This window comes from Mobula hypostoma, chromosome 6 (assembly GCF_963921235.1).
Source record: "Mobula hypostoma chromosome 6, sMobHyp1.1, whole genome shotgun sequence".
Lineage (NCBI taxonomy): Eukaryota > Metazoa > Chordata > Chondrichthyes > Myliobatiformes > Myliobatidae > Mobula > Mobula hypostoma.
In genome coordinates, this window is record NC_086102.1 from 40,122,543 (window position 1) to 40,266,721 (window position 144,179).

Here is a 144,179-nt window from a genome sequence, read left to right on the forward strand (position 1 = left end):
ATTCACTTTCATCACTTATAACAAGTGGCATGACAGCACCTCTACCAAAAGGCGAGACAATGCAGGCAAGTTTCACTGGGCAATGTGAATCATAATGTGCAAGTACAGTGTCTGATGTCACCATTTACTTTACCTTCTTTGAAAGCCACCTCACACTGCTTTGCTTCCTGATCTGTAGTAATGAGTTCAAGAGGTATATCACGGTAGCCAGGTTTGGCAGAAACCTGTTGTAGTAATTGACAATTCCTAAAAGGGATCACAACTGTGACATGCCCTTTGGTCTTGGGGCATCGACCTTTGCTTGAATTGTCTCAGCACACTTATGTTATCTGTGTGTGTCAGTGGTGTGACCACAGTAAGTGATACTTGGATTAAAAAACTCAAATTTGTTGTGTTGTGCTCTGCGCCCATTGACTTCTAATCTTTTTAACATTGCACTGAGATTTTGGAGATGTTCCTTGTCATCCTCCCCGGTAACAATGATGTCATCCAGGTAACACTGAGTGCCTGAACAGCCTTTCAGCACCTGGTCCATAGCTTCCTGCCAGAGTGCAGGCACAGATGCTACTCCAAAAATAAACTTATAATATTGATTAAGCCCTTTGTGAGTTTTTATGGTGAGAAACATTTTGGACTCTTCTATCTCCATCTGTAGGTAAGGCTCAGCTAAGTCCTCTTTGCTGAAGTGTTTTCCTCCAGAAAAGTTTGTGAAAATATCCTCTAACTTGGCTGAGGATATTCATTTACTTTCAGTACTAGGTTGATGGTGCTGGCTAGTGGCATAGTGGCATCAGCACCAGACTTTGGAGCAAAGGCTCCCGAGTTTGAAACCAGCCGGCTCCCCAGGCACGCTTTCCATCCGTGCTGGGTTGAGCATTGAGCTAGCAACTTGACCTTGTAAAACAGGAATTGCCTGCTACAGAAACATCAACAGCAAAAAGTTGATGGCCTATGCTCTCTCGTGAGTTTAAAGGCAATTTCTCTGCTCACTAGGTTGATGGTGCCCTTCAAAACTCCACAGATGCTAACAGGCCCATCCTTCTTGGCTACTTGATGTTGTCACGGGCTACACTCAACATTGGAAGAATTCCTTCAGTCTCCGTGTGATGTAAGCTCACTGGCTACTTTATCAGTATAGGGAACTGGACAAATTTTGTAAAACTTGTGTGACATTTTCATTTAACTTTTTACCCCTGAGATGTTTGAGTTTTCCAGTGCTATCCTTGAACACTGCAGTGGCATCATCCAGTACCTTTCTTAATTTTAGTTGACTCCGTTGCAGGGGATTTGGAATGCAAATAGTGGATGGATCTCCAATCAAGTTGTATTTGACTCAGCCAATCACATCCCCACAATGCTGGCCGTCCTGTTTTTAACATATACAAGCTCAATGTGGGTTGTTGGTTGTTGTATTTCACTGTCACGAATGTCATTCCTACAGGACTTAGCTTTCCTCCAATATAAGCTCTTAGTTGGATATCGGCTGGCATCAGTTTAGAATCTGAAATATTATTCAAACTCATTTTGTGGAATGACTGAAACAGCTGAGTCAGTATCCATTTCCATTTTAAATAATTTGCCATTCACTTCTGTGTAAGTATTATTGCTTGTTTCTTGTTAGTTTTCACATTGTAAATCGCAAGGCAACCCAATCCTGTATCACTCTCATTGTTATCGGATTTTTCGTCAATAGTATGCAGATTAGTGCATTTTTTGAAACTTCAATTTGACTTTTTAATCTCTTTCTCTTTACTGTGCAGTCCGTTTATTTTTGTCTGCCCAAAATTCTCTTTGTATGTGTTCTACTTTCTTGCATTTTCTGCAAGTTTTGCCTTTAAGCCTGCGTTGGTCTGGTGTACATGAACCCCTGCTACAACAGTAACACAATGTGCCTGGCTAGGCAGATTTCTGTTTAGATGTTGCAATTTTGTTCTCGCTCACTTTCATTCCTGACTGCAAATCAGTTGCATCTCTGTCTCTTTTTTCCATTGGATATGCCAACAACTCTTTTAAACGTAAGTTGTGCTAAAATCAGGAGCCATTTTGAATGACACCATAGAAACCATAAAACATTACAGCACAGAAACAGGCCTTTTGGCCCTCCTTGGCTATGCCAAACCATTTTTCTGCCTAGTCCCACTGACCTGCACCTGGACCATATCCCTCTATACACCTCTCATCCATGTACCTGTCCAAGTTTTTCTTAAATGTTAAAAGTGAGCCTGCATTTACCACTTTTTCTGGCAGCTCATTCCACACTCCCATCGCTCTCTGTGTGAAGAAGCTCCCCCTAATGCTCTCTTTAAACTTTTCCCCCTTCACCCTTAACCCATGTCCTCTGGTTTTTTTCTCCGCTAGCCTCAGTGGAAAAAACCTGCCTGCATTCACACCATCTGTACCCATCATAATTTTATATACCTCTATCAAATCTCCCCTCATTCTTCTACGCTCCAGGGAATAAAGTCCTAATCTATTCAACCTTTCTCTGTAACTGAGTTTCTCAAGTCCCGACAACATCCTTGTAAACCTTCTCTGCACTCTTTCAACCTTATTAATATCCTTCCTGTAATTAGGTGACCAAAACTGCACACAATACTCCAAATTTGGCCTCACCAACATCTTATACTACTTCACCATAACATGCCCTACCATTTACCTTGTATGTTCTACCTTGGTTTGTCCTTCCAAAGTGCAATACCTCACACTTGTCTGTATTAAACTCCATCTGCCATTTTTCAGCCCATTTTTCCAGCTGATCCAAATCCCTCTGCAAGCTTTGAAAACCTTCCTCACTGTCCACTCCTCCTCCAATCTTTGTATCATCAGCAAATTTGCTGATCCAATTTACCACATTATCATCCAGATCATTGATATAGATGACAAATAACAATGGACCCAGCACTGATCCCTGTGACACACCACTAGTCACAGGCCTCCACTCAGAGAAGCAACCCTCCACTACCACTCTCTGGCTTCTCCCATTGAGCCAATGTCTAGTCCAATTTACTACCTCACCATGTATACCTAGCAACTGAATCTTCCTAACTAACTTCCCATGCGGGACCTTGTCAAAGGCCTTACTGAGGTCCGTGTAGACAACACTCACTGCCTTCCCTACATCCACTTTCCTGGTAACCTCCTCGAAAAACTCTAATAGATTTGTTAAACATGACCTACCACTCACAAAGCCATGTTGACTCTCCCTAGTGAGTCCCTGTCTATGCAAATACTTGTAGATCCTATCTCTTAGTAATCCTTCCAATAATTTACCTACTACCGAAGTCAAATTTACCAGCCTGTAATTTCCCGGATTACTTTTTGAGCCTTTTTTAAACAATGGAAAAACACGAGCTATCCTCCAATCCTCCGGCACCCTGCCCCCTACACCAGTTCCTCAGCCACGTGTTCATCCACTAGAGCATCCTATTCTTAACCTCGCTGGCACATGGCACAGGTAGCAATCCTGAGATTACCACCCTCAAGGTCCTGCTTTTTAACTTCCTACCAAGCTCTCTATACTCACTCTGCAGGACCTCCTCACTCTTTCTTCCTAAGTCATTGGTACCGATGTGTACCATGACATCCGGCTGATCACCCTCCCACTTCAGAATGCTGTGCACGTTATCAGAGACATCCCTGACCCTGGCACCTGGGAGGCAACAAACCATCTGGGAGTCTCTGTCACGACCACAGAACCTCCTTTCTGTACCTCTATCTATCGAGTCCCCTATCACTATCACTCTCCTCTTCTTCCACCTTCCCTTCTGCACTGCAGAACCAGACTCAATGCCAGAGATCCGGCTGCTGCAGCTTGTCCCAGGTAGGTTATCCCCCACCCCCCAACAGTATTCAAATCGGTATACTTATTGTTGAGGGGAATAGCCACAGGGGAACCCTGCTGTGCCTGCCCTTTCCTCTTCCCTCGCCTGACAGTAACCCAATTACCTGTGTGCTGCTCCTTTGGCGTAACTACCTCCCTGTAGCTACTATCTATAATCTCATCATTCTCCCAAATGATCCAGAGGTCATCCAGCTCCTGCTCCAGTTCCCTAACGCAGTTTGTTAGGAGCTGCAGCTGGATGCACTTCTTGCAGGTGTCGCTGTCAGGGACACCGGGGGTCTCCATGACTTCCCACATCCTGCAAGAGGAGCATTCCAACATCCTGCCTGGCATTCTCTCTACTCTGAACAAACAGAACTAAACAACAACTTACCGGAACCTACCCTCGCCTCTGCCTGTGTACGCCGAAGCCTGTTGAGCCAAAGCCGTTCCACTCTGACTCAGTCCACTCCGATGATGGCCGCTTCGCTAGACGAGATTTCTTTTATAGTGCGCTAGCTGATTGGCTGTCTTCAGCTCCTCTGCTCCCAATTGGTTTGCCATTTAAAAATTTGAAAAAGCCTGCGAATTCTCTGTTTCTCAGCTCTGATGCTTTCTTGTAAGATTCCACAAACTAAACGTTATCTCAGTGCATCACTTAAGTCCTTCACTGAACTGACAATGCTCGGACACTCTCTTCAATTCAGCCATGTAAGTTTTTGACCCTTTGCCTTTGACTCTGCTTATGAACCTTAAAGCATTCTGCAATCAACAATGGTTTGAGTTCTAAATGTTCCTGCATTACTGTCACAATATCAGCAAAGCGCATTTAGACTGGTTTGGTTGGAGCAGTCAAACTTTTAAGCAAATTGTATGCTCTTCTACCCAATGTACACAGCAAAACTGGCAGTTGTTTCTTATCAGCTTTTCCATTTGCTTCAAAATATTGCTCAATTCGCTCAGTGTACAAAATCTAGTTATCTCTTGTGCAATCAAATGTGTCTATCTTTCCAATGCTTTTTTAAAAATAATCATCACCCGGTGCTCACTGTAAATGAACCATGAGTTCATCCTTTTTATTTTGCCTTTTAACACTTGACTGCTTCTGTCACTTCCCGAAGAAGCACAAGTTGGCATTTTTAAAAAACTCAAATGCCTTGCTGAACTTCAACAGGTAAGTAGTTGTGTTTGAAATTTATTCATCACCACTGTTATTTTTTGTAACTTTAAAACATAAAAACTGATTATAAGGAAACACAGAGCTGGGAAGGTATGTCTTAGTTTTATTTTAGCGAGACACTTGAATATGACACGGTGTCATGATGATGTATGCCATTCATGTACTTTTACATAAAACCCATAGTGAATTAGTTAAACAAGCAAAGAATGCTTAATCAAATAATACTACTCAAACATTACTGATATATTAAATAAACAACAGTATAGAGTACATGGACGTTATTTATACCTCCAGAGTTTTTCCCAAACATATAACCATATAACAATTACAGCACGGAAACAGGCCATCTCGGCCCCTCTAGTCCGTGCTGAACTCCTACTCTCACCTTGTCCCACTGACCTGCACTCGGTCCATAACCCTCCATTCCTTTCCTGTCCATATATCTATCCAATTTAACTTTAAATGTCAACATCAAACCTGCCTCAACCACTTCTGCTGGAAGCTCGTTCCACACAGCTACCACTCTCTGAGTAAAGAAGTTCCCCCTCATGTTACCCCTAAACTTTTGCCCTTTAACTCTCAACTCACATCCTCATTTGAATCTCCCCCACTCTCAATGGAAAAAGCCTATCTGCATCAACTCTATCAATCCCCCTCATAATTTTAAACACCTCTATCAAGTCCCCTCTCAACCTTCTACGCTCCAAAGAATAAAGACCTAACTTGTTCAACCTTTCTCTGTAACTTAGGAGATGAAACCCAGGCAACATTTTAGTAAACCTCCTCTGTACTCTCTCAATTTTATTGACATCTTGCCTATAATTCGGTGACCAGAACTGCACACAATACTCCAAATTTGGCCATACCAATGCCTTGTACAATTTCAACATTACATCCCAACTCCTGTACTCAATGCTCTGATTTATAAAGGCCAGCATACCAAAAGCTTTCTTCACCACCCTGTCCACATGAGATTCCACCTTCAGGGAGCTATGCACCATTATTCCTAGATCCCTCTGTTCTACAGCATTCTTCAATGCCCTATCATTTACCATGTATGTCCTATTTTGATTAGTCCTACCAAAATGTAGCACCTCACATTTATCTGCATTAAATTCCATTTGCCATCTTTCAGCCCACTCTTCTAACTGGCCTAAATCTCTCTGCAAGCTTTGAGAACCTACTTCATTATCCACAACTCCACCTATCTTAGTATCATCTGCATACTTACTAATCCAATTTACCACCCCATCATCCAGATCATTAATATATATGACAAACAACACTGGGCCCAGTACAGATCCCTGAGGCACACCACTACACACCATCCTCCAATCTGACACACAGCTATCCACCACTACTCTCTGCCGTCTCCCATCCAGCCACTGCTAACCTTCCGTGTGGAACCTTTTCAAAGGTCTTACTGAAGTCCATATAGGCAACATCCACTGCTTTACCCTCGTCAACTTTCTTAGTAACCTCATCAAAAAATTCAGTAAGAATTGTCAAACATGACCTTCCGCGCACAAATCCATGTTGACTGTTCCTAATCATACCCTGTCTATCCAGGTAATTATATATACCATCTCTAAGAATACTGTCCATCAATTTACCCACCACTGACATCAAACTCACAGGCTGATAATTGCTAGGTTTCTTCTTGGAACCCTTTTTAAACAATGGAACCACATGAGCAATACAACAATCCTCCGGCACCATCCCCGTTTTTAATGATATTTGAAATATTTCTGTCAGAGCCCCTGCTGTTTCCACACTTACTTCCCTCAAGGTCCTAGGGAATATTTTGTCCGGACCCAGAGACTTATCCACTTTTATATTCCTTAAAAGTGCCAGTACTTCCTTTTCTTTAATCATCATACTTTCCATAACTACCCTTCTTGTTTCCTTTACCTTACACAATTCAATATTCTTCTCCTTAGTGAATACCGAAGAAAAGAAATTGTTCAAAATCTCCCCCATTTCTTTTGGCTCCGCACATAGCCATCCACTCTGATTCTCTAAGGGACCAATTTTATCCCTCACTATCCTTTTGCTATTAATATAACTGTAGAAACCCTTTGGATTTATTTTCACCTTACTTGCTAAAGCTGCCTCACTCTTCTTTTAGCTTTTCTAATTTCTTTCTTAAGATTCTTTTTACAGCCAACTATTCTAGAGGACAGAGAAAATGATGTGTCAAGAACACGGTTGAATGTTATTAATCAGTAATAAAATTCAAAATAGGCTATTAGATTTGTAGGCACAACTTTGTGGGCTGAAGGGACTGTATGGTGTTGTACTGTTGTAAATTGTTTAAGCATAGAATTGGAGATCCAGTAGACAATGAAAGAAATGATGTCATGCCACCTCTTTTACTCATAGATTTTTTTCTGTTTACAATCTGTTAGGTAAGAGTCTCATGTAAAATTTAACTACACCATTCTATTTGTTAGAAATAACTGTGCTTTTAATAAATATCTCCACAATATAGAAATTACATCAAGAACAGATAAAGCTATGTTTGAGGATGGAAGGTATCTTTAAAAATTACAATGAAAGAAAATGTTTAATCTCTTCTCACAACATGCAAGATTTAGCAAAATATTGCTGTGTGCTGTTCTAGATTTCCAGCATCTGCAGAATCTGTTTATAACAAAATATTGTATTTATTTTAACCATAATACATATTTAGCAAAGTATGCCAAAATGCAATGAATCTAATGTTCATTCTTGCCCAATATTACATTTTTTTTAACAACATAAGTTTTTGACTATGAATCACTGTAGTTTGGTGAAAAAAATGTTCTACTACAGTTACATTAAATAACATTAGCCATGGTGTTATTTCATCCTCATTCCTAATTAATGTGTGCCACCAATCAGTGAGTCCAAAACTAGTTTTGACTCCATGGAAGAAGGGAAGAGGAAAAGAAAGGTACTTCACACAAAAACAGAAGAAAATAAAAGGAGGAAGCTATTTGGCTCTTCAAACCTTGCCTGCCATTCAATATGATCATGTCTGATCTATGTTGACCTCAACTCTTCTCTATGTCGGTTCCCCATACTCCTTAAGTTTTCAGTCTCTCAGCAAAACATATTTATCTATCTCCATCTCCAGGATATAGCATTCCAGAGGTTCACCTTCCTTGGAGCAGAAATTTCTATGTAACTTAGTTTTAAATGATGAGCCCTTTATTTTGAAATTATATTTCCTAGTTTGTTTTCACAAATGGAAGAATCAGCTCTTAACATTTTTCCTGTTAATCTCCTTTAGATATTGTAAGTTTAAATGATGTCACCCATCATCCTAAATTCCAAGGAATAGAGACCCATACTTCCCTGCTTCTCTTGGGGGTCAGAACTCTGAAACTAGAACAACACAGGAACAGGCACTTCAGCCCCCTCCCAATCCCATCCCATTACCCCATTCCCTGCCTGCTCTTGAGCCTATCGCATTACCCCATTCCCTGCCTGCTCTTGAGCCTATCGCAAAGCCTCTGTAACTTTATTATTGTTTCTGCTTCCATAATTTTCCCAGGTAATGTGTTCCAGGCATCTACCACTTGGTGTAAAACAAAAAAACTTGAAACTCATAAATCCATTAAACCTTTTTTGCTCTAACAAAGCTATGCCCCCTAGTTTTTGAATTAGCTTGGTAAATCTCCTTTGGACTGCCTCCAATGCTGCAAACATTTTTTTAGACAAGGACACCAAAACTGTGCACAGTATTCTAGGTGTGGCCTCATCAACAACCTGTAAAACTGCAATTAAATCTTCTTTATTATTAAACTCTTCCTCCTTCATAATAAAGACCAACATGGTGTGTGCCTTATTAACAACTTATTGAACTTGCCTTACTTTTTGTAATTCATGCAGAAGAACACCTAGATCCCACTCGACTTCACCATGTGTACTCTCTCTTCATTTTTCAGCAAGGTTGGAACTAGTCTCTCTTGCCAATGGGGTTTGGAGTTCCATTTGAGTGGTATCTCCTACACTGCAGATGGGGAAAAGGCTTTCAAAAGTTGGGTGAGTGGCTCGCTGAGTGATACTAGATTTTGACCTGCTCTGTCATAGTAAGTTTCTGATTAATGAAGATTCGACGCTGTTTATTTTTTAGATGAGAACAGGGTGTTTAGTCAAGGTATTGTCTTTGAAATGTTTAGACCCTCTCAAACACTGAAAATTTTCACTGCCAAGCATTTGTGTAACATGAAGGTAACTTGCCACTTACCAGCCCAAACAGGGACCATACCCAGATATAGCAAAAGGTGGGAGCACAAGGTGGTGGTGACAGCATATCTAAAAGAGACTCTTACCCCCACCTCTTGGCCTTTGACTCATATTCTTCTTTCTAGTCCTCTTCTGGTGTGGTGCTGTGTGCAATGATGTCCTCAAATGTGGACAGGATGATATAGGTTACAGCAGATGGCAAAGTGAGAAATCTGAAATATATTGCAGTACAGTCCCACAACAATCCAGGTATTGGTAGTTTTGAACAGAAATTCCAATGATTGCCTCCCAGTGTTGTAGGATACTCAATAGCTTTCATTACAGAGCATTTGACTACACTTATTGAAGTCCAAGCTGGTGCCTGGCATCCAGAATTATTATGATAGTCTTGTCTGTAAAGAGCCATGCATTGCTCCGGTATGCCTGCTGAAATGCAGTGAGTGCAGTCAGGGAATGAAGGAGTTATGTGACAGCTCCCTCTGCATTGCACTTGCCATACTTTTGGCTGTGATTCTGACTAATTGATCTTTCAGGAAGTGAAATCACTTGTCGGAGTTCCTGAACAGATCAAGGTTTATGGGTGAAGACCAGAAGAGCATTTGCAACACCACCCAGTGAACCATCCAGCTAACAAAGCAAATCCACGTTTCTGTAAAGGAGATACTTGCCTTTCCATGACGAGAATAGACTCTGTCGATGCTGCTCTTTAGAATAAGCTGTAGCAAAGAAGTTGTGAGGCATCGTGATTTCCACCGCTATAGACTGAATGTGAGTGGGCAGGAGAAATCCTGTGTCATTTAATTTGTAGAGCTAACTAAGATTATCAAACTAGGCACGAAAGTTGCCATTATCTGCTTTGACCTCAGTATGATAGTTCACCAGATCCCACATTATACGCAAGTTCCAAAGGTTAAGACATATATATATAAGGCAATCTGGCTAACTGGATCCAAAACTGGCTTGGTGATTAGACGAGGGTAATGGTGGAAGGGTACTTCTCTGATTGAACATCTGTGACCAGTAGTACTGCAACCATTGTAGTCTGTGATGCACGTGAACAACTTGGATGTGAATGTAGGAGGTATAATTAGTAAGTTTGTGGATAGCATGAAAGTTGGTGATATTACAGATAGGGGAGAAAATTGCCTAAGGCTGCAGCAGGACGTGGATCCGGTTTAAGAGTAAATGGTAGGGTTCTAGGGGATGTTTATAAACTGAGGAACCTCGGGGTACAAGTCCATACTTCCTTAAAAGTAGCAACACAGGTAGTCAGAAGAAGGCATGATGACATGGGTGTAACATTTCAAAGTAGGGGCACTGAGCAGCAACGTTACAAAATACAAACCAGACCGCAAATGGGATGAACGTAGTATGTTGATGGACAAAGTTTTGCATGGACAGGGTGGGATGCAGAGCCTCTGTACAACTCTGACTCTGTGATAGGTCGCCTTGGACACAGCACGTCTTTCACTTTGCCTTGAGCCTTATCTGCCAAAATGGCCTTGATTCTGGACTCTTCCCATTTGCCCTGTAAAGTAAACAGACTAACTGACCAAAAACTGTCCTTGAACCTCAAAGTTTCCTTCCTTGATTGCTGTTAAACAACATGAATGCAGATGGCCTCACTATTAAGTATCTCGCAAGTAATTGAAAGCAAGCAAGACAGCAGATGCTGAAATCTGAAACAGAAAATGTTGAAATAACTCAGCCAGTCAAGCAGCATCTGTAGAAAGAGAAACCAGATCCTATGAAGGGTCTTTGATCTGAAACATTGGCTCATTCCACAGATTCTCTTAACTGGATGTAATTGAGATCTCTTCAAATACTATAGGAAGTTGATATGATGCTTTTCTGCATAGTGACAAGACCAAGTGCAATATGTGACTTACACAGTGTGTTAAGTGGATAGCTGTCGACCAATTTGTTATCTCTAGTATAAAATCACTATTAGATAAAATCATGATCAACTGAGCAAAGGGGAGAAAGGTTATGGGGATAGTTAGGAAAAGTAGATTTTCGCTTTCCATCTGAATGTGATATTTAATGGCAGAGTAAGGTCTGGGCTGTCTTTGTGATTGTGCCAGGTCAGAATCAATGCTAACATAATGCTGCTTGGTTATTCTATATGTCCTATGAGAGAGAGAGAGAGAGAGATCCACATACTATACTTTCCATGGTCTAAGGAGGGATTTCATTATAGCTGAAATATTAGGATTAAAAACAGGTTGAGTTCTATCCTCATGGGCAATTTTCTCTGCTGCAATTGAAAATTAACCATCTCTTTTCGAATCTCAGATGCAGCTTTAAAATCTGCTAGTTTCTCACTTCATGATTTATCCATCCATTTCATCGTTTCTTCAACCTCAGTGACTGTATTGTTCAGAACATCCGCTGCAACCTTGCTTGATGGTGTTTCTGTTGGTGACTCAGGAATACTTGTCTTTGTTATAATTTGTTCACTCTCATTATGAATAATGCGGTGGGCAGCAAGTCGATGCCTACTTTGGAAGAGCCTTACTGTTGGAGGAAATCAGAAAAATTTTGTGACTGAGCTTCTGTGTATAGTTGATGAAACTAATGCAAAATTAAAGACAGTTTTAAACTAAAAGCCTTTATGTAACTGGATAAATTTGAAATTTTTTTTTGTGAAATAGAATGCAACTGCTGCACTCGCAATTATTTTTCATCTTCGTGAACGTGAATCTCTCTTTAAAACAATGAAGTGGCATTGCTTTTGATAAAGAACAGGAACAGAACAGAAACTTAATTCTCATTGATACTATACTACTTTCTTTTCCCATTAATATTGAAGCAAACGTTTCATATTCTAATTATTTGCTTTCTAATGTTTCATACCTCTGTCCCTCATTATCATTTTGTGTGCTTCTGGAATAAGGAAGCCATGCACCAATTCTGAAACAATCTCTTCTGACTGTAGATTTGTCCGGCTAATGAGAAAACAAAAAGCGTCAAAGTAGTGGAATAAATCCCGACTTTGTACATATCAACCCAATAAATACAAGGCAGGAATGGGCCATTTAGCATCTTGCATCCAATCTGCCATTCAAGAGATTATCATTGATATTCTACATCATTTTTCATGGTGGAACCATTCAATTTCTTTGAAACATTAAAAACCTATTGAATAAATTATTTAGTATACTTTTTGACAGAGCATCCGTACCTCCAAGATTCAAAACTCAGCTAATTCCTGTAGATTTAAAGTAAGACTTACTATATTTTATATTCTAACATCTTTAGTATAAATACTGATATTTCCCTTCTAAGCATCTCCCAGTTAACCTTTATGACAAATACATGGACCTACTTACTGACCTCTTAACATCTAACATACATTCTCCTTTTCCACATCTATACTTGTACAGGTTAGAGTCCTTTGACCATTTCCTTGCCTGGTTACTTATTATTTCTTGGCAGTCACTTTTTGTTCTTGCAGATTACTTACTCGCCAGTATATCATTAGCAAACTTGATGCATGCACGAAGTGTGCATAGCGGTGAGTACTCATTCATTAAAGAGGGGCACCATCCGGCGGAGTGGTCATCATCGGAGTGGTCTGAGTCAGAGTGCTAACAGTTTGGCTCAACTGGGCTTTGGCAAGAACAGGCGGAGGCAAGGTAAGTAGGTAAGTTCATTCCTTATTTCTTATCTAACTCTTCAGAGAATAGGGGGTAAGTCTACAGGGCCAGTGTTCTGTTCTGGGTGCCAGATGTGGGATTTCCGGGAGACTGCCAGCCTCCCCGATGGCCACATCTGCACCAGGTGCATCGAGATGCAGCTCCCTAGAGACCACGTAAAAGAACAGGAGCTACAGCTCGATGATCTTTGGCGTGTGGAGGTGATAGACAGGAGCTACAGGGAGGTAGTCACTCTAAGGTTACAGGACAGAGATAAATGGGTGACTGCCAGGAGAGGGAAGGGAGAACATCCGATGGTGGAAAGCACCTCTGTGGCCATCCCCCTCAACAATAAGTACTCTAGCACTGAGTCTGGCCCTGTGGCTCAGAAGGGTAGGGAACTGAAGAAGATGGCAGCAGTAATAGGGGACTTTATAGTTAGGGGGTCAGATAGGTGAAAAAGAAACACGGATGGTAGTGTCTCTCAGGTGCCAGGGTCCGCGATGTTTCTAAACCCATCCACGATATCCTGAAAAGGGAGGGTGAACAGACAGAAGTAGTGGTACACATTGGTACCAACAACATAGGGAGGAGGGAGGAGGTCCTGAAAACAGAATACAGGGAGTTAGCAAGGAAGCTAAGAAGCAAGACCTCAAGAGTAGTAATTGGGATCGCTGTCTGAGTCACCTGACAGTGAGGATAGGAATAGAATGAGGTGGCAGATAAATGCGAGGCTGAAGAATTGGAGCATGGGGGTAGGGATTCAGACTTCTGGATAATTGGGACCTCTTCTGGGGCAGTTGTGACCTGTACAAAAAGGGTCAAGTTGCACTTGAATCCGAGGGGAACCAATATTCTTGCAGGCAGGTTTACTAGAGCTGTTGAAAGTGGTTTAAACTAATATGGCAGGGGGATGGGAACCAGGATGATAGAGGTGAGGATGAGCCAGCAGGATTACAAGTAAATGATGGTGCATTATGAATGCAAGGAAGGTCAAGCCAATGATTGGGTACAAATGCAGACAGAGCAGAGTTAAAATGTACCACAGCAGCAATATTCAAAGGGGCGAAGAACGCTGGACTGAAGATGCTGAAGTTAAATGCATGTAGCATTCGGAATAAGGTGTATGAACAGGTGGCGCAATTCGAGATTGGTCAGTATGATGTTGTGGGCATCACTGTGTCATGGCTGAAAGAAGGCCATAGCTGGGAGCTTAACATCAAAGGATACGCTTTGTGTCGAAAGGACAGGCAGGAAGGCACAGACGATGGTGTGGCTCTGTTGGTAAAAAGATGTGACATAGGGTCAGAGAATGTTGAGTCATTGTGGGTGGAGTGAAGAAACCGTAAGGGTTAAAACACCATTATGGGAATCATATATAGGCCTCCAAATAGTAGCCAAGATGCGGGGTTGAGATTGCAAAGGGAGTGGAAAAGGCATGTAATAAGGGTAATGTCACAATTGTAATGGGGGACTTCAATATGCAAAGGGATTGGGAAAATCAGGTTGGTGTCGGATCGCAAGAGAGGGAATTTGTTGAATGCCTACAAGATGACTTTTTAGACCAGCTTGTGCTTGATCCTACTCAGGGAAAGGCTAACTTAAAATGGGTGTTGTGTAATAACCCAGATCTTATTAGGAATCTTAATGTAAAGAAACCCTTAGGAGACAGTGATCAGAATATGATTGAATTCATACTGCAATTCGGCAGGGAGAAGCATAAGTCACATGTATCAGTATCACAATAGAATGAAGATATTGCAGAGGCATGAAAGAGGAGCTTGCCCAGGTGGATTGCAGGAGGAAACTGGCGGGGATGACGGCAGAACAGAGATGACTGAAGTTTCTGTGCATAGTTCACAAGGCACAGAATGGACATGTCTGACAGAAGTTATTCTCAAATGGCAGGGGTAGACAACTGTGGCTGATAAGGGAAGTTAAAGACTGCATAAAAGCCAAGGAAAGGGCACATAAGGTAGCAAAAGTGAGTGGGAAGTTGGATGATTGGGAAGCTTTGTAAATCCAAAAAAAAGGCAACTGGAAAAGCTATAAGAAGGGAAAAGATGAAATATGTGGGCAAACTAGCCGATAATATAAAGCTGCTGTGCAGGTTGACTGTGTGGTTGAGAAGGCATACAGTGCATTGGCCTTCATTAACTGTGGACTTCATTATAACCGTGGGTCTGAGTTTAAGAGCTGAGAGGTAATGTTACAGCTATAAAGGACTCTGATAAGATGCAAACATGTATTGCGGAACATCAGTCGGCTATATCTGGTCTTCAAAAATCCGCGCAACAAAGTGAGCTTAAGATGGGGAAAGTCGAAGAAACAATTAATGTAATGAAGAAGAAACTTGACTTTTTGACTTTTAAAAACTCTGACTTGGAATCTAGAATGCGACGGCAGAATTTACGAATGATTGGCGTCAGGGAAGCCGTGGAAGCTAACAACCCTATGAAATATTTCTCCCAACTTTTAAAAGATGCATTCCCTACTGTATTTCCTGACCAACCACCGCTACTGGATCGTGTTCACAGAATCCCATCATACTCGTCTAGGTCAGATAGACCTAGGCATGTTATCTTACGTTTTCATTACTTTCAAGATAAGGAGAGACTGTTTCGATTCGCTCGATCTAAAGGTTTCATTGATTTTTCGGATCTTAAGTTCCGATTCGTGGAAGATTTCAGTAAACCAATCTGGGACCAACGGGTCCGTTACAGATCCGTGATGTCGGAATTCTATAAGATGGATTTAAGACCAGCGCTGCTGTACCCTGCACGTCTAAGGATTCGCATGTTAGATGGAGCTCTTCGTTTTTTTGATTCTCCATCGGATGCCCAGAGCTATCTGGATCAACTTTCATCTTCAACATCTTAATTGCCTTTTTTTAATTTTCTCCGTTGATCGGAGGCTGTGAATTGGTTGGTTTTAACTTTTCTGTGCCCTATTTGGGCAGAAAAGTTTACTTTCGATTTCTTAATATGGCTGCTAAACTTTCTTTTTAACTGCGTCATTTCTTTCTTTTCCCAGGGGATTCTGGGTGGTTACTTCCCTTTTGTCATCTTACGTATTTCCTGTGCGGCCTTAAATTTTGTAGTTTTTTTTAAATTTTATTCTGTTTTGCTTTTTATAATCATTTTATGTTAATAATCCTATTTTTTTTGTTGCTGTGTCTATTCATGAGTTTGAGGTTTATTGTGGTTTTTTTTAATATATACTTTCCGGCTTTTGTTCTGTTCTGTGTGTATTTTAATTGAGTTAACTTTTTTTTACTTATTTTTTTTTACTGTTTTACAATTAGCTGATCCTTTTCATATTTATACCTTTTTTTTAGGGAGCGTATACCGGAAGTCATGGGGGTAGTTTTAGCGCTTGCTTCTTTCTGGCGGGTCTGCTTTAGATTTCGCCTTGGGGTCCTGGGGGGGGGGGCGGTGGGCGGGGCTTCACGTTTTAGTTTGTTTCTCTTTGGGCTATATACATTATTGAAGTATTGGTTACGTCCTTTTCCCCGGTATCTTTTGTATGTTCTGTTTCCTCTCCGGGTCTGTGGGTCGCGCCTATTGTCAATCCTCTTTGTTATGGGTTGACTTTAGGATTTATGGAGTCTATTATTAATTTTGTCTCCTGGAATACTAATGGTCTTAATCATCCTATTAAAAGGAAAAAAGTTTTTAAAGTGTTCCGGAGACTTAAAGCACAAATTTTATTTTTACAAGAGACCCATGTACGGAGGGGGGACAGACTACGTTTTTTCAAATTTTGGAAGGGACAACAATTTCATTCGAACTCCAATGCTAAGATTCGAGGCGTCTCTATCTTTATAGACTCCTCAGTTACTTTTATACAACAGGATATTATCTCTGATCCGAATGGTAGATTTTTATTGGTTAGTGGTTTATTATTTAATAAAAAAGTAGTTTTGGTTAATGTTTATGCTCCTAATATGGATTGTCCGGAATTTTATAAATCATTGTTTGATCAGTTTCCGAATTTGAACGAGTTTTCATTGATTTGGGGCGGAGATCTTAATACCTGTTTATCTCCAGCTTTGGACCGTTCGGCTCCTTTACGGACTTTACCTAATAAATCTGCAAATTTGATTAATTTTTTCCTTTCTGATTCTGGGTCGACGGACATTTGGCGTTTTCTGCATCCTCAGGAAAAAGATTTTTCCTTCTTTTCACATGTTCATCATTCCTATTCAAGAATTGATTATTTTTTCATTGATTCTCGTCTCATTTCTTCAGTGATTAAATGTGATTATGATTCTATAACCATTTCGGATCATGCTCCACTTAAGCTTTCTATTAAAATTATGGCCAATATACCAAACAATAGACAATGGCGTTTTAATTCGCTGTTGCTTCAGGACTCGGACTTTGTTAATTTTATGAATGAACAGATTGAGCTTTTTTTTACAATTAACCATACAGAAGATATTTCGGTTAACACTCTTTGGGACACTTTTAAAGCCTATATTCGGGGTCAGATTATTTCGTATTCCGTTGCTTTGAGGAAGAAACAGAAGCAGGAGGAGATGGTAATTGTGGACAAGATTAAAGAAATTGATAAGAAATATGTTATGGCTCCTTCTGAGGAGCTATACAAACAAAGAACTGAACTTCAAATGGAACACAGTTTACTACTCTCGTCCTCGATTGTAAACCAATTAAAGAAAACAAGAAGTGATTTTTATGTTCACAGTGATAAAATTGGCAAGCTGCTGGCTAATCAATTGAAATCTAATTATGTTAAATCTCAAATCAATCAGATTTATAACCAAAATGATCGATTGATATTGGATCATGTGGGGATTAATCAAACCTTTTGTGATTTTTATTCTTCTTTATACCAATCAGAGTCTCCTCGAGATTCTAAATATATGAATGATTTTTTAGATAAGTTAGACTTCCCTCTGATTTCACAGGATATGTCTTCTTTATTAGATACTTCCATTACAATGGATGAGATTAAGAATGTTATTTTTTCTATGAATCTGGGGAAAGCTCCTGGCCCTGATGGGTTTACCGTTGAATTTTATAAATGTTTTGCTTCTTTATTGATTCCTTGGCTCTATAAGGTTTTTGAGGCTTCTTTGAAACTTGGTAAACTTCCGGAATCTTTTAATAGAGCATCAATTTCTTTAATACTAAAGAAGGATAAAGACCCTGCTCAATGTGCATCTTATAGACCAATATCTTTATTAAATGTTGATTCTAAAGTTTTTTCTAAGTTATTAGCAAATAGACTAGAAAAAGTACTTCCTTCTATTATTTCGGAAGACCAAACGGGTTTTATTAAAGGTCGTTACTCTTTTTATAATATTCGTACATTGTTAAATATCGTTTATACTCCCTCACAAAATGTTCCTGAGTGTGTTATTTCTTTAGATGCCGAGAAAGCTTTTGATAGAGTAGAATGGCCTTATTTATTTAAGGTGCTTGAAATGTTTAATTTTAGCTTGAAATTTATATCCTGGATTAAACTGTTATATTACTCCCCTGTAGCCTCGGTTCGTACTAACTCCTTAAACTCACCTTTTTTTCCTCTCTTTCGTGGTACTCGACAAGGCTGTCCTCTTAGTCCCCTATTATTTGATATTGCATTAGAACCTCTTGCAATTGCTATTCGAGAATCTTTAAATATTACTGGGATAACTCGGGGATTAAAGTCCCATAAATTATCACTCTATGCTGATGATTTACTTTTATATATTTCTAATCCTGAGAGATCCATTCCTGCTGTTTTAGAGTTATTAGCACAATTTGGTCTTTTCTCAGGTTATAAATTAAATCTTAGTAAGAGTGAACTTTTTCCGATTAATAAACATCTTCCCTTATATTATAAATTTCCATTTAAATTGATTAATAATTACTTTTCATATCTTGGGATTAAAATTACTTGTAAACATAAAGATTTATTTAAGACTAACTTTTTACCATTAATAGACCATATTACTCAACTTTCATCTAAATGGTTTCCCTTATATTTAACTTTGATTGGTCGTATTAATGCAGTTAAGATGTTTTTTTTGCCAAAATTTTTATATGTGTTTCAGGCATTACCAATTTTCGTTCCTAAATCTTTTTTTGATAAAGTTGACTCTAAAATTTCTTCATTTATTTGGCAGAACAAGAATCCGAGACTGGGTAAAATACATTTACAGAAAGCTAAGAGAGATGGAGGTTTAGCATTACCTAACTTTAGATTTTATTATTGGGCTATTAATATTCGACATATGAAATTTTGGTTACTTGATCGGGACATACTATTTATTCCTAAATGGGTAGCATTGGAATTACAATCTGTTCAGGGTTATACACTTGGTTCTATTTTAGGTTCCTCTCTTCCTTTTGATTCGAAACGTCTTAAGCAGGTCTCTAACCCGATAGTTAAATATGCTTTGCGCATTTGGTTTCAATTCAGAAAATTTTTTGATCTTAATCAATTCGGGTTAGCGATTCCTATTTTAGGTAACATATTTTTTCCTCCCTCTTTTACGGATCGCGCTTTTCAAACTTGGAAGACTAAGGGTATTTTACGGTTTTTGGATTTATTTTTAGATGGTTCCCTTATGTCTTTTGAACAATTATCTAACAAATATAACTTATCAAGAATACATTTTTTTAGATATTTACAAGTTAGAAATTTCCTAAGTACTATACTTACTTCCTTTCCAATGCTTCCTCCTATATATATTTTAGATTCGATAATTAACCTTAATCCATGTCAGAAAGGTGCATCGGCTATGATTTATAATATTATTATGAAACTTAGGAAAGCTCCATTTGATAAGATTAGGGTAGATTGGGAACAGGAATTGGGGCTTACCATTTCTGTGGATGATTGGGGGCAGATTTTACAATTAGTTAATACTTCCTCTATTTGTGCTAAACATTCCCTAATTCAATTTAAAGTGGTTCATAGAGCACATATGTCCAAAGATAAGTTAGCGCGTTTTTACTCGCATATTAATCCTTTCTGTGATAGATGTTCGGGGCAGATAGCCTCTTTAACTCATATGTTTTGGTCTTGCCCTACTTTGGAAACTTTTTGGAGAGATATTTTCAATATTATTTCTAAGGTATTAAATATAGATATCTCTCCTCACCCTATTACTGCTATCTTTGGACTACCTAAAATTTCTAGTAATCTTTCCCCTTCAGCCCGTAGAATGATTGCATTTCTTACTTTAATGGCGAAAAGATGTATTTTACAACATTGGAAAGAGCTTAATGCTCCAACTACCTTTTTTTGGTTTTCTCAGACGATTTTATGTTTGAATCTGGAGAAAATTAGAAGTAACCTTTATGATTCTTCATTTAAATTTGAACAGATTTGGGGACCTTTTATTCGATATTTTCATTTAATGTAATATTTACCCTTCTTGTTTTCTCTTCACTGTTTTAATGGAGGTCGGGATTGAGGACGTGATTTTAAGTTTAACTCTGTTTGGTTTCAAGTTAGCCCATTGCTTTGCTTTGCTTTTAGTTAGTTGCACGGTGGGTTTTTTTTTGGGGTTTTTTTTTTTCTTTTTTTCCATTGATATATATAAAATCTAGTATACTATTATGTTATCTTGGTTTCTTATGCTTAAATTACATTGTTTGTAGTATTTTCTTTTTGGTATTGTTATTTTTTGGAATTTTATTATACTTTAACATTGTATTAATGTTTATATGGCTTACCTTTTTTGTATACTTACTCAATAAAAAGATTTAAAGAGAGAGATAAAGGACTCTGGTCAGACCCCACTTGGAGCACTGTGCTCAGTTCTGGTCACCTCACTACAGGAAGGATATGGAATCTATAGAAAGGGTGCAGAGGAGATTTACAAGGATGTTGCCTGGATTGGGGGGCATGCCTTAAGAGAATGGGTTGAATGAACTTGGCCTTTGGAGTGGCGGAGGATGAGAGGTGACCTGATAGAGGTGTATAAGATGATGAGAGGCATTGATGGTGTGGATAGTCAGAGGCTTTTTCCCAGGGCTGAAATGGCTAACTCGAGAGGGCACAGTTTTAAGGTGCCTGGAAGTAGGTACAGAGGAGATGTCAAGGGTAAGTATTTTTTATGCAGAGAGTGGTGAGTGCGTGGAATGGGCTGCTGGCGACGGTGGTGGAGGTGGATACAATAGAATCTTTTGGACCACTGGAAAATGATGCTGGTGAGGTAGCAATGGGGGACAAAAACTGGCAGCTGAATTTAATGGGTACTCTGCATCAGTCTTCACTGTGGAGGACACTAGCAATGTGCCCGAGGTCCATGAGTGTCTGGTAGCAGGAGTGAGTGCCATTGCTATTACAAAGGAAAAAGAGCTAGGTGATCTCAAAGGTCTTAAGGGAGGAAAGCAAAAGAAAGGAAATTATAGAGCAGTTGGCCTAACCTCAGTGGCTGGGAATGTGTTGGAGTCTACTATTAAGGATGAGGTTTCAGGATACTTGTGATAAAATAAGACAAAGTCAGCATGGTTTCTGCAAAGAAAATCTTGCCTGACAAATCTGTTGGAGTTCTTCCAGGAAGTAACAAGCAGGGTGGACAAAGGAGAGGCAGTGGCTGTCATTTACTTGGTTTTTCAGAAGTAGTTTTTCCAGTGTAGTCTTTATTTTACCATGAGAAATCAAGATCTTCTCCTATACAAATACTGTAATATCTTTTAATCAATTTTCTCAAAACAGACTTTGTGATATCTACAATCAGTTCCCTGTTCTTGCTAATATCGATTGAGAGGCTGTTGCAACACCATTCAACCAGTTGATCTGTCTCACTCCTGTACACTGCCTCACCTTCATCTGAGATTTTACCAACAATAGTCGTGTCATCTGTGAATTTATAAATGTTGTTTGAACTGTGCTTAGGTACACATACACGAGGGCAAAGAAAGTCCAGCAGAGAGGTTCACCTGCATTGACTGTCAGCAATGATAAGATGTTATCACTGATCATTACTGACCGTGTCTCCCGCTGTGAAAGTTGAGGATCTATTTGCAGAGGGAGGTACAGAAGCCCAGGTTTAGAAGCTTAGTGATTAACATTGAGGGGATGATGGTATTAAACACTGAGCTATAATTGATAAACAGCAACCTGACATATGTTATGCTGTTGCCTTGATGCTCCAAAGCAGAGTGCAGAGCCAGTGAGATTGTGTAGACCTGTTGCGACAGTAGGTAAACTGCAGCAGCCCTGGGTCCTTGCTCAGGCAGGAGTTAATTTCTGCTATAACCATCCTCTTGAAACAATTCATCACAGTAGAGATGGGTGCTATCGGGTGCTAGTCACTAAGGCGGCTCACCCTGCTCTTCTTCAGCACTAGTCCAGTTGCTGCCCTTTTGAAGCAGGTGGGAATTACAGATCACAGCAGTGAGGGGTTGAGGGTATCGTTGAACACCCCAGACAGTTGGTCAGCACAAGCTTTCAGTATTCTGCTAGATTCTTTCTCATCCAGATCATTAATACACATGAAAAAAATGTAACCAGGACCCATCACTGTGACACATTCTCTCCAGTCTGAGAAACAATCCATCACCTACCTCTTACCACAACGCCAATTCTGCATCTAATTGGTTAGCTATACCTGGATCTTACACATCCTAACCTTCCGGACCAGGCTACTGGGCAAGTTCTGATCAAAGGCTTCGTTATAGTCCATGTGACATTGTCTACCACCTTGCCCTCATCATTCCTCTTGGTCATTTCTTCAATCAAATTCATTGTGCGTGAGAATTCATATCTCAAAGCCATGCTGACCATCCCTAATCAGTCTTTGATTTCTAAATACAAACAAATCCGGTATCTCAGAATCCTTTCTAGTCTCTTTCCCACTATTGATGTTAGGCTCACTGTCTTATTGTTGTCTAGTTAGTCCTTGCAGCCCTTGTTGAATAAAAGCCCAGCGTTAGCCATCCTCTGGTCTCTTGGTTCCTCACCCAAGAAAAATACAAAACAAAATCTCTGCTTCCCTCCATGTCTTAGGATACACCTGGTCAGGCCCTGTGGATTTATCCATATTTAAGTTCTTAAAGACTGCCCATACCTCCTCTTTTGTAATATCTATATATTTCAGGATATCCTTACTCTCTTCCCTGAATTCACTGTGGCCTTTGCCACAGTTAAAAAAAGAACATGATGCAATTGAGAAATGGGGAAAAGACAAGTGTTAGTGGTAACTTTCTGAGATGAGCAGATTGTGAATAATATACGTTAGTAATGTGTGATGACATTCTATATTGATATCATTTACTTGGATACATGATGCACAAGCACGATGATACTGAGGAAGATTAAAGGAATATGAACAGGTTGGTGGAATAGCACAATACTGAAAAAAATATATAGGATTAGACTAAACTTAAAATATATCCTAAATTATAACATTTATAAAGAATATCAGGACAAAGTAATTTTTGTTTAGATTCAATGATCTTTAAATTGGGAACTCCTAAAAGGCAGAAAAGCCTAACAATTTTCTAGCTCAGCATCTGGCTTTGTATTTCAATCAGATTAATGAAATTCTTATAAAATCAATATAGTAAGTAATAGCTACATACTGTTGTTCAATTTCATAGGCAATGTCATTGATTTCATCAGCCTTTTTACGGATCTCTTGGCGTGCTTGATCTTCTGCTGTATTTTGTATGGATTTCAAAAGGATATCCTCCAAGTAAGAGTCCACTGTAGTCTGATGCACTTTAACAACCTGTATCAGAAAAGGATGATAGAAAAAAGAATCCAATTTGTTAATAAGAGACCAAATTAATGTTAACAATTTTCTTGTTTACCCATTGAAATTGTCTGTACCAGGTAACTTTATTGAAATGAAGATAAAAGGGGAAAATAAACTGCAGATACAGGAAACCTGAAGAACAAAAAATGCTGGAAATGCTTAGAAACATCTGCAGAAAGAGAAATAGATGTCAGGGGTAAGTTTTTGACACAGAGAATGGTGAGTGTGTGGAATGGGCTGCTGATGACGGTAGTGGAGGTAGATACAATAAGGTCTTTTAAGAGACTCCTGGACAGGTACATGGAGCTCAGAAAAATAGAGGGCTATGGGTAATCCTAGGTAAATTTTAAAATAAGTACATGTTTGGCACAGCCTTAGGGTTTCTATATTTAACATTTCAGGTTGAAGGCCCATTGTCAGAACTTGAACTGCAAGGGTGTTAATAACTTCCTAGAATAAATCTAATGTCACCTCAATACGCACTTCGATTAGATACCATATCCAGTATTCCACTAAGTCAATCCCTTCTTTACTTCCATATCACCATAAATTGAATCACAAGCCTGATGTGTACAATGACACAATGATTCTTAAATTAAGGGATACTACTTTCAGGAGAAAGTCAACATTCTATAATACTTGTTGTAAGCAAACTAGCTGGAAACAAGCTAAGCCCAAATTCCATAAATCCAATCTCAATTGTGTTTTATCAGTAATAAGTATATTCCTCCAGTCCTGTATCAATATTTTATCAGGTACTAGCATATTTCACATGGCATTGTTCACAGTGAATTTAAAAATAATAGGCCAGACTTTAGTTGCTCAGGGAATCCTGCAGTGTGCTACATCAATTAAACTTGTAGAGGTTTTAAGAACATTTTCTCTAAAATGTTGGAAATCAAAGCTGACAATGCAGTGAGAGCAAGAGAGCATTTTCAACCTTAGTAACAATTTTCTTAAAAAAAAAACAATTTCCTTACTTTATAGAGTATGAAATAAAAAGGAATGCCTGAGTGTAAGTTAAATTGGATGAATTCAATATCAAGTTAGATACAACAAAATATGAAAGTGGAAAGATTGAATACAGTGAAAAACGTCAGAAATTCTGAATTATTTCAATTAGAAGTGAAAAAAGTATGAAACAAGTAAAACTTCAAATTTCTTAAAACTAGAAACTCCACATTTAACACACTACTTTCAGGACAAGAGCAATAGGCCTGAGGAAAACCAAACAAGAGCGGTAAAATGATACAGGCCAGATCACAGACATTCATTTAGCTACAAATCATCAGGAACATGAAAGTCATATCAACGTCAAAGAGAAAAAAAAGTAAAACCAACAACACAACAGAGGACTATGCAGGTTGACTGGTGTGTACAATATTCATCCAGCATACTTTGGTGCTGGACCCTCACATCTTCCAGACCATTGGATGTTATTTCAATTAATATTCAAAAACTTTTTTAAAGAAGATGTTTTCAACCTTCAGGAAGTCAAGTTAGCTGGAGGAGCTTACAAACATAGAACAGTACAATTCAGAAACAGGTCTTTTGATCCACATCTGTGCAAACCATTATACCAAATGAAACTAGTCCCATCTGCCTGCACAGTATCCACATTCCTGCATTGCCTTCCTTTTCGTTGGTCTGTCTAAATGCCACTATCATTCTGCTTCCACCACCACCTCTGGCAGTGTGTTCCAGGCAACTACCACTCTCTGTACAAAGAAATTGCCCCATCCATCTTCCTTAAATTTTCCTCTTTCTCACCTTAAAGCTACATTCTCTAGTATTTGACATCTCTACCCTGGGAAAGAGAACAACTACCTACCCTATCATGTCCTTCCTAATTGTATAAGCTTCTATCAGGTGCCCTCTCTGTCACCAATGCTCCAGAGAAAACAATCCAAGTCTTTCCAATTTCTCCTTCTTTCAAATATTCCTCAAGCCAGGCAACATCCTGGTGAACCTCCTTTTCACCATCTCCAAAGCATCTATATCCTTTCTGGAATGGGGCAACCATAACTGCACACGATATTCCAAGTGTGGATTAACTAAAGGTTTATATAGCTGCAATGTGATGTCTTGATTCCTATACTCATTGCCTTGAATGATGAAGGCAAGTGTGCCATATATAGTGCCTATAAAAAGTATTCACCCCACCCTTGGAAGTTTTCATGTTTTATAACTTTGAATTCCAGTAGATTTAATGTTGCTCTTTTGACACTGATCAACAGAAAAGACTCTTTCATGTTAAAAGTGAAAACAAGTTTCTACATGTTTATGATCCTCTCATATCCCTTTTGCCAATCACCTGTCCAGCTCTTGGCTCTGTCCCTCGCCCTCCTGTCTTCTCCTATCATTTTGGATCTCCCCCTTCCCCTCTCAAATCTCTTACTAGCTCTTCCTTCAGTTAGTCCTGACGAAGGGTCTCGGCCCGAAACGTCGACTGTACCTCTTCCTATAGATGCTGCCTGGCCTGCTGTGTTCACCAGCAAATTTGATGTGTGTTGCACAAGTTTCTACAAATTGGTCTAAATGTATTACAATTATTATTTTTTTAATTTTATTTTTATTTGGATAAGGAATTCACAATTATCATGTACTTTTTTCACACATATGACCTTTTCCATTTTTTTATATGTATAAAATTATAATTATTTATACATTCTTAAGTACACATTGAGATGATATAAAAGGAAAGTAAACATTTAAATAGATAATTATGTACTGTGGTAAATCTAACCTATTAGGCTAAGTAATGAAATTAGTTGTTAAGAAAAATGGTAATAATAGTTTCCATACAACCCTTCCGGACCATTTCCATTGGTCCAAAATGTTGCATACAAGCCTATATACCAACCATTGTAGGTGTTTATATCCCAATTTGTTCGTGCTTGTTCCTGTCCACAGACATAATTATCCAATCCCTATGTACTTATTTACTTAATTTTTTCATTTTTTTTATCCCTTTCCCAAATCTTTCCCTTTACTTGTGTTAATTCTCTATTTTCCAAAAAAAAAACAAACATTTAGATTAGGGGTGCTTACGTTAGCAATATTACTGTGTTGATGAGAAGAGCAATATAAATCATTAGGAGAGTCATCTAAAGTCTGCTCGCATTGGGGTTATATATTCAATCCATTTATTCCAGATTTGATAAAATGTTTCTTTTTTTAGTTCTCAGGGAGTAAGTCAACTTTTCCATTTTAAATATTTCCAAGATAATTTCGTATCAATCTTCTAATGTAGGTGGTATTGGATTTAGCCATTTTCTAGTGATTGATTTCTTACTTGCCGCTAAGAGGGCCTGCAGCAACTTTATATCTTCCTTCTGTTCAAGGAACAATACACGCCCCAAATAGAGCGTCTCAAAGTTCAGAGGTATCTGGGACCTAAGTACCTTAACTAATGTTCTATGAATACCTTCCCAAAATAGACTTAATTTAGGGCAATCCCAGAAAATATGAAAATGATTTGCCTCCTTGGAGCCGCACCTTCTCCAACACATCACATTTGTATCTTTATATTTTTCCTGATATGGGGTCTTGAAGTATCTTATAATGTTTTTCCAACAATGTTCTCTCCAAGTCAAAGAATTAGTCGAGGACCATTGAAAGCTGCAGATTTTCCCCCAAGCCTCCTCTCAAAGTACCAACCCCGCTTCTTTCTCCCACTTCTCTTTAATATACAGTGTATTTACATTTTTAGCATGGGAGAGTGCATTATATAGGCGAGAAACTGATTTACTAGGTATTGAACTGCAAGCCGAATTCAGAATCTTGAAAAATTCTAATTCTACTGTTGATAGGTCTGTATATCTACAACTCTGGTTAACATAGTTTCGTATTTGAAGGTACCTAAAAAAGTCATTATGTTCTAGGCCATGTTTGTCCTGCAGGATTTGGAAACTTTGTAATACTCTTTTATCTATAAATGAGAGGTAGGGTTGTAAGACCTTTCTTTATCCATAGCTCAAATCTTTTATCTCCTCTGTTGGGAAGGAATTCGGTATCATATGCACACCATCTAAAGAGTTTTAACATGTTATTAATTCCACATGAATTAACCACCTTCTGCCATACTTTTAATGTAAGATTTATCCAAGCATTATTAAATTTTTCCAACTGGGCCATCAATCCTTTGTCAGCTATTGAGGCCTGAAGAGGAAAACTGTCAACTAATCCAAATTCTATTTCCTTCCATCTAGCCTTATATTCCCTATTACACCAATATAACAGAGGGGTTATCTGTGAGGCATAAAAATAATTTCTCAGGCAAGGAAGAACCATACCTCCTCCTTCCTTCCCTAACTGTAAGGTGTTATATCGAATTCTAGGTTTCCTTCCTTGCCAAATGAAGCGGGAAATCCATTTGTCCCATTCCCTGAATTGATTATCATCCACCTCCACTGGTAAAGTACGGAAAAGATATAATAACCGAGGAAGAATATTCATTTTTATAGTATTTATCCTTGAATTTAAACTTAAAAAGGGGATAAGATTCCATCTATGCATATCTGCTTTTATCTTTGAGATTAATGGCCCATAATTTAACTGTGTTGAAAGATCCTTCGGCAGGGTTATTCCTAAATATTTTAATGATTTAGCTTCCCACTTAAGATCGTATGTATCCTGCAATTTTTTGGATGGTGTATAATTTAGGGACATAACCTGCGTTTTCTTTACATTTATTTTATAACCTGATATTTTCCCAAAGTCATCCAACAGTGTAAACAATCCTATAAATGATTTTTCTGGTTCACTCAGATAGACCAAAACATCATCTGCGAATAACGCCACTTTCTGTTCAATCCCTGCTACCTTGATACCTTTTACAATTTCGCTCTGTCTTATTAGTTGGGCAAGTGGTTCAATATATAGCGCAAAAAGGAGAGGAGAAATTGGGCATCCCTGTCTAGTGCCTCTCTCTAAAATGAAGGAGTCAGAGAGGTCCCCATTTATCTTAATTTGGGCTGTAGGGCTGTCATATAGAGTCTGAATTACTTTAATAAACCTTTCTTGAAAGCCGAATCTTCCTAACACTCTGTATAGGAATGCCCAACTAACCGAATCAAAAGCTTTCTCAGCGTCCAATCCTACTACCATTGTCTCTGTCTCGTTCTTATTAACCTGTTCTAATATGTGCAGAGTTCTCCTTATGTTGTCCTGTGTTTGTCTTTGTTGAATAAATCCAGTCTGGTCTAAATGGATTAGGCCAGGTAAAAGCTTTTCCAATCTGTGCGCTAATATAGATGTAAATAGTTTGTAATCTAAATTAAGAACACTAATTGGCCGATAATTGCCACATTCTAGTTTATCTTTACCCTCTTTAGGAATAACTGAAATAATCGCTTCTCTCCAGGAAGGTGGAGTTTCTCCTCTCTGCAAGATCCAATTAAAGGTGTTAAGTAGTAATGGGGCTAACTGTGTCTTCAGGGACTTGTACCACTCTGAGGTAAACCCATCAGAACCCCGGGGACTTTCTAGCCTTTAACCTAGAGATGGCCACGTTCAGTTCTTTGACAGTTACTGGTTCTAATAAACTTTCATTTTGTAAATCTGTAAGTTTAGGTAGATCTAAAAAATTCAATACACTGTCTATATAGGGCTCACTGGGGGCCCGGGGTTGGGAGTACAGCTCTCGATAATATGTTTCAAAACTCTCTTGAATTTTCCCTATTGTACTCTCCACAAGCTTTGTCTTTGGATTCTTTATTTTATGAATTGTATTGTCTGCTTGTTGTTTTCGTAATTTATATGCTAATAATCTAGCTGATTTACCTCCTACTTCATAATTCTTTTGTCTCAGGTAAAGAAAATTTCTTTGAGTTTCCAACGTATAAATATCATCAATTTCACTTTGCAATTTCCTAATTTCCTGTTTTCGATTTGAATTACTTTTGTTGCTATATACAACTTGAAGTTGTTTTAATTTTCCTTGAAGGTCTGCTAATTTTTGTGCATTGATTTTTTTCATGTGAGTAGTAATGGAAATAATTTTCCCTCTCAGTACAGCTTTCAATGTATCCCATAAAATCACTGGTGATGTTTCTCCCGTATCATTAAGGTCTAGATATTCTTTGATTTCTCCCCTTAATCTCTCCATTACTTTCGGGTTATTGAGTATATGTGAGTTTAGCCTCCATAGTGTTTTCCTCATTTTCCTTTCCAGGATTAGAGACATAGAGACTGGGCTAAGATCCGACAGATCAATTGTTGCAATATTACAGTTTTTTATCCTGAGTCTATCTGTATTAAAGATAAAGAAATAGTCTATCCTTGAATAGGCTGAATGAGGGAAAGAGTAATATGTATAATCTTTACTAGTAGGGTGTAATTCCCTCCAGACATCTATAATTCCCAACTCCTCCATCAATGAATCCACTTTCCGAGTCAGAGGTTTATTCTGAGTAACTATTCTTGAAGAATCTAATATAGGATTTAATCTAATATTAAAATCCCCTCCACAAATTACTACCCCTCGAGAACTGACCATTAGGTCAAAAATGTGTCTATAAAATGACCATTCACTACCTGGAGGAGCATAAACATTCAGCAATGTTATTTCTGTACCTTCTATTCTTCCTGTGATTTTTACAAACCGTCCTTCTTTGTCTCTAGTCTCTGAAATATGTTCATAATTAAGAGTACTTGATATTAAAGTAGCTACCCCTCTTTTGTGACTCAATTTATATGATGAATAAAATACATGCTTAAAGCCCATTCTTTTTAATTTTCCATGTTCAGATTGGCTCATATGTGTTTCCTGGAGGAAAGCTATTTGTGCCCTCTCTTTTTTCAATTTAGACATAATCTTATTTCTTTTAATTGGATTCAAAACCCCATTAACATTATAGGAAATTATTTATACCAATTCAGTTTGCATTTTTCTCTAGTAGAAAAAAAGCACTCTCCTTTTCTAACCAAACAGTAAGCAATCCCTTCTCAACAGTAAACCAAGACATATAACCACACCCTAGACATTTCTGAACGTATAACATTTGAAAATTTTTCCCGACTTCCCACAGTAAGGCCTGAGCACCGACCCACCTCGGTTCAGAGGGATAACCTCTATCTTCACCCTGTGTTAGAGGGCCCTCAGCAGTTTGAATAATCATAGAGAATTTTCTCCTATTTATGTCTCGACCATATTGCTATCATTCAAGTTATTCCGCCTAGTTTATTTTCAGTTACCAGTTTTCATTTTACTTTTAAGTCCGATTTACTCTTTTCAGTCATTTCTCTTAATTAATCTGTATTCTCTGTATATTCGCGTCTGAATATTTGCAGCTTTTCCTTGTAGTTTGACACTCTGGTTCGAGTGGAGCGTCCTCGCCCCACTAACTGCCACGACTTCTGCCGAATCCTCTCCAGTAGCAACTCCGGTTGGGTGATAACTTTAATAGGTAGTCCCCGGTCCACCAGGTCCAACGTTGCCTCCTCCACCATAGCGTAAGTTTTTGTCCCTTCGTCGTAAAAGACTCTCAGCCGAGCTGGATACAGGGTCTGGAAGATGATGTTGTTTTCCTTCAGGACTCTCCGTGTTTCCGTATATTCCTTCCATCTGGCAAGAATCCCCGGTGCGTAGTCGTGGTCTAAACTGATTTTGCAGTTGTTCCACATGAAACCTTTCTTTTGCCATGGTCTTTTAAGCACCTCTTCCTTCTTTCTGTAACTGAGAAATCTGATCAGAATCGATCTGGGCTGGGCGCCTGCCGGAGGCTGTGGTGCCAACGCGCGGTGAGCCCTTTCTATCTGTAGGTCTTTTGCGGCCGGTATATCAAGGTTCTCTCTAAGCAGCTTCTCCACGAAGGGAATCATCAATCCGGGTTTACCTTCGGTTCCTTCGGGAGCTCCATAGATCCTCACATTTTCCCTTCTCGAGCGGTCTTCTTGATCTATTAGTTTCCACTGGAGCTGGTCTTGTAGCTTCAGCATTTCTGCTATCACTTCCTCGGCGTTTTGTAGCTTCTCTTCAATTCCAACAATCCTCGCTTCGGCTTCATCTATCCGCGAGTTAGTTTTTACTATTTCTCCTTTAATATCTTCCAGCTGTTTGCTGTTATCTTGTCGGAACTCGCGAATCTCTCCGAGAATCAAAGACAGAGTCACCGATTCCCCCTCATTATCTCCGTCCTGGCTTGCCGTGGGGGAGCTAGGCCCGTCGCCTTGCTGCATCTCTTTATGTTTATCAGCCTTCGAAGCGGACTTTTTATTCTTGTTCTTAGACATCATCCTTGCCCCTTTTATTAATATAGTTATGCAATATTAAGTATTTGTCTAAATTCGATTTTGGGGCAGTTTACCTTCTTTTTTGTCGAGAGACCTTTTCCTTACGCCGCCATTCCCTTGATGACCCGGAAGTCCTCCCCTGTATTACAATTATTAAACACAAAATAACTGCTTGCATAATTACTCACCCCCTTCAAGTCAGTATTTAGTAGATACACTTTTGGCAGCATTTACAGCTTTGAGTCTATGTGGATAGATCTCTATCAGCTTTGCACAAATGGCAATGCAATTTTTCTCCCATTCTTCTTTACAAAACTGCTCAAGCCTTGTCAGATTGCATGGTGATCGTGAGTGAAAGGCCCTTTTCAAATCCAGCCACAAATTCTCAATTGGATTGAGGTCTAGACTCTGACTTGGCTACTCCAGGACATTAACTTTTAAGTCATTCCTGTGTAGCTTTGGCTTTATGCTTGAGGTCATTGTTTTGCTGGAAAACAAACCTTCTCCCAAGTCACAGTTCTCGTGCAGACTGCATCAGGTTTTCATCCAGGATTTGCCTGTATTTTGCTGCATTCATTTCACCCTCTACCTTCACAAGCCTTCCAGGGACTGCTGTGATGAAGCATCCCCATGCTTCACAGTAGGGATGGAGTGTTCTTAATGATGTGTGGTGTTTGGCATAACCAAAAAGCTCCATTTTGGTTTCACCAGACCATAGATTCTTCTTCCAACTGAATTCAGAGTCTCAAACATGCTTTCTGACAGTGGCTTTCTCTTTGTCACTCTCCCATAAAGCTGAGATTGGTGAAACATCCAGGCAACAGTTGTATGTGCAGTCACTCCCATCTCAGCCACTGAAGCTTGTAACTCCTCCAGAATTGTCATAGGTCTCTTAGTGGCCTCCCTCACTAGTCCCCTTCTTGCATGGTCATTCAGTTTTTGAGGACAGCCTGTACTAGGCAGGTTTACATCTGTACCATATTCTTTCCACTTCTTGATGATTGACTTAACTGAACTCCAAGGGATATTCAGTGGCTTGGAAATTTTCTTGTTTCCATCTCCTGTCTTGTGCTTTCAATAATCTTTTTGCGGAGTTGCTTGGAGTGTTCTTTTGTCTTCATGGTGTAGTTTTGCCGGGATACTGACTCACCAACAGTTGGACCTTCCAGACACAGGTGTATTTTACTACAATCAATTGAAACACCTTGACTGCGCACAGGTTTATATATAGTTAGGACTCCTTAACTAATTATGTGACTTCTCAAACCAATTGGCTGCACTAGTGATGATTTCGCATGTCATATTAAAGGGGGTTAATACTTATGCAATCAGTTATTTTGTATTTTATATTTGTAATTAATTTAGAATACTTTGTAGAGATCTGTTTTCACATCACCATGAAAGAGTCTTTTTCTGTTGATCAATGTAAAAGAAAGCCAAATTAAATCCATAGTGATTCAATGTTGTAAAACAATAAAACATGAAAACTTCTGGGGGCGGGGGATGAATGCTTTTTATGAGCACTGTAGCTTCACTACCAGCCTACCAGTTTATGTTGCTACTTTCAAGAAGCTATGGATCTCTCTCTCTGCACATCCTCTTAAGTCATTTACTGTCTCTGTTCCCCTTACATTTGACCTCCCAAAGTGCAATTCATCACACCTGCCTGAATTAAACCCCATCTGCTGTTATTCTACCCATATCTACAACTGATCTACATACTTAGCGAAACTTCATTATCCAGAAATACACCATTTTTTGTGCCATCTGCAAACTCAATCAAACCATATACATTTTCATTCAATCATTTATATATTCCACAAACATTATATATTTCAGGCACTGAACCCTTGTTAAGGCATCAGGCCCTGATGGTGTATGTGAAAAGGCACTGAAAATCTGTGCCAACCAAGTGGCGGGATTGTTCAAGGACATGTTCAATCTCTCATTGCTGCAGTTGGAGGTTCCCACCTGCTTCAAAAGGGTGATAATCATACCAGTGCCCAAGAAGAACAGGATGTGCTGCCTCACTGACTATCATCCAGTGGCACTACAGTGATGAAGTGCTTTGAGAGTTTGGTCATGCCAGAATCAACTGCTGCCTAAGCAAGGGCCTGGACTCACTGCATTTGCCTATCGGCACAATAGGTCTATAGCAGATGCAATCTCATTTGCTCTTCACTTGGCCTTGAATCACCTGGACAATAGCAACACTTGTATCCAACTGCTGTTTATCGATAGCAGTTCAGCATTCAACACAATCATACTCTCAGTTCTAAGCAAGAAGCTCCAAAACCTGGGCCTCTGTACTTCTCTCTGCAATTGGATCCTTGACTTCGTCATTGGGCAACCCACAGTGTGTGCAGATTAGAAATAACATTTCCTCCTCACCGATAATCAACACTGGTGCAGTTCAAGGGTGTGTGCTTAGCCCACTGCTCTACTCTTTCTACACTCATGACTGTGTGGCTAGGCACAGCTCAAATACCATCTATAAATTTGCCAATGACACAACTATTGTGGGCAGGGTTTCAGATGGTGATGATGAGGAGTGCAGGAGCGAGACAGATCAGCTGGTTGAGTGGTGTCACAACAACAACCTTGCACTCAACGTCATTTGGACCAAGGAGTTGATTGTGGACTTCAGGAAGGGGAAGTCGAGGGGACACGTACCAGTCCTCCTCAGAGAAAGGGTGAGCAGTTTCAAGTTCCTGGGTGTCAACATCTCTAAAGATCTCTCCTAGGTTCAACATAATGATACAATTACAAAGGCGGCACAAAAACAACTATTAGGAGTTTGAGCAGACTTGGTCTGTTACCAAAAACTTGTAAATTTCTACACATGTATCGTGTAGAGCATTCTAACTGGTTGCATCACTATCTGGTATGGAGGAGCCACTTACCTTTCTGTTTAGATCCAACTCATGATATTGCCAATTTCAAACTACAGGTGTCCCCCGCTTTTCGAACGTTCGCTTTACGAAACCTCACTGTTACGAAAGACCTACATTAATTCCCTGTTTTCGCTAACAGAAGGTGTTTTCACTGTTATGAAAAAAAGGCAGCGCACGAAAAAAAAAATTAGCGCGCGATAGAAAGCAGCACGTGCCCCGAGCAGCCGCTCTCCCCTGGATTCGGAACGGGATTCTCGCCAGCATTGCTTAAACACATGCCTGTGAGCAGCCGTTAGCAAGATGAGTTCTAAGGTATCGGAAAAGCCTAAAAGAGCTCGTAAGGGTGTTACACTTAGTGTAAAACTAGACATAATTAAGCGTTTCGATCGTGGTGAACGAAGTAAGGACAAAATGAGTTTGGGTTGTGGAAGCTGATGAAGATGATGTTGAAGAAGTTTTGGCATCCCATGACCAAGAACTGATAGATGAAGAGCTAATGCAATTTGAAAAGGAAAGGATAACAATCGAAACCGAATACAGTAGCAAACGGACCAAAGGTGAAGTCGTCCAGGAACTGAACGTGAAACAGCTGCGTGAGAATTTCGCTGCAATGATAAAGTACAACTTTAATTTTGAAAGGGTATGTCGGTTTAGGGCATATTTGCAGGATGGTTTGAGTCCTTACAAAGAACTGTATGATAGAAAAATGCGCGAGGCTCAGCAGTCAAGCAAGCCTTCCACATCAGCCACAGCAGATGACGAACCTCGACCTTCGACATCGAGGCAGGCAGACATAGAAGATGACCTGCCTGCCCTGATAGACGATGAGATGACACCCCCGTGTCCCACCACCCCAACCCCCAGGCCGCGGACAGATACCGATTCGCGGAGAATGCAGTGATAGCCGGGAGGCACACAGCACATCTTTAAGAAAAAAAGCTGAAATAAACATGTTAATTAATTAGGTGCCACCCGGCAAGTAAATGTTGGCCCAGATCAGAGGCGATGCAATCGGCAATCGCCTCTGATCTGGGCTGACAATTACGTGCCGGGTGGCACCTAATTAATTAGCTTGTTTGTTTTGGCTTTTTTCTTAAAGATGTGCTGGGTGCTTCCTGGCCACCGCTGTACTCCTGCATGCTTCGCGGATCGGTATCGGGTCGCTGCCCGGAGGGTGGGGGCCACTGCACCACCCAAACTCCGACGAGTCAGCCTAACACACCATCATCAGTGTGCTCGTCGCTATCTCAATTCCGGTAAGTGATACTACACTGTACATACATTATTTCTACGTTATATCGGCTGTGTATTTTTATGTGTTATTTGGTATGATTTGGCAGCTTCATAGCCTAAAGGTTATTGGAGAGAGTGTTTTGCCAACAGCGCTTGCGTCAGATTTTCTGCCGAGAACGCTTGCACTGTGTTTCTGCCAACAGCGTTTGCGTGAGATTTTCGCTAAGGAGATCTGTGCAGGCAATCGTTGTAGAGAAGTACTTCTACTTTATATAGGCTGTGTATTTATCATATCATTCCTGCTTTTACTATTTGTTACTGTTATTTTAGGTTTTATGTGTTATTTGGCATGATTTGGTAGGTTATTTTTTGGTCTGCGAACGCTCACAATATTTTCCCATATAAATAAATGGTAATTGCTTCTTCGCTTTACAACATTCCGGCTTGCGAACCGTTTCATAGGAACGCTCTACCTTCGGATGGCGGGGGAAACCTGTATCCCTTTCTCGAGGATCTTCATAAACAAAACTATGAGGGGTATAGATAGGGTAAATGTAAACAGGGTTTTCCCACTGAGGTTGGGTAAGACTAGAACTATAGGTTAAGAGTGAAAGGTGAAATGTTTAAGGGAAACCTGCGGGGGAACATCTTGTGAGCTGCCAATGAAAGTGGGGAGGGGGTGGGGGGGGTGTGAGTTTGAATGCAACACTTAAGAGAAATTTAGATCAGTACATGGATGGCAGGGGTATAACACCAATTGATACAGGAGCAGAATTAGGCCATCTGGCCCATCGAGTCCGCTCTGCCATTCAATCATGGCAGATCCTTTTCTTCTATATCCTCTTCAACCCCAGTTCCTGGTCTTCTCCCCGTAATCTCTGATGCCATGTCCAATCAGGATCCTATCAATCTCTGCCTTAAATACACCCAATGACCTGGCCTCCACAGCTACATGTGGTAAGAAATTCCGCAAGTTCACCACCCTTTGGCTAAAGAAATTTCTCCACAAATCTGTTTTGAAAGGGCGCCCCTCTATCCTGAGGCTGTGCCCTCTTGTCCTGGACTCTCCCACCATGGGAAACATGCTTTCCACATCTACTCTGTCTAGGCCTTTCAACATTCAAAAGGTTTCAATGAGATCCCACCTCATCCTTCTTAATTCCAGCCAGTACAGACCCAGACCTTTCAAACGTTTCTTGTATGATAACCCTTTCATTCCTGGAATCATCCTTGTGAACCTCCTCTGGACCCTCTCCAATGCCAGCACATCCTTTCTAAGATGAGGGACCCGAAACTGTTCACAATACTCAAGGCGAGGCCTCACCAGTGCCTTATAAAGTATGGAGGCCAATGGCTCAGGTGCAGGTCAATGGAATTAGGTAGAATAACATTTTAGCACCGAGTAAATAGGTCTAAGGGCTATTTCTCTGCTGTAGAGCTCAATGGCTCAATCTTCTAATCTCTTGGTTCTATGACTGGCAGCCAGGGAATCCAACAGATAAGCCAAGCGTTATAATTTCTATCATGAAACTCCATACTTCCTTTCACTGGCTAAAAGCAAAATCCTGAATACCCATCTATTTGAACCAGCATTTTGTTATTCTTTTTATTTTCATGTCTCTTGATTTGAAATTTTGGCTTTAATTTTATTCCAATATCATGAAGTACCATACAACAATTTCCTGCTTTGAAGGCACAATATAAATAATGCAGTACACACTCTAATTACAATCAATGAAACAAAGATGATAATTAGTACTTTGAAATTCAACTAATTTGTTTATTTAAAAAAAGAAGGGAAGAATGCTGTCTCTTATTGTAACTGTTGGGGGGAATTAGAATTTTTACATTCAAAACTCCAGTAATAATGAAGTAATTATCTTCTTTTAAAAATTAAACAATTTCATCTTCAAATAAGGCTGACAAGACATCCTCCCCTTGACTTTCTTTTTCAGTATTTTCAAATGTTACTAATTAGTAGGTATGTACTGCCTAAATACAGACATTCAGGTGAAAATTGAAATTCTAATTGCTCCAAAATTCAAACAATATGCCTGAGGGTCACCGTTACTGATTTCCTTCCCCTCCTCTTCAAAACACACATCATTCCCTCTTGGATTTAGCTGATAGATCAGAATATCTAAATGCTATTTTAGATGGATGTATTGACATTCTAACTTCTAACTTTGGATGGAGTTTGGCTCATGGATAGCAACAACTTATCAAAGATCACCCTCCCCCCAACAAACTGACCATTGTTTCTATCATTTGGCCCATATAAACTGTATTCTGCATTCTCCCCATACTCAATTGTGTTTACCATTCCTGTTGTTCACTTTAAAATGAAAACAGCCAAAAGAAAAACAAATCAGATCCAGGCCCTGATATCCTTCTCTTGCCATTTCTTATATCTTCTGATCTTCATTTTTCTTCTCTTCTTTCATGCACTGAGCAACCATATACTTCAAGAATTTTACTCAACTTGCCATTTTCAATTTTCAATTTACTATCCTGCCTGCCATAAAGTTTATCTTATTCATGTTCATGGTCACTCTCTTGATCATACCAGGTCCCATTAACTCTCCCTTCCTATAGTACCGATCATTTCATACATCCATAACTTCAAAGCACCTTTCAGAGTCACATCTTTCTGTATCTTCTCCAGAAAAACTCTGCCACCACTGGCAACAACAGCACTGTTGAGTCTTCTCTCCTTTATTTTTATTAGTTCGATGTTGACTTGGTTATCCATTTGCTGGTTTTTATCCACGACAATACCTATTCCAACTTTCAGACTGATTGTTCCCCATTACAGTTATCGAGTACATACTCAACTGGTCTAAAGCATTATCATGTTGACTGCTTGCATCAAGTAGAATTACTGTACATATCACTCTTCTCTGTCAAAACCATCCATTGCTTCTAGAAAGTACTGGAGAGCAAACTGGAGATGTCTCATACTATTAACTTCTATTAAAATTCTGATGTGATGGATACCCCTCTGTCTATGTAACAGCAACTGTAAGGACCTTATGGAAATTTTAGAGAGGTCATTTATTCAGCTTGATACCATGCCGAACTTTCATCTGAAACAGCTCACACGCTCGACCTCTTTCCAGCTAATCCCAAATACTTAACTGCTTCCTGGCCATCCTATTAACCAGTTCCTTCTTCATTACTAGTCCTGTCTTTTAAACTAGTGATGTTAAAACTTCCTTCAAAAATTAATCTCCAATTTCTTTGTCCTTGCACTTCCCCACCCCAGCTACAATGGTTTTCCTTACTAAAGTTTCCGTATACATTTACCTGCCAGTTCCATGCTTGTTCTTGATTGAATTTCCTCTCTTCAGTATCACAGACACAGACTAAGCATACTCACTAACATTAACTGTCATTTAAGGTGGCAAAATATTGTGTGAAAGATTTACTGAAAGTCTGAAGCAAAATGAAATAATGTTTTACATCAAGATGTGTTTACAGACAGAACAAATTGAACATATAACAGATATACTGAATATTTTGAACACTTTCTGTTTTTACCTCCATACTAAACTCATCCTTACTGGATACAGTTGACTGAGTTCAGGTTCCACTAAGGAACTTCAGCACAAAATTTAAACCAGCACCCTTGCTGTACCAAGGGAACAGGGTAATGCCACAGGTGACATCTTTGAAAATGAAATGCTAAACTTAGATCTTGTTTACCTTTTAAAATGGACGTATAAGATCCCATGGCAATCTTTCAAAGGTGTCCCAGATGATATTTATTTCTTAACCAACATCGTTAAGCTGATTATCTAGTCAATATCACATGATGTTTCCATAACTTGGCCCTAAGAAGTTTAGCTGCTGTATTTCCTGAATTACAAGTGAACATGTTTCATAAATACTTCAGCTACAAAGCAAAAACGTTCTTTCATTTCTGTTTCTCCTTGATTTCGTGTGAATTGTTTGTATGTATGACACAAAAATTGCAAATAATAACCTATCTGTAACTTTGTTTGCATATGCCTGACCTGTTTGAAAATTTCATCCTCCTCCCTTCTGCGCCTCTCCTCCACTTGACGTAAACCACTCTCTTCTGCTTCTCTGATCCGCCGACGGCGCTCAGCTAACATAACCATTGCATGAATGCGTCGCTCCTCCTGTAATCGCTGAAGCTCCTTATTCAGGAAGTCAAACATATCTGCAAGTACACGACCCTCCACATGTGCGAGATAGTCTTCCATTGTAGAATGCTATGAGAAAGAAGAAAGAAATATACTATCTATAATCTGTCATATCTAGCTTTAAAAACTGCCATTTACAAATGTTTAAAAGTTTGATCTAGGCAAGCGTTAGTGTTTTGTATCTATTCCTTTGAGTTAAATGTCAACATAGACCAGTAAAACACAGGAATGAGCCCTTCAGCCCATGATGCTGTGCCAAACTAATTAAGCTAATGATACCTAATACTTCTGCCTGTACTGTACTTGGTCCATATCTCTCCACATTCTCTACATATTCATATGCCTATCTAAAGAGTCTCTTAAATGTCTCTGCTGTACAGTATCTGCCTCCATCAGCACCTCTGGCACTGCATTTCGGTGCATTTTGAAACTTCATCCTCATCTTAAATACATGCCTTACGTTTTGAACCTCAGCAATAGGTACAACTGTTTACTTTGTCTATTCCTCTAAGAAGTTTATAAACTTCTATTAGGTATCCCCTCAGCCTCTGCTGCCCAGAGAAAATAACTCTAACCAACAAAGAGGTTGTTTTAACCTCTTCTTATAGCAGATGACCTCTAATCTATGTAGCATTTTGGGAAACCTTCAGAAACACAAAAATGCTGGAGGAACTCTCCTCTACTTTATGTAAACCACTCTCTTCAGATGAAAAGTCTTGGCCCAAAACATCGACTGTTTATATTCCTCCATAGATGCTGCCTGACCTGTTGAGTTCCACCAGCACTTTGTGTGTTGTTTCTCAAGATTTCCAGTATCTGCATCGCTCGTATCCTGAAACTTCTTCTGCACCCTCTCCGTAGCTTCCACATTCTCCAATACTGGGGCAATCAGAATTGAATACAATACTCCAGAAGTAGTTGAACTAGAGCTTTATAAAGCTGTATCATAAATTCCTGACTCTTGAGCTCGACTAAAGGCAAGCACGTCAGACACCATCTTTACCACCATATCGATTTGTGCGGCCACTTCGGACTTGGGCCCTGAGGTTCCTTTGTACATTAATTTAAAATTGCCAAATGCCCTTAACTTTATTTGATGTGCAGCATTCATTTACAGGTACTAAATTACCATCAAAGCATCCAGAAATAAAGGCACACATACATTCTGTGATATAAACATACCACCAGTTACAAAAGGAAACCAAGAACCATATATGAAATCTGCTGCAATGTCCCAAGGCAGCTTGATGACTTCTTTATCAAGCTAGTTTGTCTATAAACAAATTAACTCCAGGTCAATGATATTCAGGAAAACCATGTCTTCTAATTAAGTGCCCTTAAAGCAATATTTAGACAGCAGCAAACAATACATTTTAAAAATATGATTACCTGAATATGAAGCACATTTTATTCTCAATTTGCAGGATTTATCATTTTTAAGTGGCCAATGTCTTCAATATATAATATTCTGTTTGATGTACAAAGCTATCCTTCTATATAACAAAGTAAGCATAACAATGATTCAACAATAGTTCACATTAAATGTTACCAATTTTTTGCTTTACCTTGTGTTGCTTTACGTCTCGTTCTTGCTGCAAGGCTAAAATTGCCTGCTTTTCTGCTTCCTTCGCTAGCTGCCTGTCCTCCTGGAGTGCATGAGTAGTGCGAAGTTCCTGGAGTAGCTCAATACGTTTCTCTTTGCCTTCGAACATCTACAGAAATATTGGTATGTTAGTGTTATCCCCCAATTCCAAGATTACCATTATTATCTTTAACTTCAACCTGTTTTAGTCCATCATTTTAGTTCCACAGTGTGCCGATCAAATGATTGGACTGCACACAGAGTGTAATTTAATTGAAGCCATCTAGATATCCCTTGATCGTTATGCATTATGTGTTGAACAATGACAATTCAGTGTTGCTCTCTTCTCACAGTTTGTAAGATATAGCTCCTCAGGTTCCTTCAAAATACAGAACAGTGTATGGTGATAAATTTCAATACTTAACAATAATATCTATATTTACATTATCATCTGTAAAACCCGATATAAAAACTTACCATATTCTGAATAGCTCTTCCTCTTATTAATTTCTGCAGGTAAATGATAGCTAGTTCTTTTTCTTCCTCTCCCTGAAATAATGAGAAATTGCCTTGAATATAGGAATAAAAACATGATATTGCTTTTACATAGGGCCCAGATATTAAGAGTTTAGATCCTACCATGGCAGCTGTAGAATCTATTGAATAATCTGAAATGTAAATAAATAATTTAGCACTGATGGTGATTACAACAACAAGAGTTACTGGATGACTGTAAAAACCTAGCTGGGTTACAAATTTCCTTCAGGCAAGGAAATCTGCCATCCTTACCTAATCTGGCCTATCTGTGATTCCAACGGTAGCCCAAATTCCCTCTGAAGTAGCCCAGTATAGCTATGTTTAAACAGAAGAATAAGAACAGATTCTACAAACACCATCGGCACCAAACTTGGACACTGCAAAGACATGCCCAGTCCAGATAAACTTTCACAGTTCTCTTCACAAATATCTAGGGCGTCATGGTCATTTGAAATACCTGGCCCACAAACTGTTTTTGTAATTGCCTAATATAGTTGTAATCCTAGAATGATAACTGGAAGACAATGTTCCAGACTCTGACATCACTATCCATGGTTACATTCTGTCACACCAACAAGATGGACCTACTGGAGATGGGAAAGCCCTTAAAATCCACAACATTAACTCCAGACCTCTTGGAGTCTCATAACATCATTTTTCTGGATTACCGGGATCTCTTCTGGAGAAAGTATGTCCTATACAAAAGTGATGGGCTACACCTGAACCTGAAGGGAACCAATATCCTTGTGGGCAGCTGTAGGGAAAGGTTTAAACTAGTTTGGTAGGGGCACCGTAGGAATAGGGCTGTTGGTTTACAAGCAGAGATAATGTATAATGAGACTGTCAGGAAGGACAGGCAGATGATAGGGCAAAATTTTAGTCAGTGGGATTGGTTGCAGTGTAAAAGGGGGATAAAATTGAAAAGGACTGATGGTGTTATATTACAAAGCATGCAGTATATGGAATAAGATAGATGATTTTGTAGGGCAGTTAGAGATTGGCAGGTATGATGTTCTGTGGGTGTTATGGAGTCATGACTGAAAGACAATTAATATCCAAGGATACACAATCCATTGAAAGGACAAGCAGGTAGGCAGAGGAGCAGGAGTGGTTCTGCTGGTAAAATATTAAATCAAATCTTTAGAAAGAGGTGACATAGGATCAGAAGATGTAGAATCCTTGTGGGTAGAGTTAAGAAACTGCAAGGGTAAGAAGACCCTGAATGGAGTTATTTACAGGCCCTGAAACAGTAGCCAGCATGTGGTCTATAGCAAGAGATGGAAAAAGCATGTCAAAAAGGCAATGTTACATCAGTCATGGAGATTTTAATATACAGATAGGTTAGGAAAATCAAATTGATGCTATATTTCAAGAGAGAGAATTTGTGGAATGACTTTGATGGCTTTTTGCTGTGTAATGAACTGGATATGATTAGGGAGCATAAGGTAAATGAACACTAGGAAACGGTGATCTTAAAATCATAATATGATAGAATTCTCCCTGCAATTTGAGAGGGAGAAGCTAAAGTCAGATATATCAGTATTACAGTGGAGTAAAGGCAATTAGAGAGGCATGGGAGCAGAGCCAAACTTGATTGAAAGGGTATACTAGCAGTGATGATGGCACAGCAGGAATGTTTGGCATTTCTCAGTGTCTGGCTAATTCAGAAGGTGCAGGATAGATGTATCCCAAAGACAAGGAAGTATTCTAAAGGCAGGATGACACAACCATAGATGATAAATCAAAGCCAACATAAAAGCAAGAGAGGGCAAATAATAGGGCAAAAATTAATGGGAAGTTAGAGGATTGGGAAATTTTAAAAAACCAACACAAGGCAGCTAATAAAATATGGGGGAGGGGGTAAAGAGTAAAAGAGAGGCGAGAGTAGATATTGGACTGCTGGAAAATGACACTGGAGAGATATTAACGGGGGATAAGGAAATAGCAGATAAACTGAAGTAATTTGCACCATTCTTCACTGTAGAAGAGACTAGTAGTATGCTGAAAGTTCGAGAGTGCCAAGGGGCAAAAGTAAGTGCAGATGCTAATAACACAGAGATGGTGCTTAGTAAGCTGAAAGGTCTGAAGTGGATAAGTCATCTGAACCTGATGGACTACAACCCAGGGTTCTAAAAAATAGTAGCTGAAGAGATTGCAGAGGCATTAGTGATTATCTTTCAAAAATCACTACATTCTGGCATGGTTCTGGGGGACTGGTAAATTGCAAATATCACTCCACTCTTCAAGAAGGGAGGAAGAAAGGAAATTGTAGGCCAGTTAGCCTGACCTCAGTGATTGGGAAGATGTTGGAGTCGATTGTTCAGGATGTGGTTTCCAGGTGCTTGAAGGCACATGATAAAATAGGCCTTAACCAGCATGGCTTCCTCAAGGGAAAATTTTGCCTAACAAGTCAGTTGGAATTCTTTGAAGAAATAACAAGCAGGATAGACAAAGGAGAATCAGTGGATGTTGTGCCCTTGATTTACAGAAGGCCTTTGACAAGGTGCTACATGTGAGGCTGCTCAACAAGGTAAGAGCCCATTCTATTACAGGAAAGACAGAGCACTGGCTGATTGGCAGGGGGCAAAGAATTGGTATAAAGGGATCGTTTTTGGATTGGCTGCCGGTGACCAGTGGTGTTCCACAGGGGTCCGTGTTGGGACAGATTCTTTTTATGGCAAAGATTTGGATGATGACATTGGCTTTGTGGACAATACAAAGATAGGTGGAGGGACAGATAGTGTTGAGTAAGCAGACAGGCTTCAGAAAGACATATCAGGAGAATGTGCAAAGAGGAGATAGATGGAATAGAGTCAGGAAATGTATGTTCATGTACTTTGGTAGAAGGAATAAAAGCATAGACTATTTTCTAAACGGGGAGAAAATTAAAAAATCTGAGATGCAAAGGGATTTGGGAGTCCTTGTGTAGGATTCCCTAAAGGTTAATTTGCAGGTTGAATCAGTGGTGAGGAAAGTGAGTGCAATGTTAGCATTAATTTCAAGAGGTCTGAAATATAGAACCAAGGATGTAATGCTGAGGCTGTATAAGGCACTGGTGAGGCCTCACATGGGGTATTGTGAACAGTTTTGGGCTGCTTAATTAAGAAAAGATGTGCTGACATTGGAGAGGGTTCAATAGAAGTTCACAAGAATGATTCCAGGAATGAAAGGATTATCATATGAACAGTGATTGATGGCTCTAGGCCTGTACTTGCTGGAATTTAGAAGAATGAGTGGGGATTTCGTTGAAACCTATCAAATATTGAAAAACGTAGAGTGGATGCAAAAAGAATGTTTCCTTTGGTGGGGGTGTCTAGGACCACAGCATAGCCTCAAAATTGAGGACTGTCCATTTAGAAAAGAGATGAGAGGAATTTCTTCAGCCAGAGGGTGGTGAATCTGGAATTCATTGGCACAGGCAGCTATGGAGGCCAGGTCATTGGGTGCATTTAAGATGGAGGTTGATAGGTTTGTGATTAGTCAGGATGTGAAAGGTTATGGGGAGAAGACAGAAGAATAGGAGTTGAAGAGGAAATGGATCAGCCTTGAAGAAATGGCGGAAAAGACCCAATGTGCCAAAAGGCTTAATTCTGCTCCTATGTCTTAAGGTCTTTTTCCCTGGATGGCAATAGGTGATACCAGAGGATCAGCTTTTAAGGTGAATGAAGGAGACATTGGAAAGTTTAGGAGAGATATCACAGGTAGTTTTTTTTACACACAGAAATATAAGCACCTTGAATGTACTGCTGAGAGTGGTGGTTGAAACTGATACATTAGAAACATTGAAGAGACCCTTGGATGGACACATGGATGAAAGAAAAATGGAAAGAAAAATATGTTGGAGGGAAGGGTTAGATTGATTATGGAGTAGATTAAAATATTGTGGGCTGAAGGGCACATACTGTTCTAAGTGTAGGGCAAGGAAACCTCCTCTTGATTACTAGCTTCTGATAAGTCAGTACTCCCATTGTTGAACACCACATGTGAAATGCGCAGAAAGTAAGAGGAACACAGAATGTGTTTGGGCAGGGTACTTCAAGCTTAGCTTGATAGTGCCAGCATTTTGCCTGCTGTCCTTGTTTTAAAGTTTTATTCTTTCAGTTGTACAGCCTGGTCTGCTGAGCATGTTGAAGTAACATTACTCAAGACTTCAACGTTCAAAATAAACATTATCAAAGTATACTTATGTCACCATATATGTACTAACTTGAGACTCATTTTCTTGCTGGTATTTACAGAAAAATAAAGAAATACAACAGAATTTATGAAAAAAATATAAGCAAATACAGTACTGACAAAAACCAACGTGCAAAAGACAGATCATGTAAATAATAAAAAAGCTCAATAAATAATACTGAGAACATAAGTTGTAAAGTCCTTGAAAGTGAGATTATAGATTGTGGCAACATACATCAAAGTTGCTGGTGAACGCAGCAGGCCAAGCAGCATCCATAGGAAGAGGCGCAGTCGACGTTTCAGGCCGAGACCCTTCGTCAGTCCGGGTCTCGGCCTGAAACGTCGACTGCGCCTCTTCCTATGGATGCTGCTTGGCCTGCTGCGTTCACCAGCAACTTTGATGTATGTTGCTTGAATTTCCAGCATCTGCAGAATTCCTGTTGTTTGTGTTATAGATTGTGGGGTCATTTCAGCATTGAGGTGAGTAAAGTTCTTCACGCTGGTTCAGGAGCTTAATGGTTAAAGGGTAATAACTGTTCCTGAAGCTGGTGGTGTGGACCTAAGGCTCCTGTAGCTCCTGTCCGAAGGTCGTAGCGAGAAGAGAACATGGCCTAGATGATGGATGCTGCTTCTTGAGGCAGAGCTCCTTGTAAATGACTTTATCACATTAGCAACACATTACACAGACAGTGGCTAAATGGCCTCATTATTTACCTTATCACAGAAACTCTCTTGTCCCAGCCATTGTCATCACCCACTTCCCCGCTTCCTAGGTTCTCTTTTTCAAACTTGATGAAGGGACTTAGACTTGAAATCTTAACTGTTTCTCATTCTGTAGTTACTGACCGACCTGTGGGGATTGTTATGCCTTTTCTGTTTTTATTCCAGCTTTCCAGCATCTGCAGTCTTTTTGATTTTCATCATGTAGCTACTTGACCATGGCAATTAGACCTATCCATGGAAGCACTGGTAGAAATAATTCCTGCCAGCTCATGTCTTCATATTGAAAATACTCTTCATTGAGTGTGTGTCATTATAGTTGTGATAAATGGGATAGCCTTAGAAAAGATCCAGCAGCTCAATGTTGGATATTTATGAGGTATCATAAGCAGAAGATCAGCAGCAATATAACTGCTGCAATCTTTGTATTCATGGATCAGCATAATCCTCACTCAACCACTACTAGGGGGTCAGTCCTCATTTATTGAGGAATGCAGAAAGGCAGCAGGGAACATATCTAAAAATGATCAAAATGCCAGCTTAGTGCAGCTGCAGCACAACCTAGCTGTACATGTGCTGAACAGCATGAGAAAGACAGAGCCAAGCTATTGCGTAACCAACACATTGGTCATGAATGCTGGTGGATAAGTAAACACGTAACAGGAGGGGGCGACTCCAAGAATATCCGCAGTTTCAATCGTGCCTGAACTATTTTGTGTGTGCTACAGACAAGACTGAAGCATTCACAATCATGTTCAGCTAGGTGTGCCAGATACAGTACATCATCATTCTTGGATTCTTCTTGATATCCCACCATCACAGAAGCCAGTCTTTAACCAGTGCAATTCACTTAATGTGTAAAGATAACTGGAGCACTGGAAACAGCAAAGACTTAGACCAAATAACATGCTTACTGTATTTTCAAAGATCTATACTCCAGAATTAGCAGTACCTCTAGCCAAGATATTCCAATATTGTCATAATATTGCCATCTAACCAACAACGTGAACATTTGCCCAAAAAGATTCTGTTCACAAAACGGGATGTATCTAGTTCAGCTAATTATTACCCAATCAGTCTCCTCTCAACCAGCAGGAATGTGATAGAAGATATCACCAGCAGCAGTAGTTAGGTACTTACTAACACAGACACAAGAAACTGCAAGTGTTAGGATCAGGAGTAAATAAAAAACTGCTGGAGGAACTCAGCCATTCAAGCAGCATCTGTACAGGGGAATGGACAATTAATGTTTTGGGTGAAGTTCCTTCAGCAGCTTGCCTTTTTATTTGCCAGCCCAGGATTTCATCTGCTTCATCAATGATCTCCACTCCATCATGAGATACATAAATGAGGCAGTGCATGCTTGCATGCAGCTGAACTGTTTTCCTTAAGATGGCGCCATCATGCAATATTTTGTCAAGGAACACTGGTTCAGGTTTGTACTGAACCGTCAGTAGTGACTTGTTCAACTGCCAACATTTCCTCACTAATAATCATCACCGTCAGGATTTTCATATGAATGTAGATGTCCTAAAGTTGCTGCTAACTGTATATATTAGTTTTTTCTAACCTAAGATCCAGGCAATGGGAACACAAAATTATTGTATGACCTGGCCAGGGTTCTTTGGTTTGGGGAACTATATAAGTATTTTTATATTTTTTTTAACATTAATAATTGAACAATGTTCAATAGGTTTGTAAATTTTCTGATGAAGTAGAATGTATTCTGACACTGCCCCCCATTGCTCAATGCAATGTCTTAGAAGCTGACCTGAATTGAGACAGCTCCTTTTAGCAAAATCCTGCTGATGGTTCCACATGACACAAATACAAAATATCATAAACTTGTGCCAAACCCAGCTGCCTTGTTTGTTATCTGCAGATTCTGGACTTGTAGATCACAGCAGATCTATAACTATCTCTGGAGTACTGTCATCATTCAACATTTTATGTATTTGATATATACTCCTCAACAAAAAGTGACTGGTAAATATTTCTTCGTTATTACATATATTGTAATTTCGATTATAAAATATAGATAAAGTTCAAGCGCCAATCACAAAATGCCAGCAAAGAATAGACAAGCAGTTCAGACTTCCACATTTGCACAGGAATCCTGAATTTGCTGGTGCATGGTGAGAAATGGCTGCAATATGGCAGGATTTCCAGCATGCCCTGGCCTGTATTTACTACATTATCACATAGCTTCTGAAAATCAAAAAACGTTTCCCTCTCATCTACCCTGTTAGACAGATCTACAAAAAAATCTTTTTGTTAAACATAACTTTCACTTCACAAAACAACATTAATTTGTTTATTAATGTTATTATTTTCTTTAAATATCCTGTTATCACAACCTTGCAATGGATTCCAGCATTTTGCTACCAGCAGACAGCAGGCAAACTGATTTGTAGTTCCCTATTTTCTTCTGTGTGTCTTATTATAACATAGGAGAAAGTGCAGGAGTGGGCTACACAACCTTCTGAGCCTGTTCCATCATTTAGTATTACTAGAACTTATCCTCCATAGCAATGCCACTTAAGGGAACATTAGATCAACCTGAGCAGGAAACATGACTTGTCAATCAAGTTAGATGAAAATTGGTGAAGAAGGCTTGTGTGAGGCATAGACATCCAGTCAGTTTGATTTGTGATCCCTCTTGGACGAATGGCCTTTTTTGGTAAGTGCAATGTCGTGCCATTCAAGAATTCTTGTTATGCCAAACCAAGATCTCCAGTCTTATTATTTATACATGTTCATGTTTGTCAAACTCTGTGATGTTCATATTTTTATTTTAAGGATGAACTGTCTTGGAAAATAAATTGTTGAAAAAATAGTTTTGCCTTTGAAGAGTAGCTTCGTCCTTACCTCAGGTGGTGGTTCAACTGTTGGCGTTGGAGGACGAGGAGCTGGCTTAATAATCTTGTACAAAAAGCGGAGAGGCTTTTCCTGCTTTTCACCTTTAAATTTTGCATCCTGTAAGGCCTGAGTTTTACAGATAAAGATGTTGCTAGTTTACTTCCCACTACTTTTAAGTATTCAAGATATGATTAAGTTCACCATCAGTAAATCATATAATACTCTATTAGTGCAAAATATACTTCCTACATCTAGCTCATTAAAAATAATAATATTTTCACAACAATGTTCTCCAAGTTAGTAGAAAGGCATGTGCTGGAAGGAGGGGTAAGGAAGAGAGAAAAGAGAAGATAACAGGAATAGTAAACATAGATGGAACAATCTTCATCAAAATGGTTTACTGAAGTGCTGCTGCTTAGGGAAGTGAAGGAGAGGTAATCATGCCCAGACGATGGTTGTGGCAGGGGTGAGGAATGCCAATATTGTTCACTGGGATCAAACTTCTCCTGGATGGGTGAGGAAAAATAAATGATCAAAGCTTTCTCAGTTAGAGCGAGAGAAGAAAATATCAATGACCATACCCATGTAAGCAGTGAGCTAAAGGGAGAATGTTGCTCAGTGAAGTAAACGAAGATGGATGGACGGGAAATGCATGAGTTTGGTGTGTGGAAGGGGGCAGCAGGGGGGGTAGTGAGGAACCAAACTGAGAACAAACTCAATATTGGGAGCAATGACAGGGGAAGAAGCAAAATACTTCCTAAATGTGATAGTTCAGCCCTTGCTATAATTTTACTGATTGGTGCCATGAGTTTAATTAACTTATAGGAAAAAATATATTCTACCAAAGAATGGAGTAAGCTATTCACAGCTTTCCACACACTGAAATATTATAATTGTTTTAAAGTAGGTTGAATGTCTTATTATGAAAAACACAAAATTTTGCTTTTTTTCATTTATTGTTGTTTTTCAATTATGTGGCCTCACTATTTTTTATCATTTAGTTTTCCTCTCTTTCTTGACATTCCAAGTGCCATTTGATCTCTCTGGTGGACTTTCAGTTTCCAACCACAAATTCTCTGTGACTGAACTTCTCTCCTAAAATGGCAAGCCTATCAGGCGACAACAGATTAAGCAATTATACTATAGTGGCTGCAATAACTGGCCTAGTAATTCTTTTGCCATAAAATAAATTTAACAAGCAGTGTGGGAGATTTGTGCCTTTTTCTCCCGTTCTTACTCAAATCTCATTTTCTACCATGCTCTTCAAGAAAGAGTTTGTGCTTCTTTAGGAATGCCTAGTACCTTGAATTCTCCATTACAGGACATTCAGTTGGCTATCTAATGAACTGATCCTATATTATATGCCATCAAGGGTAATTTATTTTAAAGGAGAGGTCAGCATTGTCTTAATCTCACTTTGTGGTTCCATGGTTATCTTCAGCTGGGAGCAAGTTTCCAGATTTCACAATGACTCAAATTCCTCAGTTGACGAAGTTACAATTACCAGGCAGATACCAAAAACTTTCATCCTAACAAAGTAGAATCAGCAGGAACTAGGCAGAGTGAGAGGTAACAAGAATGTACCATCGTAGATCTGGTGCTAGTTTGGCTAAGCAACACTTGACAATATCAGCACTGCAATATGTCCATACTCACGAGAGGCTCAGTCTGACAACAGATACATAAGTGCATGTATGTTTTGCACATAAGAGAGCACACACACATACTAGTTATGTGTCCCTCTCTCTATCTCGCATACTCATGATTGCAAGAACACAAACACAATTCCACCAAGTCAAAAATCTCTTGTCAATACATTAGTTATTTCTCCTCTTTCTGCACAATAATATTTTAAAGAATGGTTACCTGACTCAAACTGTTGGGTGCCCTTTCTAGACACAATTCCTTAATGCCAGAAACCAAACCATTTCTGGTGACCAAGAGCCAATAACTCATGAAAAAAGCTTTTTAGTACTCATCCAAAGTTCAGAGTTGTTACTGTTCTAATTCAGTGCTGCCAGCAAGCTTCCCAGCTGATCTGCAAATGACTCCCAAGTGAAGGCAAAAGAATTTGATTTTTGCTTCAAGTGTAAATGGAGCACATTGGGGCACAGTGCTTTCTAATCCAGTTCTGTGAGTTAGCCACAGTGCTTTCTATTCCAAAAGGTGTGTGGCACTTTCAGTGGGTAAGAGCTACAAACATCTATTGATGTCTATGTGAACTGGTTTATCACATGCATGAAAGTCATAGTAAGAATGTTGAATGCAGTGTGAAATAATTATTTTGCTGGGCTACACTAAAGATCATTGTAGAAGAAAGAAGTAAATGCTATATAACAAAAATCCATAATTGAATGCTTGTATAGATGAATTCCTCAAAACTCATAAAACTAACTTTACAAAATCAGAGTTGATAACCCCCCACACTTGCATCTTTTCACCAAATGTACCTTATGAAGCTTAGCCAATTCCATTTCCTTGCGAGCAGAATACTTCAAGAAGCCGTCCTTTGTTGTAAGTTTTGGTCTCTGAATTCGTATACGTGGTTGAATAACAAAATCAGGCAGCGAATCCTCCAAATCTAGCAGACCTAAAGCATTTTTTAAAATGTGCAGTACAGGCCTGCAGTAACTTGAAACCATTAAAAAACAATAAATCTCCCTTTCAATTATTTTGAAGCAGAGCTTAAGTAAACACATTTTTTTCTTTGTGCATTTTGTAATTTGGCTTGTAGAACATGTGGATATCCTTTAACTTTGCAGTGAAGTTATCAGGTCACTGGGATCTTTCACATCCATTTTGCAGGCACACACAGGATTTGTTACTCAACAGAATGTGAATACCTGGGATGTGATTTGCTGCTTTTTGTTGCTTTCCCCTTCCTTAATTAATTTTAATACTGGGAGATGAGGGATGTACAGCTTTCCAATATGCACCTATGTACATGCCAGTATCTGCAACATAATTGCGTAGAATATCTGCAAACCAGATAATGATAATCAGTATGTAGATGAAAATACCATCAGGACACCACATATAAAGGCTAGTAAAACTGTTCTGTGGCTTGGGCAGCAGAAGTATGTGGTTGAATGGAAATACTATAAAGTAAAATCAACTAATTTTAAAAAATGACATGGCACCTCTGTTTATATTAAGCATCTGTCAAAGTTGGGTACGGCTATCCCTGTGTTGAGATATAATGGCTGGTGTGGTTGGCTGGACAGAGAATATTTCAAAAAGCTGGATGAACTGACCATCCCTGTAGTTGCACTCCTATGAATATAAACACTTCACACAGAGCTAGCATTCCCACAGTTTCAAAGATATCCCTTAAATGATAGTACAGAATCAGACTGTACACAGTTGCATTCACTACTTCAGAAATTTCACAGTGACAGAAGATTTTTGCATGATTGTAACATATAAAAACAGTAAAAGCATTCTTTTATCTGTCAGCTCGGGCAATTTTCATCTGGAATAATAGGTGGCTGGAACGGCTTAAATACCCTACTAACACCAAGCACTGACCTGATTAAACTGTTAAGAGACTGCTTAAATATACAAACTTGTCCTTAAAGCCCAGCTACAAACCTGTTCAAACAGGCAGAGTGTGATTCCCAGATTTGTACCAGGCAATTAGCAGTCTACACTAGGTTCTTAAAGGGAAAAATCAGAAAACAGTATTTTTATATTGTTTTATTTCTGAACTACGTCCAGTTTAAAAAGCTCAGCCTGTCGTTAGCGTATATGAAGCTGCTCCTGAGTAACTTCTGACCCAGTCCCAAACTTGATCTATCAATTAGCCTTAGCATGAAAGCCGAACAATTTCTATCCCCTCACTAAAACAATCTGCTGTGAAATGTCTATTTAGTACCTTTGTACCAGAAGCAATCAAATCAAATATAAACTAAAAAATGACTCAAGTTTCACAGTATAATTGCTAAAAATTATAGTCTGCCCAAATGCAAGTAGCTGAGGCAGTGCACCAAATCATTTGGTTGTGTGTCACTACGGCCAGCTTTATTGTTGCCTGGGGCCTGCTGCTGAATAGGTATTACACACTTTTTCATGAATGAAAATGTGTCACTCAGGAGTGGAAACATCAGGGAAGGGAAAGATGAGAATTATATGCTGAATTTGCAGCTACTGTTGTGTCAGGTAGTCCAATGGATAAGATGTTGAAATATGGTGTGCGCACGGATTTGTATTGAAAGGTGATCATGAAACAGAACCAGCTCAAGGTCTTGGATCAGGGAAAGGGAGCTGTGTTGGTAATGAATAGTGAAGCTGAGAGAGAGATGAAGATCAAGGCCACCATTAGGAAGAAGGTTAAGGGTCAGTATATACATTGATGGTAAGGGGTTGGTTTGGGGTCAACATTGAAGTGGTGGTGGGGAGATCATCTAATTTCATGAACCATTAAATGTTATCATTGTTTATGAAAATGTTGGTCTTAATTGCAAAGGGGTTAAAATTTAATAACAAAGTGATGGACAGCCATCTCAAAAGCTTTAACTAGCAAACTCACAAAAGAAGAAAAGCAAAAATTTAGCAGAAAATATAGTTTAAATTTCTCCAGCAAATATTACACTAAGATATTTATTATGAAATTTATTTTTTCATGAGTCAAGAGGCATTTTCAATATAAAAAATGAGTTACTTTTCTTTTGGATCAGGATTTGACAGGAGATGGAGAAAGGGACTTAAATGAAGTACAGATCAATCAGGATTTGATTCAAATAGCTAAATGGGATACTGCTGTTTCAATTTAAATTGTTTCATTAACTGGTGCTGCCTAACCCACTGGTTATCTCAGTTTGTTTCTTATATTTTAAATAAAAAATATCTTTACTTTCTTCAGGTTTTCTTTTTGTATTTTTGGAATCCATTTGTTATTTTTGTAAAATGAATGTATAAAGTTTCTCTTTCGGATATTTTGATGAACTAGATTCCAAAAGTTATACACATGTACACTACTATAGCACTAACTTACCATCGTATGTGGATAGAAAATGGCTTTTCACAACAAATCGCTCTGAGTTCTGGTCTGGAAACTGACCAGTTCGAGAAATCGGTGCATAAACCTCTGAACCATAATTTGTATAGTCCTTTATGAGGCTACGCCGTTCAAGTGTCCCTTCCACATTTCTTCTCCTAGCTGTTAATTTTCTTATTTCTAGAAAAAAGTCAAAATATTAAACTGAACACATAACACATTTTCCTATCATTTAAAATTTGATTGTTGGTAATGAGCTATTAAGAGATAAACTCAACACTTCTCATGTTAAAGCCAAAATCACTTTGAATTTATGAGCCCATTTGTGTTTAACAAATAATTTACTGTATAGGCCAGGCAGCATCTGTGGAAGAAAAGGGTTAATTTTGCAAGAATAAAGCCCTCTATCAGAAATTCTGACCTGAAAACTACTTTAGATTTTTATCTTTCATAATTCTCAAGAAGGGTCTTGCACAACAGCTCAATTTCTCTCCCACAGGTACTGCCTGACCTACTGAACTTTTCCAGCATTTTCTTTTTTCATTTCAGATTTCTAGCATCTCAATTTTCATTGGCAATGTGGCCTTGTTCAACATCAGTCCCCACTGAGACTGAGTGTAGAGCTGTTAAGATCTGAGATTTGGCTCACATTTTCTACTCTTCAAGAAAACAACCTATCGAAAAACAGAAGTAAACCTGGAAGGCAGAAAATTCTCGAATTATGTAGCTAATCCATGGATATACCAATCTGAAATATTAATTCTGACATAACATGACTAACTAATGATGACATTATATATAATGCTAGATGGGGATATTACCCAAAGATATTACAATCTATACAAGTCACTTTCTTTTCTTAAAATGGGAAAAAGGATAGCAATGTAATCCAGCAACATGGGAATCAACACAGCTAAGAACTCTGTCACGATATGTTTTTCTCATCATTCCTCACATAATGTTAAACTGTGAACCAAATAAAAGTGTGACCTTTGATGTGCTCCAGTCTTATCTTCTTTATCGTTACTGATTTCTTCTTTTGTTGTTTGGACCATTGTATATCAATCCGTTTCACATTCATTTCCTGTTGCTTTGCTTCGCGTTGGTTTAACAAGCTCTTCAGAACATCTAATCGAATTTCTTGAAGCCTCAAGAAGTAGTAAAACATATATTTTGTAAAAATCATATTGCAAGCCTACCTTTTTAATCTCAGAAAATTACTGAAATATATTATATAGACGGTACAGGAACAGGGAATCCAAAGTCAAACATGCTACTTTTTCCTTTCGAATACATTTCCAACTCCCCTTTGAAAGGTACTTCCACTGCCTTTTTAGGTAACAAATTCCATATTGAATAAGCCTCTGCATATAAACATACCTTCCCTTGCGTATCTTTTACATAATTACCATAATTCTGTATCTATTCATTACAAATCCCTTGCCAATGAATGAGATGTTTTGGTGTATTCCATAGACAGCACATTATGCTCCTTCAATAAATTCTGTTACAATATTTTATCCTTCTCTCATTCCAGTGAAGCACTTTACTGTATCACTGTGCTTTGCTTCTGGAACATTCTTCCAATATCTTACTGAGCTGATGTGCTAGCTAATACAGCAATGAATCATTTAAATCAACACATTTGCAGTTCTTCAAAACAAAATGTTCCTGGTTTTAAAAAAAAATCAAAGCCTTTAACAAACATAAAGCTAATTTCACAAGAGCTTAAGAACATAAGAAATAGGAGCAGGAGTAGGCCATCCAGCCCATCGAGCCTGTTCCGCCATTCAGTAAGATCATGGCTGGTCTGACATTGAACTTATTTCCATCTATCTGTTTTTTCCCCATAACCCTTAATTCCTCTACTATGCAAAAATCTATCCAACCTTGTCTTAAATATATTTACTGAGGTAGTCTCCAAAAAAAAAGTATCAAAACACAGCCAAAGGACAGCCCTTGGATAAGACAGGCAATAGGAAAGGGTGCAAGAAGAGCTGTATTGGAAACATGCCTCCTGATGGGATGGGATCGAGGGCAAAGGGAGGAACCTCTAATATATACAGGTACTGGACTATTTTTCAGGTATTGGGTAAGTGTTAGTATCATTAACTGCAGTGAAATAGTTTATCTAAGGGGATCAAAACAAACTAATACAGTTGCATTGAGAATATACAAACAACTGAAAGAAAATTTTAATGTAAAGTAAAAGACATCAAGGTCCCTAGGTCCTTGAGGGAAGTTAGTGTGGAAATAGCAGGAGCTCTGACAGAAATATTTCAAATGTCATTGGAAATAGGGGTGGTGCCAGAGGATTGGTGTATTGCTCATGTTGTTCCATTGTTTTAAAAGGGTTCTAAAAGTAAACCTAGCAATTACTGGCCTGTGAGTTTGACGTCAGTGGTGAGTAAATTGATGGAAAGTATTCTTAGAGATGGTATATATAATTATCTGGATAGACAGGGTCTGATTAGGAACAGTCAACATGGATTTGTGCGTGGAACGTCCTGTTTGACAAAACTTATTGAATTTTTTGAAGAGGTTACTAGGAAAGTTGATGAGGGTAAAGCAGTGGATGTTGTCTATATGGACTTCAGTAAGGCCTTTGACAAGGTTCCACACAGAAGGTTAGTTAGGAAGGTTCAATTGTTAGGCATTAATATCGAAGTAGTAAAATGGATTCAGCAGTGGCTAGATGGGAGACACCAGAGAGTAGTGGTGGATAACTGTGTGTCAGATTGGAGGACGGTGTATAGTGGTGTGCCTCAGGGATCTGTACTGGGTCCAATGTTGTTTGTCATATATATTAATGATCTGGATGATGGGGTGGTAAATTGGATTAGTAAGCATGCAGATGATACTAAGATAGGTGGAGTTGTGGATAATGAAGTCGGTTTTCAAAGCTTGCAGAGAGATTTAGACCACTTAGAAGATGGTCTGAAAGATGGCAGATGGAATTTAATGCTGATAAATGTGAAGTGCTACATTTTGGTAGGACTAATCAAAATAGGACATACATGGTAAATGGTAGGGCATTGAAGAATGCAGTAGAACAGAGGGATCTAGGAATAATGGTGCATAGTTCCCTGAAGGTGGAATCTCATGTGGATAGGGTGGTGAAGAAAGCTTTTGGTATGCTGGCCTTTATAATTCAGAGCATTGAGTATAGGAGTTGAGATGTAATGTTGAAATTGTATAAGGCATTGGTGAGGCCAAATTTGGAGTATTATGTACAGTTCTGGTCACCGAATTATAGGAAAGATGTCAATAAGATTGAGACAGTACAGAGGAGATTTACTAAAATGTTGCCTGGGTTTCATCTCCGAAGTTACAGAGAAAGGTTGAACAAGTTAGGTCTTTATTCTTTGGAGTGTAGAAGGTTGAGGGGGAACTTGATAGAGATATTTAAAATTATGAGGGGGATAGATAGAGTTGACGTGGATAGGCTTTTTCCATTGAGAGTGGGGGAGATTCAAACAAGAGGACATGAGTTGAGAGTTAAAGGGCAAAAGGTTAGGGGTAACCTGAGGGGGAACTTCTTTACTCAGAGTGGTAGCTGTGTGGAACGAGCTTCCAGCAGAAGTGGTTGAGGCAGGTTTGATGTTGACATTTAAAGTTAAATTGGATAGATATATGGACAGGAAAGGAATGGAGGATTATGGGCTGAGTGCAGGTCAGTGGGACTAGGTGAGAGTAAGAGCTTGGCACAGACTAGAAGGACTGAGATGGTCTGTTTCCGTGCTGTAATTGTTATATGGTTATATCACTGATATTTAAATATTGAAGAAAAGGATGAAGGTGAATGTAAGAAACTTAAAGGTTAAGGAAATACAAAAGGCAAAGCAAAGTTACAAAATCAAATTATTAAAAGTATAAGCTTTTCAAGTATACACAAATGACAAAATTAAGGAAGGGATAAGTTCTTTAAAAGAACTGTTTATTATAAATATATGGCACTTCAAAGCAGCATGTGCCAAAGTCATTATGAAAGAAATGTTGACACTGAGCCACACTATGAGGTGTTAGGGCAGATGATTAATCAAAAAAGAAAAGGTGGTAAGTAGACTCTTAAAACTACAAAAGGAATTTTGGGAGGTAGGGAATTTCACAACAAGGATAAGCAAGTAAACACACTTGCAGAGAAATTGCAGAATCCTTTGTGGAACCAGAGGGAAGAGATGCAGGCAAGAAGAAGGGGCAAAAGGCGAGCCAGAATGGGAAAAGAAGAAAGAGAGAGAGGAAAAATTACAAGACAGAGAAACCAATGTTCATGCCACCAGGCTGGAAGTTATCCAGATGGAATATGAGGTGTTGCTTCTAAACCCGAGAGTGGCATCATTGTGACAGTAGAGGAGGCCGTGGACTGAAATATTGGAATAAGAATGGAAAGCTGAACTGAAAGGGGAGATCCCACCGTTTGTGGTGGAATGAGCAAAGGTGCTCAGCAAAGCGGTTGGCCACTCTACATCAGGTCTCACTAAAGTGGAGGTAGTCACACCCAAAATAAATGTTGCAAAGTAGGAAACCTGGTAGTTAATGTGCTTTCCGTAAAGTCCTATAATCAGTAATGAAATACTGTAAGTGGACAACTATTTTAAAATATTATCTGTAGGATAAGCACTGGGCAAAACAGCAAGAGAATTCCCTGGTTCTATTCAGATTTATATTGTGAAACTGTTTGTGCCCTCCTGAGAGGCCAGACAAAACGCAAGACAAATGACTGTCCACATCTCCTTCAATAACAGACTGACGTACTAATCTACAGAAAATTCAGTTAGAATCTTCTAATTCCCAAGTTGCTACAGCCTTTTATCTACTGTTTGATCCCAATTAAAATACATTGTTACATGTCTATTGTATTGTGCTCAGCTGAACAATTGTTTTACAAACAAGTCCAAGGCAAAACTGCATTTTTTTAACATACACAATTTGATCATTCGAATGAAATTCTTCCAGAGCATTTAATTTTAACATTGAGTTTTACTGCCTACTTTTCAATTTCTTGCTCCCGGAATGCCCACTCATTTCTCTCAATCTCTTCCATCATCTTCTTCCTTTTCTCAAGTTGCCTGCGATCATTCAGTGAAGGTATAGAAGCTTCCCAAGCCCGCTTTTCTCGTGCACGTTCTATCATTTCCACCTCCGCTAAGCCTGCTGGTAAACCTCGGCCTCCAGTCACATGGAAGAAATGGAATAGTTAAGGAATTGAGATAGTGTCCGGAATATGCTTTAAGAAAAACTCAGTTTTACTTTTGCATTCTAATGGTGTCGCAATGGTGATGTGCCTGCAAACCAGATGAAGGCTCAACATAGTGCTGACATGCCCACAACAATGAAACTGTTAAATTATCCCATTGGCACATGGCTTGATGCAATAGCTGCTTTTAAGAGCTGAAATTTTAGTTTTACAGGGTTACTTTATCCGTATATACATTTTTGCTTAGTTAGATTTTTTCTCAGGGAAAGAAATAATTTAGGGGAATTATTTTTATTAATTTTATTTTAATTGCAAGTCAAAGCAGAGCATGGAGTACTCCATAATTGAGCACTTTTGAGCATTACTTTAAGTGTGATTAGCTTAATAATTTACTAAATATTCTTCCATGTTTACATACAACTCACCAAATTTCAATGCAGCAAGTGTGAGGAGCTCAGGAGCTGATCCAGGACGTACAACGTATTCTGGAGAGTATGGGTCAGTTTGTGTTTCGCTGTCCCTGTAATCTGTCTGCACCCCTACTGTCTGCCTGGATGGAGTCCGAAAATCAAAATCCTCATCATCTGTCAGACAGTCATCCCTGAAATAAATTGGCACAGGATAAATTTTGGAATAGAAATACAAAAGGAAGCAAAATTACCTCTAGAATTTCAACTTTATTAGGGCATGTAAATAAATCCAAGATGAAACCATGCTTTACAGTGGCTGTTTAGATGTAAATTGCTCAGGTAAGTTTTTCCACAATCCAACAAAAAAAAGTAAGTACTGTTCACAGCCTCAAGCTATTCAAAATAAGTTTGGGAAGATATTTATGCTGAATTATAGCAGCCATTTACTTGCAAACTGTAATTAAATAAATGATCAGATAAGAACTTATTTAAACCATGAATAATACTGGCTGATATAAACTTCAAGCAGGATATGGAAATAACTCCCTTCTCAGCTTTGAACAGCGTTTCAGATTGACTTCGACTAAAAGGGCTTTAAACCTTCTGGTTTAAGATGCTGCTACAGAAGTTGGGTGACAGGTGATTCCTAAAGCAAGAAATATGACTAAATACTTCATTAATAACACTTTCTCTGTGGTAAATTGTGGTAAACTATCACTGCAAACAATGAAGAGGTGAGTGAAGGAAAGGTTGACTCAAAGGTCGAGGCTTGTGGGTGCAATACAAAGTCAGAGCATGGCATATTCAAGCAGAAGTGGTCGGAGCAAGATCAAGGCATGTTTGAGATGGAATTGGAGTCGGAGATGGAGTTGGAGCGAACGAATTGGAGGGGAGTCGGAGCTGAGGAATTTCGGATCCCAGCCACCTAAACCAGATCAATTGGATCAGTTGGATCAATCTAAGCACCGGAGGAGAGAGTAGGACCGATTCTGCATGCTCTTCCGTGATGTTTACTCCTCTCTCGGTGAGATTGAGAGAGATTTGCCCCACTGTGTGATGAACTGAGGCTGAGGCTCAGATGCTCCGGGCTGGAGATCTATGGATTCAATTTCATTCCAAATGCTGTTGCCTGCTTTTATTGTTTGTGTGATTTGTTGTAGTCTCTCTCTCTCTCTCTTTCTCTCTCTCCCTCTCCCTCCCTCCTTCCTTCCCACCCCGTCTCACACAATCATGACCCCAGAAAACTGGTCCTCCTATTTTTACCACATGCAAGCTCAATGTGCCTTGTTAGTTGTATTTCACTGCTACATGTGTGATTCCCACAGGATTTATCGTTTCTCCAGTGTAAGTTCTTAGTTGGATACCTGTAGGCTTCACTTTAGTATCTTTGAAATGCGATGCAAGATCATTTTGTGGAATTACTGAAAGAGCTGAGCAAGTATCCAATTCTATTTTAATTAATTTGCTATTCACTTCTGGTGTATGCCATATTGCTTATCTCTTGTTAGTTTTCACATAGTACATCTCATGGCAACCTAATCCTGTGCCACTCTCATTATTATCAGGGTTTTCATCAACAGCATGCAGATTAGTGCTCTTGTTGAAACTGCAATTTGACTTTTTAAAAATGTTTTTCTCTTCCTTGTGCAGTCATTTATTTTTGTTTTCTGTCTGATATGCTCTTTATATGTGTCTTTGTTGCATTTTCTGCAAGTTTCGCCTTGAAACCTGCATTGGTCTGCCACAATGGTGACACAGGTTTCTGTTTATACGTTACAATTTTGTTCACGCTACTTTCATTGCTGACTGGAACACTGTCTGCATCACTGTCTGCCTTTTCCACTGATACAGCAATTTCAAATGCTTGTTTAAATTGTATAAAGTGCTTCAGTTAAGATCCAATTTTGAATACTTTCTTGTAAGATTCTATGAACTAAACAATCTCTCAGAGCATCATCAAACCCATCACTGAACTGAATACTCAGGCAATCTCTACAATTCAACAACATATGCTGAACTGGATTCTCCTTCCTTTTGATTCTGCTTATGAAACGCAAATGTCCTGCAATCAACAATGGTTTCGGTTCTAAATGTTCCTGCATTACTTTCACGATATCAGCAAAGCTCATTTCAGCTGCTTTAGTTGGAGCAGACAAGCTTCTAACATTGTTTCTTCCACCCAATGCATTCACCAAATTGGCACTCGTTTCTCCTTAGCTGTTTCACTTGCTTTAAAATACTGCTCAATATTGCTTAGTATACAACAACTAGTTATCTCTTGTGCAACTAAATGCACCTATCTTTCTGAAGTATTACTGCTTTTTTTTAAATTAATGATTATTATCTGGTACTCACAATTTATGAACCAGTGAATTTGTCTGCTTTCTGCCTTTTTTATACTCAATTGTATCGCTGCACTTTTATTTTAATTCAAGCGTCTCGCTGCGTTTCAACAGGTAGGTAGTCGTTTCAGCTTTGTTTAAAACTTCCTTGTCACCACTGTTATGTCTTGAAGCTTCAAAACATAAAACTAATCAAAATAAAAACACAGAGCCAGGAATAATGTGCCTAACTTTGTTTTTACTTTAAGCAAGGCATGCATGTATGATGCAGTGGCATGATGATGTATGCAATTCACATTCATGTACATTCACATATAATCTGTAATAAATTATTCAAACCAGCAATGCTTAACCAAATATATTTACAATATTATTCAATTATTACTGAAGTATTAAATACAAATCAATACTGTCTGTTCTTGAGGCCCTGTTGTTCCTTCAGTTGGGATAGCGCCTTTAAACATTATGAGTGATGACAACATTGGACCATAAAGGCTGCTGTGGAATGGAATCAAGAAAGATCACACCAAGGAGAGAGTCCTGGTTGAGGACGTCTTCATAGTGTTCCTTACAGAGGTGTTAATTGTTCTTTGATCTCAATTTGATGGGGCATTTGGGTTTGGGTTATAAATAGTATATACAAATAGTTTTGAGGATGCTGAAGAACCCTCGGAGATCAGAGTCAATAGTAAGTTTCTGAACCTAACTATTTTCCATCCACCATTTGGTCTTTAGATAACAGGTTTTCAAAGGGAACTGTTTCAAAAGTGTTGGTTATGACAAAACTGTGCACTTAAAATCTTTGTCAGGAAAAGAACTCCATGGAGTTACTTTTCATAAACTGCCGGTCTTTTCAGAAAATTATTTTATCACCATATTGTGAAAATCATTCAGGAACATCAGTTTTTCACACTCTAGGTACAAACTAAGATTTTTTCAAGGTTGGAGTAGAAATCATTCTTGGCCTCATCCAAAGCTTCCAGAGTTGGGTGAATGCACCGTTGACCACTGCTGGTGTATTCTGTGTTAAAATGAGCCAGTTATAGGCCCTTTGCAGTTCCACAATGAGAGTCATATAGATATGGGTCTAGCTTATTCTTGATGGCAGAGCTCACTTCTTGATAACAACATTCTTCTTCTGGTTTACGTCTTCAGAGGAAAATACGCCCATTACTTTGCTCCTTAAATTGGTCATCCTCTCTCTATGATATCTCACTCAGGATAGAAGCACGATTAGCAATGCTAAACCTGAGTTGGGATAGGAGAGCAATGTTCAGATCCATCGATAAGCTGAGCAGCCTGCAGTTGCCTCATTTATTAATCTTCCTTAAAAAGTGATATTCTGTGTATTATAACCCTGTGTCCTTTGGCACCAGCAATATGATTCCAATTAAAATGAAAGTGCTGGTTCCAAATCAAGCAATATTTCACATATAATGAAATATCCTAATGCTATTAAAATGTATATGGATTATTTTAAAATGCCTGATAAAATTAAATACAAGAATTTTAAAAAATACTTCTTAAATACTTGCAATAATCACTTAGGACAATTTCAAATTGTACCAGAATACAATTTACAAATAACCAAATTGTTCATACGTGCAAAAAATTATCCTTGCAGACACATAAAAATTACCTCTTGAAACATTCCATTATGATTTAATTATATTATAATGTATATTAGAGCAAGGAGATCAATTCTATTAAATTTTAAATTAAATGCAATTAAATAAACCCTTCAAATTCCAGGTTAACATAATGAAGCCCAGATTTAATATAGCATTTTCAGAATTAAACAAATTAAATAGCTTCTTAAATGTACAAGTTTTTTAATACTTGTGTTTAATTATTACTGTTTATTATAGCTACCATGAACTAGTTGAACCTGTTTAATCTCTCATGATTGTGACTCGAATAAAGACGGTCTTAAAAAGATAGTGGGAAGGTGCATAACTACTAAACATTTAATACATAAATCTTCAATGAAATAAGGTTAGAGAATAGCCTACATGCCTGCTGACGTTCCCATAATATGACTCCTGGAGTTCACCAGCAATGAAATGATACCTACCATACTCAATGACTTACGGTCGTGGAAAACAAGTAACTGCTATTTTCAAACGTGCAACAAAATCTAACTTACATTTGGTTGCATCAAGTCCTCAGCAAATATACTGAACATGTCACATACTACAGCACCATGTATTTTTTCCAGTCCTTAAGCAAAGGCCAATTTAAATTCTTCCTCAGTATTACATACTGACCATAAGAAATTTCAATGATGCAGACCTTCAAATGCTGATTAAGGTTACCACGAAAACTAGGAGGCCCAGAAGGCACAAAAGTAAGGACATGTTCGGCATAGCTTTGTGGGCCAAAGGTTTTCTATGTTTCTAAGTTCAAGAAAATGTATCAGAGGAAATTGTGTTCAGGATAGCAAATAGAAGAATGATACCTATAGGTCTGATAATGTAAAAAAGTTTAAACTTCATAAGGGCAATGTTATAATAGTCATGGGAGATTTTAACATGCAGGTCGATTGGGAAAATCAGGTTGGTAATGGATCTCACGAGAGTGAGTTTGTTGAATGCTTTTTAGAGCAGTTTATTGTTGTGCCTGAGGAATCAGCTATAATGGATTGGGTGTTATGTATTGAACTGGAGGCAATTAGGGAGCTTAAGGTAAAAGAACCCTTAGGAACCATTGATCACAATATGAGTTCAACTTGAAATTTGATAGGGAGAAAGTAAAGTATTTCACTGGAGTAAAGGAAATTACAGTGGTATGAAAGAGGAGTTAGCCAAAGTAAATTGGAAGGAGCTGCGGGCAAGGATGTCAGCAGAGCAGCAATGGCATGCTTTTCTGGGAAAAATGAGGAAGGTGCAGGACATGTGTATTCCAAAAGTGAAGAAATACTCAAATGACAAAATATTATAACCGTGGCTGACAAGGGAAGTCAAAGCTAATGTAAAAACAAAAGAGAGGGCATACAACAAAGCAAAAATTAGTGGGAAGATAGAGGATTGGGAATTTTTAAAAAACCTACAGAGAGCCACTAGAAGAATCATGAGAAGGGAAAAGATGAAATATGAAAGCAAGCTAGCAAATAATATCAAAGTGGATAGTAAAAGCTTTTTCAAGTATGTAAAAAATAAAAAAGAGATGAGCACGCAAACACGAGGAATTCTGCAAATGCTGGAAATTCAAGCAACACACATCAAACTTGCTGGTGAACGCAGCAAGCCAGGCAGCATCTCTAGGAAGAGGTGCAGTCGACGTTTCAGGCCGAGACCCTTCGTCAGGACTGAGATGAGAGTGGATATAGGACTACTAGAAAACAAGGCAGGAGAAATAACAACAGGGGACAAGGAGATGGCAGATGAACTAAATGAGTATTTTGCATCAGTCTTCATCGTGGAAGATACTAGCAGCATGCCAGATGTTAGAGTGTGTAAAGGAAGAGAAGTGGGTGCAGTTACTATTACAAGGGAGAAGGTGCTCAAAAAGCTGAAATACCTAAAATTACATAAGTCACCCTGACCAGATGAACTACACCCTAGGGTTCTGAAGGAGGTAGCGTTAGAGATTGTGGCGGCATTAAAAATTATCTTTCAAAAATCAATGGACTCTGGCATGGTGTCAGAGGACTGGAAAAACGCAAATGTCACTCCTCTCTTTAAGAAAGGAGGAAGGCAGAGATTACAAGTAGGATAGATAAAGGGATGCAGTGGATGTTGTATATTTGGACTTTCAGAAGGCCTTTGACAAGGTGCCACACACGAGGCTGCTTACCAAGTTAAGAGCCCGTGGTATTACAGGACAGTTACTAAGATAGTTAGAGACTGGTTGATTGGAAGAAGGCAGCGAGTGGGAATAAAAGGATCCTTGTCTGGTTGGCTGCCAGTGACTAGTGGTGTTCTGCAGGGGGCGGTGTTGGGACCACTTCTTTTTATGCTGTATATATTGGTGGAGGGGCAGGTAGTGTTGAGGAAACAGGTAAGATGCAGAAGGACTTAGACAGATTAGGAGAAGGGGCAAGAAAGTGGCAAATGAAATATAATGTTGGAAAATGCATTTTCATGCACTTTGATAGTAGAAATAAATGTGCGGACTATTTTCTTAGCAGGGAGAAAATCTAAAAGTCTTAAATGCAAAGGGACGCGGGAGTCCTTCTGCAGAACACCCTAAAGGTTAACTTGCAGGTTGAGTCGGTGGTGAGGAAGGCAAATGCAATGTTAGCATTCATTTCAAGGGGTCTATAATACAAAAGCAAGGATGTGATGCTGAGGCTTTATAAGGAACTGGTGAGGCCCCGTCTTGAGTATTGTGTACAATTTTGGGCTGCTCATCTTAGAAGAGATGTTCTGGCATTGGAGAGGGTCCAGAGGAGGTTCACAAGAATGATTCCAGGAATAAAAGGGTTATTATATGAGGAACGTTTGATGGCTCTGGGTCTGTAATTGCTGGAATTTAGAAGGGTGAGGGGGGATCTCTTTAAAACCTTTCGAAAGTTGAAAGGACTCAGAGTAGACATGGAAATGATGTTTTCCAGGGTGGGAGAGTCTAGGACAAGAGGCCACAGCCTCAGGATAGAGGGGCATCCATTCAAAACAGAGATGTGGAGAAAGTTCTTCAGCCGAGAGTGGTGAATTTGAGGAATTTGTTGCCACATGCAGCTGTGGAGGACAGATCATTGGGTGTATTTAAGGCAGAGATTGATAGGTTCTTGATTGGAAATGGTATCAAAGGTTACAGGGAGAAGGCCGGGAAATGGGGTTGAGGAGGGAAAAAATGGATCGGCCATGATTAAATGATGGAGCAGACTCGATGGGCCAAATGGCCTAATTCTGCTCCTTTGTCTTATGGTGTTATGGTCTTATAAAAGGGTCAGGATGCAAAAGTACCTGAACAGAGTCCATTTACTAATAAATGCACTCATCAGTTGTCTTATATACCACATCCTGTGTACTGTGCTCAGTTCTGGTTGCCTCACTACAGGAAGGATGTGGAAGCCATAAAGGGTGCAGAGGAGATATACAAGGATATTGCCTGGATTGGGAAGCATGCCTTACTGTACATAAAAACCAATATAACAAGGGATGCATAAATTCTGTACTACAAATTAATTGATACTTCTCCTGTGCCCAAGAGCATGATGTGCATGGTAATACATGATCAAATTTTAAAATATAGTAAGGTGATATACAAGTTACCAAAAAGAATCTACAACAGTTTTTATCCAGAAATACATTTTTCAAAACACTGAATCAATGCTATCCATTGAATTTTCAAAAAGTACTTGGTTCTCAAGCACAATCAAACAATCTAATATTATGAAATGCGGTTTATAAATGCAAATATCGATCTTACATTTAAAATTTTCTTTTCAATGTATTTACCTTCATCAGCAGTTATTATGTACACACATCAAAAATTCAACTGATTCAGTTACTTTCTTTTCTACCAACTTCTTCAAACAAAAGTAAAAGGTTATCAAAGCAACATATCATATCAAAGAAATCAGTAGTCTGCATAAACGGTTGTTATGAACTTACTTGGTCATTTCCAGAATTACATTCACAGGCAACTGTTGTACAAAAGGAATAATAGGTCTGTAATCCAAATAGAATATAAAAAATCATTAAAAATTTAATATAAGATTGCTATAGTGAACCAAAATTTATTAACAACCTAAAGACAAAATACTTTAGAAAGATTTTAGTCCTTCTTCTTCAAGTCTCAACTGGTGCTTCCATCAAATTCACTTTCTCAGTTCTGGGAACATAAAGGATTGCTTGCTGACATGTGTCAACTCTACTAATGCTTCCAAGTGACAAAAATACCAAGTTAAATGGTACTAGTCTGTTGGGGATTTGCTGACCATCTCTAAAAGAATGAATTTACATCAACAGTTTAAAATTTGCTCATGAGAAATTCCATGCCTGAAATTCTCCATTCTCAGCAATCTCACTTTTACAAAATAGCAGACACCGCTCCATCCAATGATAATTTAGTGTGTGTGGTGGACATAAATTTTGAAGTGTATATATATATATATATATATATATAGCTTTATTTCTTAATATTGTAAAATTTTGGTGCATGATCAACCACTGTCATAATGTTGAAAAGAATCAAGGATCTTGGACTGAAAAAGTTCTAAGATGTAGAGATGACATTCTTCAGATTAAACTAAAAAAATCATTGAAAACATTCATTGGAAACTACATGATATGTTCAATTTAATACCCTTACAACCAGCTACATAAGAGAAAGCTGTCATAGCAAATGGTAGGCAGGATTTGAGCCAAAAATCCCTTAATTAATGGATTAGAGAGTATAAGCGCTCTTAAAACAGCAGGTTGATTACACTAAGGTGTGAACAAATACTGGAGATGAAACAACATGAAATGCCACAGATAGCAGAATGTGTAACCATAAAATGCTAAAAGCAGTACAGCACTGACAGAATTTAAACTTTTAATTAATCCTTAAATTGTTCAAATTATTTCCTCAATTTTATAGTTACCACTTGTAGTGAAGAAAAACCTGGCAAATTTATTACTAATTGATTACATGATATTAGATTATTACCCACATTAAGATATGATGTTAGAAAGTTCTGGTACATGTATTTTAGCGGAATTTTTAAAATTCTCATTTCATAGAACAGTATCATATAGAAACAGGCCCTTCAGCCAACTATTCTGTGCTGCGATACCACTTTAAACTGATCCCATCCCCTCACACACAGTCTCTATCCTTCCATTTTCTGTCTCTACATGTGCCTGTCTAAACTCTTCTTCAATGTTGTCATCATATCTTCTTCCATCACATCCCCGGCACAGTGAGTGGAAAGTTCCAGCCATCTACCACTCCCTGTAGAAAAAAAATTCTCTAAATATGCCTCAAAATTACACCATCTAGTACTTAATATTGCCACCGAGGGGAAAAAAAAGAGATTTTGATTACCTACCTGTCTATGTCTCTCATTATTTTATATACTTCTTTCATGTTGCCCTTCACAGTCCAAAATGTCATTGAAAACAGTACAAGTTTGTCCAACATCTCCTAATAGGAAATACTCTTCGATCCAGGCAATGTCCTTGTGAACCACTCTGTACTGTCTCATTTGCATCCTTCCTGTACTGTGATGACCAGAATGGCATACAATACTTCAACTGTGACCTAATCAAAGTTTTATACAAATGCAATCTGACCTCCTGACTTTTAATTCATCTTTAAATCATTCAAAATTATTTCCTCTATTTTATAGTTACTTGTAGTAAAGAAAAAATGAACAAATTTATTACCAATTGATTACATGATAGAAATTACCCACAGAGCAGCACTTCTCAGTTGTCTGCATTAAACTATCTGCCATTTCTCTGCACATATTTCTGACTGATCTAAATCCTGCAGTATCCGTTGCAAATCCTTCTCACTATCAACGGCTCTACCAAGTTTTTGTTGTCTACGAACTCATGAAATAGCCCATCTACACTTTTGTCTAAGTCATTAATATATCACAAACATCAGATGTCCCTGCATTCATTCTTACAGAACACCACTGCCACAGACCTCCAGAAAAATAACACTCCTCCACTACTACCTTCTGCGTTCTATGGCAAAGCTAGATTTCAATCCAATCTATCAAGCCTTAATCTTCTGGATCTGCCTACTATGAGGGACATTGTTGAATATTTTACCAAGCTCCATGTACACAGCATCCACTGCCCTACTTTCACCAATCATCCTCATCACCTTTCCAAAACTCAGATTTGTAAAACGTAAGCTCCACCATGCAATATCATGCTGACCATCTCCAATTAGCTTCCTTTTCCTATTTTTTGGAAACTAGTTAGTGTTACCTTTCTAAATGAGAGTAGATCGTACTCCTAAGAATCTCTTCTCTAATTCTTACCATTGATGTAAGGTCTACTAGTCTATCCCCATAGTTATCCCCATTACCCTTCTCAAACAAAAGAACAACATACATTATTCACCAGTGCTCTGCGTCCTTGCCTTGCCCTAGAATTTTGGTATGCCCCTCCCTAGTCCCACTGTCCTCCATGTCCTTCTTCTTAGTGGATAGCTAAGTGAAGTATTCATTTAGTATCTTGGCCACTTCCTCTGGCTCCAGGCACTAAAGTCCCCCCTGTTTACTCACTTGATTTAAATGTACAGAGGAAAAAGAAGATTTGGAATCTCCTTTAATCCTACCAGCCAAAAATATTTTATGCCTCCTTTTAGACCTCCCGATTCTACTTGTTCCTTCCTGCTTCCTTTATATTCCTCAAGTGCCCTGTCTGATTTCCCAATCCTTACACATGCTTTTTAACTAAATTTGCAACATTTCTTACATATACCGTATATTGCAAAAGCTCCTGTCCAATCAGCCCCCGTCCAGTCCCACTAACTGTCTCTGATATGGTAAATGGTGATTGTCACTGTGCTTATATGCTTGAGGATTTAACAATAGTTCAGTCATTCAAAATGTGTGCCAGTTGAGAGGGGAATAGACTGGTCATTATTTGTTATCAACTGCATTAGACAACAATGAAAAAAGAATTGGGGCAGGGATTTGAAAATATGGCCCAGAGCGGGAGCTGGGGGATCATGGTGGCTTTAAAGAAACAATGCACAAATAACTTCCTCATTATAAAAAGAAAATTAGAACAAGGAATGTCAAGACCTTCATGCACAATCCAACACTGACTGACCTAAACACCTCTTAGTTTTATAGCTATGGAACAGGTGTTTTCACGTTGAAAATGCTGCATTGAATGAAACATGTAGTTAGGAGATGGTCAGTTAAAAGAATAAGGTGGTCTTAATAAAAGCAAGGTGGTCTTGGTGCAAGTTTTATGAAACTTTGATCAAGCAACAGCTGGAATATTGTGTACAGATTTGGTCACCATACTATGCGAGAAACAAACCCACGTGTAGGAGGAAACTGCATCATCCATGGTTGCAGGGAGAACATGCAAACTCCACATAGTATCCAAGGTTAGGGCTGAACTCAGAGCATTGAGGTAGCACCTCTATTTGCTGCACCCCATTCCTCTTTTCAGACTCAGCTTCATCCAGCTAGAAGTCTAGTCTCTGCCACAAAGAGCAGCTTGAAGCTCTATCACAGTGATGCCCAAAGGGGGTAGTTACATGTCTTAGGGGGGTGTTAGGGGAAATAGAAGTCATCGAGGGGGTGCATTCCAGATTCATGGGGGAGCACCCTAACTTAAGGCACAAAACCTGACCGATTGTGTCAACCCGCTGCTGTTGTCAACATCCGATAGGCATTCCCAGTTTGTGGGAGTGAAGACATTGAGTATCAACTATGCACAGGACTACAAAGAACAGAATTTGGGATACAACTAGGTGAGTCAATTGTCCGAGACAATGAGGCATTGCTAATGGCATATGTACGGTTTATCAAAAATGGAAAAGTTTACGAAGAGATTTTCTTTTGTAAAAAGTTAAAAAAATAATTATCAATAGAGAAGCAATTTACAACTAGCTCAAAATGTAAATTGAGGATAAAAGTATTCCGATTAGGAACATGATTTCTTGTGCAAAAGATGGACCATATATGACAGGTCGCCATGCTGGTTTAGTGGTATTTATGAAAAATGAAATTCCAAGTTTGTTTTCAATCCATTGTGTAATTCATCGTTAACATCTCACAGCCAAAAACCTCAGCCAGAGACTTTTTTCAAGCATGACTCTTTTAAGTATCTGCTATCAACAAAATTAAAGCTCATCCATTAAATAGCAGATTATTTTGCCAGTTATACCAAGATAATGATGAAGAGTTTGAACACTTACTTCTTCCTACTGAAGTGAATTGGCTATTAAAAGGCTGCTGCTTAAAACATTTCTTTGATCTTTTTGACACTGTGGTTGAATTTTTGCTCAAAATCGACAAGAGCTTGGGAAACAAGATTAAACTATATGGCGAGATGGCATACCTAGCCAATCTGTATGACAAAATGAACATTCTAAGTATGAAACTTCAGGGTGAGAATTTCAACTTAATCCAGGCAAAAAGTTCTGTGACCAATTTTATTGGAAAATTGGAAATATGTAAGAAAAACACTGGGAGAAGAATGTTCTCACAGTTTCCCTGCATGGAAAGTATGGCACTCTCTTTCACAGACGGTGGTTTGTAAGAGTACTGCTTACACCTGCAGTCACTGAAGAAGGGTTTTCAGAATCAATTCAAGGACTTGAATGACCTGGAAATTCCAGACTGGGTAATTAACCCATTTCTTTGCAAGGTGAAAGAACAGGAAGAGAGCTTGCACAAAGAAATTACTGAAATCCACAATGATGAAGCAAAAATGCTTTAAAAAATGTCAGCTTTTGTGGTATGTGGCTACACTACCATATGAAGTTTCCTGGTCTTTCGAGAAGAGCCAAACTGCTCTTCATTGCAATTCCATCCTCCTACCTTGTTGAAAGAGGCTTCGGAGCAGTGAACCACAAACTCACAAAAAACAGAAACCGCTTTGACATTGTTACACGTGGGGACATTAAGGCTTAACAACTTGGACCAAATATTTCAACTCTTGCTAAAAAAAACCATCAAGCTCAAGGATCACCTTGATATTGAAGCTGCTGTACAGCGCACAGGTGCTGTATAAGCTAGGTTTAAAGATAAATAAAAATTTAAAGCAGAGTCATTTTTCTCATGTTAACATATGGTAGACATGTTCTTACTCTATGGGGGCATCAGAAAGTATGAAAGTATGCACCCATGAGGGGTGTTGGTGAGTATGAATTTGCTTTAGGGGGCATTGAGTTAAAACAGGTTGGGAAACACTGTTCTAACAGAAGAGCAATATGCCAACTGTTGGCAGCTTGACGTTCTTTCTCTTTTTCATCAGCAAAAAATATCTTTACTGAGCAAGGAGGGGCCATTCATCAGCAGAGAAACGTCTTTACTGTGCAGGGAGATGGCATTCATAAGCAACTTGAGACACATGGAGGACACATGGATACCAGCCATGACAGCTCACAGTTCTCCAGTGCAAAGTAATGGTAATGTCAGCAGCCAGCTGGTCTGTGATGATCTCCTGCACGAACAGAGAGATGCTATAAGTCAGCAGATGACTCTCCTTAGAACAGATATGGCTTCAATTTCTCAGTATTTCTTCAGAAGCGGCACCATGTTAAAATAACACTGAGCCCTTTACAAAATGTACTTTGCTCAAACTAGCTCCATTTTGGTCAAGGTTGGTCAAGATCTGACAAAGGTCTCTGACCTAAGCCATTAACTCTTGTTTTTCTTTTCACAGATCTGGCTGGCCTGACCTGCAAAACATTTCTTGCATTTTCTATTTTTATTTTATCATGGGTCAAAGATTCATTTTATTGTCAAAGTATCCATGTACAATGCAACTCTGATATTTGTCTTCTCCGGATAGCCATTCAATACAGAAAGACCATTGGTGTTGATGAAAGAAAAGATATCAACCCCCTCACAATCCAGCATGAAAAAGAAAAGAAACAAATCTCACAGACCCCAAAACCCCCATCCCCTGCAGAAAAAAAAGTGATAGTAACAGTCCCTGGCCCCCTCACCCACAAAAGAAAACAGTGACAATAGTAATCCCCGACCCCCTCACTCACAGAAAAGAACAGCAACAGTAGCACCAAAATATGCAACCACCCCTCCTACATACAAAAAATTAACAGATCACCCACATGCCAATCATCCACAAGAGAACACTGAACAGCTGAAGGAAACCAATATAAAGTACAGTCCAATAATCACATAAACCTCAGAAAATGGGAAAAATCTTTTCATCTGTATGGTGTTTTCAGTGAACTTGAATGAAACTATATAAATAAATTCTTTACAAGAACTGCAAAATTAAAATTAAATGACATTGCTTTCAATAACCTGGAATTGAATGAGAAACAAACATTGGGGTGGAAGGAAGTGATACTAAAAAAATCCAGAATTATCCAGTAATTAGAACAGCACAATTTCATTCAAATTATCAATAAGTCAAGCCAAAAAAAGTAAAAAGTAACAATTAGTCATGCCAAATTTTGCAAGTATATTGGCAACCGAAAGTGTATCTTTTCAGGTAACCTACCTTGTGAAATACTTGTATCGGTCTCTGCCACACACATCTGGATCCAGTGGCGCTTGGATTTGCATTTTAAGAGACAAGTCATATCTGAAGAAAGCAAATATATATATATACTTTATCACAAGTTTCAATTACCTTTTCACTTCTGGTTGCAAAAACAAAAAAAAGGTAAAATAAAAGCAAAGAAATTCAATAAAGGGAAATAAGTAATGATGTACTTAATAAATCTTGTTAAAATATTCACTTAGGTCAGCTCTTTAAAATATTCTTGCTGAATTGTTGCTTTATATTCTAAACTGCTTCACTTCTCACAGAGTCTTTACAAGATACTGTAACACAGCTCTGCACAAATTTGGGTCTCAGAGATAAGAAAATATGCTAAGCCATTCCACCCAGCATAAATCTAACACCTTGAACAGTTCAATTAAACAATCTAAGCACTTAGTTGACCTGACAAAATCTCTGTAGTACTTAATGATTTTCTAATGTTAATTGAGCTCCCTCTTATTCTCTTTTGAAATTAAGTTGGGGTTTCCTAATATCATAATGTAATTTGCACATACATAATACACCCCCATCAACTACACACACTTCACCGAAGAATGGTGTATACTGTAGGGAGGATCGAGCCTTTCATACATGCCAAGTGTGAATCAGCTTTATTGATACAAAATAGGGAATGTGAAAAACAGCCACACTTAACAGGTCTCTCAGTGGGAGCGCATTTTGGAGATAGTGATCACAATTCTATCTCCTTTAATACGGCATTGGAGAGGGATAGGAACAGACATGTTAGGAAAGCGTTTAATTAGAGTAAGGAGAAATATGAGGCTAACAGGCAGGAACTTGGAAGCATAAATTGGGAACAGATGTTCTCAGGGAAATGTTCAGGGGATATTTGCATGGAGTTCTGCATAGGTATGTTCCAATGAGACAGGGAAAGGATGGTAGGAACTGTGATATACAAAGGCTGTTGTAAATCTAGTCAAGGAGGAAAGCTTATGAAAGGTTCAAATAACTAGGTAATGATAGATATCTAGAAGATTATAAGGCTAGCAGGAAGGAGCTTAAGAAAAAAATTAGGACAGCCAAAAGGGGACATGAGAAGGCCTTGGTGGATAGGATTAAGGAAAACCCCAAGGCATTCTACAAGTATGCGAAGAGCAAGAAGATTAGATGTGAGAGAATACAGCCAATCAAGTATGACAGTGGAAAAGTGTGTATGGAACCGGAGGAGATAGCAGAGGTACTTAATGAGTACTTTGCTTCAGTATTCACTATGGAAAAGGATCTTGGCGATTGTAGGGATGTCCTACAGTGGACTGAAAAGCTTGAGCATGTAGATATTAAGAAAGAGGATGGAGCTTTTGGAAAGCATCAAGTTGAATAAGTCACCAGGACTGGACGAGAAGTACCCCAGGCTACCATGGGAGGAAATTATACACCAGTAAGTCTTACTTCAGTGGTTCATAAGTTGATGGAAAAGATCCTGAGAGGCAGAATTTATGAACATTTGGAGAGGCATAATATGATTAGGAATAGTCAGCATGGCTTTGTCAAAGACAGGTCACGCCTTATGAGCCTGATTGAATTTTTTGAAGATGTAACTAAACACATTGATGAAGGTAGAGCAGCAGATGTGGTGTATATGGATTTCAGCAAGGCATTTGATAAGGTACCCTATGCAAGGCTTATTGAGAAAGTAAGGAGGCATGGGATCCAAGGGGACCTTGCTTTGTGGATCCAGAATTGGCTTGCCCACAGAAGGAAAAGAGTGGTTGTGGACAGGTCATATTCTGCATGGAGGTCAGTGACCAGTGATGTGCCTCAGGGATCTGTTCTGGGACCCCTACTCTTTGTGATTTTTATAAATGACCTGGATGAGGAAGTGGAGGGATGGGTTAGTAAATTTGCTGATGACACAAAAGTTGGAGGTGTTGTGGATAGTGTGGAGGGATATCAAAGGTTACAGCAGGACATTGATAGGATGCAAAACTGGGTTGAGAAGTGGCAGATGGAGTTCAACCCAGATAAGTGTGAGGTGGATCATTTAGGTAGGTCAACTATGATGGCACAATACAGTATTAATGGCAAGACTCTTGGCAGTGTGGGGGATCAGAGGGATCTTGGGGTCCAAGTCCATAGGACATTCAAAGCTGCTGCACAGGTTGACTCCGTGGTTAAGAAGGCATATGGTGCATTGGCCTTCATCAATTGTGGGATTGAGTTTAGGAGCCGAGAGGTAATGTTACAGTTATATAGGACCCTGGTCAGACCCCACTTGGAGTACTGTGCTCAGTTCTGGTCACCTCACTACAGGAAGGATGTGGAAACCATAGAAAGGGTGCAGAGGATATTTACAAGGATGTTGCCTGGATTGAGGAGCATGCCTTATGAGAATAGGTTGAGTGAACTCGGCCTTTTCTCCTTGGAGCAACAGAGGATTAGAGGTAACCTGATAGAGGTGTATAAGATGATGAGAGGCATTGATCATGTGGCTAGTCAGAGGCTTTTTCCCAGGGCTGAAATGGTCAGCACAAGAGGGCACAGTTTTAAGGTGCTTGGAAGTAGGTACAGAGGGGATGTCAGGGGTAAGTTTTTTTTATATATGCAGAAAGTGGCGAGTGCGTGGAATGGGCTGCCGGCAACGGTGGTGAAGGCAGATACGATATGGTCTTTTAAGAGACTCCTGGATAGGTACATGGAGCTTAGAAAAATAGAGGGCTATGGGTAACCCTTGGTAATTTCTAAGGTAAGGACATGTTTGGCACAGCTTTGTGGGCCGAAGGGCCTGTATTGTGCTGTAGGTTTTTCTGTTTAACTATTTCATCAAAATCATATTTTATAATTTAAAATAAATACATAGCATGAACAGAAATATAATTCTGATACATTGTTAAAACAATTTGAGTAACTGATTTTTTTCAAATTGTTTATTGTTTACTAATAACAATGTATATATTAGATAGACCATTTAGGTCATTTCAAAAGAAAGTAGCAATTACTTTGCCAATTGCTTGATGGCATCTTGTCTTTTCTCTTCATATCCTCTCCAACGTTGATCAATAAACTTTGGGACTGGGTTGTTGTGGTCCAGTTGCAGAAAATACCTTGGGAAATGTTGTAAATTACTGAACATGCTGTTATATTCAGGTATTTTTTTCTGGAAGAAATAGAGAATTTATGAAATCTAGATGCCTAGAGGTCAACTTAAACTACATGCTGATACAAATATATACTGTATGTTAATAAATTACTGAAGCAATCAATATGGTGAGCTTTTGTATGCTTTGTAAGATCTCAGCATTCAGTTATTTCTATTGTCTAAATTATTTTGCTTAGTAAAATGAATAATTTGTGGCATATAATTCAGTAGCTTAGTTTATTGTTACATTCTATCTGCCAGTAGTATTGTAGAGATTGTTATGTTTTGTAACTCCATAAACTAATCAAAAGAAAAACATAGGAGCCTCAGGAACAAACATGTCTACTTTGTTTTTACTTCAGTAAGGCATCTGAAGGGCATCCGTTAGTCTTGCGAGACCATGGATCTGCGCCTGGAAAGTCTTCACTCTCCAGGACATAGGCCTGGGCAAGGTTGTATGGAAGACCAGCAGTTGCCCATGCTGTAAGTTTCCCCTCTCCGCGAGACAAATATTGCCCAAGGGAAGGGCATTAGGACCCATACAGCTTGGCACCAGTGTCGTCGCAGAGCAATGTGTGATTGAGTGCCTTGCTCAAGGACACAACACGTTCCCTCGGCTGGGGCTCAAACTCACGACCTTCAGGTAGCTAGTCCAATGCCTTAACCACTTGGCCACGTGCCCACACATTCAGTGAGGCACGCACCTATGAATTGGTGCTGTAATGACATATGCCATTCATGTACTTTTACATATAACTGTAATGAATGTAAACAATAAGGAATGCTTAATTATATTTGCAATATTACTCAATTATTGAAATATTAAGTATACAACTTAGCTATAAAGTTCAACTCAGTATAGAATGCATCTCAATCAAATACGTATTGCTCTCTAGTCATCTTATATATACACATACACAGTATACTATGTAATACAGCTACTATATAGACATCCACAACATAGTATATTTTAACTTGTCCCATTCAGGCCTAAAGATTTAATCACTGTGGAGGATTTTTTTTACTCCTGTGGAGTAATTTAAATGCTGGACCAGAAAGAACGGGAGCGCTTCTCTCCGCAATACTAAGGCTGTGAGACTGCCCCTGACTGCTGTGCTTCATGTCTGCAAACGTTGTGGTGACTTGCCCTGCTAATATGCTTAACTGAATACTGAGGCTTTGGGCCTACTCCAAACTGCTCCAGGGATTTGGTTTGGAATGCTGTTGTTGTTGCTCGCTTCTATTGTTTGCATGATTTGTCTTTATTTTGTCTCTTTCTCTGTGCACTTTGGGGATTGGTCTTTATTTCTTTTAACTGGGTTTTTAGAGTTCCTTGTTTTGTGAATGCCTATAAGCAAACAAATCCCAAGCTGTATAATTTAAGCATTCTTTGATAATAAATGTACTTTGAATAATGTCTTTCCTGACAAGGGGGGTCATTTTGCTTGGAAGGAGAAACGTGGTTGTGAACAATCTCAGGTTCTGGAGCCTCCTCTATTGTGACTACAGGAGTTGACTCTATCTACCTTTCTTTTGGATGTGTTGGCATCCTGAACCGTGCATGGCAAACTGCCTGATCTGTTCCAGACCACCAGACAAAGCTTCGATCCAACACTTTCATTTTGACCAAGACTAGATGACCAGCATGTACCTCTTCTAGCACTTTAGCTCTCAGCTTGGATGGAACAACAACTCTTAATTCCTACATAAGGCAACCCCCATCAAGGGCAAGTTCATCCCATTGCTGGGTAAAATGGGGAAACTGAAATTTCGACCTCACATAGCAATACCAGCTATTTTGGGTTGTCATGTAGACCTGAGACAGCGTGTGGTCTTTTCTGGTTTCCGTTTAGATCATCTCTGCCATAATAGGGAGACTTTCGATTTGCATTAGGGAGAGTACATCAAGAAGAGTGTCCTCTTTTGTAAATTTTCAGGTACTTCCTTTTCCAAAGGTAAACAAGGACAATCCATCAGCACTTCTATGATGTCCTCTTGAATTTGACCTTTTAATCGTGTCCTCCAGGAAACAGAGCCCATCTCTGCATTTGTGCTGCTGCTGTTAGTGGAACATCCTTCCATGGATTGAAAAGGGACTCTAGTGGTTAATGATCTGTAATCCGAGTAAACTCTCTCCCATGCAAGTATTGGTTAAAACTTTTTACACCCCAAACCAGACTTAATGCCTCTCTGTTAATCTGTGTGTAATTTTTTTCTACAGCGGTATGGAAGTGTGTTGCAAAGGCTTTCATTTCCATCACTCATAACATGAGACAAGACTGCACCTATACCATAAGGCAAGGGGTCACAAGCATGCTTCACCGAACGATGTGAATCATAACGTGTGAGTAGTGTTTGACGACACCATTTACTTTACTTTTTGAAAAGCCACCCCACACTGCTTTGTCCATTGCCATTTCTTCCCAATCTATAGTATTGAGTTCAAGAGGTGGACCACAATAGCCATGTTTGGCAGGAACCTGTTATAATAATCGATAAATCCAAAAAAAGGACTGCAACTGTGACATATCCACTGGCTTTGGGAATCCACCACAGCTTGAATTTTCTTATTTGTGTAATGTTTGTGCATCAATGGTGTGACCACAGTGAGTGCTTGGTTAAAGAATTCACATTTGCTATGTTCTCCTCTGAGCTCATCGTCTTCCAATTTTTAACAATGTCTTGAAGTTTTGGAGCTGTTCCTTGTCATCCTCACTGGTAACAGCAATATTATCCGAATACTACTGAGTATCTGAGCAGCCTTGTAGCACCTGCTCCACAGTTTTCTGCCAGGGTGCGGGTGCAGATGTTACCCCAGAAATAAACCTAATATAGTGATAAAGCCCACTGTGAGTGTTTCTGGTGAGAAACCTTTTGGACCCTTCTTCCATCTCTATCTGTAGGTAGGTCTCAGCTAAGTCTACGTTGCTGAAGTGCTTTCCTCCAGAAAGGTTTGCAAAGATGACCTTCTATCCTGGGCAAAGGGTTATGATCTACTTTCAGTACTGGTTTGATGGTGATCTTAAAATCTCCACACTTCCTGACACACCCATCCTTCTTGGCTTCTGGGAGCACTGGCATTGCCCATGGGCTCCACTCAACCTTGGAAAGAATTCCTCCAGCCCCGATGTGATCCAGCTCACTGGCTACTTTATCATGGATGGTATAAGGATCAGGATGGGCTTGGTAAAACTTGTGTGTGGTATTTCCATTTAACACTATATTACCCTTGATGTGTTGTGAGTTTTAGATTAGATTAGATTCAACTTTATTGTCATTGTGCCAAGGACAGATACAAAGCCAATGAAATGCAGTTAGCATCTAATCAGAAATGCAAAGAATGGTGTTATTTACAAAATAGAACCATAGAACATTGCAGCACAGAAACAGGCCTTTTGGCCCTTCTTGGCTGTGCCAAACCATTTTTCTGCCTAGTCCCACTGACCTACAACTGGCCCATAACCTTCCATACACCTCTCATCCATGTACCTGTCCAAGTTTTTCTTAAATGTTAGAAGTGAGCCTGCATTTACCACTTCATCTGACAGCTCATTCCACACTCCCACCACTCTAAAATAACTGCAAATGAAAAGCAAGTGCTACAGCACACAAATATAAAAGTACTGAGACAGTACAATATGGGTGCAATACTGCTTAGCGCTGTGATGTGAGGTTCAGTAGAGTCACAGCCTCAGGGAAGAAGCTCTTCCTATGCCTGCTGGTGCGGGAGTGGAGGCTCCTGTCTCACCTACCGGATGGGAGGAGAGTAAAAAGTTCATGGTTAGGGTCAGATGCATCCTTGATAATGCTTTTCGGCCTGCCCAGGCAGCATTTATGGTAGATGTTCTCAATGGTGGGCAATTGGGTGCCGATAATCCGCTGGGCAGTTTTCACCACATGCTGGAGTGCTTTGTGGTCCAATATGGGACAATTGCCATACCACACTGAGATGCAGTTGGTGAGTATGCTCTCAATGGTACAGCGGTAAAAGTCCAAAGTTATCATTGAACATTGCTGTGGCATCATCCAGTATCTTTCTCAATTTGCTTTCAGTTGACTATTTCAGGGTGGCATGCAAATGGTGGATGGATCACCAATCAAGCTGTAGTTGTCTCAGCCATTTATGACCCCACAACGCTGGCCCTCCTGTTTTTAACTGCATACAAGCCCAATGTGGCTTGTTGGCTGTTGTATTTCACAGTTATGAATGTCATTTCCCCAGGAGTCATCTTTTCTCCAGTATAAGTTCTAAGTTGAATGTCTGCAGACTTCAGTTCAATATATCTGATATGCCGTTAAAACTTATTTTGTGGAATAACTGAAACAGCCGAATCAATGTCCAATTCCATTTTAATTAATTTCCCATTCATTTCTGGTATAAGCTATATTGCTTGTCTCATGCTAGTTTTCACATTGTAAATCTCAAGGCTATGCAGTGCTGTATCACTCTCTTCATTATCAGATTTTCTGTGAACAGCATGCAGATTAGTGCTCTTTTTGAAACTGCAACTTGACTTTAAGATTTCTCTCTTCTCTGTGCAGTCCATTTATTTTTTTCTGCCTGACATACACTGTGTATGTCTCCTACTTCGTTGCATTTTCTGCAAGTTTTGCCTTTAAACCTGCAATTTTGTTTACACTCACTTTCATTCCTGACTGTAACTCAATTATATGTCTGTTTCCATTGATACAGCGATTTCAAGTGCTCATTTAAATGAGTTGTGTTTCAGTTAGGAGAAGTTTTTGAATGCTTTTTTTTTGTAAGATTCAACAAACTAAACAATCTCTCAGTGCATCAAGTCCATCACTGAACTGACAATGCTCAACTTCTTCAATTCAGCCATGTAAACTGAAATGGATTTCTGTTCCTTTTGATTCCGCTTGTGAAATCTAAAGTGTTCTGCTATCAACGATAGTTTCAGGTCTAATTGTTCCTGTATTATGTTCACAATAGCAGCAAAGCTACTTTCGGCTGGTTTGGTTGGAACAGTCAAACTTCTAAGCAAACTGTATGCTTTTCCACCAATTGCACTCAGCAAAATAGTTTCTCTTTGGCTATTCCATTTGCTTTAAAATACTGCTAAATCCATTCAGTATACAACCCCAGTTATCTTTAATGCAGTTGAACACGTCCATCTTTCTGATGTAGCCAGCCATTTCTGCTTATTTATTTGTTATCACACAGTACTCAGTTTATGGGTCCATGAATTTTGTTAGTTTTCTGCCTTTTTTTAAAAAACTCAACTGTCTCTCTCCCCTTGCAAAGAAAAAGGAAATGTGCTGCATTTTTTTAAAAACTCGAATGTCTTTCTCTCGCCTTTGAAGGAAAACATGCTGCACTTCAATAGGCAGGTAGTCATCTCAGGTTCTTTTTAAACTTACTCATCACCACCGTTATGTTTTGTAACTCCATAAACTCATCAAAAGAAAAGTTTAGGAGCCCCAAGGATAAATATGTCTACTTTGTTTTTACTTCTGAAGGCATGCACGTATGACATGCTGGCATAATGACGTATGCCATTCACATACCTTTACATATAACCCGTAATGAATCACGTAAACAAAAATGTTTAATTAAACAATATATTTACAATATTACTTATAATATGAGATTTTATAAGCTAGCACAACTCAGAGGCAAGGCACCTGCATGGAAAATCCTATCACTTGAGCAAATATGCTGGAGACAGATGAACTAAGAATGGAATGGAGTCCTTAGAGGAGACAGGGTGGAAGGAAGTATTGTTGAGATGGCTTTGCAAGTTTGTAATGGATATTAGTCATTAGCCTATTCCTTGAAATGTGTACAAGGTCACCAAGAAAGGGAATGGTATTGTCAAAGACAGAATACATGAAGGTGAAAGCAGGGTGGAAATTGGCAGCAAAGGTTTAAAATTTCAGAGTCCATGAATCAGCTCTGGATCTTTCGGTCAAAGACACAGTTGTGGAAATACTCATAGGCCAAGTTCACATCTATTTTTTTTTTTAAATGGGGTTATGTGGATCAATATTTGTTTTAATCCTGTTCTGCCACCCGCCCTCAACTCTTTTTTTGATATATAAAAGACTCCTTTGCTGTTCTTTCTTGCTGTCATGCAAAACTTCACATAATCTATGTCTTCCTTTCCCTACAGGATCCCTGTCTCCCTTTCAGGAGATAGGCTAGCAGTATACATTAATCTCAGACCTACTCTCATCACTATCTCAACTATACCTCTTTCACCCTGCTTCCTGTAACTACTTCATTCCATTCTCCCACTCCTTCCATCATGATTACATGTTTTCAAATTACAAACATTTCCATACAGGTTCCTTTGAGATCCTCTCCCTTCTACTGGACCATGGCATCCCACAACTATGATAGCTACAAGATCATGACCACTTCTTAACTATTTCCCACATCCTTGCTTTCATACCTCCCCCTCTGGCACAGCGCAAGGTTAGAATTCCACCATCAGAAACATTGTCCTTCCCTAGGTAGCATAGCAGGATATCTGATTGAGCCAATATCCCACAGCCTGAGAAATCTGGGTTCAATCCTGATCTTAGGAGCTGTCGGTGTGGAGTTTGCATGTTCTTCTTCTGACTGTGCGAGTTTCCTCCAAACACTCTGCTTTCCTCCATGTCCCAAAGATGAGGTAGTCTTGAGGTTAACTGGCTACTATAAAATGCCCCTAATTTGAAGGTGTGTAGAATCTGGAGGAGGATGGTTGAAACTAGCAAAAGTTGACAAGAAAGTAGGGAGAATTTTTTTTAAATGGCATTAACACAAGGTTAGTGTAAATGGGTGGGTGATAGTCAATCCAGATTCAGTAGGCTGATGGGCCTGTTTTCTGCCTATACCTTTCTATATGGTAACCCAGTTTTCATGGATTGTGAAATCAGCCATTTCTGCTGCAAATCAACCACCTGTGTAAATGGCTTAGCTTTTGTTTTCCTCCATAGGGTGGATGGGAGGATGAATATAGGTCCCCAGTGGAGGACTTTGTCAAGTGGTGCAGCTCAGTATCAGTTAGACAAAGGAGATGGGGTGATGGACCTTAGGAAGACTAAGCCTGCACTGTTCCCTGTTACTATTGATGGTGGGGACACGGATGTGATGAGGACCTACAATACCTGGGGGTGCATCTGGATGACAGACTTGAGTGAAGCACCAACACAGAGGCTGTGTACAAGAAGGGCCAGAGTCGCCTCTGCTTCCTGTGGGGACTAAGGCCCTTTGGAGTATACATGCCTCTCCTTCACATGTTCTACCAGTCTGTTGTCACCAGTACAATCTGCTATGCAGCGGTGTGCTGGGGCAATGGCATAAACATGGGTGATGCCAGCAGGCTCAATAAACTGATTAGAAAGGCTGACTCTGTTATTGGAGTCAAAATGGACACACTGGAGGCTGTGGTAGAACAAAGGACCCTACGGAAGATCCTGGCAATTCTGGACAATGTTTCTCACCCTCTGCAAGCCACCTTGGCTGAACAGAGGAGCACTTTTAGTAATAGACTAAGACAACCGTGTTGCTCCAAAGAACGCTATGAGGTAATCCTTACCCTTGGCCATTAGGTTCTATAATGAGTCGACCTATAGCCGAAAGAAGTAATGACCCTCTCCTGTTAAACTGTTTGAGGTAACTTTTTTATTCTTTCTTACTTCTCTTCTAATATTTGTATATCTGTGCACTTGTAATGCCACTAAGACACTAATTTCCTTTGGGATCAATAAAGTATCTCTCTCCCTCACTCTAAGCATAGCCTAGCTTGCTGGGCATATCTCACAGGCCCATTTTTCTCAACTTTTATGTTGCTTGTGATTGATATCAGCCTCTATCTGCCCTTTTAGCTTTTTTCTCAGTTTCCAACTGTCCGAATGACTGGACAATCGCTACCGTAGTAGAGTGGTTAGTGCAATCACCTTACAGAGCCAATGATCACTGTTTAGGGTTTAATTTCCACTTTTTGTATGTTCTTCCATTGACCGCAAGGATTTCCTCCAGGTACTCCAGCTTCCTCCCACATTCCAAAGACATAGGGTTAGGGTTAGGGCTAGTGAGAAGTGGGCATGCTATGTTAGCACCATAAGTATGTGTCACTTACAGGTTGCTCCCAGCATAGTTGCTAATTTAATTTGATTAAAACAATGTATTTCACTTTGTTTCAATGTTCATCTGACAAATAATGCTAAGCTCATCTTATCTGACAACCTTAGAAACTATAGCAACACACATCAAAGTTGCTGGTGAACGCAGCAGGCCAAGCAGCATCTATAGGAAGAGGCGCAGTCGACGTTTCAGGCCGAGACCCTTCGTCAGGACTAACTGAAGGAAGAGTTAGTAAGACATTTGAAAGCTGGAGGGGGAGGGGGAGATGCAAAATGATAGGAGAAGACAGGAGGGGGAGGGATAGAGCCGAGAGCTGGACAGGTGATAGGCTAAAGGGGATACGAGAGGATCATGGGACAGGAGGTCGGGGAAGAAAGACGGGGGGGGGGTGACCCAGAGGATGGGCAAGAGGTATATTCAGAGGGACAGAGGGAGAAAAAGGAGAGTGAGAGAAAGAATGTGTGCATAAAAATGAGTAACAGATGGGGTACGAGGGGGAGGTGGGGCCTAGCGGAAGTTAGAGAAGTCAATGTTCATGCCATCAGGTTGGAGGCTACCCAGACGGAATATAAGGTGTTGTTCTTTATGTTCTTTACGGGTCTTTATGTGCTGCTGTTGTGACTCCCGTCTCCCCTTCCCCCACCACCACTCCGCAGCCCCGTCTTCCTCAGATCCCACCGTCAACTCCTGGGTCCTCAGAGGCTCCATCTTCCTCTCACCCCAACCCTCCCCTCTCCACTGACACCACCAGCCTCCCCGCTCCCCCCTCTGATCCCAGCTCTCATCCGTGCCGGGTCTTTACCATCCCCTCCGACCTTCAACTGTCGGAGGCAGAACGCTCTGTTCTCAGTAAGGGCCTCACGTTTGTCCCCCTTTGCCCACACCTCAGCGAGTTCCGTGTTCGCCACGATGCGGAACTTTTCTTCCGCCGTCTCCGTCTCCGAGCCTACTTCTTCGGCAAGGACTCTTCCACCCCCACCGATGACCCCTTCTCTCGTCTTCAACCCTCCTCTTCTTTATGGACACCCCGCTCTGGTCTTCTACCTGCTCTGGATCTCTTTATTGCCAACTGCCGACGGGACATCAACCGTCTCGACTTCACCACACCTTGTCCCCATTCCAACCTCACTCCTTCGGAACGCTCTGCTCTCCACTCCCTCCGCACTAATCCTAACATTATTATTAAACCCGCTGATAAAGGGGGTGCTGTTGTAGTCTGGCGTACTGACCTCTACCTTGCCGAGGCACAGCGACAACTCGCGGATACCTCCTCTTATTTACCCCTCGATCGTGACCCCACTAAGGAGCACCAGGCCATTGTCTCCCACACTATCAACGACTTTATCCGCTCAGGGGATCTCCCATCCACTGCTACCAACCTTATAGTTCCCACACCCCGCACTTCCCGTTTCTACCTCCTACCCAAGATCCACAAACCTGCCTGTCCTGGCCGACCTATTGTCTCAGCTTGCTCCTGCCCCACCGAACTCGTTTCTGCATACCTCGACACTGTTTTATCACCCCTTGTTCAATCCCTTCCGACCTATGTTCGTGACACTTCTCACGCTCTTAAACTTTTCGATGATTTTAAGTTCCCTGGCCCCCACCGCTTTATTTTCACCATGGATGTCCAGTCCTTATATACTTCCATCTCCCATCAGGAAGGTCTCAAAGCTCTACGCTTCTTTTTGGATTCCAGACCTAATCAGTTCCCCTCTACCACCACTCTGCTCCGTCTAGCGGAATTAGTCCTTACTCTTAATAATTTCTCCTTTTGCTCCTCCCATTTCCTCCAAACTAAAGGTGTAGCTATGGGCACCCTTATGGGTCCTAGCTATGCCTGCCTTTTTGTTGGGTTTGTGGAACAATCTATGTTCCGTGCCTATTCTGGTATCTGTCCCCCACTTTTCCTTCGCTACATCGACGACTGCATTGGCGCTGCTTCCTGCACGCATGCAGAACTCGTTGACTTTATTAACTTTGCCTCCAACTTTCACCCTGCCCTCAAGTTTACCTGGTCCATTTCCGACACCTCCCTCCCCTTTCTAGATCTTTCTGTCTCTGTCTCTGGAGACAGCTTATCCACTGATGTCTACTATAAGCCTACTGACTCTCACAGCTATCTGGACTATTCCTCTTCTCACCCTGTCTCTTGCAAAAACGCCATCCCCTTCTCGCAATTCCTCCGTCTCTGCCGCATCTGCTCTCAGGATGAGGCTTTTCATTCTAGGACGAGGGAGATGTCTTCATTTTTTAAAGAAAGGGGCTTCCCTTCCTCCACTATCAACTCTGCTCTTAAACGCATCTCCCCCATTTCACGTACATCTGCTCTCACTCCATCCTCCCACCACCCCACTAGGAATAGGGTTCCCCTGGTCCTCACCTACCACCCTACCAGCCTCCGGGTCCAACATATTATTCTCCGTAACTTCCGCCACCTCCAACGGGATCCCACCACTAAGCACATCTTTCCCTCCCCCCCTCTCTCTGCATTCCGCAGGGATCGCTCCCTACACAACTCCCTTGTCCATTCGTCCCCCCCATCCCTCCCCACTGATCTCCCTCCTGGCACTTATCCGTGTAAGCGGAACAAGTGCTACACATGCCCTTACACTTCCTCCCTTACCACCATTCAGGGCCCCAAACAGTCCTTCCAGGTGAGGCATCACTTCACCTGTGAGTCGACTGGGGTGATATACTGCGTCCGGTGCTCCCGATGTGGCCTTTTATATATTGGTGAGACCCGACGCAGACTGGGAGACCGCTTTGCTGAACATCTACGCTCTGTCCGCCAGAGAAAGCAGGATCTCCCAGTGGCCACACATTTTAATTCCACATCCCATTCCCATTCTGACATGTCTATCCACGGCCTCCTCTACTGTAAAGATGAAGCCACACTCAGGTTGGAGGAACAACACCTTATATTCCGTCTGGGTAGCCTCCAACCTGATGGCATGAACATTGACTTCTCTAACTTCTGCTAGGCCCCACCTCCCCCTCGTACCCCATCTGTTACTCATTTTTATGCACACATTCTTTCTCTCACTCTCCTTTTTCTCCCTCTGACCCTCTAAATATACCTCTTGCCCATCCTCTGGGTCACCCCCCCCCCGTCTTTCTTCCCGGACCTCCTGTCCCATGATCCTCTCGTATCCCCTTTTGCCTATCACCTGTCCAGCTCTCGGCTCTATCCCTCCCCCTCCTGTCTTCTCCTATCATTTTGCATCTCCCCCTCCCCCTCCAGCTTTCAAATCCCTTACTCACTCTTCCTTCAGTTAGTCCTGACGAAGGGTCTCGGCCTGAAACGTCGACTGCGCCTCTTCCTATAGATGCTGCTTGGCCTGCTGCGTTCACCAGCAACTTTGATGTGTGTTGCTTGAATTTCGAGCATCTGCAGAATTCCTGTTGTTTGCATTAGAAACTATAGTTTCATCCTAGCTCTCCCTATGGAGTCCATCCCTCCTTGACATGCTCTGCAACTTAAAAACTAACTTGTTTTCTTGCTTCCTCAGTTCTGATGAATGGTTACTGAACCGCACATCAGCTCTGTTTCTTTCCACAGATGCTGCCTACTTCCAGAATTATCTGATTTTATATCAGGAAAGATGTAAAACTTTAAAAGGACATGTAACTAGCCAGTTTTAGCTCTATCATCAGTAACAGCAAATTATTACAAGAAATTCATTTAAGTGTTAATGACTCTTCCAGCTCACCAAGTGAAGGCACAAGTGCCCATATTGATCTTAAGATGCTACCAGAAATGTTACTCACTTCTAAACTACATAAAATTCTATGTCTTTGACAAGGACAAATAAATATTTAAATTCTTAGTAAATATAACGAAGTTCATTAAAAAAATTCTATCAATAATCTTTTACCTGCCTGATATTTTCCCACTAAATTTAAAAGCATTTTAATATCTGGGATCATACTGGCCACTTCCCTCCCTGCTCCATTCAGATGCAGTGATATTGTAGCCCACAAAGGGATTAGAATAGAGTATTCATGTGGAAGCAACTATGACAATTACTTTAGGGTTGAATTTCATCCTACTTTGCTTGTGTTTAGTTGAAAATTCAATGTTGATTTTTCTCTTCTCAGTAACAAGATTGTGGGGAAGCCAAAAATGTGAAACATGTGGGTGGGAGAAGAGTGAATACAGATAGCAATACCAATTGTTATTTGCATTTCAAAAATATAAAAAGTGTGTAATTTAGAGAAATGAGAAAATGCAGAAACATTGAATATCACTTTCAGAAAACAGGTGGATGCTGGTCAATAATGCATGAGAAAATTGTTCTTTGAATTGCCATCCATATCAACTCCATTGAAAAATATGCAACTGCATTCATCCACTCAAAGGAAGATTTTAGTTAAAATTAATTCTAGATATTACTTTACTGATAAACTCCATTTGTGAGTACTCACAAATCTATTGATAGATGTGAATGCCTTCATGGTCATCTTGGCATGGTCTTTCTCGCTAGACAACACATATAGGGGATCTGTGGCAGACAGGAGAAGTTATTCAATGGCTTGTCAATAGAACCCTTCCCTCTTACTGATGAGAAATATTGTTGAGCATAAATTAAAATAAAAATTACAGTTTTATATAATCACCAATATTTCCAACCTGTTAATTTCCAATAATTTATAAAGCTGTAACATTAATTTTCACGAAGGTGCATTTACTTGCTTATATTTTCCTGTGATGTCATTCATTCAAAAGTAAATTACATATATGTTTTGGGAAGATACCACTTCTGAAAATTGAGCTTCTGATTTAGAAAAAAAAGCTAACAGGCAGAGGCTTCACACAAAAATATAGAGATCTTAAAGTCTGATTGGGCCACCTCATCCCAGAATTGCAGCAGGCCAGAAGATCTGCCATTCCTACCTCAGTGCTGAACTGAATGGAAATCTCATTGCTAGCTTATTTATATAAATACTTTGGGCTCTTGTACCCCTTCTGACACTTTTAAATTTTTAATTCTCAGTACTTATTCTGACAGTTTTGGGAGGGTGGGGCAGTGGAGTTGAGAGCTATAGTTAATAGCCAAAATATTGATATAGTCTAAATTGTCAAAACAAACATTATGATCTGTTCCTTTGTGTCATTACCATTTTCAAAAGTTCAAAGTAAATTTATTATCGAAGTATTTATATGTTACCATATCACAAACAAGAGAAAATCTGCAGATGCTGGAAATCCACGCAACATACACAAAATGCTGGAGGAACTCAGGTCAGATAGCATCGATGGAAAGGAGTAAACAGTCAATGTTTCACACCAAGACCCTTCATCAGGACTCTATGTTACCATATACTATATTGAGATGAATCTTCTTGCAGACATTTACAGTAATAAATATAATAGAATCTATGAAAACCATACATGAATGGACTGGCAAACAACTAAAAATGTGCAAAAGACAACAAACCGTGCAAATAAATGTATACTGAGAACATGAATTTTAAAGAGTCCTTGAAAGTAAGTCTGTAGGTCGTAGAATCAGTTCAGAATTGTGGTGAGCGAAGTAATCTACAGCAGTGTAATAAATGTTCCCGACATGGTGAATTGGGACCTAGTTCTTCTGTACCCCCTACCCAATGGTAGTTTTCCCCAAAACCCTGCAATCTCTTTTATACAAACTACACACACAAAATGCTTGAGGAACTCAGCAGGCCAGGCAGCATCTATGAAAAAGACAAACAGTCGACATTTTGGGCTGAAACCCTTCGTTAGGACCATAAAAAAGCTGAGAAGTTAGATCAAGGTGGGGAGAGGGAAGAAGTAAAAGGTGGTAGGTGATAGGTGAAACCGGGAGAGGGGTAGGGGTGAAGTAAAGGGCTGGAAAGCTGATAGGTGAAAGAGATAAAGGGCTGGAGAAGGGGGAATCTGATAGGAGAGGGTAGAAGACCATGATAGAAAGGGAAGGGGGAGAAGTACAAGTGGAAGGTGATGGGCAGGTAAGGAGATGAAGTGAGAGAGGGAAATGGGAATGGGAATGGAGAAGTGGGGGGCAATTACCAGATGTTCGAGAAATCGATTTTTCACATCTTTTATACGAGGTTGGATGCCAATTGTAAATTACTTTGAGTGTCCCATTCATGTTGCTGCATAGCATCTACCTCTAATGGAATTAATGGAACCCAAAACAGGAAATTACTGTGACATAACAATGGAGCTAATTAACACTCCACCTGTAAAACAAGTACATTTAAAATGAAAATGAATAATTCTTTGGTAAAGGATAGGATAGAAATTTGATTATGAACTATATACCAGAGATTAATTAGAATCATGAGAGACCTGACAATATAAATTTATGAGCGACTTAGATAGTCTGACTTTTACCTGAAATGTCAAATTCTAGAGAACGTGCATCTAGAGAAGGTGAGGGAGGGATGGGGAAAAGCTTAAAGGAGAACACAAGACATTCTACAGATGCTGGAAATCCACAGCAACACACAAAATACTGGAGGAACTCAGCAAGTCATTCAGCATCTATGGAGGGGAATAAAGAGTTGACGTTTTGGGCTGAGACCCTTCATCAGGACTGGAGCTTAAAGGAGATGAGCAAGGCAAGTTTTATTACCCCATCCCTAGTCACAGAGTGGTGGGTGCTTGAAACATGCTGCAAGGTTGGTGTTGGCAGCAGACAAGATAGTGGTGTTTGAGAAGCAGTTGGATGGGCACATGAACATGCAGGAAGCAGAGGGATGATGACCATGCTCTATGTATAAATATTTGGGAGACAAATACTTGATCAACAATCTTTTGAGAGTCAATGTTATGCATGAATAAACCTGCAGTTTAGCCCAAAAATAAATGCACTAGGAGATTAACAGCAAATTTTGTTCATTGGGGTATTTATCGGGGTAACCAATTTCCCTCGGGATCAATAAAGTCTGACTATGACCATGACTTATCTAATTAAGTATCCAAGTCAACAGTTTTATTATACATGTTCTACCCATTTAAAAAAGGCAACAGATGTAGAAGTAAGTTTATCAAATCACGGACTGTACAAACTGCTGGAAAGAAAATTATTGTCAAACCACAGGAATTCTACCAGTTTGCAGCAAATTGCTCTTCATGTTCTAAAGTACCACTATAATTTGGTTTTAAAGCTCCGATTTATGATGGCTCAGTTCCTATAAAAATTCAGTTGTCTGCTGCTTGAGACATTACATCTACTTATTTTCTTTTCTCCCCCCATATCTTTAGCACACTAAGCAAGAAAATTAAACAATAGCAACTGATGGCAACATTTTGCTACCATGCAAGTGATTACATCATTGCAATCTATAATTTATTGATAATTGCTCAAGTATAATGCTTTCTACAACTGCTTATTATAATTACCCTCAATTATCATATTTCATCCCACTCAAGCCAACCGATCATTTCCTTAGTAGTCCATTTTCCCACTAATCCTAGCTGTGGAATGTATGAAGAATTTGGGTATAAGCCTCGAGTTTGTAAGATCCAACATGAACTCTCTAACCCATTTTACGGATGCCAACCCATTCTTGTGTCAAAAAGCTAAATTTCAAAGGCAGTGCCTGCAGATTACTCCCATTACTAGACCACAGAAAGACTCTAATAACTGAGAGGCCCAATTTTTTTTGCAGCAATGGAACATATTTTATGAAAATACGCTAATAAAAATAAACTGGTCGCCCAAACTAAACTGGGCTCATACTCCTCATGGGCGGGTTAACCTTCTCTTTTGGCACTATCAGGAAAGCAGAGGGCGAGGGTCAACAGAAGGAAAGAATAAAAGTAAAATGATCTTACAAAATATTAAAACAAATCAATTAGAAGCAACCTCAGAATGGAGCGACCAGATTTACCATAAATATAGTCGTGGGGCCGCTCGGTCTTGAATCGTTGCTTTCCCTTCAGGTTCTGAGTCAGAGTGAAGCTCATGGTGCTTGAATGAAAAAAAAACAGCAGTAGATAATTTTTAATCAAACGCTTCAGCAACTGCCGATAGTAATTCTCTTGCACTTGTTTTCGCCGATGGAATCCGTTCAACAATCCTGTTAGTAAACGAGAGTAACCATAGTAACGCTTACATGAAATACAAACGAGAGTCGAAACAGAAGAGGTGAACCTGGAAAGCAGTCATCCAAACGCAACGCCACCTGGCCGCCAAAGTACTTACAGTTACCTCCTATGACAAACGGAAATCGAACCGTCTAGAATCAATTAATGAATACCCTCCCCGTCATAAGACCTGAAAGTTGAGGAAAGGCTTCGTTGTAGTGTACAGTGCCTTGAAAATATATTCAGACCAAACGCTTTTTTCATATAAATGAGTATTACAACCAGAAATTTTGATTAATTTGACTGAAAATTTAAATTTATGAATCACATGCTCGTTTTTTCATAGTAGAGCCCAAAAATTCAAAATCTGAGATGTTAGCAATTCACCCCCCCCCACCCTTGCTCAGTACTTATTGGACCACCTCTCACAGCTATTACAACCAGTAGTCTTTTTGGATAAGTCTCTCAGCTTTGTACAACCTGACGGAGCAAGATTTGCCCATTGGAAAATTGCTCAAGCTGTGCCAGGTTAGTTGGAGAGAAATCTTGAGGTCCTGCCAGAGATATTTGATCAGGTTAAGATCACGACTTTGCACCACACAAGGATATCAACTTTCTTCATTTGAAGCCATTCCAAGCTTGGGCTGGCTGTGTGCTTTGGGTTGTTGTCCTTCTGAAAGACAAACTTCCTCCCCAGTTGAAGTTTTCTGGCAGATGCTAGCAGGTGTTTTTTATCCATGATCTCTCTGTAATAACAGCATTCATCTTCCCATCAATCTTGACCAGATTTCCAAACCCTGCTACTGAAAAGCATCCCGGTAGCATGATGCTACTTTCACCGTACTTTACAGAAGGATGGTGTTAAAGCACAAGAACATAAGAAATAGGAGCAGGAGTAGGCCGGGGCCCTTTCTTGGAGCGCAGGGCCGGGATGCTTGCCGAGGATACTTGCCGAGGGAACTGCCGAGGTAAACTTCTGAGGTAAACTGCCAAGGATTTGGATGGGGACGATCCAACACAGGACAAGGAATCCCCAGCACACGCTGGGCAAGGTACTCCTGGGCTGGGCGAGGCACCAGAAGATGTTTACTGTAAAGATATTTTATTGTGTACGGTTGTTCTACCAAACGTTGTGGGCATTCTATGCTGGCACCAGAATGTTTGGCGACCTTGTGGGCTGCCTCAAGCATACCCTTGGAAACCAGAAGATGTTTCCTGTAAAGATATTTGTTGCTTGTGTGCAACGTTAACTGAATGTATTGTGCTTCAATGGAGTTTGGCAATGATTATTATGCCCCTTCTCAAAATTAACCCATTACTTAAAGTCACAGAGATGCAGTTAAATTCGAAGTGGATTTTCTTAAACTTCCTTAAATGATCTGAAATTACAAATGTGAGGCACATTACTAGATTTAAAAAGCAAGTGGGGCCTGATTTTGTGTGGTACTTGAGGACAGGACAAGAACACGAAGCCTTGACTTGGACAGGACTGGAACACAGCACCTGGAACTTGGAACACAGGAACACAGAACACAGAACACAGCCAGGACCCCTCCTTGGGAACAGGGCATTACACAGAGTCAGGACCCCTCCTAGGGAACAGGACCTCGGGCCAGGACTCTTCTTTGACATGGACACTAAACACGGGGACACAAAGAGACAGTTCCAAACTCAATGATAGATAGTTCCTTACCTTGGCATGCAAGGCTCCAGTCTCACTCCAGCAGTTGAACTTGACAGGAATGCAGACGGGGAAGGGAACAGTACAGCAGGGAATCCTTGGTTTGAGAGGTATTTATGTGCCAGCCCAAAACGAGAATCAGGTGCCTCAATTAAGGCACCCAATGGAACAAGGGAAAACAGGAAAACCCGGAATAAGCAATCGATGGACCAGACCGTGAACTGGAATGCGGACTTCACGGTCTGGACCATGACAGGTTCACAAATAAAAATTCTCAGTTACATTTCTTCAAAATTCCTGTTGTAATACTCTTTCATGTGAATAAAAGGTTGGGGTCTGAAAACTTTTTCAAGGAACTGTATAATGTTTTGTGGCCAATAAAACTGCTAATGCTGCACATTAATAGAGAAATTGAAGGCACTATAGAATAATCCCCAAAATGCAGTTAACAGAAAACTCCAAGGGATGTTAAGATATTCTTGTTTTACTTTTAGTGAACATTCCCAAAACTGTAATAGATCTGTTCACTCACCCAGCTTGACTGGGAAACTCTTGACATCAAGGTTCAGTTTTCAATATATTACAACTGGTGACCACGGAGAAAAGCATTGTAAACAATTATATTGGAAAGAAGTTACCAGTTATCCCCAAATACAGATTATGTGATGAAGAAGTCAAATCTATTATAAAATGCTTGGTCCAAATATGAATAACAACAGTACAATTAAATCAAATACATTGTATTTCGCACTATAAAGATGGGAAAAATACAATATCTAAATCAGACATAGTCATATCTATATCCTGATTAAATATTGTGAGAACTAGCTACAAGCCTGTCGGAAGTAATGCTAACCAAGATTAACATCTGCTGCAATTCGAAAGATGTGTGTACAACTGGTCACTCAGCTTCTTTTAGCTTTCTTTTGTCTTATTGTTTGAGTGGGAGGGAGAAACAGGGTTGTTTTGCTGTTGTTGTTTGCATTCTGTTTTATTGTGTACGGTTGTTCTACCAAACGTTGTGGGCATTCTATGGCGGTACCGGAATGTTTGGCGACCTTGTGGGCTGCCTCAAGCATACCCTTGGAAACCAGAAGATGTTTCCTGTAGAGATACTTGTTGCTTGTGTGCAACGTTAACTGAATGTATTGTGCTTCCATGGAGTTTGGCAATGATTATTAACCCCCTTCTTAAAATTAACCCATTACTTAAAGTCACAGAGATGCAGTTAAATTCGAAGCGGATTTTCTTAAACTTCCTTAAATGCTCTGAAATTACAAATGTGAGGCACATTACTAGATTTAAAAAGCGAGTGGGGCCTGATTTTCTGTGGTACTTGAGATTACGCAGGTTATTAAGCACTTGGCTAAGTTTAAGCAGAGCGGCCATTTGTGAGTGTGTCAGTGTTAGATTGGGGAGCTGAGGATTCAGTAGAAGAAGCAGAGGCTAGGTTTCTGGCAAGCTCCTTTCTTTCTTCCTTATCACACAGTTAGAGCAACAGGAATCACTGTCAGGACAGTGGAATGCTCCTCTTGTAGGAGAGAAGGTGGAGAACTCCAGTATCCTGATGACTACACCTGCAAAAACTGCATCGAGCTGCAGCTTCTTACAGACCATATTAGGGGCTGGAGCTGGAGCTAGATGACCTTCAGGTAATTCAGGAGACAGATAGGTTGATTGACAGGAGATATAGGGAGATAGCTACACTTAATGTGCAAGAAGAGGTAACTGGGTGACCATCTGGAGAGGAAAAGGGGATAGGCAGCCAGTGCAGGTTACCTCTGTGGCTGTTCTCCTCAGAAAAAAGAATAGTTTAAACTTCAAATTTTGAATTATTGCATACGATACAATTGGGGAGGGTGACCTTGCAGAGGAAAGCTATAGCAGTCAGGTCTCTGGCACTGAGTCTGACGCTGTGACTCAAAAGAGAGGGGGTGAAAAAAGGCAAGCAGTATTGATCAGGGATTCATTGGTTAGGGAAACATTGTTTCTGTGGGTAAGATCGATATTCCCAGATGGTATGTTGCCTCCCAGGTGCCAGGATCAGGGATGTCTCAGATCAAATCCATGGCATTCTTAAGGGAGAGGGTGAGCAGCCAGAGGTCATGGTCCACATCACTACCAATGGCATAGGCAGGAAGGGTGACATGATCCTGCAAAGCGAGTTCAGAGAATTAGGAGCTGTTAAAGGACAGAACTTGCACGGAGGTGATTGCTACCCATGCTAAGTGCTAGTGAGGTTAGAAATAGTAGAAATAGGAAGACAATACCATTTAGAATACGGCTAAGATGATGATGCAGGAGGGAGGCTTCATTTTTTGGATCATTGGACTCTCTTCCAGGGAAGGTAGGACATGTACAAATGGTTCAGTTTGCACTTGAACTGGATGGGGAGCAATATCCTTGTGGGAAGGTTTGTTAGTGCTGTTCTGTGGAGTTTAAACTAGAGTTGCAGAGGGTTCGGAACCAGAGTGCCAAGGCAGCTGGTGGGGTGGTTATGGGGGAAGTGGATGCTAAGCCTACATATAAAGACAGGAACCAAGGGGTTGAGGATGGTGGAGTAAGTGTTCTGAGTTGCATCTACTTCTAAGCAGTGATCAACTTGCAAAGACACCATCAGGCCATAAGATATAGGAGCAGAATAGAAGTAGGACATCGAGTCTGCTCCACCATTCAATCATGGGCTGATCCAATTCTCCCAGTCATCCCCACTCCCCTGCCTTCTCCCCATACCCTTTGATGCCCTGGCTAATCAAGAACCTATCTATCTTTGCCTTAAATACACCCAATGACTTGGCCTCCACAGCCGCTTGTGGTAACAAATTCCACAGATTTGCCACCCTCTGACTAAAGTAATTTCTCCACATCTCAGTTCTAAAAGGACATCCTTCAATCCTGAAGTCGTGCCCTCTTGTCCTAGAATCCCCTACCGTGGGAAATAACTTTGCCATATCTAATTTGTTCAGGGCTTTTGACATTTGGAATGTTTCTATGAGATCCCCCCTCATTCTCCTGAACTCCAGGGAATACAGCCCAAAAGTTGCCAGACGTTCCTCATACGGTAACCCTTTCGTTCCTGGAATCATTCTTGTGTATCTTCTCTGTACCATCTCCAATGTCAGTATATCCTTTCTAAAATGAGGAGCCCAAAACTGCACACAATACTTCAAGTGTGGTCTCACGAGTGCCTTATAGAGCTTCAACGTCACATCCCTGCTCTTATATTCTATACCTCTAGAAATGAATGCCAACATTGCATTCGCCTTCTTCACAAATGACTCAACCTGGAGGTTAATCTTTAGGGTATCCTGCACAAGGACTCCCAAGTCCCTTTGCATCTCTGCATTTTGAATTCTATCCACATCTAAATACTAGTCTGCCCGTTTATTTCTTCCACCAAAATGCATGACCATACATTTTCCAACATTGTATTTCATTTGCTTTGCCCATTCCCCTAAACTATCTAAGTCTCTTTGCAGGCTCTCTGTTTCCTCAGCACTACCCACTCCTCCACCTATCTTTGTATCATCAGCAAATTTAGCCACAAATCCAGTAATACCATAGTCCAAATCATTGACATACATCGTAAAATGCAGCGGTCCCAACACTGACCCCTGTGGAACTCCACTGGTAACCGGCAGCCAGCCAGAATAGGATCCATTTATTCCCACTCTCTGTTTTCTGCCTACCAGCCAATGCTCCACCCATGCTAGTAACTCCCCTGTAATTCCATGGGCTCTTTATCTTGCTAAGCAGCCTCATGTGTGGCACCTTGTCAAAGGCCTTCTGAAAATCCAAGTACATCATGTCTATTGCACCTCCTTTGTCTACCTGAATGTAATTTCCTCAAAGAATTGCAGTAGGTTAGTCAGGCAGGATTTTCCTGTCAGGAAACCATGCTGGATTTGGCCTATCTTGTCATGTGCCTCCAGGTATTCTGTAATCTCATCCCTAACAATCGATTCCAACAACTTCCCAACCACTGATGTCAGGCTAACAGGTCTATAGATCCCTTTCTGCTGCCTCCCACCCTTCTTAAATAGAAGAGTAACATTTGCAATTTTCCAGTCATCTGGTACAATGCCAGAACCTATCAATTCTTGAAAGATCATTGCTAATGCCTCCACCATTTCTCCAGCTACTTCCTTCAGAACCCAAGGGTGCATTCCATCAGGTTCAGGAGATCTATCCACCCTCAGACTATTAAGCTTCCTGAGCACCTTCTCCGTCGTAATTTTCACTACACAAACTTCACTTCCCTGACACTCTTGAATGTCCGATATACTGCAGATGTCTTCCACTGTGAAGACTGATGCAAAATATGCATTCAGTTCCTCTGCCATCTCTGCATCTGTCATTACAAGAGCAATTTTACAGGTACATCAAATTCTTAGGAAAGTTAACAGAACGCTATCATTTAATGAAAATGAATAGGAAAGCTAACAGAATGCTAGCATTTATTGTTCCACAAATTAATACAAGAATATAAAATGCTAAGAGATGTAGATGGAGGATTATGGACATTATGCCTCAGTTCACAGCATATTGGTAATACTGCATCTGGAATATTGTGTACAGCACTGGTGTCCTTATTTAAGTGTAATGGCCCCTCTGTAATGTTTGACTGCTAATGTAATTGTTTCTCTGCAGTGTTTGGGTTATGACTAGAGATAACAGGGGCTTTGGAATGTGTGCCATCCAATGAGGGGAATGTTTTTCTTGTGTGCCTGAGAGAAGGTCTCGTGGTCTTTTGTTCGGCGGAAGATGGAGAGAGAAGATGCCAGAACAGGGAAGTCGTAGACAGCAGGATGGAGTGGACTTGGAATGGGGTTTCGAGTCGACGGCACTGGGGGGAATTGATGGAGAACGAACAGATGGGAAAACCGTGAGGTCCAACGTTGTGCATTAGATTGTCTCATGAGAATGAGCCCTTGTTCTTTTTTGTTTTCTTTACTAACCATATAGTCAAATTAAGAATTATAATGCTCAATCGTTTAATCGCATATTGTGTACTGTTTGTTATTTTGTGGTATGGTTTGTAACAGGAGAACACATCACGCAGCATCCACCCAGACAGGATTTCTCAAGTTTGGCTGGGCCGGAGGCGGTCTCCCCCAACATTAAGCTGCTAGTCGAACCTGAGGGTTACATAAGGAAGCATATAAATGCTTTTAAGGCAGTCCAGAGGGGGTTCACCAGACTGTTACAAAGAATGGGTGTGTTGCTTTATGAGGAAAGATTGAACAGGCTAGAGTTAAACCTGCTGGAGTTTGTATAAGTGAGTGTAAATGTACAATATTCAAAAGTGCTTGATTAGGTTGATGTGGAGAGGATGCTTCTCCATGGGAGAATTTAAAACAAAGGATCTCTACTTATAAATAAGAGGATACAATTTAAAATAAAAATAATTTTTTCACTCATGCATGCATCTTTGATCTCGCTTCCACAAAAGATGCTGGAAGCATAATCTTTCAATGTTTAAAAACTGAGGTAGATAGATACTCAGTAGACAGGAGGCTGAAAGATTACTACAGTAGGCTGGAATGCATAGTTGAGTTTACAATCAGAATATCAATGATCTTATTAAATGGCAGAACTTTTGGGCCCAGATGAACTTCTTTTGTTCTTAAATTTGAATGTTGTATACAAATATATAAGAGGTCTGAAAGCACGGATTCTCTCTCATTTATGAAATGCCAACATCCACCTGTTACTTTCTCCATAGGAATACACAATTCTCCTTTTATACATCTGGTTATAATTTTGTGCCTACAAGAATTTATCCTTTGTAATCATTGAAGATAGAAACTAAAGATCAAAATGTTTGTACAGTTGTTCTGATGAAGAGTTCTCCAAACAAGTAACCGTCCATCCTGAGGCATTTCAAATCATAGCCGGGGACTTAACCAGGCTTGTTTGAAGAAATCCCTGCCCAATTACCGTCAGCATATAACCTGTAGCACCAGAGGTCCCAACACACTAGACCACTGTCATACTAAGATAAGGAATGCCTTCCATTCCATGCCCAGATTGCATTTTGGAAAATCTGATTACCTGGCTCTCTTTCTCCTACTTGCATACAGGCAAAGGCTAAAGAGCAAAGCTCCAGAGATTAGTACAATAAAGAGATGGTCACGGGAAGCAGAGGACGTCTATGGAATTGCTCCAAGTTGGTGGACTGGGCCGTGCTCAAGGACTCATCTGTGGACCTGAATGCATACACTATGGTTGTTACCGACTTTATGAAAACAGTTGTAGATGAGTGTGACCCACAAAATCATTCAGAGTTTTGCCCCAGCCAGAAGCCCTGGCTGAACCATGAGATCCACAATCTGCTGAGGGCCAGATCAGAGGCATTCAAGTCAGGTGACTACGAAAGTTACAAGAGGCCCAGGTACGATCTCTGAAAAGCTATCTTACAGGCGTAGTAGCAATTCTGGACTAAACTTGAACCGACGAAGGACGCTCGACAGTTCTGGCAGGGCTTCAACGCTATCAGCTCTTAAAAAATAAAATCACGTGACAAAGATGACAACAGGGTTTCGCTTCCAGATGAACACAATGCCTTCAATGCTTGCTTTGACTGTCAAAAACATGGAGGAACCATTATGAACACCCACAGCCCCGAGAGATCCTGTGATTTCACTCTCTGAGGCAAACATGCAAGCAGCCTTCAGAAGGGTGAACCCACAGAAAGCATCTGGTCCAGGTGGGTACCTGGCCAAGTACTAAAGACCTGTGCTGGTCAACTAGCTGGAGAGTTCACTGAGATCTTTAATCTCTTGTTTCAGCTGTCATGAGGTACCCACCTGCTCATGCAGTCTTCACCTATACTGGTGCCTAAGAAGAACGTGGTAACCCGCATCAATGACTATCGTCCAGTAGCACTTGCATCCACAGTGATGAATTTTTTTGAGAGGTTGGTGATGAAACATTTCAACTCCTGCTTCAGAAGCGATGTGGATCCACTCCAGTTTGGCTACCGGTGCAACAGGTCCACAGCAGATGCCGGCTCATTGGCTCTTCACTCAACTCCGAAATATCTGGACAGCAAAGATGCATACATCAGGATGCTCTTTATCAATTACAGGTCAGCATTCAAAACCATCCTCCCCTCAACAATAATCAATAATCTTCAAGACCTTTGCCTCCATACCTCCTTGTGCAATTACCTTGATTTTCTCACTTGCAGACCCCAGTCATTTCAGATTGGCAACAACATCTCCTCCATAATCTCCATCTGTATGCTTAGCTACCTACTGTACTTGATTTACACTTATGACCGTGTGGCTAAGCACAGCTCCAGTCCCATTTTCAAGTTTGCTAATGCACCACTGAGGCTTTATACATCATTCATCAGAATGCACCTGGAAGTACTGTGAACGGTTTTGGGACCCTTATCTGAGAAAATATATGCTGATTGGAGAGGGTCCAGAGGAGGTCCACGAGAAGGATTCTGGGAATGAAAGGATTAACGCATGAGGAGTGATTGATGACTCTGTTGCTGTACTTGCTGGAGTTTAGAAGAATAAGGAGAGGGATCTTATTGAAAACTATTGAATATTAAAAGGCCTAGAGAGAGTGGACGTGGAGAGAATGTTTCCTACAGTGGGTGAGTCCAGGACCAGAGGGCATAGCCTCAGAAAAGAGGAACGCCCATTTAGAACAGACGTAAGAAGGATTTTTTTTTAGCAAGAGGGTAGTGAATATGTGGAATTCATTGCCATAGACAGCTGTGGCTACCAAGTCATTGAGTATATTTAAAGTGAAGGTGGATAGGTTTTTGGTTAGTCAGGGTGCCAAAGGGTATGGGGAGAAGGCAGGAGAGTGGTATTGAAAGGGATAATAAATTAACCATGATGAAATGGCAGAACAGACTCAATGAGCTGAGTGTACTAATTCTGCTCCTTTGCCTTATGGTCTAACCCCTGTGAAAACTTCCTGGAAAGCAGTTGTCTATTCCCTGAAAAATGCAGCAGATTCCTATGAGGTGTCTGTTCCTGGACTACTGGCTCATGCTACCTCACACAGGTTTCAAACCCATGATTGACTTAGATGGTTCCTCCAAGGATTCAGAAGCCTACTCCATCTGCCACTGTGTGGCACCATTTCCATTATGATGCTCTCCTCACCCTATGTAACATATTATGAAATATTTGACGAGAATTCCACAAGGTTCCTAGTCTTCTTTTTCATTCAGTCCAATTGGCCAGATACTGCTCCAAGCCCTAGCTGCTTCTCAATGATACCTTCTTATGGTTCTCCAGTAATGTTTCCAGGGGCTATTGCATCATCTACTGGCAATACAATGCATCATATCTTCTTTCTTCCCTGCCTGCAGCCCTGAGAAACCAGGTGTTTACCCCTGTGAAATGCGGTGCCTGTGTGGTGCCATTATTTAGGCATAAATTTTGTCGGGATTGAAGTAATAAAGTGCTGTGCTCTCCTTCCTCCACTTCTTCTCCAGAATTAAAGCTTGTCTTCATATGTGTTGTTAAAATCAGAAGTTCATAACTTAGTTCTGTGGTTGTCCATTAGCAGAACTCCATTTTCCTGAGATTCCCCAGCTGAGGAACTGCAAACGTGTGTATTTGGTTCTGCACCAGATTATTGGCATTGTAGAGCTTTCAGAATGAAAGGCAAGAAGTTGAGTTCATTTCTTAATCATTTAAAAGTATTTTAACTGCTATAATTATTTTGAATTGTTAAAAATACCAATTTTTAACTTTTTTAGTTGTTTCATTTTTAGTATACTTCTAGTGTTTCTGAAATCCTAAATTCCTCCATGATCAAAGCTGGAGTGGCAAATTTATCAGTTATCAAAGACTTTCAGGTAAGTTTTGACTGTACTGTTTCTCCAATGTATTGTTTAAGGTGCAGAGCTTTATCACCAGGCTCTAAGAGAATTCAGGCCAACAAGACAGATCCTCTATATCGAGAAAGTTCAGTCGATTAGTGACCATGGGCTGTAGGCCAGTGAGATCTAAATCCTTGTTATATACTGTAGTTAGAAACAGCCTTTTCATATTAAATTTTACAAACCTCTTGTCTGTACGTGCGCCCTGAAGCATCTGCATTTAATACCATGGCTGCCACATTTCCCACCATCAATGAATATATCAAGGCTCCAGAAATCATACTGTATATGCAACCTCTGTTAATTCTGCAAAATAATTTAATGAAAAATGCATCATTGCATGAAATATTGTTGTTGAAGAAAACCATCCATTCAATAGTAAACATTGTCTGTAACTAATATGCAAATAACAATTATTATCTATAATGTTCTAACATTGTCTATAATAAATTTGAAATCACCCTGCTGGACTTTAGAAAAGGGGTTAGATTCTTCCTTAAGGAATGTTTCCTTTGAGGGAAAAATTAATTGTTCATTGCCTCCTCAATTTTCTCTGTAGTGCCTGCTAAATGTATATGAAACATTAATGAAAAACATTTTAACAAATAGTAACTTGAAATATTTCTAATTCTGGAACAATTTTTAAGTGAATATTTTGAATGTTGGTTTATGAACTCTGTACATTAATCAACCCCTTCCCACAGAAAACTCTCCATCCGAGTGCTTGAGCTGTTATGAAATTATATCTGATTGTTCATCAATTCTAATACCTGTAGGTAAACCTCCTGTCCCAAAACTGCTGCCTAGTGTGTCAGAGATACCACGAAGCACTCCAGCTGCATACTGATCAGCCCACCATGCTCTGTAAAATAAAACAGAATCCTTTGTACAGAAATGTTCAGAATTTCATAACATCCATTCTTGCTGCTGGCAAGAGGTATGAGTTTAGCTTCTGCAAGTCTACCTCTGTCAACTCAGTGACTAAAGCCACACATATCCTAAGGAATGAAGCCTGCACACATAGGAGAAGAAATATAAAACAACTCCTGTTCATGAATGAGCCAAAAAGAACTTTGACAGCCATCAAACTCTTGAGTATTTATGATATTTATGAATGTTTCTCAGTGTTGCAGTTATTCAAAAACTGAAAAGTCAAAATTCAAGAAATTTTAAATAAATGTAAGATTTTAAACTGAAATCAGAATTTCCAACTGACATAATAAGATTTGTGTTTATGTCCTCTAGATTATTAATCTAGGTCTCTGGTTTACTCCATGACCATGAGTTTCAGTATTTTAATATTTGAAATCCTGTCTGGGTTAGAATAATCCTCAACTACTTGTATCTGCTCCTCCAATATAAAAAAGGTATGAAAATGAAGTAACATAAATTAGTCTATGCAAGTTAATGTGAATTCTTAAAAGGAAGTATATGCTTGATTAACTTTGTAAAATTCTTTGAAGAAATATGAGCATATCAATAAAAAGATAACAAAATTTTCAAAAAGTATTTGATGATTACTAGATATAAAGCTCATTATAAAAATAATGACATACACAATGTAACCACGAGGAGAAAGAAATGGTGTTAGATCTGAAAGAACAGTTAAAAGGAAAGTTGAATCATGAACACGTATACAAAAGTTTGCTTCAAGGCTGCTGATTATATACAATAGACATAAATAATCAGAACTTAGAAATTAAACCAGCAATTCAATATTTATAATTGACATTAAGTAGATAACAATTATAACAAACAGTATATGAACATTAATCTGTGAGAGCATATAACTTGTTTGGTATCAAATATGACCAGCAATTACCTGTAAAGCGCTAGAAAAGCATCTAAGAACAATGCCAAATTGTGACAGCAGGATATTCTAAAGAGTACCAGGCTCAAACCTTTTCTATGAAATAAATAGTGTTTCACAATGAATCCTATAAACCTTCATGATGTTATCCTGCCTTAGCAAAGTGTGGAACTTGTTGAGACGATCAGTCAAGCTTGAGGTGAGAGCAAAGAGCTATGAGATGAAGATAAGGACAAGGGAAGATATGCAAGAGCAATAGACTTCATCTATTGATGTAGGTGTCAGGTTTAGATACAAGAAGAAAACACAGAATTTAATTCTCACATGCTTGTGTAATTACGATGGAACTAAGCTGTACAGTTAAGTCTGTAAATAGAAGAAAGCAGAAGAACCATGTTACTTTTTCTCTGAAACTTTCATTAAATCCAAACATTCCATCAGGCACATGGATTTATGAAGGGCAGATCCATATGACAAATTTACTCGAGCTCTTTGAGGATATAATGAGCACAGTGGATAGAGGAGAACAGGTAGATGTTGTAACTTGAATTTCCAGAAGGCTTTTGAATAAGGTGTCGCTTAAACGACTTCAAAATTCAAAGTACATTTATTATCAAAGCATTATGCATATACAATCTTGAAATTCATCTTCTTGCAGACAACCACAAAGAAACACAATAGAACCCATGAAAAAAACCCTCGCAACAAGCACCAATGTGTAAAAGAAGAACAAGTCATAGTTAAAGTTAGTTAAAGTCTGTCCTGAACCTTATACGCTCATCAGGCTGGTGCTTATGCCGGTTTCCGTGGCGTGAAGCGACTGAGAGTACGAGACTCCCCCCCGCCCCCCAGATAGGACGCCAGTCTATCGTGAGGTTAACCCCCAGCATTTCGCTGGTACCCATTTTCAGCTGGGTGGACTGGAGCAGTGTGTGGTTAAGTGCCTTGCTCAAGGACACAACACGCTGCCTCAGCTGGGGCTCAAACTCATGACCTTCAGATCGCTAGTCCAATGCCTTAACCACTTGGACACATGCCATACACAAGAACAAGTCATGCAAACGATAAAAAAGTAAACAAATAATACACAAAACATGAATCACAGTCCCCAAAAGTGAGTCCACAGCCACGGAGCCAGTCCAATGCCAAGGCGAGTGCACCTGGTCAAGACTCCTGCACCTCACACCCAATGGTAATAGTAAGAAGAGAGGGAGATGGGTCAGACACAGGTAAATGGGATGGGCTAAGGTGGGGGATCTTTGCTGACATGGAGTAGTGCACTGAATACCAGTTCTTCCTCCATCCTTTGCCGTGATGCTTTAATCTTTTTAATCTGGCTCAACACTTAAATCAGCGAAAGATCAGTTCATTTTTCGCTCATGGGCCTGGGCCCTGCTGCTTCAATCCAGCCCAAAGTGTCAATCCGGCCCAAAGTTTCAATGTGGCCCAAAGTTAGCTAATAGAAACCAGAGAGCTGGCATAAATTGTTGTTTCTCTGGCTGGCTGTCAGTGGTCAGCAGAGTGCCACAGGGGTCAGTGCTGGACCCACAACTGTTCAAGCTATACATTAACCATTTGGAAGATGGGGCTGGGTGTAATATAACTGAGATTGCAGATCACATGAAATTGAATGGAAAAAGAGGTTGTGCAGAAAATGAGGAGAGAGTGAAGAAAGATATAGATAGATTATGTGAGTGGGCAAGGGTCTAGCAGATGGAGTAAAACCACTTTGGAAGGAAAAATAAAAGGTCAGATTATTATTTATATGGTGAAAGATTGCAGCACACTGTTATGCAGAGGGATCTGGTGTGCTTGTGTATGAATCACAAAAGGCTGGTTTGCAGGTACAGCAGGTTATCAAGGAGGCAAATGAAGGATAGCCTTCATTGCTAGAGGGATTGAATTTCAGAGCAGGGGGGTTATGCTGCAACAGTACAGCGTTCTAGTAAGGTAGTACCAGGAGGACTGTTCACAGTTTTGATCTCCTTACTTGAGCAAGTACATACTGGCTTTGGATGTGGTGCAGAGGAAGAGGTAGATTCCGCGGATGAGTGGGTGAGTGAAGTAGTAACAGAGTATAGAGTTATGAAACATTTGTTCAGGAGTACAATCTTGATCTTATTTCAGGAAAGATTATATTTCCCTTGTTTGCAGCACAGAAAAGATTCACTGTATTGGTTTTAATAGTTGAACAGATTATTTTATTAAGAAAAATTAAGCAGATTAGTTATACATTATCTAAAGATTAGAAAAATAAAAGGAGTTATCATGGAAATATTGATGTTCCTGAGGGGAGTTGAGAGGATAGATATAGAGAAATCATTTTCACTGATGGCAGAGATCTAGAACTATGGAGCACTGCACTGAATGAGGGGTTGCCCACTACAAACATAATGCAAGGTTTCTTCTTTCAAAGGCTTGGGAACCTTTGAAATGTCCTATTCTAGAGTGTTGTGGAAACAGAGTTAATCAGCATACTCAAGGTTGAGAAGAATCTTTAGGCTTTTTGGAAATGAGCATTCTAGGAGTTGGGCAGAAAGGTAGCATCGAGGTAAGATCATATCTAATTCATTCTGGATAAAAGTCAGGGCATTTTTGACAGGCCATAGTGCTTACTCCAGCTCCTATGTCTTCCTCCTTTATCCCTTAACCAATGGTACACACACTATTGTTTACATGTGGTTGCTAGACGCAAACTAACATTTTAAATTTGTTCACAGGTTGCAGGTGTCACTGGATTTATTGTCCACCACTAATTGCATTAAACCAGATCCTATCAAAGAATAATTAACAGTGTGGGCCTAGGGTAACAGATAGACCACACCGGGCAACAACAGTATTATTGAACCTAAAGTTTGCAAGTTATGAATCACAAAAAAAGGAATAGTAATTAAAGCATAAAAATCATTGGACATCCAATACATAGTTTAGTTGTTGCAATGTATAACTTTTATGTTTCACTGCATTCTATAGGCAAAGTATTTTGCAAATAACATGTTGAAATAAATGAGTTGCAGCCTGCTCATTAATTATGCTTTAATACACATTTAGGATCGTTCTATGTCTTACCTCTGGATCTTCAGTATAGATGCTCACTCTAAAATTTATAATGATGTCAACAAGAAAAAAAATGTCAGATGCAAAACTGAAGCCTCGCCAAACAAATGTTTTTATTCCTTGATCAGGGTCAAAGGTAATCCCGAGTGGTGTAAAAATAAGATTGAGGAATGTAAGCACCAATTTAAACATGACATAGGTCCTACAAATGGAAAAAGCAATCACACTACTTAATGTCAGCAGATATTAACAATAATTTATAAACAATAAATAAAAAACTGAAATTATTCTGAAATAAATACTCTAAATGAATTCTTGCTCATTCCATCCCAATTTTAAGTTTTCAGGAATTTATGAAATAACCTGTCACAAAATGTACACAATATATCATAAGCAAATACACTCTATTTCCACCAAAATCTTCAATTTCAAGTTCACTTCATTATCAGACTGCCTGAAACACCAAGGCTAATAACGTTAACATCTCTGTCAGAATATGTAGAGGCTTGACCAAAATTTAGCAGTGAGTGATCACTTTAATAATAAACTGCAAAATCACAAGCCTCAAGGGGCCATAAGAGAGAATGAATACTTAACAACGAGGTAACTGAAGGCTAGGAGCAACTGGCTGAGGTTAGCTGGTTTGATGGGTGAACAAGTACAGTGCATGAGCTGGGTTTAAATAGACTGCATGTGATGCATTGGAAATGAGTGGCAGGTGACTCCTGTTAGCTGGTTAGACACTGGGAGGTGCCTGCCCGTGCAGACCTGACAATCCCAACTTACCCTTGACAAGGTGGTGGTTAACCACTTTCCTGAACAATGATGATATATTTACAGGTGATATATTTCCTAGTCAGGGCACTGTGGGACTTGCAGGTGGTAGTACTCCCAGCATTCACTGCCTTCATTATCTTTGGTAGAAGAGATCAGGGATTTGGAAGGCATGGTCAGAATGGCCTGGGTAATTGCAGTAAATTCTGTAAATGCAATAGCTGAAATCATGCGTGCCAGCAATATCAAAAAAAGCATTCAGGATGGTAAGTAGGGTGCTAATCAAGCAAACTGCTGAGTCTTGGATGTTCTCTTGGGAGTTGTTGGTGCACTCACGCAGACAAACAGAGAATATTCAACCTTGCCGTCGATGTGTACCTTGTATACGGTGGAAATGCTTTGGAATGTCACTCACTAAAGAATACCAGCACCTGATCTGCTTTTTCCACTACATCATTTATGTAGCTGGTCTAGCTGAATATCTAGTCAGCAATCAGAATTCTAATAATAGGCAATTCAATTATAGTAGCTATTGAATGTCAAGGGTGTGTGGTTAGAAAATTTCTTGCTGGAGATGGTCAACGCATTATCCCTATGTTACTCGTAGCTTGTCACATCAACCCATACTTGTGCATTAGACCATAAGAAATATGAGCAGAATTACACCATTCAGCCCGTTCTGCCATTCCATGATGGCTAATATATTATCCCCCTCAACCACATTCTCCCTCCTTCTCCCTGTACTGTTTGATGCACTAACTAATCAAGAACCTATATAAACCGCTACTTTAAATATACTCAATGACTTGGCCTCCACAGCCATTTGTTGCAATGAATTCCACAGATTCACTATCCTCTAGCTTCAGAAATTCCTCTTCATCTCTGTTCTAAATGGACGCCCCTCTATTCTGATGCTGTACCCTCTGGTCCTAGACTATTATTGAGTTCTTGCTGCATGCCAACAGCTTCAGTGGCTAAACAATGCAAATGAAATTGATCATTGAGAAATTATCTGTGAACATCCCCATTTCTGACTTACGTCAGAGTGTCATTGATGAAGTAACAGCAGATGGTTGGGCCTGGGACATTGCCTTGAGGAATTCTTGCAGTGATTGACTTTCAAGAATCACAACTATCATTCTTTGTATGAGGTATGACTCCAGTCACTGAAGTGTGGTGCTCATTTATTTCAGCTCTACATGGACATTTTGATGTATGTATCAGTCATGTATTACTCTCATCTCACTTCTGGAAACTGTGGTCCATATTCACACCAAGATCTGGAGCAAAATGGCAACCAGACAAAATCCAAGCTAGGTTTTGGTGACCAAGTTATTACTGAAGAAGTGCCAAGTAACAGCACTGTTGAAGTTAGCTTCCACCACTTTGATAAACTGCAAATTCATTGCATGGTAGCTGGTGAAAAAAGGGAAAAAACTGTATTGGTTGATATCATTTCCTGCATAAAGCATTTCAGGATGTATATTGTATATATTTCTCTGACATTAAATGTGACCTTTGAACCTTAGAACCTTTGAAGGAAGCAGGTTGTTTTTGTTGGGTGTTCATCATCTCGTCACTATTGGAGTTATTCAGGGCAATATCCTCTGTCCAACTATCTTCAACTACTTCTTCCATCATAGTGTCAGAGGAGAGAGGTTCACTGATGTTTGCAAAATGTTCAAGTCCCTTTGTATTTCCTCAACAAATGCAATAACTAATACTTGATGCAGCAAAACTTGAGACAGCATTTAAGCAGCAGCTAAGAAGTATCTAGCAACATTTGCATCATACAAGTCCCAAGCAATGACAATGACCAGCAAAACAAAATCTAATACTCCAACCTTTGACATTTAATTAAGCTGCCATTACAGAGTACCTGAGCTTCAAAATTCTGGGGGTTACCATTAGTGGTGAATTTAACAGAACCAGCTACGAAAACAGTGGGTCCATAAGACACTTTCTCAGTACTGATTATACTGTGCACAAAAAGGCTACAGCATTGCCTACATTTCAACACTTTCATAAGTACTTCATTGCCTGTAAAAATCTACAAAAGGTGCTGAATAAATGAAGTTTCTTTCTATGATTCTCTTCCTGCGGCACTTAACAGTACAACAGCCATTTGGTGACAGCATGTGAGTCCTCAGCACTTCCCTCCTTCCCTATGCTCTTTTTAAAATGTTTTTTCCTGGCAGATTGTTCTAATTTCAATACTGTCCTCAATAAATGCATGGAGCTGTGGCCAACACAACAAAACTAGTCTTCTTTCTCTCCATATGAGCTTACTAATCTAGAGTCATAAAGTTACAGAGCACTACAGCACAGAAACAACAGCACAGAAACAGACTTATCAGCCCACGCTGAACTATTATTCTGCTTGGTCCCATCGACCTGCTGTGAAATGTGTTTCTTTTATTAATTTCTTTGTTTAAAATTTCTAGAATCAACCTTTTATAACCACAAGTTTAAATATGAGGCTTGTTAACTAGAAAACTCATGCTGGATATTATCTCTAAAATATTGTATTGCTAACTCTGTTTTTTATGCACTCTCTTTTGACCGATCTCTATGGTAGCTTTCATGGCTATAGCTCTATACCCCACTGAAGTAATTTACCGAGTACTAAAATCCAAGCTAATTTGCTACAACAGCTTACAGCAGGACTCCACAAACTAAAATGTAATAGTTCAATCAGAAGTCAAAGCCAGCAGCCACATTTTAAATGTAACAGAAACAGTATCAGCCATAGTTTCTTCAAAGTTAATCTGATTAATCTGTGGTTTTATCAAAAACGTAAATTTTCTTCTTGTTCTATTCCTAATGATCCCACAGAAAAAAACAGTAAATTAAGCAAAACAGAATTACAAAGTACTAAAGCTGAATAGTTGCATTTGTCTGCCTAAGCAGCTTGAGAATCAACTGCAACCCAAAGATTAAATTCCAGTCAAGCAGCTGGCATATGTCAGTATGGATCGTTTTAGGTAGTCCCTCGTGATTGAGGATCACATTTCCACTGCTGTCCTTGGTCTAGAGTGGGTGACACCAATGCAGGGCCTACGGACTTGACGACAAATGAGACTGCAGGTATCTTACAGGGTGGGGCGGGTGGGTAGTTGTCAGGTACATTTCCTCTACAGTTTACATGGGACTTCTTTCTGCACCTGATGTGCTCATTTCAAGTTTTAAACACATTAACAAATGTTGCTTCTCCACTTTGAGCAGTAATAGGATGGCGGTTTCCAGGAGTCAAAGGGACATTTTATTTTAAAAGGAAGACTTGAGAACACCTTGAATTAATTCCTTGCTTCTCTTGGCAATCTCTTGTCAAAACTTAGAGTGCCTATTTTTGGCTTTTGCTGGAGGGCATGTAAACAAAGTGGACTGCCCAAAAACACCAACTACGTGTAATTAGAGCCTCCATGTTGGGAAATTGGCTTAGGATAAAGGTCTCATTGTCTTATTTATCCTTCCAGTAGATTAGATGGATTTTATGCTGCATCTGTTCCTAGGATGAAGCTTTCCTTTCCAGAACATCAGAGATATGCTCCTTCTTCAAAAAACAATCCTTTCTCCTCCATCGATGCTGACTTCACTTGCATCTCCTCCATTTTGCAGACATCTGGCCTCACCCCATCTTCCCATCTCCTTAACAGGGATAGAGTTCCTCTTTTCCCCACCTTCCATCCATGAGCTTCCACATACAGCATATCATTCTCCACAACTTCCGCCATCTTGAACAGATCGATGACTTTGACTGATATGGGAGAATGAGGAGATGATAAATAGGAGCTACAAGGAGGTAGTCACCCCAAATTTGCAAGAGGCAGATCCCTGAGTGACTGTCAGGTGAGGAAAAGGGAATAGGCAGCCAGTGCAGAGTATCCATGTGGCCTTTCTTCTTAATAAGTAAACCACTTCGGATACTGTTGGGGGTGGATGACCTACTGGGGGAAGCTGCAACGACCGGGTCTCTGGCACCGACTTTAGTTCAGAATCGAAGAGGGAGAAGAGGAGTGCAGTAGTAATAGGGGATTCCAGGATTAGAGGAGCAGAAAGCAGATTATGTGGACATGAAAGAGATACCCAGATGGTATGTTACCTCCCAGGTGCTAGGGCCAGAGATCTCTCAGATCAGATCCATGGCATTCTAAAGGGGAAGGATGAACAGCTGTAAGTCATGGTATATATCGGTACCAACAACATAGGTGGGAAAAGGGAGGAGGTCCTGAAGAAAGTATATAAAGATTTAGGCAAAAGCTGAAAAGCTGGACCTCCAAGGTAGGAATCTCTGGATTCCTGCCTGTGCCACAGGCCAGTGAGGGTACGAATAGGATGATTTGGCTGAAGAATTGGTGCAGGGAGCTGGGGTTCAGATTTCCAGATCATTGGGATCCTTTTGGGTAAGGTATGACCTGTACAAAAAGGATGGGGTACACCTGAACCTGAGGAAGACCAATATCCTCATGGGCAGGTTTGCTAGAGCTGATGGGGAGGGTTTAAACTAATTTGGCAGGGGCATGGGAACCGGAGTGATAGGACTCAGGATGGGCCAATAGGTATACAAGTAGAGGCAGCGTGTAGTGAGATTGTGAGGAATGACAGGCAGAAGCTGGGGCAAAACTGCTATGGCTGGAAGCTCCCACCTGCTTCAAAAGGGCAACAAGAAGAGTATAGTGTGAGCTGCCTTAACAACTATTGTCCGGTAACACTCACATCTACAGTGATGAAATGCTTTAAGAGGTTGGTCGTGGCTAAAATCAACTTCTGCCTCAGCAAGAATCTGGACCCACTGCAATTTGCCTATCACCACAATAAGTCTACAACAGACACAATCTCAATAGCCCTCTATGTGGCCTTAGATCTCCTGGACAATACAAACACCTATGTCAGGATGCTGTTCATTGACTATAGCTCAGTGTTTAGCACCATCATTCCTACAGTCCTGATTGAAAAGATACAGAGCCTGGGCCGCTGTACCTCCCTCTGCAATTGGATTCTCGACTTCCCAAATGGAAGATTACAATCTGTGTGGATTGGTGATAACATCTCCTCCTCATTGACAATCAACATTGGTGCACCTCAGGGATGTGTGTTTAGCCAACTGCTCTACTCTCTCTATACCCATGACCATGTGGCTAGGTATAGCTCAAATGCTATCTATAATTTTGCTGATGATACAACCATTGTTGGCAGAATCTCAGATGGAGACAAGAGGGCGTACAGGAGCAAGTTGAGAGGTGTCATAGCAACTACCTTGCATTCAAGATCAGTAAGACCAAAAAGAACTGTTAGTGAACTTCAGAAAGGATAAGATGAAGGAACACAATCCTCATAGAGGGTTCAGAAATGGACAGAGTGAGTAATTTTAGGTTTCTGGGTGTCAATATCTCTGAAGATCTAACCTGATCCCAAAATATTGATACAGCTATAAAGAAGGAAAGACAGCAGCTATATTTCATTAGCAGTTTGAGGAGATTTGGTTTGTCAACTGAAACACTTGAAAACTTCTACAAATGTACCATGGAGGGCATTCTAACCTGCTGCATGAATGGGGGGTGGGGGGGGACTACGGCACAGGATCAAAAAAAGCTACAGAAAGTTGTAAAATTAGTCAGTTCCAGCATGGGTACTAGCCTCTGTAGCATCCAAGACACCTTCAAGGAGCGGTGCCTCAGAAAGGTGGCATTTATTACTAAGAACCCCCATCACTCAGGATATGCCCTCTTCTCATTGTTACCATCAGGAAGGAGGTACAGAAGCCTGAAGGCACACACACAGTGATTCAAGAACAGCTTCTCCCCCTCTGCCATCTGATTTCTAAATGGACTTTGAACCCACTTTTTTATTTTTTCTGTTTTTGCACTATTTTAAATTATTTAATATACATATATATACTTACTGTAATTGATTGATTTTTTTCCCTGTATTTGTCATGTATTGTACTACTGCTAAGTTAACAAATTTCATGACATATGCCAGTTATTAAACCTGATTCTGCTTCTGAAAAAATGCAAGCAGTGGGATGATTTAAAGTGTAACAGGGGTCCAAAATATAAAAAGGTGATGAATACAGGACTGAAGGCATTATATTAGAATGCAGGCAGTATATGAAATAAGGGAGATGATCTTGTGCAGGTTTGGAATGGCAGGTATGGTGTTGTGGATTATCTTCGAGTTGTGGCTGAAAGATCATAGTTGTGAGCTTAACATCCTAGATTATATATTGTAGGACAGGCAGGTAGGCAGAGGGGGTTGGGTGGTCCTATTGGAAAAAAAAATGTAATCAAATCATTGGAAGGAAGTAGCATAGGATTAGACACTGTAGAATCCTTGTGAGTAGAGTTAACAAACTGCAAGGGTTGAAAAAAAAACCTGATGGGAGTCATATACAGACCTCTGAACAGTAGCTAGGATGCGGGGTACAAATTACAATGGGAATTAGAAAAGACTTGTAAAAAGGACAATATTGCGATAATCATGGGGAATTTCAATATGCAAGTAGAAAGGGAAAATCCAGATTGCACTGCATCCCAAGAGGGGGCGTTCGTAAAATACCTACAGTACGAGTTGGCTTCTTAGAGCAGCTTGTGCTTAAGCTCACTAGGGGAATGGAAATTCTGTATTGGGTATAATGACCCAGATTTGATTAGGAAGCTTAAGTAAAGAAACTCCCTGGGAGGCAGTGATCATATAAGACCATAAGATGTAGAAGCAGAGTTAGACCACTTGGCCCATCGAGTCTGCTCCACCATTTCATCATGGCTTATTCAATTTTCCTCTCATCCCCAATCTCCTGCCTTTTCCCCATATACCTTCGTGCCCTGACCAATCAAGAATCTATCAACTGAATTCACTGAAATGTGATAGAGTTCACCCTGCAGTTTGAGGAGGAGCTGAAATTGGATGTATCAGTATTAAGTGGAATAAAGGGAATTACAGAGGCATGACTGAGGAGCTGGCCAAAGTTGATTGAAAAGAGACATCAGCAGGGATGATAGCAGAACAACAATGGCTGGTGTTTCTGGGGAAATTCAGAAAGTGTAGGATAGATATATTCTGAAGATTAAGAAGTATTCTAAAAGGATGATGGGGCAACTATAGCTGACAAGCGAAGTCAAAGACAGCATTAAAGTAAAAGAGAGGGCATATAATATAGCATAAATTAGTGAAAAGGTAGAGGATTGGGAAGGTTTTAAAAATCAATAGAAGGTGACTAAAAAAGCCATAAAGAGAAAAAAAGATGAAATATGAAGGTAAACTAGCCAATAATATAACAGGATACAAATTGTTCTATCAGATATATAAGGAGAAAAGGGAGACGAGAGAGGAGTTGATATTGGACCGTTGAAAAATGATACTGGAGAGGTAGTAATGGGGGACAAAGAAATGGCAGAGGAACTTAATCAATATTTTGTGTCAGTCTTCACTGTGGAAAACACTAGCAGCAAGCCAGAAATGCGCGAGTATCAGGGAGTAGCAGTGATTGTCATTGCTATTACTAAGCAGAAGGTGCTTGGGCAACTGAAAAGTCTGAAGACAGATAAGTCACCTGAACTAGATGGACTACACCCTGTGGTTGTGAAAGAAATAGCTGAAAAGATTGTGGAGCCCTAGTAATGATCTTTCAAGAATCACTGGTCTCTGGAATGTTTCTGAGGATTGGAAAATTGCATATGTTACTCCACTCTCTGAAAAGGGAGGGGGTAGAAGGAAGGAAATTATAAGCCAGTTCGACTGATTTCAATGGTTGCAAAAATGTTGGGAGTCCATTATGAAGGATGAGGTTTTGGGGTTCTTGGAGACACATGATAAAATAGCCCAAAGTCAGCATGGTTTTCTAAAGGGAACCTTGCATGACTAATCTGTTGGAACTCTTTGAGGAAATAACAGGCAGGGTAGACAAAGGAGGGTAAGTGGACGTTGCATATTTGGATTTTCAGAAGGCCTTTTAAAAAGTGCCACACATGAGGCTGCTTAACGTAGTACTACAGGAAAGGTACTGGAACGGATAGAAGATTAGCTTACTAACGTGGAGTCAAACAGTGGGAATAAAGGGGGCCTCATCTGGTTGGCTGCCGTAACTAATGGTGTGCTGCAGAGGTCGGTGTTGGGACCACTTCTTTTCACATTGAGAGGTGATCTCCTTGAAACCTATCAAATATTGTAAGGTTTGGATAGAGTAGATGTGGAGATGTTTCCTATAGTGGGAGAGTCTAGGACCAGAAGGCACAGCTTCAAAATTGAGGGATATCCATTTAAAACAAAGATGAGGAAAAATTTCTTCAGCCAGAGGGTGGTGAATCTGTGGAATTATTTGCAGCAGATGACTGTGCACGCCAGGTCACTGGGTATATTTAAGGCAGAGGTTGATAGGTTCTTGATTAATCAGGTTATGGGTAAGAGGCAGGAGAATGAGGATGAAAAGGGATAATAAATCTGCCATGATGGAATGGTGGAGCCGACTCGATGGGCCCAATAGCCTAATTCTGCTCCTAGGTCTTATGGCCTAACTGCTGTGAAGACTTCCTGGAAAGCAGTTGTCTATTCCTGGAAAAAAGCAGCATGTTCCTGGACAACAGGTTCATGCTCATACCTTTACCTCCCTACCACTCTCCGTTTTCCACAGGGATCACTACCTCTGTGATTACTTAGTCCATTTGTCCCTCCCCCACTAATCTCCCTGCTGGCACTTACTCCTGCAAGTGGAAGAGGTGCTACACCTGCCCATTCACCTCCATTCAGGACCCCAATCAACTCTTCCAGGAGAGGCTACACTTCACCTGTAAATCTGTTAGGGTGTCTACTCACTCTGTCTGATGCTCCCAATGCGATCTCCTCTACATTGGCAATACCCGACATAGATTAGGAAATCATTTAGTCAAGCAACTTTGTTCTATCCACAAAAAGCAGGATTTCTCAGTGGCCAACCATTTTAATTCTGATATCCATTCCCATTCTGACATGCCAGTCCTTGGCTTCCTCTACTGCCATGATGAGGCCACTCTCAAGTTGGAGGAGCAACACCTCATATTCTGAATGGGTCACCTCAAACCTGATGGCATGAAGATCAATTTCTCTAACTTCCTGGAACTGTTCCCTCTCCCATTCCGCACTCTGGCTCCCCCTTACCTCTTCTCATCTGCCTATCACCTCCCCTTGGTGCCCTCCCTTCTTCCTTTTTGCCTATAGCCCACTCCCCTCTCCTAACAGATTCTTTCATCTACAGCCCTTCACCCAGCATCTCCCAGCTTCTTACTTCATCCCCTCCCTTCCCCAATCCATCTGGCTTCACCAATCACCTCCCCTACCTTCTTATTCTATCTTCTTCCCCCTTCCTTTCCAGTACTGATGAAGGGTCTTGACCCAAAATGTCGACTGTTTATTCCTTTCCATAGATACTGCCTGGCCTGCTAACTTCTTCCAGTATTTTGTGTGTTCCCCCAGCATTTCCAGCATCATGCAGTATCTCATGTTTGTGTTGTAGTTTCTATTGACTTATAATACCGGTATTGTGAATGGCAATTGATCTTGCAAATAAGGATTTCAAACATACAGTTTACCAAATGGCCAAAATCCATAACTGTTAGTCAGTTCTGTATAAAATGCCATTTTAAGACTTCAGAACTGTGTGGTGTCGGGAGCCATACTGTTCTCCTTGTGCACAAATAATATAAAGTATGACTGTAGAGTGAGTGTGAGTTTCAGAGTCCAGTTAATTGGCGACCATAGTTCATTAGACAATGCATTCTGTGCCACATTCAAAAATCGTGATATTCAAAATTTTTCTCAGTCTTTGAAGTCAAGATTTTGACATCCTGATCAAGCTCAGCATTTCATGACAACAGTGTCCTGAAATTCCTATGTAGTCTGCCAACATCTGCTGGATATCACCAAGTGGGGAGTGGTGAAAGAACAATAAAACTGGTATATGAAAGCATGAAAGATGGGAGTTAAAATGATTGATGGGAAAACAATGCAAGGCAAACAAGTATGATGATAGAATTAAGAAAGAAAGTGTGTCCAAGATGAAAGGCAAAATAAATAAAACGTCATTGGCAAGAAAAGCAGAGCCTCTTTAAAGTGGATATTCCTGGAAGAGAAAGGATATCTGAATATTCATCACTGCAACTGGAACAAAATACTGTAAATTCTAGAATTCTGAATTTAATATGAAAAATGCTGAAAATACCTTACAAATCTAATCAGAATCAGAATCGGGCTTCAGAAAACTCGTTACCTTTTTATCAAAATTAGTTAATGTAACTTAAATTGCAGAGAAAGGTGGTGAAAGAACAAAAAGGTCAATGAAAAACAAACAGAAAAATGTCATAAATTATGGTGGTGCAAAACGACTTATCAGAACACATTTGAGTGGATTACAAGGGGTAAAGTGTTTACCTTGATGTGCTGTATTGGTGAATGACGAAGGTACCTATGTTTCAATACTGCATCTTCAATGCCAAAAACATACAACGTCAGTCTGTTTATTTGAGGCTCTCGTAGTTGCTGCACTAGTTTTAAAATGAACCTGATCGGTATGCAGCGATTTTGTACCGTCTCGTGAGTTTTGGTCTCTTCGTTATTCACAAAATCTAAGCAAACTGGTTCTAGTTTATCCCTTGACATGTCGACGCTAGTTCTTTTGATTATTCCCATTTTAACACCCAAACTGCTCCCCCTTTTGATTTCTTCATCGTTTCCTGTTTGCCAGTCATTTCCAGCCTTTTGACCCATGTTTTGACGACGAATACCATTAACATTGAGCACCATTTGACTATATTCTCCTGCCTTTTCACTCTGGGTCTTTTGACCATTATCTTTCCATAAAGCTTCAAACCCCTCGATTCTCTGGTCAATCTCTGCCCTCACGTCCCTCACAACCTCGGTTATTATTTCCCCTTCATCTTCCCTTAGAGCGTCGAACACTTCTGTTCTTTGACCATCCTCTTCCCGCCCCTCCTTCACACCCTTGGCTTTTTCCCCTTCATCTTCCTTTAATCCGACCCTGATTCTCTGTCTCTCTTCCTCCTTTTCACCTCCACGAGTCTGACTATTTGCTGCCCTCTCTCCGCCCGTGAACTTGACCACCTTGTCCCCAGCTCTACTCCCCGGTTCTCTGTCCATTTTGGCGCTCTGCCATGATGCGCCTCCTGTCCAGTCTGTGATGTGACATGGCGCCGCCAAGCAGGCCCAGGCCCGGCCGATGTTCTCCATAGCACGAGTCTGACTGCTTCGACTGAGCCGTCCTTTGAAATGGGAACAAACGTTCCCTGACTCTGACTATACCCGGAGTAACTGACGTTGTTTTGCATGTGTGAAGTTTCAGGATTTCGGAAAAGACTGGGTTGATTTTCAGGTTTGATTAGTATGCATCTTCATTTTCGACAGCGAACTACGTGATTTGTTTAAAAATGTGCTGTACGGGAAAGGCAAGAAAATGATGAAGAAATGTAGTCCTTGAGGTAGAGCAATAATGATCAATCAACTGTGACAGGGAGTCCCAAGAAGAATGAATGAGTAGATTCACCCATATGTGGATATGTTCCTGAAAGAAAACTGAAGAGGAACATAGCCATATATGAAGAGAGAAATATGATAGTGTTGACTTGTTAATAAAGAGGAGACTCATCAAGTGGAGAGTTGGTTGACACCATGTACTACTGGAGAGGTATGATATGAGGACATAATGCAGACCTTGACAGTATAATTAAGTCGAAGGTTATTGGAAAATATTAAAAATTCAAGTGAGACCAAAAGGTTGAGAAGAATATTGGATTACCACTAGAACGAAGAGTATGAATATGAGGAATGAGCAAGCAATGGGCTCAGAAGAATCGACAATCACATATAATGTTCTTTGTCAAGACTGCAGGCAGTCTTGGAAGAAAACAGAAGGTCACAAGTGTTTTAAGGCCAGGAAGTTACAGGTCCAGTGGGCAGAAAAGACCAGTTGTCTTCCAACAGCTGCTGTGGGAACAAACCAGCCTTAAATATCACATTGCACCAGCATTCAAATCCTTGAAGATAATAAAGGGTAATAGAAATGGTGCAGAATCAAATATCGCTGTGATGATTGCACGTTCTAGTATCAATTGTTTGGTGACAGTAAAGTATAAAAGTATTAGTCTCGATGGTAGGAAGCAAGTCAGTGGAGTGGATCCGCTGGGTTCCATGTAATGAATTGTATCATGAGGTCAGGTATAGAAGTTAAGGATCAATTTTAGACTAGTCATGAGGTTAGCAATGTCATTAAAATTCAAAATCATGGATGGACATGGGCATGCACAGTGGGCAGTAAAAAGAAACAGAAACTGAAGCCAAGAATGAGTTGGTTGGGAGTAGGCCAGTGGTGAGAGTAGGAGCATCAGGCTTTGACGAGAAGAGGCTGAGGCCAAAAAACAGGTTAGAAGATTTGGTCTTGGTTGCCCATTGTACAGTGCAGGTGCGATGGCAGATATGGCAGTGGAATGCTCCTCCCGTAGGATGTGAGAATTCATAGAAACTGGTAGTCTCCCTGATGACTATACTTGTGGGAAGTGCAGCCAACTCCAGCTCCTGAAAGACGGCATTAAAGAGCTAGAGCTGGAGTTGGATGGACTTAGGATCATCCGGGAGGCAGAGCAGTTGATAGATACGGCTTTTGACAGAGTGCAGAATTCAGGGAGTAGATGGGTGAACACCAAGAGAGGTAAAGGGAGAAGGAAGTCAGTGCAAGGGTCCCCCTATGGCCATTCCCCTCAACCACAGGCAGACCCCTTTGGATACTGCTGAGGGGGATGGCCTATCTGGGCAAGGCAGCAGCAGCCAGACCAATAGCATTGTGATCAGCTCTGAGTCTCAGAAGGGTAGGGTGAAGTCAGATGGAGCAATAGTCATAGGGAACTCGATAGTTATGGAGACAGATAGGAGATTCTGTGGCAACAAAAGAGAAGCCAGGATAGTGTGTTGCCTCCCGGGTGCTAGGGTCCAGGATGTCTCTGAGTAGTTGCAGAGTATTCTTGAAGGGGAGGGTGAGAAGCCGGAGGTCATGGTACATGTTGGTGCCAATGACATAGGTAGGAGAGGGGCAGAGGTCCTGCGGAGTAAGTTTAGGGAGTTAGGAAGGAGGCTGAAGAGCGGGACCTCAAACATGGTAATCTCCGGATTACTCCAGTGCTACAAGCTAGGGAAAGTCAGAACAGGAAGATAACGCAGACGAATGAGTGGCTGAAGAGATGGTACAGGGGGCAGGGTTTCAAGTCCTTGGACCTTTTCTGGGGAAGAACTGACCTGTACAAGTGGGGTGGGTTGCACCTGAACTGGAGGGGAACCAATATACTGGGAGGGAGATTTGCTAATACTATTGGGGAGGGTTTAAACCAGTTTTGTGGGGGGGGGGTGGGTGGGGTGGGAACCAAAGTGCAGAGGTAGAAGATGGTGCAGTTGGTGCACAAGTAGTTACAGTTTGTAGGCAGTTTATGAGGAAGGATAGGCAGATGATAAAGCAAAGAAGCACTCAGCCAGATGGCTTGAAATGTGTCTATTTTAATGCAAGGAGTATTATAAGCAAGGCAGATTAACAGAGCATGGATCAATACGTGGAACTGTGATATTGTGGCCATTACGGAGACTTGGATGACTCAGGGGTAGGAATGGCTGCTGAGTGTGTCAGGTTTTAGATTTCAGGATTTCAGTAAGGCATTTGATAAGGTTCCCCATGTGAGGGTTTTTTAAAAAGTAATGAGGCATGGGATTCAAGGAGACCTTGCTTTATGGTTCCAGAATTGGCTTGCCCACACAAGGCAAGGGGTGGTTGTGGATGGTTTGTATTCTGCATGGAGGACAGTGACCAGTGGTGCCCTGCAAGGATCTGTTCTAGGACCCCTCCTGTTTGTGATTTTTATAAATGATCTGGATGAGGAAGTAGAAGGGTGGGTTAGTAAGTTTGGGGGGGGAGGCGTGGTTGTGGATAGTCTGGAGGGTTGTTGGAGGTTATAGCACGATATCGATAGGATGCAGAACTGGTTTGATAAGTAGCAGTTGGAGTTCAACCCAGATAAGTGTGAAGTGATTCATTTTGGTAGATCAAATTTGAGGACATAATGTAATATTAATGGTAAGACTCTTGGCAGTGTGAAGGATCAGTGAGATCTTGGGGTCCGTAGGGCACTCAAAGCTGCTGTGCAGGTTGACAGTGTTGTTAAGAAGGTGTTGGCTTCTTCAACCGTGGGATTGAGTTCAAGAGCCGTGAGGTAATGTCACAGCTATATAACACCTTAGTGACCTTAGTTAACCCCACTTGGAGTACTGTGTTCAGTTTTGATCACCTCATTAGAGGAAGGATGTGGATACTACAGAGAGAATGCAGGGGAGATTTACAAGGATGTTGCCTGGATTGGAGAGCATCCTTTATGACAATAGGTTGAGTGAACTTGGCCTTTTCTCCTTGGAGCAACAGAGGATGAGAGGTGACCTGATAGAGGTGTATAAGATGATGAGAGGTATTGATCATGTGGTTAGCCAGAGGCTTTTTCCCAGGACTGAAATGACTAGCATGAGGGAGCATAGTTTTAAGGTGGTTGGAAGTAGGTACAAGGGGGATGTCAGAGGGAACTTTTTCACACAGAGTGGTGGGTGCGTGGAATGCACTGCTAGTGATGGTGGTGGAGGTGGATACAATAGGGTCTTCTACGAGACTCTTAGATAGGTACATGGAGCTTAGAAAAATAGAGGGCTATGCAGTATGGAAGTTCTAGGCAGTTTCTAGAGTAGGTTACGTCATTGGCACAACATTGTGGGCCAAAGGGCCTGTAATGTGCTGTAGAGTTCTATGTTTCTATGAGTTGTAGGCAAAAGCAGTCCAAGCACGGTTTTGGAAATGAAAACACTAGAGAGGACAATAATTCTCAGGTTTTTGTCTGGATTACTAAGTTTCATTTTAACTTATTCCATTTAGGATTGTAATACTTGAGGAATACTTTGTTCTATTGCCATAATCTATAGCTTTGATATGAAGTTAACCTCTGTCTCCTTCAGCAGTTTTATTTTCTCTAAATACTCTATATTTCTAAATACAATATTATCTTGCATCATATCAGATTAATTATCTATCTGAACTTCCTGTGTTTACTGCCACCATATCCATATGGTGTCACAACATCTACCTGCATATCTGGTTTTCAGCCATGTATATCCCACTGAGCTTTTGAGTCCATATCTTCTGTTGTGTGATCACATTAATTTAGGATCTTTTTCATCTCTCCCATCTCCTTCAGTTTAGCATAAATAGTATTCTGGCATTACTTAAATTTTTTTGTGAGCCATTTTGTTACTTCTTGACTTAAATATAGTTCGTCGCTCCTCTCTCCCCTTGCTCGATCTCTCTGTCTCCATCTCTGGGGACAAACTGCCTACTGATATCATTTATAGACCTACGAATTCCACAGCTATCTTGACTATATCTCTTCCCACTCTGTCTCCTGTAAAAATGCTATTTCCTTTTCTCAGTTCCTCTACCTTCACTGCATCTGCTCCTAGGATTCGGCTTTCCTTTCCAGGATGTCAGAGATGTTGTCCTTCTTCAAAGAATTGGGTTTCCCTTCCTCCACCATTTATGCTGCCTCACCTGCATCTCTTTCGTTCCTGGACATCCAAGCACACCCCACCTTAACAGGAATAGAGTTCCTTCAACATGTTTTCCTCAACTTATGCCATCTTTAATGGGATCCTACCACCAAACACATCTTTACCTCCCTCCACCCACTTTCCACAGGAATTCCTTTGTCCATTCGTCCCCTTCCCACAAATCCCCCTCATGGCACTTATCTTTGCAAGCGGAAGAAGTGTTACACCTGCTCTTCCTCCTCTCCCTCACCTCTATTCAGGGCCCCAAACAATCCTGCCAGGCTGAGGCAACACTTCACCTGTAAACCTTTTGGGGCCATCTACTGTATCCAGTGCTCCCAATGTGGCTTACTCTACATTGGTGAGACCCAACATACATTGCGGGATTGCTTTATTGAGCACCTTCACTCCATCCACAAAAAACAGGATTTCCCACTGGCCAGCCATTTCAATACCAATCCTCATTCACATTCCCATTCCAACATGTTGGTCCATGGCCTCCTCTTTTGGCCCAATGAGGCCACTCTCAGGTTGGAAGAGCAACACCTTATATTCCATCTAGGTAGCCTCCAAATTGATGGCATGAACATCAATTTCTCCAGCTTCTGATCATTTTTCCTCCTCCCACTCCCTCTTCTTTAGTTTCCCCATTCTGGCTCCCACCTTACCTCTTCTCACCTGTCAATCACCTCCCCCTGGTGCACCTCCTTCCCTTTCTTCCATTCTCCACTTTCCTCTCCTATCAGGTTCCTTCTTCTCCAGCTCTTTTCCATCTATCACCTCCCAGCTTCTTACTTCATCCCTCCTCCTCAACCCACCTGCCTTTACCTATCACCTTCTAACATGTACTCCCTCCACCTTCCTTCTTATTCTAGCATCGTCCCCCTTCATTCCCAGTCCTGGTGAAGGGTCTCAGTCCAAAACATCGACTGTTTATTTATTTCCATAGGCGTTACCTGGTTTGCTGACTTCCTTCAGCATTTTGTGTGTGTTGTTCTGGATTTCTAGCATCTGCAGAATACCTTGTGTTCATCATTCCTATACCACTCTTGCTTACTCTGGAATAATCCCTAATTATGTATGAAGGTACTGTAGCTTTGCTGTGCCTACACCATTCATTCTCAGTCAGAATCACATTGAATATCACTGGCAGATGTTGTGAAATTTGTTGTTTTGCAGCAGCGGTACCTTGCAATACATAATTTAAAAAACTATAAATTACAGTAAGATTTCCTCGTGTTTGCATAAGATATATATGTCTAAATTAGATAAGTAGTCCAAAAAGGCAGTAAAAGATAAACACTAGCGAACCCTCTTGAAAGATGTTCTGATGTTGGCCTCCAAGACAGAGATTACAGTGTCCCTCGATGATGCAGGGATCTACACAGGTGTCGTTTTATTCTCCCTTTCAAAGAGTGTACAAAAGGCATTGAGCAGAGTGAAGCATCACGGCCATTCATGATGTTAGGTTTTGCCATGTAGGAAGTAATAGCCTGTACGTTCTGTCAGATTTGAAGATGAATCTTGTCCAGTCCTGTGAGAGCTCCTCCACCTCCCTGGACCATATCTTCATGGTCCTTACAACTAGTGCTGTGGTCCTCGGTCTTTGCCTGAATGCCTGAAGTAGTACACCAGGTGATCAGACTTACCACAGTGCGGGCATGTTATGCCATGGTAAGCGTTCTTAGTGATTATGTAACGGTGGTCAAGTGTGTCGGCTCCTCTGGCTCCACAGGTGATATGTTGGTGGTAGTTGGTTAGAGACTTCTTCAAGCTGGCCTAGTTGAAATCTCCCGCAATGATCAAAAAGGTATCAGGGTGTGTTGTTCGTGACAGCTGATCATGGTGCTCAGCTTCTCCAGTGCCTTCCTGACATGGACAGAGGTGCAATGTACACCCAACCAGCGGAAAACATCCTCAGCAGATAAAAAGTGTGATTATTTAGCCATTAGATGTTGCAGGTTAGTGAGCAGGACTGAGACAGAACCAGCACATCTGTGCACCACAATAAGATTACCACGAACACTCCACCTCCTCTACCTTTAGGAGACTTAGTTGCCTTGTCATATGGTCGATGATGAAGTCCTTGTTCTGTGCCCGAAATGGTGGGAATGAGCTATGTTTCTGTGAAGCAAAGTACACAGCAGTCCCTGATGTCTCTTTTATTTTTTGAAAATTCCCTATCTATTAGTTTAATGCTGAACCAGGTCAGGCAGCGTCTGTAGGAGGAGAAAAAGTATTGACGTTTTACGTACAGCGGCTTGAAATTTTGCTTCTCTTTCCGCAGATTCTGCCTGACACACTGAGTGTTTCTAAGAGACTTCATGTTTTTGTTTCAGTATTGCATTAGGTCATATTTCTTGAAATGATCTCAATTAGAATGATACTGATGCTTAAAAATGTAAGTAATTCAGAGAAGTGTGAGGTAAATGCATTTTTGGACATCAAATAGTAGGAGAACATTGAATAAGTGGGTAGGACTTCAGGGGTGCTGATGTATAGAGGGACCTCTGGGCACAAGTTCATAGCTTCCTGTAGATGACGACAAATTATATAACACAAAGGCAATTGGCATACTTGCCTTTATTTGTTAAGGCAATGAATGTAGGATATAGAATGTCACATTGCATTTATACTTGGAGTATTGTCTGCAGTTCAGGCAACACACTATAGGAAAGATGTGGTAGCATTAGAAAGAGTGCAGAAGAAATTCACCAGGATGCTGTCAGGAATGGTGTGCTTTACTTATCAGGAGATATTGGTTAGGGTGAGCAACACATGCAAAACATGGACTGTTTATTTCCTTCCATGGAATCTGCCTGACCTGCTGAGTTCCTCCAGCATTTTATGAGTGTTACTCCAAGATTTCAAGCATCTGCAGGATCTCTCATGTCAATGGTTAGGCTGAATTTACTCTTACAGTAATATAGGAGGCTGAAGTTTATCAAATGATGACGGTCATGGATGGGGTAGATAGACATTTGCATTTATCCTTTGTTCCCCTATTGGTGCAATGACCCGTAAATTTTCCCAGGGTTATCCTAAAGAACAACTGAAGCCAGGCCATTGCTTCATTATTGACCTGCTGGGGATGGTTAACCCAGAAATGAATAAGCAATTCTGCTCCTATGTCTTACGGTCTTATGGTCTACTGGCACATAAGTCATAAAAAAGTAGAATTGGTCTTGCCTTGGGTAAAAGTAGCTCTCGTTATTAGTCTCTGTGTTGATGTGGAAAGATCTTATTATTTTTCTGTAAGAACTTCTGCGTTATAAATGATGCCCTCCCCACCGTTGACAACAATTACGTGGAGTGCTGTTGCAGCACCCGTCATCAAGGACCCCTGCCATCCACGCCGTTGTTTCTTCTCACTGCTATCTATCATCAGCAAGATGCTACAGAAGTCTCAGTACCCATACCACCAGGTTCAGGAAAGTTATTAATCCTCAACCATCAGGCTCTTGAATTGCTCACCCTGTCACTGATCTGGTCCACAACAGATGGATTCACTTTCAAGGACTCTTCATCTCATGTTCTTGATATTTATTGTTTATTTATTTATTATTATATATTTTTTTCTTTTTGTATTGCCCAGTTTACTGGGTTTTTTTTGCGCATATTGCTTGTTTGTCCATCCTGTGCGTGTGGCCTTTGATTGATTCTATTGTGTTTCTTGTATTTACTATGAATGCCTACAAGGAAGTGAATCTTAGGGTTGTGTATGGTGACATATATGTGCATTGATAATAAATTTACTTCAAACTTTTGCGTATTCTCAGATGGAAGATGGTGAGAGAGAAGCTGCTCATGTATTTTCACATTTGTGTGAAACAGATTTAGTCAGAACCAAACGTTCAGGTGAAAGAGATGAACCCCATGTGAGAAAATTCATTAATTCATCCTTCAGAAATGACTCATTATATCTGAAATGAAAGAGTGACTTAATCTAACCTCAATGATTACAAGAAAGTGGTTTATGGATCTTATTAGTTATTGTCATGGACTTGAGCTATTGATAAACTTGCTATTAACAGGGCTACCTCAGACAAATATGTAAATTCAAATATTGGATACTTTACAGTCATGAATTCAAGTAATACTGCTAATGATTTGCTGCTTAACAGCCCATGAGTTAGTATTCTAGTGCTATGTATTGTGCATGACTTTTAATAAAAAGATATTATTTAGTGCATTATTTATATTACAATGTTTTTCTTTGCTGATTTGCTAGGTAAAAGTTAATACATTCTGTGGTATATTATGTGTGAATTATGTAGTTTATTACCTTGCTGTTCAGAAGCAGGGAAATTCAGAAACACAAAAAGAAAGGTGACTAGCATATGGTTCAGTTTCACTCTCCGTAGTATTATAATAGAAATTGTTAGAGTGGTAATTTCCTGCACATTGTTTTGTGACTGGATGGATATGGTTCTATCCTTAAGGAAATGTAATGGATAGATAAAGGATTTCAGAGTGAATATCCGCATAGAAGCAGAGCCACTCCCAGCTTCCATAGCTTCAACATTGAAGAAGTAGTTGAGAATGAATTGGATCACAGTGTCAGGTCCATAGAGAAGAAACTGGATAGCTCTCATTGTCGTCGTACTCAAGATAACCCGTTGAAGCTCTATAGTGACTGCTGGAGCAAATTTATGCTCCAATTCAAAAAGAAGCACTGGGCATAATTTTCAGGGTTAAAACATTTCACAAATATTTGCATGGTTAATAATTGCCGCAAAAGAGATGAAACATATCCCTTAGCCGATACAGAGAAATTATTTGCTAACTTTGCAAATAAAAGATTCCAAATAAACTAGATTTATCCTTTGCATACCAGTTGGACCAGAGCCTTATTATAAACTCCCAAAAAAGTGCAGTATAGATGTTATTGCCCAGCCTGTGGGATTCCAACAGCACCAAGACTTTCTAGAATACAGTGCAGAATATTTTGCATAGGCTGTATGATAGGATGATAGCATAGGCTCTGCAGTTACAGAACATTTGACAATCCTGGAGAAAGCCACGGCCAGATCACAAAGATATGGAATCATACTGAACCTAGCAAGATGCAAATCCCAGCAAAGGTCAATGGGCTGCTCAATTATTGACTAAGTGTACAAGCCCTGTACCTATCTCAAAGCAAAGAGGATTTTATTAATAACACACTTACACCAACTGATGAAGCAGAGCTAAGGACATTCTTGTATTTATTGAATTAGAGATGTTTTCTCAGGAACCCTGCAGTCTTTGTATGGTAATTTCATGTGTTGTTGAAGAAGATCAAATGGATTTAGTATTCTCACCAACAGAGGTTACAGCAGTGCAGGCTCTGATTTTTGAATAGCAAATGACCAGTGCACTAGTATTCAGATAAGCCATTAAGACTTGTCCATAATACAATCCCACATAGTGTTAATGCAACCATTTAACACACAAAACATTCAGATGTGGAACAACAAAATGCCTTTGCTTCTAAAACCCTTATAATAAGCAAACAAGTTTATGCTGCAATCCTAAAAGAAGCACGGGCATAATTTTCTGGGTTAAAAAAAATTGCAAATATTTGTATGGTTCAGCTTTTTGACGGATCACATAATTAAAAAGCGTTTCTAAACAGCATCTGTTGCATGTTTTTAAAAAAAGCAGTGATCTTTGTCACTGATGGTGAGAAATAAGCAGCAAGACAATTCAGAAAATTTTGCTCACAGCAGTTTCAAGCATTCAGGTTAGGAGATACTAGAAACAGACAGGAGTGAAAATGAAACTATTTCACTACTTCAACAAGTTAGAAACTACGAAGAATTTGAAGGTATCCAAAATCATCTTGAATGTTACAATTGTAACCTCTCACCATAGGCTCATAATGAATTAGTTATTACTACAAATCTAACCTCGCAGTAACATGACTCTAGAATGCATGGGGAGTAGTGATGAGAAGGCCATTTCCAATAGACAAACATGTCTAGGGTAAATATGACTCCGGTAAACAGAACACATAAAAGTGTGAACGTTCTTTTAAGGGAAAATGAGGCTATCACTTGTATGAACATAGACACATCCATGCAAATTTACTGTTTGCTAGGAAGCAATAATTTAACTCACACCAGTATAAACTTAAATTGAAATTGTATTGACAATATATTTTAAACGAGTTACAAAGGAAAAGGCGAATTACATGTATATTAGCCTACTGTGTGCACATAATCACTGGAGTTCACTATTGCATAGTCAATCCAGTTTGCTTTGCTTTGTTTACTTATGACATCGAACAATTCTGCCTAAAAACACAAACCAAGCTAAACATAAATAAATATCCATGCAACATCCAAGGACAAGGTGTCGAACTTTCTCCAAGATCGTGTGATAACCAACTTATTAAAAGTTATCTGTACATTTGCAATGAGACTATTGTCTGCATGAGGATTTTCCGTCAGCGATATCTATGCTTCCAAATGGGTTCTGTGAGCATTTCACTATGTTCTTCATTCGTGTTTGTCATCTGTCTCCATTCCTTCATCTCTCCTTCCTCCAGCTGTCTCCAGAAAATGGGTCACCTTATTGGCCAGATTTTAACAAGACAAATCCTATTGGCTAACTCAACAAGCCCAACTTATCAATCAACTGAATTACTTGATTGTATAATGTACTTAAAGGAGCATAATACATTTTGAGAAAATATGCAGAAAATAAAATACCCAACAGTATAATTGCTTTATTAAAATAAAGAATGGCCTTAAACCAGGGGCATTATACAATGAAAATGAAGATTTGGAGAATGCGGTTGTTGACAGCATTGTATGAATCATAAACACAAGAAAGGCTGCATATACTGGAAATCCAAAGCAACACACAAATACCGGAGGAAATCAGTAGGTCAGGCAACATCCATAGAAATGAAAGGTCGTTGGCATTTCATGCTGAGACCCTTCTTCAATCCTGAAACATCGACTATCTATTCATTACCATGGATGCTGCCTAACCTGGTGAGTTCCACAAGCATTTTGTATGTATTACTTAGCACTGTATGAAGGCAGTCCATTATCTATACTAGGTGTCATTTACCATCAAATCTATGTGACACAAGTGAATTCCTCTGTAGCTAAGCATTAGGAGCTAATACATCATTTTATAGTACTGCAGTAGTATTGATAGTGTTCTAATTTGCTTTGTATTTCAGTGAAATACAGAATTTGATATTCAGTTTGTCTTTTTTATACCTTTTTGACTTTTCCATGAAACTTTAGCTGATTGGGACAGCTGCTTAATTGGCCAAAATGTGCTGTATATATCCAATCATTGATCGTCAGTGATTAAAAATCCTGGAGCATCTTACCCAGTAGTATATTCAACAAAAAGGTTGCAGGAATACCTCAAAAGTAAGGCAACAAATTCTAAGCAACGCACATAAAAAGTGCTGGTGAACGCAGTAGGCCAGGCAGCATCTCTAGGAAGAGGTACAGTCGACGTTTCGGCCGAGACCCTTCGTCAGGACTAACTGAAGGAAGAGTGAGTAAGAGATTTGAAAGTGGGAGGGGGAGGGGGAGATCCGAAATGATAGGATAAGACAGGAGGGGGAGGGATGGAGCCAAGAGCTGGAAAGTTGATTAGCAAAAGGGACATGAGCGGATCATGGGACGGGAGGCCTAGGGAGAGAAAAAGGGGGAGGGGAGAAGCCCAGAGGATGGGCAAGGAATATAGTGAGAGGGACAGAGGGAGAAAAAGGAGAGAGAGAGAGGAAACAAATTAATAATGATAATAAATAAATAAATAACTGATGGGATACGAAGGGGAGGTGGGGCATTAACGGAAGTTAGCGATGCCATCAGGTTGGAGGCTACCCAGACGGAATATAAGGTGATGCTCCTCCAACCTGAGTGTGGCTTCATCTTTACAGTAGAGGAGACTGTGGATAGACATATCAGAATAGGAATGGGATGTGGAATTAAAATGTGTGGCCACTGGGAGATCCTGCTTTCTCTGGCAGACAGAGCGTAGGTGTTCAGTGAAACAGTCTCCCAGCCTGCATCGGGTCTCGCCAATATATAGAAGGCAACATCAGGAGCACCGGACGCAGTATATCACCCCAGCTGACTCACAGGTGAAGTGTCGCCTCACCTGGAAGGACTGTCTGGGCCCTGAATGGTGGTGAGGGAGGAAGTGTAAGGGCATGTGTAGCACTTGTTCCGCTTACAAGGATAAGTGCCGGGAGGGAGATCAGTGGGAAGGGATGGGGGGGACGAATGGACAAGGGAGTCGCGTAGGGAGAAATCCCTGTGGAAAGCAGAGGGGGGGAGGGAAAGATGAGCTTAGTGGTGGGATCCCATTGGAGGTGGCGGAAGTTACAGAGAATTATATGTTGGACCCGGAGGCTGGTGGGGTGGTAGGTGAGGACAAGGGGAACTCTATTCCTAGTGGGGTGGTGGGAGGATGGGGTGAGAGCAGATGTACGTGAAATGGGAGAGATGCATTTGAGAGCAGAGTTGATGGTGGAGGAAGGGAAGCCCCTTTCTTTAAAAAAGGAGGACATCTCCTTCATCCTGGAATGAAAAGCCTCATCCTGAGAGCAGATGCGGCGGAGATGGAGGAATTCCAAAAGGGGATGGCATTTTTGCGAGAGATAGGGTGGGAAGAGGAATAGTCCAGGTAGCTGTGAGAGTCCGGAATGCTGTGCGTTCACCAGCATTTTTTATGTCCGTTGCTTGAAATTCCAGCATCTGCAGATTTCCTCGTGTTTGCGCAACAAATTCTAATCTTTCCATCAATATTCAGTTTCAACAGAGATATGAAAGCCTATATTTTTGCCTAAAACATTGGGATGTAAACGTAATGCTAAAAAAGCATAGCATTTGAACTACAGCCAAGAGGGAAAAATCAGTCAATCTGAAATGATAACATTTTAAGTAAATTGGTTAAATACTCAAACACATTCAAATAGAAAAGTCTGTAGATACATGTTACAATCTTACCTTTGCAATGTCATCTGGGCAGATCAGAGAGAAACTGTGACCCACTAGCTGATAAGCTTGTTCTTCAATGTCTGCAAGTTTAGCCTGCGTTATGTATTTTTGGCTCTTGCACTCAACAGTACTGAATCCTATCCCGTTCATCTCCAGCAATGTCAGACAATATTTGGTCTTCATTTCAACATTGCAAAACACGTGTGTAACAGAGTAGAGAAAGAAACATGTCAGTAAAGCCTAACACGGGGGGAGGAGGTACTTCGTCACCTAGCTGTCCGCCCCCCACCCCGCCACCACTTCCACAAGTGTTTATTGATGGAAATTCCTGCACTCAGATGGAAGGATTATGAGGGGCAGGTGTCATGTAGATGATTTTGATTTTCATATAGTTCATGAAGTATTGAAATGAAATCTTTGATTAGTTTGTATTGCAGAAACAACAGGCATCCTGTGCCAACCAATATACACTCATGCCCACAGATCCTTCCCAGTATTTGTCACTGAGAAAATTTTTAAAATTTTACTTAACTTTTTTTTAAGTTGCTTACTTTCTACCTCTTACCCTTCTTGCGCTTATATGCTGCTCTGTTTGTCAAATACAGGTAACTTGCACAGCAAAGGAGCATTTATACTCCATCACCATCGTAAGCCCAGAAAGGTTTTATTTTTCCAGCACAAGTATTTACATTTCCTCAGCCTGACCTTCATAGAGTCACAGAGTACTACAGCACAGAAACAGTTGTTCACTCTATCTAGTCCATGCCAAACTATTACTCTGTCTATTCCCATTTGCCTTTATCTGGATCATAGCTCTCCATACCCCTCCAATTAATGTACAGTACTTATCCAAAACTTTGCTTAGATGTTGTAATCACAAAGCAAAAATCACATAAAAAATTAATGTTCTTTTGTTGTATTCCTTAGGGAATTTCATTTTTATTAAGTGAAGAGGACTGTTTCCTTTCCTCTTTTCCATCTGTTCCCTTTCCTCTTTATCTGTTTCCTTTCCTTTTTTCCATCTGTTCCCTTTCCTCTTTATCTGTTTACTTTCCTCTTTTCCATCGTTTCCTTTCCTCTTTATCTGTTTCCTTTCCTTTTTTCCATCTGTTTCCTTTCCTCTTCATCTGTTTCCTTTCCTCTTTTCCATCTGTTCCCTTTCCTCTTTATCTGTTTCCTTTCCTCTTTTTCATTGTTCCCATGGACCTAGGCCCCAGCAATGTTGATCACCCAAGACAATTAACATCCAGGATGGGGTAAACATCCTTATCAGCCACAGAGTTCTTTAATTGTGAGGGGGCACCTTTGCTTCATATTTTACCAGAAGTGTTTTGTCCCCAGAATGACAGTCCCAAGACATCCTCATTTACTTATTCTGCTCTCTGAATGCAATAATTTACAACAGCATTGTTCACAGAGATATTTCAGCACAACTCTGATTCCTTATATCGAAATTGACCGAGAGTTCATGGTGTGACCTTCCTCATTATGTTCCTTGTTGTGTGGTCCCCAGCATCCCTCTCTAGTCAGTGTCATCCTGAAACCTGATGGGGCACTTGACATATTGTTGCTAGTTAACCTTAGATAAAGCTATATTCTATAGGGTTCCTGAGAGAATACCTCTAAAATTCAGGAAATGTTTGCTGGCTGACTTACATAAATGTCACCCAGTCATTCTACTCATGATGGCTTTGGCCTAGAATTACTTCCAGTAGCCTTTACTGGATCAAGTTAAAGAATTTTGCAAGTCAATTTTGTATCTTGTGAAGCTGCTCAATAATTATCAACATATTTTTGCATATTTTTGTATCTGAGACCCTAAACCTCTACACCATGATAATGCATTCACATGTCTATGCTAGAGTGGGCAAACAGCATTTTCTGGTTGTGATTATTATCCAGTCAAAGTGGCCAGAAGTGTATCTTACAAACTAATCTCCACTGGTGATCTTACGGTGTACCAAGAGAATGTGTCAGTCAACAGTCTTAGGTGGGTTTTTTTGCACAAATTTAAACTTATCCTGAAATGAAACGGGAACCACCATATGCAACTAATGGTGCAGCTGAGTGGGTGGAATGACCTTCAAGAAGGCTTGGATTAAACAGATCTATATCTTCTTCTCAAAAGTTGGTTCAGTTCCTCTTTGCTGACTTGAACACACCTCACACAGCAGCCTGCTGAGTTGTTTTGAAATGTCAAGTTTGATTGTTCTCTAGTGTTTATAAATATCAGCTGTTGTAATTAACAGTATAAGGTAGGGCGAATGGTATGCCTTATTCTGATGAGAGAGTGGTAGTCCAGGATTTCAGACATCCGAAGTGTCTGTGGATTTCAGGAGAGATTGTCAAGCATGCTGAGCTTTTGACATACACAGTGGAAAACAGACTCATACATGTGGGCCACAAATAGCATCAGCAGATATTCCTCTAGATCAAGACAATGTAGAACCTTGTTCCTGCCTGTAATATTGCAGCAGAACCTTTTCCATATGCATTTACTCTTTGCTACACTATATTAAGTAGCAATGGAAGGCAGCAGAAGAACTCAATCTTTAAATTATGCTTACCTAAATTTGTTTTGTCATTTAATGATAAGTTTGATCATTGTGCTGAGTTAATAATTATGTTCTATGTTGATTAGTAGGTTATCATCTGTATACTCTTGTTCCTGGAGGTTTAACCTAAGCGGGTAAAGAGTAGATATCAACACACACAACATCTTCAGACTGGAAAGAAAGACATCTTCCCCCTTCCTTTCCAGTCCTGAAGGGTCTCAGCCCTAGACCTCGACTGTTTGGTCATTTCTATGGATGCTGCCTGACCTGCTGAGTTCCTCCAGCATTTTGTGTCTGTTGCTTTGACTTTCCAGCAGCTGCAGAATTGTGTTTAAGGGTAGATTTCAAGATGTGCAAATAATTCTCTTTGTCATTCTGTTAATTCTGATTGTAATATAATGTTTCGATCATATAAACCATGATAATAATTGGTGGAACAGGCCTACTCCTGTTTATAATTGTGTGAAACTTAGGGTCACTTGGCAGTCTGAAATAAAATAAAAGGCATAGAAACAAAAATAGGAAATGCTGGGAACATTCAATATGTAAGGCAGAGAATCAGTTAACATTTTAGTTTGAAATTCTTTATCAGAACTGTTTTTATTTCAGATTTCCAATAACTACATTTTTAAAAAACATTTTGATTTAGTACTGAAAACACAGATCAAAGGACATAAAATGGTACAGCACAGGCATAGACCCTTTAGCCCAACATATCTCTAGGCCAATCATAATGCCAATTAACTAACCTCATCTACTTGCACATGGACCATATTCCTCTATACCTTCCTTGTTCAGATTTTAAATACTTAGACCTCCTCCCCTGGCAGTGTACTCCAGGAACCTGCCAGTGTAAAAAGAAGCATACCTTGCACTCCTCCTTCAAATCATCCCCCCACCCAACTTAAACCTCTTTGAGATTTCCACCCTGGAAAAATGATTCTATTTATCCTCTCTATGCCATTTATAGTTTTATTCACTTCCATTAAGCTGCCCCTCAGGCTTTGACACTCCGGACAAAACAATCCAAGTTTAACAAGCTCCCTCGATTGTCAGAGATCTGCAATCCAGGCAGCCTTCTGGTGCACCTTCTCTTCAGCTTCTTCAAAGCCTTGACATCCTTACTATATTGTTGCAAACAGAACTGTACACAATACTCTGAATGTTTTGTGCACCTGTAACATGACTTGCCAACTTTTACACTCAATGTTCTGATTAATCAAGGCAATAAAGCCCAATACCCTCCTTATCATTCTATTTACTTGAGCTGCCACTTTCAGGGAACAATGGGCTTGGACTATCTAGATCCCTCTGTACATCAATGCCTCCATGAGTATTACTATTGATATTAATGTATTAACCTTACGCTTGTCCAGATTAAATTCCATTTGTCATTTCTGATCCCAGATTTATAATTGAAAAGGAGTTACTCCTCAGCAATCAACATGGAGATTATTACACCAACCATTATTTAAGGGAAGTTGTCGCATTGCTGGTGTAATGTTTGAGGTGTCCCCCTGCATTTGAAAAAGTCAGAGACTCAGAAAAAATGTAAAGATGTTATTGTGTCTGTACAACTACATATCAAATAAATAAAGGCACTCACGCGGAGGTGAAATTAACTTGTATATTCACTTTGCAGAGAGAGCAACAAATTAACGCACATGCGTAAGTTACCTGTCAATAATTAGTGCTAAGGGGAGCCACTGCACAATAAGAAATAGATCCATACACTTTTTAGCCTGTGTACGTCTTTAGCATTACCAAGGTTTTTATTCTAATAGTAGCTTAGAAAACTGTCTGTTGTAGTCAGCCCCTGAAATTGCAGGCAGAACTGACCCTGCATCCAGCTCCGTTTTCAGTTTTACACCAGACACATCCATATGATTTTGCGATCTGCTTCAGTAATACTATGCAGTTCTCGGCATGGTAGCTCACCTTTGTCAGACTCTGTGTTGTCTGATTCAGTTTCACATTCAGTCACTTTATGCTTTTGTTTAGTTTTGTATTTGAAACTTTTCACTCTGTGGTTTTTTCTCTTTGGTTGTGCTGTTTGTTGGACTTACACATTTTCTGCAACCTTTTTCTTTGAACCAACTGTTATTTGCATCATGGGAGCATTTGCCACATTGATAAAATTTTTGGCTTTTTGCACCATTCAGGGACATTTTGTGCATTTCACATTCTAATCTCTTTTTTGTAGTTCTAATGCATCCTTTGCTGCTGTCTCCATTGATATTGCAATGGTCAATGCCCGTTCTAAGGTTAGGTTTCTTTCCAACAGCAGCCTCTGGGTCCCCCCCCCCTTGTCTTTCTCCCCGGATCTCCTGTCCCATGATCCTCTCGTATCCCCTTTGCCAATCACCTGTCCAGTTCTTGGCTCCATCCCTCCCCCTCCTGTCTTCTCCTATCATTTTGGATCTCCCCCTCCCCCTCCCACTCCCACTTTCAAATCTCTTACTAACTCTTCTGTCAGTTAGTCCTGACAAAGGGTCTTGGCCCGAAACATCAACTGTACCTCTTCCTAGAGATGCTGCCTGGCCTGCTGCGTTCACCAGCAACTTTGATGTGTGTTGCCTCTTTTAAGTGCTTTGATTATCATTGCCACATAAAGCCTGTCCCTTATTGCATCAGAAAGTCCATCTCCAAAGTCACAGTATTGGGAAAGTTTGCGCAGTTCTGCAATCTAAATCTCTGAGTAATTACTAGTGGTTTGGGGCTCAATTGATTTTGTAAAATTTCAATAATTTTGTCAAATGTCTTGCTTGCTAAGTTTTAGAAGTTACTAATTTGCGTAAGAGCACCCATTAAACTAGGAAGGGCGGAGACTTCCTTTTCCTGATCCACATCATTAGCAATACCGTTCCACCCTCACTCTGCAGAGAAAGCAACAAATCGACACGCATGGGTAAGTTATCAGTCAACATTTTGTGCTAAGGACAGCCACTCCGCTAAAAGAAATAGATCCGCACACTACGTATCTATTAATATGTATATTCGTACATGTTAGTACTTAAAAAAATGAATTTTTTAAAATTTTCAAAATGCATAGCAGTGTGTGACAAACATGCACGTGCAAAGTAGTTGGAGTGTAAATGCACACGATTAAAATGTTTTAGCAGAAATATGAAATTTCTGAGAAATTAATTACATTTGAAAGATTAAGTCGCGCACCTATTACAATTAGAGGAGTCAGACCAACTCGTTTCACGTCACTTTAAAAGGTAGACGTCGGCATGCCTGCTACCACAAGCGGACATCCGCATGCGTACAACGCATACACGGTGTATTCTGGAATGTGTAGTTCAAAATAATAATTGTATTGTGGAATATATCTTCAAGAGAACTACAAATCCCAGTAATCCTCTCGTCAAGCGGAAAGGTATATGTACTGAACTGTAAGGCTCTACGTAGGATTGAAATAGTCGCAGTTAGGACGTTTGAAGGTGGAGATCCACAAAAAAGAAAGTCATTAAACATAATATCAGATCAAGATGTCTCAATTAGCGGCGCCCGCTTCCGCGGGGACAGCACCTTCTGGAGACACTGAGGAAAAGAAACCTTTGAAACCATGTTGTGCATGTCCTGAGACCAAGAAAGCCAGGGATGCCTGGTAATGTGACACTTCTAGTTTCTCTATTGATATAATCATTTTGCTGCTTAGTGTTTTTCTGCTTGAAAACTGTCTCAAGTTTTCACGATTTTTTTCAACAGGTCTAATTTGTTAATCGCGTTCCGTCGGTTGAAGTATGTGTTTCATATTCCTGTTTGTACCCTTAAGCAATCCCTTCAGTCTTCGCAAATGAAAGTTGTGGTAGTAATTGCAAATCAATTATTATAACAGTGGAATTACTTTTTTTTAAATAGAGAGTTTAAAGTACATCGTTGCTGTTGATTCCATGTCTGAATACAAAGTTTCTCCTTGGCAGCACACATCAAGGTTACAACACCGACTATAAGGGAAGAGTGACAAAAGTTTATGTAACACCTGCGCTGTCCCGTGGCATTGCACATCCCGAAAAGCAAAGGTGTTTATTTGGAGCACTCACGTTCAGTGGCATGTCGTACTTCTGTAATATATGTAGAAACAGAAGACCACGTGGAGTATGCATGCAGAGGAAGGGTGAGGATAGATTGCAAAATGAAAGTGAGAGAAGTAGGAGGTGAAAGTGAGGGTTCGGGGACAGGGACAAGGATAGACGGACAAGCAGGCTGATCTAAACGAACTTTAATTAGTGTGATTGGAGTTAAGATGAATAAAGTTTGAGTATTGTGGGATATGTAGCGACCTCTTAAGACGTCAGGGTTAGCAAAGCGGTGGACAAGGCCAGAAAGGAAGCTGAGGAGTAGACGATGGCAGCCGTGTACGGGAGTGTCCCAAAATCGAAAATCTGGAGAGAAAGATAACAAGCGTGGCACGTGGCTGAAGCTGAAAGAAGATAATCTGCAGAAAACGTCTCTGTTGCCACGACATAGGTGATTATGGTGATATTGGACTACAGCTCAGGATTCAATACTATCATCCCCTCAAAACTAATCAATAAGCTTCAAGACCTTGGCCTCAATACCTCCTGGATCATCGATTTCTAGCAGCACAGGTCCACCACAAGGCTGTGTGTATAGCACCCCTCCCCACCCCCTCTGCTCTGCTCGTTTATACTTACCATTGTGAGGCTTGGCACAGCTCCAATGCCATCTGTCAGGTTGACAGTGCCATTATCATTGGGCAAATCAAAGGTGGTGATGAATCAGTATATAGGAGGGAGATTGAAAATCCGGCTGAGTGGTGTCACAACAAGAGCCTCTCACTCAATGTCAGCAAGACCAACAAGGTCTGTGAGCTAGCCATCATCAGGGGATCAGAGGTGGACAGGGTCAGCAACTTTAAATTCCTTGGTGTTATCATTTCAGCGGACCTGCCCTGATCCAGCAAGTAAAGCAGCATCCATCATCAAGGAACACCACCATGCAGCTCATACTGTCTTCTCACTGCTGCCCTAAGTAAGAAGGTGCAGGATCCTCAGGACCCACACCACCAGATTCAGAAACAGTTATTACCCCTCAACAATCAGGCTCTTGATCCAGCGAGGATAATGTCACTTGCCCCATCACTAAATTGTTCCCACACCTATGCACTTATGTTCAAGGATGCTCCATCTGGTTCTCCATATTGCTTATTTATATTTTTTATTTTGTATTTGCTCTGTTTGTTGTCTTTTGCACATCAGTTGTTTGTCTTCCCTATTGGGTGCAGTCTTTCGTTGACTCTGTTGTGTTTCTTGGATTTACTGTGTATGTCTGCAAAAAATGAATCTCAGGATTGTACAGTATATGGTGACACATATAGATTTAGGTAATACATTTCTTTTGAAGTTTTGTGATATTTATCGCCTGGTGTCTGGTAGATTTTCGGCAAAGTAGCAGTCTTGAGGTTATTTGACCAACTTACAGCCAATGCCTCCTTTTACCCCCTAATAGACCAGGGAAGGTATCTGTACCAGGAAAGAACTTGGGAGGCTACAGCTCAGCAACATTGACACCATCTTGATTACTGAAAATGAAGCAGATGCTTTAAAACAAAAATCAGCTTTATATCATATTAGCCCTTTCTTAGTTTTTTTTTCTTTGAATCATGATGTATGGGCTTTCATCACTCTCCCAAAACTTGAGCGCAAAATGTAGACTAAAATTTTTAGTATTTTCACAATGAGATATATTGACCCACAGCTGTTTAAATTTCCTTTTTCATATTCTAGTTGAAGTGATTATGTCAACTTTGTGAGTAATTAATCCACTTTTTTTCAGTGGAGAACCAGTTGATTCTAGATAATAGCATTCTTTGAAAGGTCAATAAGCTGGAATGTAGGTTAAAGAAGACTGATGCCATTTACGAGAATGTTGACAAGACTGAAAAGTTGCAGCTTTGGGGAAAAATTGATAAGCTTTCTTCAGAAATTAAAGAAGCTGAAGAGAGACTAGGTTATTTCTTGATATGAATTTTTGTATATAAATATTTATGTTTTGGAAAATAAGTCACTGTTTCCATGCTGATAAGCCTAATGCAATGAGTACTATTGCTATTTTACAAGAAAGGACATTTTATAGAGAAAGGTAAAATACTATAAAAGTACATGTGTAATCGATGTATATCATATATTCTACAGGTTGTTTCCGTATACTCATGTGAGAACCAATCATTCAGAATAATTCAGAATGTATTTTGTTGCTCGGCCTCCTACTTCCCATAGCCAACTGTGAACTGCTATGAATGATATACTTATTATCCTCCAAATTATCACCATAAACTTTTACACGCTTGATAGGCTGTCAGCTCTTTAGTCTTATCTCTTCAACTCTGTAACCCCCAATAATCTCTGCTTGCAGTCTTTACGTATGGCTGATCAAGATCTTAGGAGAAATTGAGTGTGTTTTTAATTTCCACACTTGTCCACACCCAGTGGTTTTCTGCTGGCCATGTACTTTGGCCCACCCCATGGGGGAAGAGTTATAAATGAATTATATAGCAGAAGGTGATGAC

At 40.0% G+C, this 144,179-nt stretch overlaps 2 protein-coding genes across 5 annotated transcripts in view; one reads left to right on the forward strand and one right to left on the reverse strand.

Annotated features, from left to right (window-relative positions):
- Positions 1–7,477: 7,477 nt before the first annotated feature.
- Positions 7,478–105,753, reverse strand: cfap91 (cilia and flagella associated protein 91). Of its 4 annotated transcripts, XM_063049850.1 has the most exons (20): positions 105,653–105,753; positions 105,068–105,188; positions 102,835–103,068; positions 94,149–94,228; positions 90,717–90,793; positions 78,054–78,211; positions 75,052–75,135; positions 68,503–68,559; positions 60,618–60,793; positions 59,987–60,164; positions 55,986–56,143; positions 54,993–55,175; positions 52,450–52,589; positions 50,009–50,125; positions 42,185–42,256; positions 41,691–41,837; positions 39,973–40,194; positions 23,419–23,567; positions 12,090–12,181; positions 7,478–11,750 (listed from the first exon to the last, which is right to left on the reverse strand). In XM_063049850.1, exons 3-20 carry the CDS (start codon positions 102,888–102,890, stop codon positions 11,560–11,562), a joined length of 2,337 nt encoding a protein of 778 aa, XP_062905920.1. In that variant the 5' UTR covers positions 102,891–103,068; positions 105,068–105,188; positions 105,653–105,753; the 3' UTR covers positions 7,478–11,559. The 4 variants fall into 4 exon arrangements, with proteins under 4 accessions (XP_062905920.1, XP_062905922.1, XP_062905921.1 ...); XM_063049852.1 differs by lacking the exons at positions 102,835–103,068; positions 105,653–105,753 and having other exon boundaries at positions 105,068–105,110; XM_063049851.1 differs by lacking the exons at positions 102,835–103,068; positions 105,068–105,188; positions 105,653–105,753 and adding an exon at positions 94,374–94,511.
- Positions 105,754–141,003: 35,250 nt separating this feature from the next.
- The window catches only part of LOC134347959 (cytochrome c oxidase copper chaperone), an 8,533-nt gene continuing 5,357 nt past the window's right edge, over positions 141,004–144,179 (forward strand). The window contains exon 1 of the mRNA XM_063050633.1: positions 141,004–141,254. Within this exon, the coding sequence (XP_062906703.1) occupies positions 141,136–141,254 (119 nt within the window). The 5' untranslated portion in view covers positions 141,004–141,135. The remainder of the gene's footprint in view (positions 141,255–144,179) is intronic.

Bases quoted from the DNA above. Each gene is read 5' to 3' on its own strand.
- cfap91 (XM_063049850.1), bottom strand. From the start codon at position 102,890: ATGCGGGTTACCACGTTCTTCTTAGGCACCAGTATAGGTGAAGACTGC. The intron at 68,560-75,051 runs GTAGGTTACCTG...TTTGGATTACAG, and splicing joins CGATACAAGTATTTCACAAG to ACCTATTATTCCTTTTGTAC. The intron at 11,751-12,089 runs GTATGAAACATT...TTCCTCCAACAG, and splicing joins AATGATAATGAGGGACAGAG to TAAGGCTCTTCCAAAGTAGG.